Raw genomic sequence first — 144,179 nt, forward strand, 5'->3', positions numbered from 1 at the left:
GGGTGTTGTTTTTTTTTAATTGAAGTATAGTTGGTTTACAATGCTGTGTGTGTACAGCACAGTGATTCAGTTGTACACATACATATTCTTTTCAGATTTTTTTCCCTCGTACGTTATTACAAAATATTGAGTATAGTTCCCTGTGCTATACAGTAGGTCCTTGTTGGTTATCTATTTTATATACAGTAGTGTGTATATATTAATCCCAACCTCTTAATCTATCCCTCGCCCTGCTTCCCCTTTGGTACCCATAAGTTTGTTTTCTATGTCTATGGGCCTCTTTCTGTTTTGTGTAATAAGTAAGTTCATGTTTACTTTTTTTTTCAGATCCCACATATAAGTGATATCATATGATATTTGTTTTTCTCTGCCTGACTTATTTCACTTAGCATGTTAATCTCTAGGCCCATCCATGTTGCTGCAAACGGCATTATTTCATTGCTTTTTATGGCTGAGTAGTATTCCATTGTATATATGTACCACGTCTTCTTTATCCATTCATCTGTCGATGGACATTTAGGTTGCTTCCATGTCTTGACTATTGTAAATAGTGCTGCTATGAACATTGAGGTGCCTGTATCTTTTCAAATTATAGTTTTCTTTGAATAGATGCTCAGGAGTGGGGTCGTTGGATCCTATGGGAACTCTAGCAAAGGGGCTGTTTTAAATGAGCATGAGGGCACTTCCCACAGCTCCTCCCTTCAGCTCAGTACAGAATGAAAAAATGATAAAGCCCACTCCCAGCTTTTCATTAGAAGCAGTTGGACTGCACAACTTGTACCACAACTTTTTTGTCTGCTACCCAAGGATCTGGTTTCTAATTTGCCTGTCTCAGAGAACTAAGGAGGCTCAGCATATGCTAATCCTGCTGGAACCTAGCATCCTCTAAACTCCTGGGGGCCACCAAGAACAAAGACAGAGGTTTGGATGAACAAAAGTTTAAAACACTGTATATGCATACAATGGAATATTATTCAACCCTAGATAAGAAGGAAATCCTGAAATATGCAACCACATGGATGAATCTTGAGGACATTATGAGAACTGAATTAAGCCAGTCACAGAAGGACAAACACTGCATGATTCCAGTTACCTGAGGTATCTACAGTAATCAAACTCATGGAAGAAAAGAACAGAATGGTGGTTGCCAGAAACAGGGGGAGGGAAAAATTGGAGTTGCTAATCAACATGTATAAAATTTCAGTTATGCAAGATGAATAACTTTTAGATATCTGCTGTACAACATTGTGCCTATAGATAAAAATACTATACTGTATACTTAAAAATTGGTTAAGAAGGGGGTCTCCTGTTAAGTGTTCTTACCACAAAAAAAAAAAAGAAAGTGTCAAACTATTTTCCAGAGTGTCTGTAATATTTTATATTCCCATCAGCAATGTATGATCCAGTTTCTCTGCATCCTCATCAGAATTTTTCATTGTCATTCTTTTTTTAGTAATTCTGGCAGGTATATAGTTACTTATCACTGTTGTTTTAATTTGCATTTCTCTAGTGGCTGATGACCATAAGCATCTATTCTTGGTCTTATTTACCCTCTGTATATTCTCTTCTGGAAAATATCTGTTCATGTCTCTTGCCCATTGTGTGGTGAAGAATTAACTTTACTCAAAGTGAGGTCTGACCTTTGTCCCGGTTCCTGGAGGTAACCTCTAAACCTTTGGATTTTCCCAAGTAATAGGAACTTCCTGGCTAGATAGCGTGAACAAAGAATGACACCTGCCATTTCAGTAAACAAAGGATGCTGTGCCCATAAATCCATCAGCCACTGCAGCCGCCTCCAGCAGTGCATCCTGAGAGGAATCCAGGAAGAAGAAAAACAGGATACTGGCCCTAGATAGTTAAGATGCATATCAAAGGAATAATTTCAATGAGCCCAGACTCTTGCATCTTCCCATACATAGAAAAGCACTAAAATTATTCATTTGAGATGTCTGGTTTTTATGTAGTTAGCAGTAACCTTTTGATGTTCAACTACATGGTATTTTTTCTTCAGCAAAAACTCCTATATATTCTGGCTTCTCCCTTACCTCTTACCCCTTACCCCTTTGGAGCAGTCCCTCAGAGCTATCTAAGAGGCTGCCAACTGTGGGCTATAGTCCTCAGTAAGTCTGTCAAATAAAACATGTCTCAACTTTTAGGTTATGCATATTTTTCAGTCAACAATAGTTTATGCTAATGTGAGGATAGTCATACCAGAAAGAACAACCATGTGAGTACATGTGAGAAGAGGGTTGGGGCTTTGAGTACGTGATATTAGCCTTATGTTCACGAGCGAGAGGAGACTATACCAAAGTCAATTGTTTCCCATGACACCAAAAATGAGCAAGCAAAATGTGGAATTAAAAACAAAATACCATTTATTTTTATTAGCACCCTAAAAAATGAAATGCTTAGGTATAAATCTAACAAAATACGTTCAAGTTCCATATGAGGAAAAGTACAAAACTCGGAAGAACAAAATCAAAGAACTAAATAAATGGAGAGATACTCTATATTTACAGATAGGAAAACTCAATATTGTCAAGATGTCGGTTCTTCCCAACATGATCTATAGATTCAATATAATCACAATTAAAAATGCAGCAAGTTATTTTATGGATTTTGACAAAATAATCCTAAAGTTTATATGGAGAGGCAAAAGACCCAGAAGAGCCAACGCAATATTGAAGGAGAAGAAAATTGGAGAACAGACCCTACTCGATGTCAAGACTTACTATCTAGCTATAGTAATCGAGACAGTGTGGTGAAATAAGACAAATAGATCAATGGGACAGAATAGAGAGACCAGAAACAGACCCTCATAAACATAGTCAACTGAACTTGGACAAAAGAGCAAAGGCAATACAATGGAGAAATGGTGCTTGAACAACTGAACATCCACATACAACAATAACCAAAAAACGATCTAGACACTGATCTAACACAAAAAAATAACATAAAATGGATCATAGACCTAAAGGTAAAATGCAAAACCATAAAACTCCTAGAATATAACATAAGAGAAAACCTAGATGCCCTTGGGTATGATGATGTCTTTTTAGCTACAATATCAAAGACACAATACATGAAAGAAATAATTAATAAGCTGGACTTCATTAAAATTCAAAACTTCTGCTCTGCAAAAAGGCAATATTAAGAGAATTAAAAGCAAACCAGACTGGGAGAAAATATTTGCAAAAGACACATCCACTAAATGACTGTTATTCAAAATACATATACAAAGGACTCTTAAACTCAACCTTAACAGACACCTCACCAAAGAAGATATACAGGTGGCAAATAAGCATATGAAAAAGATGTTCCATATCATACGCCATCAGGGAAATAAAATCAGAATAGTGAATAATGATGAGGTACTACTACATATCTATTATGGTCAGAATCTGGAACACTGACAACACCAAATGCTTACAAAGATATGAAGCAACAGGAAATCTCATACATTGCTTTTGGGAATGTAAAATGATACCATCCCTTTGGAAAGAGTTTGGTGGTTTCTTACACAACTAAATATACTGGCGCTATGATTTAGCAGTTGCACTCCTTGGTATTTACCCAAAGGAGCTGGAAACTTCTGTCCACATAAAAATCTGCACGAGGATGTTTTTAGCAGCTTTATTCATAATTACTAAAATTTGGAAGCAATCATCTTTCGTGGATGAATGGATAAACTGTGGAACATTCAGGCAAAGAAATATTATTCAGAGATATTTAAAAATGAGCTACCAATCCATGAAAAGACATGGAGAAAACTTAGATGCATATTACTAGGTGAAAGAAATCAATCTGAAAACGCTGTATGACGCCAGTCGTATGATACTCTGGAAGAGGTAAAACTATGGAGACAATAAAAAGACCAGTGGTTACAGGGGTTAGGGAATGGAGGAAGATACATTGACAAAGCAAAAAGGATTTTGAGGGCAGTGAAATTCTAATTGTGCGTATATGTCGATATAGTTTTGTCCAAACCCATAGAATGCACACCACCAAGAATAAACACTAAAGTAAACTGTAGACTTTGGGTGATTACAATGGGTCAATGTAGGTTCATCTCTGGTGAAAAGTGTACCATTCTGGTGGGTGTTATTGATAATGGGGGAGCTATGTATGTGTCTGGTTAGGGGGTATATGCAATGTCTCTGACCTGTCCTCTCAATTTCATTGTAAACCTGAAACTTACCTAAAAGAAAAATCTTTTTTAAAAAAAGTTATCTATTTTCTAGTTGGATTTTTTATTATTGAGTTTGGAGAGTTTTCTATATTCTAGATACTAGTCCTTTGTCAGACAACTTATGTGCAAACTGTTCTCCCAGTTCCTAGCTTGTCTTTTCATTGTCTTCACAGGGTATTAGGCAAACAAAAAAGTATTTAATTTTGATGAGGTGTAGTTTATTAATTTTTTCTTTTATGAATCATGCTTTTGATGTCAGGTCTAAGAATTTATTGCCTTGCTCTGTATCCAAAAATTTGTCTCCTATATTTTTTTCTAAAATCTTTCTAGTTTTATGTTTTAGATTTAAGCCTAGAGTCCCTTTGGGGCTAATATTGGTTTCAGATGTAAGGTTTAGGTCAAAGTTCATTTTTTGCCAGAGGATGTCCAAGTGCTCTAGCATCATTTACTTACTGAATTGCTTTGGTACCCTTGTGAAAATTCAGTTGGTCATATTTATGTGGGTCTATTTATGGGTTCTCTGTTCTTTTGCATTAATCTATGTGTCCAGCACTCTGTCAACATTGTTTAATGACCTTAGCAATGTAGTAAACCTTAACATCATATAAAATCATTCCCCCCAATTTGTTCTTTTTCAAGATTGTTTTGTTATTCTAGGGCCTATGTCTTTCCATTTGAATTCTGGAATAAGTTTTTCTATAGTCTATGTCTATGAAAATCCTGCTGGATTTTGACATAAATTGCATTAAACCTATAGATCACTTTGGGAAGAACTGATATTTTTACTATGTTAAGTCTTCAAATCCACAAACACAGTCTGTACCTCCATTTATCCAGTTTTCTTTCATTTTTTTATCAGCGTTTTAAAATGTCAGCATTCATTTCCTGAATGTATTTTAATTTTGTGCATAAATATTTCACTTTCTTTGGAATGATAGGTGCTATTGTGTTTCTCATTTGTTTCCACATGTTAATTGTTAGTATATAAAAAGTGATTAAGTTTTGTGTCTTGAACTTGTATCCTTCAACCTTTCTGGACTCATTAATTCTAGGAGGCTTTTGTTTTGTTTTTTATATTTTGGAGACGCAGTGACACAATTATATTATATGATCCTGATTAGCATTAGGAGTTTGGGTGGTACACTGAGAGTAAAGGAGAAGTCATTAAAAGATTTTATTTAAAGGAGTGGCCCGATTACACTTTGGATTAGAATAATCCATCTGGTTACAATATAAAGAATGAATCAGAATGAATTTAAAGGGGAAGAATGGGTAAGTCCCAAATTATGTAGATGTTTTTCTAGGTACTTTTGCAGGCTTGTTCCTGTGAAGAAATGTTTTCCTCATGAGCGCTGAATGATTAATTCAACCAGTAGTGATTTCTACTGAAGCACTAGGAACTGATTCATACAGCTCGCTGACTTCCTGCTGGTGGCAGCAGGAAAGTGACACTGGATTTATCATCACTTAGACGTTCCCACACTGGTAGCAGAATATTTGCTGTTATTTTTACTTTTATTTCCATAGAGCAATAATGGAAGAAAAACTATTTCTTAAATATTTACTAAGTCAGATATAGTGACAAGAGACTTCCATCTGTTACCTCATTTGAATCTTAAAACTAGCCAGTGAAACTGGTAATCATACACACACACATATATATAAATTTTTTTTCTGGTTGAAGTGTGATTTTATTTCAGGTTGAAACTAGAGTTAAGGTCTATGAAATATAGAAACATTAGCATTTAGAAGAAAAAGTTCTTTTATGTCAGAAAGTCATCTCAATTTGTACAGAATATCCTTCTTAATATTATTTAGACTTACTTGTACCCCTCCCCATCCAGGATTGACAATTTTGTCAGGAACTGTGAAGGTTCCGAGACTTCTTTGTCTGCATGCCCCCAAGTGAGTTTGGTAGTTTCATATCCATCAAAGGTTTAATTTCAACATGTTTTCTTTTTTTTATTAATTTTTATTGGAGTATAGTTTCTTTACAATGTTGTCTTAGTTTCTGCTGTACAGTAAAATGAATCAGTTATACTTATATCCTCTCTTTTTTAGATTTCCTTCCCATTTAGCACAGGAAACTCTACTCATATGTATTTTCCATGGGAAGAAACTCTGCTTTGAGGGGCTATGTAATTTTTAAAGGTCACAGCTAAGAAACAGAATTCATGCTTTAGATACATGGCTTGGAAAATGTTTGTGAAAGAATACTAGGTCAGTTAGGGTCACAGTTTGACTCAAATTTCATTTGTAAGTTAGTCACACTAACTTAAACTTTCATTTGTAAGTTTATCAATATAAAATCTTTTTTTTTTTTTTACTTTCCAGATTTCTGTGGAAATTTACCTTTCTTTATGAGAAAGTTAGCAGAAACTAAGCAAAGCTAAGCAAATAGGGCAGGATCTCATAGTCATGAAGATATATCCACAGGTATATTTAGAACATATGCTGTACTTGAGGCATTGTATTGGGTTGGCCAAAAAGTTCGTTCGGGTTTTTCCGCATCACAAAACCTGAACGAACTTTTTGGCCAACCCAATACTAGTCTCCGAGGACACAGAAGTGAACTAGACATAGTCCCTGCCTCTTAGAAAACCTGAGATAAAATGAACTGTAAGCCAAAAAGCATCCAATACATAATCTCAAGTATATATGATAATAAAAATATACAATACATATAAATATACACAAAATTAAATATATACAAAACTGCATAGAATTACAAGAGGAAACTGACAAGAATGACAAGTATCATATGATATCGCTTACACGTGGAATCTAAAAAAAGTGTACAAATGAACTTATCTACAAAACAGAAACAAATTTATGGTTAACAGGTGGTAAGGGGGTAGGGAGGGATAAATTGGAAGATGGGGATTGACATATACACACTACTATACATAAAATAAATAACTAACAAGAACCTATTGTAAAGCACAGAGAACCCTACTCAATACTCTGTAATGGCCTATATGGGGAAAGAATCTAAAAAAGAGTGGACATATGTGTATTATAACTGATTCACTTTGCTGTACTCCCGAAACGAACACAACATTGTAAATCAACTATACTCCAATAAAAATTTTAAAAAAGGAAAGAAGCAGCTGACAAATACACCAATGAGATGGGAGAAATGGAAGTACATAAAGAGAGAGGATGCATTATAAATTGCTATTTCGTCCTTTTTGGGACTCATCAGTACAGTGTAGCTAATGCAGTAAAAATTTAAAACATTTTGCTTCTAAAATTCAATCGTATATAAACAGTTCTGAGGTTGGGTATTGAATGCCTAATGAGTAGAAGTAACTAACTATTTGTGATTTAATTGGGATAAAAACAGGATTTTTAAAATCCAATAAAGGGTAAACAAAAGATTGGTATTTGTTTATAGGTATAATGTTTATTTAGCACACAGTAATTTAAAACATAAACACTAAGAATTAAAGTGTAAAAAGCACTTTTTCAGTGTTTCTAATGTTTTAAAATACAAAGTCTATAATAAATATTAGTTTTAGTACTTTCTTTTTTTTTTTGGCTGTGCCAGGTCTTAGTTGCGGCACTTGTGATCTTCAAACTTTGTTGAGATTCTGGCATGCAGAATCTTTAGTTGCGGCATGCTGGATCTTAGTTGTGGCATGTGGGATCTAGTTCCCTGACCAGGGATCAAACCCGGGCCCCCTGCATTGGGAGCATAGAGTCTTAGCCACTGGACCACCAGGGAAGTCCCTAGTCTTAGTACTTTTAAAAATTTCCCTATATATTTTCAACTGACAGTAAGAGAATTTTGAATGTGTTAACCAATTGTATCTTTTCTCATTGCTTATTAAAATCATTTTGCACGGTTTCAGCTATCATAGTCATTTTTATGGTCCCATGTATACAAATACAGGGCTGTCTGTATAGAAAAAGAGGAATTCATTCATACTTATTGGGTTCAAAATATAAATATCAACTCATATTACTTAACACCTACTTAATTTAGAATCATGCTCTTCCAAATCCCTATATTACATCATTCAAGGATAGCTTGCCTTTTTGCTGTTAACAAGTATTATAAATGCACATTGGTGATATTTTTGGCAGGCCAAGAAATACAGCAGCAACTGTATATAACAATTTATAATGCATCTCTTGGAGATGGTGCGTGAAATTCCCTAAAAAGTCCTTAAAGTATCTAAGTCAATGGAGACATTATTATTGTCTTGCTGCAAATCCAGTTTCTATCTGTGTAGCTCCTGGCACTACTAAGTCCAATGTCATTCAGGTAGGCACATTCCCCAACTCCTTTGATGACAAACCTAAAACCAAACACAAGAATATTAAAAAAGCATAGGTTGGACAGACATCTACATTCATTCCTCCTCTGTATTCTTCAGCACCCTTACTCCAGGTATTTTTAATGTGAACAAGAGAAAAGTGAAAATCTGTCATTCATATGGCTTCTTCGTAAATATATACCCTGTCTGTATTTCGTTCCTTTTCTATTCTCAAAGTCCCTGCTTGAATATCAGAAGATTATCGTCATCCATACCAAATCCAGTTATGTTGTTTACCAGGTATTTAACTAGTGCTTGCTGTTGTAGCCAAGTGAACTGCTGCCATCGGCGGTGATAAAAGAAATTATCACATATTGAGATATAGGGAAGTCATTCTGGCTTATACATGAGTTAACTTGAATTTTATGCTATCTAAAATAGCCTGTTTGTGGCCTAACAAACATACATTTGTACATCCGCTTTAATTATTAAAGAAAAGGGCACATTGACCAGAAGTAAAGAATGACCATGTTAAAAATAAAGATTAAATGCCCCTCTTCTTGGGACACCAATACTGGTCCTCCTTCAATGATAAGACTCCCTTCCCAGGGGCCAAGGCCATACTGGTCGGCTGTGTACATGCTGGTCTTTTTTTTTTTTTTAATTTGAAACCTTGAAGAAATGTAACCCTGACTTGTTTAATGTTCTCTGTTCTGACAAGATATTAAATATAAAATATAAAACTCTGCTGGAAACGCTGCTTCTCTGGAGCAGTTTCTCAGAGTAATCTGCGAAGCGGGCTTCCGGGCTACTCCTCAGCTTGGCTCAAATAAAACTCTTTTCTATTCTTATTATTGATTGTTTATTGATTACTTCCATTGTCAGTGGCCTTCAGTGAAGATTATTTTCAGTGTTCTCCTGACCTGTTTCATACAAGTGTGAAAATAAAAATATTTACTTAATAGTAAATTCTTAAAACGGCTTAGCTTTGATTGATGGAAGTGATTGGGCCCTTATATTTTATCTGCTCCAATGTAATGGTTAAATTCAAAATACCCCCACTGAAGTGTTCACAATCCAAGGTATGTTACTAAGTTCCTTTCAGAGATAATTTAGCGGGGATTCCCATTGGTTCCCTGACGACCTTCCTTTTGTGAATGGACGCAGCAGCTGGGAGAGTGGACTGAGGGTCTGTGGATATCAATGCTTCAGTGGCTTTCTAGGATTGTAGGACCCCTGCTGTGCATCAGCTGTTCTCTCTACATTCTAAATAGGGATTTCAGCACAGTTTAAGTCAGTGGATGAAAGTGGAAAAACTATGTCAAATGTCATCATCATGCTAAAGATTTCAATGAAATCACAATAAGTTTTTCCAAAGGCACAGCTAATAAATGGAAGAGCATACAAAGGATTTCTATTTTGTACCTTATAGAGCAGTAAGCCTTCCATGATATTAAATTTATTTTCCCATAAACACAACTCACACACATAACCACATGTAAACACAACAGAAGGAAAAGAAGACTAAAAACGTACGAGGCATTATATTCAGTGCTGTCTGTCCATTTCCAAACTTGCTGTGATGATTCTCTTCTAAGGCCAATCCAATGGTCAGAAGGGCCTTTGTATCTTTTCAGGAAGTCCTATTATAAAACACAGAAAGTAAGAACACGTGTCTCTTTCATATTACTCTTGAGTCTCTCTTCCCTCCAGCCTTCTCTCTTTGGGTGGCAGCCTGGTATAATGGAGAAGCTTAGACTTTGGAGGGAGACTAGTCCCCACTTCTCAGTTTAAGTCACTCCAATATCTCTAATCCTAAATTACATTAAAGTGACCATACATCCCAACTTGGGAAAGTCCCAGGTTATGCCTGTGGTTCCAGCATAATATTAATATTCTCACTTTCACTTCCCAAAATGTCCCAATTTGGATGATAAATTACATGATTACCATATTTCTTTGTACAATGGGAACAATACATCTAATTGAAGGTTAACTATGAGGATTACATGACAGAATGTATCTAAATTGTCTCACAGGGTTCCAGGCAGAGAATATACCCCAAACATATATTAGGCACTAATATGCATCCCATGCCCCCAAGTCTGCCTGGAATGGGGTCCTTCCTCATCTTTCAGCTTTCACCCTAGGCAGCCTATATCTTTCTCAGGGGGTTTAAGTATTCAACAAAGAACATGATCCAAAAATATTTCTTACCAGCTCTTCCTTGGTTTCAAACTGAGCAAGAACAGCTTCTAATGAAGTACAGAATGTCTTGCTGAATGTCCAATTCCTTGTGTCTTCAGAAAAATAAAAACACTTACTTCCAAATCCAATCCATTCTTTTGGGCAGGTAACATACAGAACATACGAGACCGGCTTTGTGTTTCTCACTAAAAGTTGGACAGACACAGTGAATCATAACAAATACATTTTCTCATCCCTTTTATCTATTTTTCCACTTACCATCCTGAGGTCAGTCTTTTTTTTTACATATGTATGTATACACATATATATACATGTGTATGTGTATGTGTAAGTACAGTATAACCAAATTCCAAAATGAGGGATTTGAAGAAAAACATGGCCAAATATCAACTAGACTCTTGTACTTTTATGGCCTTTGCTAGTAGCATTTTGTTCTTCTTAAAATCTGAACAGGGGCTACTTTCTATAGGTAGACAAATTGTTAAAAATGTCTTCCATGCCCAAATGCATTTGTTTTTCCCAATGAATAGTTTTCCTTTACACGTATTTTGGCACCACTCATTACATAATTTCCCTTATCATCATCTTATTTTGTTCCCAGAAACATATTCTCAAGTGCCTGGCTACATAATAAATACTTTCTGTGGATGCTGCCCAACTCTTGGTTATGTGCAGAATTGCTGAGCTGTAATGCACTACCAACTAATATTTCTAATGCCTCTTGGAATGCTACCAGCCTTAGCCATTTATAAAATACCAACTGCTACTCAATATGTGGAAATATGATTGCATTTCACTGCTTGCCAAAACAGCAGGCCTTTCTGAGATCATTTTTCTTTTTTTGGTTTCTGGGAGAATACAATATTGAGATCCATGATCACTTGCTGAGTGCAAGCTAGCAGTAGTTGTTTTTTCCTAAATGATTTTATTATATTGAGGATTTGCCTTGGAACAGAATGGCCTACAGAAACTAATATGTGAATAAATATATATATTTTATATGGTGATCTTTTACCCCTGAGATCAGTCTTGAAGTACGTACATTCAATTGTTGCCTTCCTAAGTCATCACTGACAGTCTTATCCCAGGCACAAAAGTCATCAGTCCACTGGACTTCAAGCAGAGTACCTGTGTATCTGACTTCCCAGGGGTACACGGACACTAATGGCTTTAAGGAAATCAATTTCTGTAGCATTTAATTTCTGTAGTACTCTTTCCTAGTATCATACAGATTCCCTTTCCCACATCTTCCTTAATATCAGTCCTTCTTACTCTTGACAAAAGAAAGGCAAACTCCTTGCCTTTCCTAGATTTTACTATGGTACATTTCTTAGGAGGTATAAAACCTTCTAGTAGACAAAACATAACACAGTTCAAATATTGATTTTAGTACCAAAAATACAACGTAGGGTTTCCTATGTAGTTTTTTGTTTTATACATATTTCTGTTAAATATATATAAAAATATTTGGGCCCTTGTTAGATGCTCTGAAACCAGCAAGATTTCAGAGTGTAAGCTATGGGAAGAATAGATGTTTTTGTTCCATAACCTCACTTTTTCCTCCCTTATCCAATCTGATAGGAAATACTGTTGACTCAACTTTCAAAGTAGATAGATTCTGGCACCTAGTCCCACCTCCACTGTTACCATCAGGGCCAAGCCACGGTCCTCTCTGGCCTGGATTTCTACAAGTTTGCCTTAATAGGTGTTCCTGAGTCTACTTTTTCTTCTAACAATCTGTTCTCAAAGTAGCTGTCAAAATGATTATTCTACAGTGAAATTCAACTAGATGCTCTGAAACCAGCAAGATTTCAGAGTGTAGGCTATGGGAAGAATAGATGTTTTTGTTCCATAACCTCACTTTTTCCTCCCTTATCCAATCTGATAGGAAATACTGTTGACTCAACTTTCAAAGTAGATAGATTCTGACACCTAGTCCCACCTCCACTGTTACCATCAGGGCCAAGCCATGGTCCTCTCTGGCCTGGATTTCTACAAGTTTGCCCTAATAGGTGTTCCTGAGTCTACTTTTTCTTCTAACAATCTGTTCTCAAAGTAGCTGTCAAAATGATTATTCTACAGTGAAATTCAGATCATGGCATTCCTCTCCTACAATTTCCCTCTTCCTGATCCTCCCCACTACACTCAAAATAAAAGCTGAAGTCTTTAACTGACTCATAAGGTTATTATCTCCCTGACCCCCAGCCCATTACTCTCCCTCATTCTCATTTTGCTTTAGCTGAAGAAGCCTCCTTGCTTTTCCTCCAACATACCAAGGAGATTCCTCCTTTGATTCTGCTTGTTCCTGCCACCTGGAATGCTTTCCCCATATAGCCACATGGCTCCTTCATCACCTTCAAAAGTTTGCTGAAAAGTCATCCTTTCAAGGATGCTTACCCTGGCCACTTGTATTCCTCAAACTGTTACCCCTATATTATAGTATCTCTGTCTTCCTGCTACAATATGAGTTCCCTAGGAGCAGGGATTTTTTGCGTGTTTTGTTCACTGATATACCTAAAGCACTTCACACAGTGCCTGGTACATAATGGAGCTCAATAAGTATTTATCAACAACATAAATGTGTGAAGAACATGTAAAGTTTGGAGAACAGGTAACTCACCTGCCAGAAAAGTGGAAAGTACCATCACAATTGTAGCTAGGACCATAATAATGATGATGCAAGAGTAAAGCGGGATTACAGGAGATGTAATTAGTAGGCATTTTCTTTGGAGGCCTTTACCTATAAATACAAATGTCATAATCTCAATCTCATGAAGGTATTAGGAAGAAAAACTTAAATTTATCACAGAATCAACCTGTAAAGTCAGCTGTACCTCAACTCCCCTATTGCCAACCCCCTTCACAAAAGGTCCAGGTCCACAAATGAGAGCCATGGCCCAAGAAACTGAGTTTTATTTCCCCTAGAGAATCTTCCAGTTATTGGAAGAAGAGCTAATGAGAGAATAAGAATCAAAAAGAGTAGAAATCAGGATGAAAAAGAAACATACAAATGATCCAGATTTGCCTGCACAAATAAGAGATCTGGTTAGAAACACTGAAAGGAGCATTAGAAAATTACTCAATATAATTAATTCATCACATTAACAAAATAAGAGAAGAGAAAGCACATGATCATTTCAATAAATATAGAAAAAAATGTGAAAAATGTATTATTCATCCAAGATAACAAATCCCAACAAATTAGGAATTGAAGGACTTAACCTGATAAATATCATCTACAGAAAAAGAACAGCTAGCATGATACTTCATGGTGAAAAAGTAAACGCCTTCCTCCAAAGGTCAGGAACAAGGCAAGGAAGTCTGCTCTCACCAATCCAATTTAACTTTTTACTAGATGTTCTATCAGTGGCAATAAGGCAAGAAAAATAAATAAAAGGCATACAGATTGGAAAGGAGTGAAAGTGTCTCTAGAAGTGACATCCGCTCATCTCCCAGTAGAAATATCAATTTGAAGATTATCTGCACATGAAAATATCTTCCCAAGAGCCACGGATTCCAGGCACACCCACCCCCATGCCTCATCTCAGCCCCTGCCTACTCCAGCAATTCCAGGCAGATAAAGCAGCCTCAGACAGCTTCCACACAGGGCTTCCTGTGGGCTCCTAGGAGCCCAGGTCCCTGTCTCCCTCCTGCACCTGCCAACTCCAGCAGCTCCAGGTGGCTCCTGTGATACCTGGTTCCTGGTGAACTCTTGGGAACCCAGGCCCCCAACACCTTTCCCCCAGGACTGGGCAGTCCAGCACAGAGAGAGACCCTTTCCCTGTGGGAAAAGGATAGTAAAACAGTGCCTGACTTCACTACAGATCCCAGATATGCCTGCCCCAGCATCAGATCAGGCTGAGTGCTACAGCCTGGGTGACTCCCTGCAGACTCCTGCTAACCCAGACCCCCCTCACCCCAGTGCCTCCCAGCTCCAGTGACCCAAGTGACTCCCATGACACCAGGCTCCCAGCAGGCTCCTGGGAGCCCAGGCCTCCTTTCACCCAAGCAAATGCTGGCTCTAGTGGCCCTAGGCAGCTCCTGTGACTGCCCTGCTGGCTCCCATGAATCAAGAAACCAACATAACCAGTCATTAGGGAAACATAAATTAAAATACAATGAGCTGTCACTATATGAGCATTAGAGTGGCAGATAAAACAAAACTAACAAAACTAAGCTATGGTGAAGAAACGATACAAATGGAATTCTCATGCATTGTTGTTGGAAATGCAACAGTATAGCCTCTTTGGAACACAGCTTGGCAGTTAGGTATGGTAAACATAACCTTACCATATGCCCTAGCAAACCCATCCCTAGGTGTCTATGCAAAAGGAATGGAAACTTCCATTTACACAAAAACCTATACTTGAATATTTATATCAACTTTATTCATTATCACCAAAAACTGCCAACAATTTAAATATCCTTCAGCTGGTAAAAAGATAAACAAATACACTTGATATTAAGCAAAAAGAAAAACTTGAACCTATGTTTGTTACCGAGTCCAAGCTTGCTCTGCTCGCCGCACGACAGGGCAATGAATCGGAGAAGAGGTGTCAAGGCAAGGAATACAACTTTATTCGGAAAGCTGGCAGACCGAGAAGATGGCAGAATAATGTCTCCAATAAATCATCTTATCGGGGGTTGGAGGCCAGTTTCTCAGTCTGCCAGCCTTCCGAATAAAGTTGTATTCCTTGCCTCAGCACCTCGTCTCCAATTCACTGGCCTGTCATGCGGTGAGCAGAGTGAGCTTCGACTTGGTAACAAATTTGGTGAGGCAGCCAGGAGCCTTGCTGCTCGTGGCTAGCCAATCCTGGTCAGGGAATATTGGGGCAAGGCCCTAGCAGCTGCCAGGACCATTTTTCCTGAGGATCTTCCTTTCCAAGTTCCCTGAAATGGCACTGGCTACCCCAGCGCTTGGCAATTGAAGCAAGGAACTGACAAACTCCAATTTGGGGAACTTCAGTTCCATCTGGGGAACTTCGATTCCATTTGGGGCTATGAGTCAATGGACTCGATTCAATTCTGGAGGGTAAGTCGCTCCAGCATTCACGCTGGGAACATATTCCCCCCTCAATCTGGGCTTTTCCTTTATGGAACAACCCCAATAGGGTTGGGGTACCCTGCTGGAGGAGGGAATTGTTGTTGGACTCTACCTTATTCTGGGAACTGGTTCGCTGGGAGCTAGTTCATTGGTTTTGCAGGGTAAGTCTACCCAATCTGGGAACTAGTTCATTGGTTTTGGTCTGGTTTTGTCTTGGTTTCGTGTGCATCGATGCTAGAATTTGTTCGTGCCTTTTGTGTTGGAATTCATCTGTGTCTTTTGTGTTTTGGTGTTATCAAACTTATAAAAATGGGAAATATTCCATCTATCCCGAAGGAAAGCCCTTTGGGGTGTATATTAGATAAATAGGCAAAACATAGCCATGAGCCTATGACTAAGAAAGACATGATATACTATTGTAATAGGGTGTGGACCCAATATATGTTAGGATCAGAAGAACGATGGCCCCTGAATGGCTCAGTCAATTATTATACGATCTCACAGTTAGAAGCGTTTTGCAAAAGAACAGGGAAAAAAGATGAGATTCCATATGTAGAAGCATTTATGCTTTTGCAACAGGAGGAAAAGGAGTCAGAGGACTGCCATCTTATGGTGCAACGATCTAAAAGAAAACCCAAGGGGGAACCTGTTCTACAAGAGGAAGAGAGAGAAAATGAGAGTGGGGACGTTATTTCAAAACTTAAACCCCCCTCTGGCCTATCCAGCTCCCCCACTGGCCAAGCAGGCTGCACCGGCAGTTGTTCCAACTGTGCCCCCCACATGCCGCCAACATATTTATCCCTTTCACCACTTCCTGTTTCCCTCACCCATAGGGATCAAATAGTGGTTTCTATGGTAACCCCCGGGGCACAGGGACCTAGTTTAGTATCACAATCTAAGACCTGACAGGGCACCGAATTTGAACCGGGAGGCACATCCACAGCAGGGCAATTTCCCTTGCGCTGATACCCTGTAGGAGGCCTTAATGCAAACGGCCAACCACCTGGGTTCCTATGGATACACAATCCATTCTCGACTTCAGCTTTGCTTAACTGTAAAAACCATAAGCCTGCTTACTGAGAGGACCCACTCTGTATGACTGAACTTTTCATTCACCTCCATATTTGCCACTCACCATCCCACTTGGGCGGACATTCACACTCCTATGAATATAATGTGTACTGGGGATGAAAGCAGGATGGTCATTGACAAGGCTAGAGAGGAAGCACACCGGCTCCACCTAGTGGACCCAAATGGAACTCCAGAAGCAAATCTGTCAGTCCCTATTGCTAAGCCTAACTGGGATCCTAAGAGTGGGGGCATGCCACTTCTAGAACATTATAGGAGGTGTGTCTTAGTGGGTCTTCAAAAGGGGGTACCTAGACAAAAGAGGTTAAACAAGATTCAGGAGATAAAACAAAAACCAAATGAGGATGCAGCAGAGTTCCTAGAAAGGATTTATCAAGCTTATAGGCGCTACACGGATGCAGACCCTGAGGCCCCTGAGAATGTAAGGATGATAAATATGACTTTCATTGGGCAAAATGCCCCAGATATAGGGAAAAAATTACAGAAGTTAGATGGTGCATTTGGAATGAACCCTTCTCAATTAGTAGATGTTGCTTTTAAAGTATTCAACAACAGGGAACAACGACAGAAGCAAGAAGATGCAAAATGGAATGCCTTTTCTGGCAGCAGCATTAAATTCCCAGAAAGTGAGTAACCTAAAGGAAGTCACCACTGGGGAAGGAACAATGTGCTTCCTGCAAGGAGGAAGTGCATTGGAAAAGAGATTACCCTAGACGGAAGAATAATAGAAGGAAGACAGGAGCCTCTCATATGGTAAAAAGAGAGGAACACTCTGATAATGAATGAAGAGGCCCAGGGACTCCCTTGGACTTGAGGCATCTGATTCTAATTTCCCCACTTTGACAGTGGGGAACAAGTTGACTGACTTTCTAATAGATACGGGTGCCACATATTCTGTGGTAAACACCAAAGTGGCATAGAAAACATCTCAGTCTATCCCAGTCACAGGAATTTCTGGAGAAGTACAAAACCGTTAGTTTTTACAACCTCTGGAATGCCAACTAGGGGACCTCAGCCTGAAACATAGCTTCTTATATATGCCAAGTGTTCAATCCCCCTTTTGGGACGAGATCTCCTTCGTAAATTAAATGCTCAAGTAACTTTTTCCCCAGAACAGCTTGACATCAGGATCCCACTGGAGCACGATTTTAAGCCTACAAAAAGTGCTCATGGAAACCCCAGGGAAGGAGACAGAGCTCTTTCCCCCTGAGGTCTATGAAAAGGTAAGGCCAGAAGCGTGGGCTGATGGCACTCCAGGGAAGACCAAAAATGCAACACCAACGCAAATCCCATTAAAAAGGGACGCTGGGACGCCTAATCTAAAACAATATCCTCTGAGACAAGAGGCCCAAAAGGGAATTCAGCCAATCCTGGCGAAGTTTTTGAAAACAGGACTGATTAAACCTTGCAGGTCATCTTCTCGGTCTGCCGGCTTTCCGAGTACAGTTGTATTCTCTGCCTCAGCACCCCCTCTCCGATTCATTGGCCTGTCGTGCGGCGAACTAAGCGAGCTGGCACCCGGTAACATGTTCAAAATTCTTCATTTCTTATTTGGCTTTGGCTTGATAAATTTTAGTGAGCCCCTCTCCTCCCCAAAGACCCCCAAACTCTGGCTTGCCTGAAAATGCAAACAAGCACTAAAGAAAGCACTGAGGTGCATAACAGCTCGTGTGTGCTCATGACCACGTGTCCCTGGAACACAAGTGAGAAGTATTAACTCTGGAAATGACACCTGCTCTTCACACTCATGCTCTCTTTCCCCACACGTGTTCTGTTCCCCTTCTTGCCCTATTTATAACATGAGAACCTTTCTAGAGCACTTTTCCTATTGCACGAGTCCTTGTGAATAATATCTCCCTTTACTAAGTCCACACTATTGATACACAGTACGATGTGGATGAATTTAAATGCATTATGCCAAGTGAAAAACAGTCAGACTCCGTACACATTCTTCTAAAGCAAGAGTAGAAAACAGATCAGTGGTTGCCAAAGGGTGCGGGAACGGGAAAGAAATGTTTACAAAGGGCATGGGCATGGGAGGGGGGTGGAACTGTTCTATATCTTGATTGTGATGTGGTTACACGATTATATGTATTTGTCAAGACTCATAGAAATGTAACCCAAAAGAGTGAATTTTACTGAATGTCAACTATACTTTGAAAAAGTTCCTGCTGACTTTCTTTTAACCACTACATTTCACTCACTTCACGTATATCTTCCAGAATGATAGGAAGCCTCAGTTTAAATGCTAGGCAGAGGAAAAAAATATCGGATTGGCTTGTTTAAACAGTATACAATGACACTTGGATTTTGGCTCCATAAGAAAATCTCGACCTTCATTCTTTCTGGTTCTACATTAAAGCAAAACTGTCTTAGAAACTCATAAAACTCAAAACTGTCTTTGCATCATTTTTTTCATTGTTAGAAGAGTAAGACGTACATCTCCCCTTCCACCTCTCCAATAAATCTCCTATTTGCCCCCTTACTAATCTTCTAAAAGTCCCCCCTTTTTCTTCTCCTTTACTTCCCTATATCTAGCTCCTAACACCCTCCCTTGTTTCATGTTCCATTTCTCTTTCTTGCTTACTTATTAATACTTCTCTTCTCCTTTTTTGTAGGGGAATAAAATTTGCCACCCCAAAATGTCTCTTTGGCATGTGGATTATTTCAAGCTGAAAACCAACAAGGCCCCAAAGACTCAGGAAGAATCTTTGACCATCCCCCTAACTGCCTAAAAGAATTTAGATAGAAGGCCTGTTCCTGGAATAGAGCTATCACCAGAGATCTCTGCAGATTAGGAGGTGAGCATGATGGGGGAAACTGGAAATGGCCTAAAGATCAGAGTCCGCTCTTGTGTCCCTTGTCTCTGTGTGGCCCAGCAAACATTTATTCACCAAACATTTGCTTTTCCATTTCCATGTCAATGACCTTCCTCCCCTTTTAAGTCCCAAACCACTACCCCCAACATCTTTTGTCATTAGCTGGAGACAGTATTTAAGGTGAAGTTTTTGGCCATTTTAGTCAGTTACTCAGTTTTCCTGTGTCTCTCCCATGTATACATGTTATTAAACTTTTGTTTGATTTTCTCCTGTTATTTATCTCATGTCAATTTAATTCTTAAACCAGCCAGAAGAGCAGAGGAAAATCTCTTCCTTCCTGACACTCTCCTCTGGTGTGTCCTCTTTTTGTCTCCCTCTAAATTCATATGCCTCTTGTATTACACTCTGAACACAACCACCTTCAAATTTCTAGTTTGGAAAATGGTGTCAGGAATTATCTCACAGAAGAACAGAGAAATGAACCATATTACTGGTCTACTGGTTTTAACTTTTATTTTCATGTTCTAGAAAACTTAGTTAACTTACAGGAACAGTTTAAATTTCAAAAAAATAGGTTTCACATTTGCACGGGTCAAATAGTTTCAGTTATGTAAGCACTTGACTTAGCTAGAAAAACATTAACGTTCTTTAAGAACTTTCTTTTCCGTTAAGCATGAACCCTGTGTTTCAGGAACTACAATATCCTGTTGATAAAAAATAAAATTCAGGGAGGGGAGAAGGAAAGAAGAAAGAAGGAAATGCTTGTTTTTAGCAGAAAATAGAGGTTCAGTAAAAGGTATTCTTTCTGCTGGACTGAAATACAAACACGTGTGAGCTATGTTCTTTTTCTTTCTCATCAAATTTTCTATAAACTACAAATGCTAAAGGGTTTGCTGGTGGTTAGGTTTAGCCTCCAACTCCCACCCTCAAACACCCACACGGTTTTTAAATGACAAAGGATCTACATACCAATAGTCCCAGTTTCTGCAGGGACTTTTTTTTGAGTCAGTAATTATTCATGGTTTTATTAAACAAAAGTCTCTTTAGAGAACAGTAAGAAATTAATTCTCAGCTAACATCAACTGGGGAGAGGGGAAGGAGGTTACAATTTTTTTTTAATGCATGGATGTTGATAAATAACAAAATTAAACACATAGACACTATATTTCAACAAATGCTTTTACTAATCAATCACTATGTTGTTTTAATACTCTGATGTTCTCATTAAATCAAAACTCTTTAACTAAAATGGTTATGTTTAAAAGATGCTCATATCATTTTTATGATCACTCCTGAAAATTTCTGATAAGACACATTTTATAAACTACTTTGGTAAGGTACTCTAAATAGGATGACATAAGGCTAGCTGAAGATCCACCATAATCAAAGGGCCAGGGAGTGAATATGAAAGAGAGAAAGAGAGAGAGAGAGAGAGAGAACACAAAAGTACACCAGAGCCTGTGAGACAGAGAGAGAGAGACATAAAGAGGGAGAGAGACAAAGGGGGAAGCAAAGAGAAAATCATTTGGACACATAAATGAGCCTCAATAGATTTTAGCTAAAATATTTAATGATATCACTGAATATCAGATTTACCCTTGATTCCAAAAGGAAATTTTGTGGGGCACTTTTGTACCCAAGGGAAAGAAAATATACTTTTGTATTTAGTTAGAATTATTTTTTGAACAAAAAATTATGACTTTTATTTCTCCAAAGTAGACACACAGATGGCCAAAAAACACATGAAAAGATGCTCAACATCACTAATTATTAGAGAAACGCAAATCAAAACTACAATGAGGTACCACCTCACACCGGTCAGAATGACCATCGTCAAAAAATCTACAAACAATAAATGCTGGAGAAGGTGTGAAGAAAAGGAAAACTTCCTACACTGTTGGTGGGCATGTAAACTGGTACAGCCACTATGGAGAACAGTATGGAAGCACCTCAAAAAACTAAAAACAGAACTACAATCCCACTCCTGGGCATATACCTGGAGAAAACCATAATTCAAAAAGATACATGCACCCCAATGTTCATTGCAGCTCTATTTACAATAGCCAGGACATGGAAGCAACCTAAATGCCCATCAACAGAGGAATGGATAAAGAAGATGTGTTACAAATATACAATGGAATATTACTCAGCCATAAAAAGGAACGAAATAGTGCCATTTGCAGAGACATGGCTAGACCTAGAGACTGTCATACAGAGTGAAGTAAGTCAGAAAGAGAAAAACAAATATCGTATAATATCACTTATATGTGGAATCTAGAAAAATGGTACAGATGAACTTATTCTCAAAGCAGAAATAGAGAAACAGATGTAGAGAACAAACTTACGGATGCCAAGGGGGGAAGGGAGGGGTGGCAAGAATTGGGAGATTGGGATTGACATATACACACTACTATGTATAGAAGAGATAACTAATGAGAACCTACTGTATACCACAGGGATCTCTACTCAGTGCTCTGTGGTGAACTAACTGGGAAGGAAAACTAAGAAAGAGGGGATATATGTATATGCAGAACTGATTCACTTTGCTGCACAGCAAAAACTAACACAACACTGTAAAGCAACCATACTCCAATAAATATTTCTTTTAAAATTGTGAGTTTTAATCCTATTTCTTCCAGAAAATGTGACACCAGGTCAAAAGTCACTTCAGAAGTGACACCATCTCCAACTCCCTAGGTTTCATTAAATATCTGTTATTTAATATCATAATGTGACTTGCCAGGGTGCAAGTTGCCAGCAACCTGGGAGAAATACAAGGACTAATAAAATAAACCCAAACAACATTTTTCTCTTAACCTCCTGCAACCTAATTCACTGTGCAGAAATATTTAAGTAACGTACACAGTAACACAATCACCGATGCAACAATTACACACTTGTCCTCTCATCCACCTCTAGTCCCTCAAAACACCTCTCCTTCTATGGAGGTGAACTGTGAAGAATTATATTCCTGCAGTGCAATTTCTATCCTGCTGTCAGTGGTCAGTGGAATAAGAGCTGTTTCGTTTTGTCAAAGCTGATCAGTTTTACCTTACCAGATCGTCCCTCCTCCATGCTTTCTCTGGATGTAGGGTCTGTCTGTAAGATTTTCAAAGAAGACTCCTCCACAGTCATGTTTCTGCTTCAGCAGGAACACTCGGTACTGTCTCTGAGTAGTTGCAAAAGCAGGAACTGGGAAGTGAAAACAGTTTGAATCTAGACGATCAGCTAAAAGAGAAGCAAAACCCCCGCCCAGTAAGTGGGCTGTAAAGGAAATAAATGAAGTTGACAAGTCCTTTAGAATTTTAAAATGCGAAGTGCTTTTAACTTAGAAAGATCAACTCCACAGACTTCTGTTCCCTGTCAAAATGGAATAACAGGGACCAGATTTACTTTCTTGCCTGAATCAACTAAAAAGAAAAAAAAGAAAATGTGTGAAAAAAAAATCCTTTTCAATCACTGGGCATCAATCAATGAAGGGCAGTGATCCTCTGAAAACAAATTTGGTGAGTCCTGCAATTGCCCCAGCTACTGCCCAGAGATAGTTTTGTAGGTGTGATCTAAGCAGGGGGAAACCAGAGAAATGCCAAGAGATTCCCTGAGGTGAAGAGGGGAAGCTCAGAGACAAGGCCTATGCAGATAGAGTATCAGAAAAGAAAGAGACACACAGAGAGAGGATTCTGGGGATGTACAGAGTGTTCCCCTTGGGTATTCAGCAGTGTACTGATCAGCACTTGTGTATGAGGATGGAGGGAACAAAACATATGAAATGACTAGAGGAAGCAGTATCCAGTGTTCCCATCCAGATGGGAATAGTGCCTGTTCAAACCAGCCAGACTGGGAAACCTCATCAATTATGGGGCTTTTTAAGAGTGCTCATAAATATCTTGCTTCAGTGGTGGGGAACGATTAGCCATAGACTAAATAGTGACCTGATTGCCTCGAACAAATTGAGATAATAGGAAAAATACATATATCTTTTATATACATAAAATGAATTTGGTAAAGTTGCAGGTTAGAAAATTAATACACAGAAATCTGTTGCATTTCTATACACTAATAACAAAGATCAGAAAGAGAAATTCAAGAAACAATCCCATTTACCATCGCATCAAAAAGAATAAAACACCTAGGAATAACCCTACATAAGGAGACAAAAGACCTGTACTCCAAGAACTATAAGATGCTGAAGAAAGAAATGAAAGATGACACAAACAGATGGAAAGATACCATGTTCTTGGGTTGGAAGAATCAATATTGTCAAAATGACTGTACCACCCAAGGAAATCTACAGATTCAATGCAATCCCTATCAAATTACCAATGGCATTTTTCACAGAACTAGAACAAAAAATCTTAAAATTTGTATGGAGACACAAAAGACCCCAAGTAGCCAAAGCAATCTTGAGAAAGAAAAACGGAGCTGGAGGAATCAGGCTCCCTGACTTCACACTATACTACAAAGCTATAGTCATCAGAACAGTATGGTACTGGCACAAAAATAGAAATATAGGTCAATGGAATGGGATAGAAAGCCCAGAGATAAACCCAAGCACATATGGTCAATTAATCTACAACAAAGGAGGCAAAACAATAAAATGGTGGAAAGACAGTCTCTTCAACAAATGGTGCTAGGAAAACTGGACAGCTACATGTAAAAAAATGAAATTAGATCATTCTTTAACACCATACACAAAAATAAGCCCAAAATGGATTAAAGATCTAAATGTGAGACTGGATGTTATAAAACTCCTAGAGGAAAACATAGGCAGAACACTCTCTGACATAAATTGCAGCAATATCTTTTTCCATCCATCTCCCAGAGTAATGGAAATAAAAAGCAAAAATAAACAAATGGGACCTAATTAAACTCAAAAGCTTTGTACGGCAAAGGAAACCATAAAGAAAACGAAAAGACATCCCACAGATTGGGAGAAAATATTTCCAAATGATGTGACCAACAAGGGATTAGTCTCCAAAATTTACAAATAGCTCATGCGGCTCAATATCATCAAAACAAACAGCCCAATCAAAAAATGGGCAGAAGACATAAATAGACATTTCTCCAAAGAAGACATACAGATAGCCAAGAGGCACATGAAAAGATGCTCAACATCGCTAATTATTAGAGAAATGCAAATCAAAACTACAGTGGGATATCACCTCACACCAGTCAGAATGGCCATCATCAAAAAATCCACAAACAATAAATGCTGGAGAGGGTGTGGAGAGAAAGGAACCCTCTTGCACTGTTGGTGGCAATGTAAATTGGTACAGCCACTATGGAGAACAGTATGGAGGTTCCTTAAAAAACTAAAAATCGGGGCTTCCCTGGTGGTGCAGTGGTTGAGAATCTGCCTGCTAATGCAGGGGACACGGGTTCGAGCCCTCGTCTGGGAAGATCCCACATGCCGCGGAGCAACTGGGCCCGTGAGCCACAGCTGCTGAGCCTGCGCGTCTGGAGCCTGTGCCCCGCAACGGGAGGGGCTGCGATAGTGAAAGGCCCGCACACCGCGATGAAGAGTGGCCCCCGCTCGCCGCAACTAGAGAAAGCCCTCGCACAGAAACGAAGACCCAACACAGCCAAAGATAAATAAAAATAAATAAAAAAGAAAAAATTTTTAAAAAACCTTTAAAAAAAAAAAAAAAAACCCACAAGTTTATTATCTTCCAGTTCTGGGGGTCAGAAGTCCAAAATAAGTCTCATGGGCTAAAAATCAAAGCGCTTTCATGGCTGTGTTCCTTCTCTAGGGAAGACTCCATTTCTTAAAAAAAAAAAAAAAAAAAAACTAAACTAAAAATCGTACTACCATATGACCCTGCAATCCCACTCCTGGGCATATATCTGGAGAAAAACATAGTCCAAAAGGATAACTGCACCCCAATGTTCATTGCAGCACTGTTTACAGTGGTGAAGACATGGAAGCAACTTAAATGTCCATCGATAGTGGAATGGATAAGGAAGATGTGGTACCTATATGCAATGGAATATTACTCAGTCATTAAAAAGAATGAAATAATGCCATTTCCAGCAGCATGGATGGACCTAGAGCTTGTCATACTGAGTGAAGTAAGTCAGACAGAGAAAGAGAAAAATCGTATATCACTTATATGCAGGATCTAAAAAAGAAATGATACAAATGAACTTATTTACAAAACAGAAACAGACTCACAGACTTAGAGGACAAACTTATGGTTACGGGGGGAAGAATGAGGGGAAGGGATAGTTCGGGAGTTTGGGATTGACATGTACACACTGCTATGTTTAGAATGGATAACAAACAGGGACCTAGTGTATAGCACAGGGAACTCTGCTCAGTGTTATGTGGCAGGCTGGATGGGAGGGGAATTTGGGGGAGAATGGATACATGTATATGTATGGCTGAGTCACTTTGCTGTGCACCTGGAACTATCACAACATTGTTAATCGGCTGTACTCCAATACAAAATAAAAAGTTAGAAAAAAAAAAAGAATGGAGAAAAAATCCTAGGTCCTTGATTTAAGTTCTTTCTGGTAGTTTACTATTTGTCTTTGTTTAATTGTAATAAAAACTGCACTTGGGGGGGGAAAGAAGAGTACTCATAAATATCCTGCTTCAGTGGTGGAGAATGATTAACCATAGACTAAATGGTGACCTGATTGCTTCTAACAAATTGAGATAATAGGAAAAATACATGTATCTTTTATGTATATAAAATGTTCCTGTTCCTGGCACAAAGCTCCTAAAACCCTTGTAAATTCCTAAGTGATAAGAGCACTTAGGAGCATCTTTTGTTCGAATGAGGTGACTTTGGGTGGGCTCCTGGAGAGGGTTGGTCACAGCAAGACCATGCCATGATTAGAAGTTTGGAATTATCAGCCATCCTCCCCATCCTCCAGAGGGGGGAGAGGAGCTAGAAATGGAGTTAATCACTGATCATGCCTATGCAAGGAAGCCTCCATAAAATCTCAATTGCATGGCATTCAGAGAGCTTCCAAATTGATGAACACATTCACATGAGGAGGGTGATGCCCCCCAACTTCATGGGGATAGAGGCTCCTGCCCTCAAGACCCTCCCAGATCTCACCCTATATAATCTCTTCATCAAGCTGTTTATCTGTATCCTTTATCACACCCTCTAATAAACTGGTAAGCATAAGGGTTTCCCTGAACTCTATGAGCCACTCTGGCAAATTAATCAATATCGAGGAGGGGGTCATGGTAATCTCCAATTTGTAGTCAAATTGAACAGAAGTTATGGATAACCTGGGGGCCTACTACTTGCACTGGCATCTGAAGTGGGGAGCAATCTTGTGGGACTGAGCCCTTAACCTGTGGGATCTGATGCTATCTCCAGGTTGATGGTGTTAGAATTGAGTTAAATCATGGGACACCAGGCTAGTGTCATAGAGAATTGCTTGTTTAGGGGGAAAATCTCGTGCATTTGGTGACTAGAAGTGACAGAAGTGAAGAGTTCTGTGTGCATAGTAAAGGAGATTCACGGGGAAGAAACACCAATTAGGAAGGACTGTAGACTTTTCCTTTACACAAATCTTAAAAGGAAGACCCAAAAGGCTAGAACCATTTCCAAATAATTTAACTGTGTCTCAGAACAAATTCAAGAATACTTAGAGAAATGCAAAAATATCCAATACCCAACACGGTAAAAACTCACAATCTCTGGAATGCTATCAAAGATTGCAAAGAAGCAGAAAAGTATGACCCATGATGTGAAGAAAATGAGCCAATACAAACAGGCCCAGGAATGAAACCGAGCAGGATCCTGTGGGGCTCCTGGGCATGGAAGTCTTTCTGTCCCCCATTTCTTGTTTGTAGGGAATAGACTCCAGCCTCCATGACCTTCCCTGAGTTCTAAAGGCAGATTAGAACAGTTGCTAATCAGGGAAAGGAGGGGATGCGGAGACAAGGGAGGAGCAGTCAAGAAACAATAGTGCAGACCTAAATAGACATTTCTGCAAAGAAGATATACAGATTGCCAACAGACACATGAAAGAATGCTCAACATCATTAATCATTAGAGAAATGCAAATCAAAACTACAATGAGGTATCATCTCACACCGGTCAGAATGGCCATCATCAAAAAATCTAGAAACAATAAATGCTGGAGAGGGTGTGGAGAAAAGGGAACACTCTTGCACTGTTGGTGGGAATGTAAATTGATACAGCCACTATGGAGAACAGTATGGAGGTTCCTTAAAAAACTAAAAATAGAACTACCATACGACCCAGCAATCCCACTACTGGGCATCTACCCTGAGAAAACCATAATTCAGAAAGAGTCATGTACCAAAATATTCATTGCAGCTCTGTTTACAATAGCCAGGACATGGAAGCAACCTAGGTGTCCATCATCGGATGAATGGATAAAGAAGATGTGGCACATATATACAATGGAATATTACTCAGCCATAAAAAGAAATGAAATGGAGGTATTTGTAATGAGGTGGATGGAGTTAGAGTCTGTCATACAGAGTGAAGTAAGTCAGAAAGAGAAAAAGAAATACAGTATGCTAACACATATATATGGAATCTAAGCAAAAAAAAAATTATAAAAAAAGGTCATGAAGAACCTAGTGGCAAGATGGGAATAAAGACACAGACCTACTAGAGAATGGACTTGAGGATATGGGGAGGGGGAGGGGTGAGATGTGACAGGGTGAGAGAGTGTCATGGACATATATACACTACCAAATGTGAAATAGCTAGCTAGTGGGAAGCAGCCGCATAGCACAGGGAGATCAGCTCGGTGCTTTGTGACCACCTAGAGGGGTGGGATAGGGAGGGTGGGAGGGAGGGAGATGCAAGAGGGATGAGATATGGGAACATATGTATATGTATAACTGATTCACTTTGTTATAAAGCAGAAGCTAACACACCATTGTAAAGCAATTATACTTCAATAAAGATGTTTAAAAAAAAAATAAAAAATAAAAAAATAAAAAATAAAAAAAAAGAAACAATAGTGCAGCCTTGGGGCAGGGTCTTGGTTCTGCCTCAAGGGATACACATAACAATATCTTTAAGGTCTTTATAGAACTAAAACCCCCAACAAGTGAAAGATGTCAGCATTCTTCATTCCAGATTAAAGTAACCAGAGAAGCTCTTCAAGCAGACCACCTGAGGCCAGATTTAAGGAACCACAGAAACTCATTAGATTATCTGAGACCAGATTAAAGGAGTGCAGTCCCTGCACACACCCTAATCTTATCAGCAACCCCGTTCTTGAACCATTGCTAAAACTCCACACCAAATTCTCCTGGCTTGGGACACACAGTTTTTCAGGGCATGGGCCCACTGTGTCCCCCTTTGCCTGGCAAAGCAATAAAGCTATTCTTTTCTACTGCACCCAAAATTCTGTCTCTGAGATTTGATTAGGCACCAGTGCACAAAGGGCTGAGCTTTCAGCATCAGGAATAATACAGATATTACAAATAGCAGATAAGGAAATCAAAATGTTTCTATAACTATTAAGTACAGTCACAGAAGATATTTAAGAAAAGATACAAACCCAACTTCTAGTGACAAAAACTGCAATTTCTTGTGATGAAAAATTCACTAGCTAGATTAATGGCAGGTTAGACTTGCAGAAGAAAAGACTGGTGACCTTGAAAACATAGCAATAGATGTTTGAATAAATTCCATAACAAATTGTCACTGAATCCCTAAGGAGAAGATCATTCCCTGTTGACAAAAGTTACTATTAGTAACTTTATTATTAAGCATTACTCCTTAGTATTATTTTGTGAAACGTCCAGAATTTTGCCATACCAGACAACATGAATGATATTTACTTTACCTTGATATAGAAAAAAAAAAATTTAGCATGGAAAATATTCCACAGATATCACTAAACATCTACTATAATGGATAAAATGAAAAAGGTCAGTATATAATTTCTTAGGGATGATATAAAACAACTGGAACGCTTATACACTGTCGGTGGGAGTGTAAGTATTTATAGAAATTTTGGAACACTCTTTGACATAACAACTAAAGTTGATCATAACTAAACCATGATCCAGAAATTTTACTCACATTGCCCCCCACCAAAAAAACACATATGTGCATAAAAAGACATACACAAAATCGTTATAGCAGCATTATTTGTAATAGCCAACAACTGAAAACTCAAATGCCCATTAATAGGAGAATGGAAAAATATTGTGGTATATTAATACAATGGGATACTATTCAGCAATGAGCATGAACAAACTCTTGCTATAGGCAACGACATGGGTGAATCTCAAAAACATAATGTTCAATACAAGAAAACAGGCACAATAGAACACACCTTGAACTGTTCAATTTATAAAAAGCTCTGAAATAAGCAAAAATAATCTCTGAGGTTAAGAAGATTCTTTTGGCAGCAAGAAGGGACTAGTGATTGACAGGAACACAAGAAGGCTTGAGTGCGGCCGGTAATATCCTATTTAACGATTAGGGTGGTGGTTATCGCTACATGAAAATTAAGTATAATCTTGTGATACGTAACTCTTCACTATACTAAAATAATAATATTTATTAAATATATTTGTGTGAAAAACAATATCTGTTTAAAAAATTAGTGTACATCAAATGCGCAAGAATAGGTACCTATGGAGGGACAGAAATGGGACTTAAAGGAGGATAAATGAAACAGGAGAGGCTTTAAAAGGTCAATAATGATAGTGTGACATCAACTTGGTCTGTAACTAACTTACCAACTCTACTGCTTGTGGCCCAAGGGCCAGGGAGTGTTTCTCTTTGGGAAAAGACTTCATGGGGGTTGAGTGCACTTACACTGAAACTTAAAGGAAAGATAGGATTTAGACAAAGTTGAACTTGTTATTTCAGCTATAGGGAATGAGGTAGAATTATGATTCCATACCCTGCTTACACATTTGAATCACTAGGAGGCTTTTTAAAAATGATTCTAATGCACCAGCAGAGCCTAATTAAATCAGGATCTCTGGGGGGTGGTATTTGAGCATCCATATTTTCTGAGATGTTCCCCCCCAACCAAAATGATTCTAAAAGGGAGCCTATATTGGGAATCGCTGGTGTAGAGTGCATCAATAAGGGAAGTTTAAATATTGATAACAATGGTGTTTGGTGCTATAAAGGTAGATTAGGGACAGTAAATGGCCATGGATATAGCCACTGGGGACCGTTGAAAGGCAGTCATGCAATGGAGCATCAATAATCAGAATGGTGCTTTGAGATCTAGTATGGCAGTGGCTTGTAAGATGGAATAGAGGTGGAAGAAACTAGATGTAAGTTAATGAAAGCATACTTCATTTGTAAAAAAAAAAATTTTCATATGTTCTTTTCTTTTTCTATATTTTAAGTTTTAAACTTCTCAAGTCCATTTTTTCTTTTGGCGTTTACACTTGGGATGCTGGTCATTCTAATGACTGCCAGTAGAAAGCATCTCTGAAAGATAAGAGAATAGAAAATTGTGATTAGCTTTTTTTAACTCAGCATAGTTCTCTGGCGATTCATCCAAATTGTTATGTGTATTAAGACTTCACTCCTTTTTATTGCTGAGTAGTATTCCATGGTGTGGATGTATGCTAGTTTGTTTAACCATTCCTCTATTAAAGGACATCTCTTTCTTTTTTCCAGTTTTGGATTATCATGTATAAAGTGGCTATAAACATTTGTGTAGAGGTATTTGTGTGAAATACATGTTCATTTCTCTGGGATAAATACTCAGAATTATGATTGGGTTGTATGGTAATTGTACATTTACTTAAAAAAAAAAGCCAAACTTTTCCAGAGTCACTATACTATTTTACGTTCCCAACAGCAACGTATGAGTGAATCTGGTTCTCCACATCTTCCTTGCATTTGATGTCAGGGTTTTTTAATTTAGCTGTACTGAGGGTTGTGGAGTAGTATCTCACTGTGATTTTAATTAGCATTTCCGTAATGGCTAAAGATGTTAAGCATCTTTTCATGTGTTTATTTGTTCTGTTTATCCTCTTCAGTGAAATGTATCTTTATGATTTTTGCCCATTTTGTAATTAGAGTCTTCGCATTTTTGCTGTTGGGTTTTGAGGATTTTTTCTATATTATAAATATACATTTCCACCAACCCTTTCATCTAGATGTGGCCACAGAAATAATTCTCACTAATGTGAATGTGAATCAAGGTGAGGTATGTCGCTATGTCACTGGGCACAGACGTTCCAGAAATGGACTTGAGGCAGGAGATAGATGGGCCCCAGGCTGAACAGCTGGAGTTTTTCCCCTGTGGACAGATACTCCAAGATGAAGAGGAGAAGGAGCTCAGCCCTGCCTAGATAAGAGACCATACATTTCTCATTTTCAAGGTCAAGGAGACCTTCCCGACTATACATGCTCAGAGAGGCTCTTTGGAGGTCAAAAAGGGGAGTGATGTCAACCTACCCATAGGCCTCTTGGCTAGAATCCATCTTGGCTAAGAGATGCACACACACACATGGGAGGACCCTGAGATGTACCAAATATGGACTCAGAACCAGGCAAAGCAAGATGATTGGCTAAAGGAAACCCAGAAGAAATGCCCCATAAAAGTGATTCAAACTACCACGAGGGCGCAGCTCTCCCTCTGAGCCCACCCGTGTGTGCGTATTCACATGTACTCTTTTTCTTCCTAATAAACACTTCACGTGTTTCACTACTTTCCGTCTCTTTGTGGAAATTCATTTTCTGCAAAGCCGTACTGACCAGGGCCTTGTCACTGGCCACTGGTCTAGTGGTTAGGATTCAGCGCTCTCATTGCCACGACCTGACTTCAATCTCTGGTCAGGAACCAAAATCCTGCTTCAAGCCGCTGTAGGCTGAGGACACTCAGACATGTCTTCACAAAAGCTTTCCCCTTTCTCTATTTAGGTGAAAATATCAAGGAGACCTTAGAGGTGGCACAGCCTCAAGAGAAAAGAAAACTATGTCCCTGAATTTCCAGGGAAGAAAGCTGCATTCTGACCAGGAACTCCTATATTACACAGCTCCATGAGTTATAAGTAAATATATACTGTGCTATCAATGAAATTTAGGTAGCAGCCAAAAGTAAATAAAGTAAATAAATAAATTTATGTAAAAAAAAGAAAAGAAATTATAATGGAGTAATCACAGTTCAGCATACAAAAATGGAATTGGGAGGCCATTGAGGGCCTGATTTCAGAACTAAAGAATTTGAACTTTCTTTGTATTGTACCAGATCCAAGGACACAGCAACATCTGCCAGCTCCTTTGGTTTCAAGGGTCCCCCTCCCCCCCTTGCTTCCTTTTGGTTTCAAGCTTCCCCCTCCCGCCTTGTGGCCTTGTGGTTATGCAACTATTTCAAATTCAACCAATCCTTGCTTAACAAGCACCCTCAACTTCTCCAATGATAATTCTTGACAAACAAGTTTTGTAACTAACCATGGCTTCTTGTTTTGGTCTTTTATAAACTTCCTCCATTTTTTTAGCCTGGCAGGTCACAACTCCAGAGCTTCCTGAATCTGTCTCCAGGCTTTAGCTCTAACAATTCCCCAATAAATGCCTCTTTATCTCAACCAGGTCTTTGTTTCTGAAATTTCAGTTAATAAGAGCAGTATGTTAAGAAAACAGTGGCACAATTAACCTGTAGGACACCTGGATGGGAACTTTTTGTTTTAACATACCCGTATTCTGCCAGAGGGAGCTTGAGGATATTCAGACCCAGCTTAAAGGCAATTCTCCCCAAGAAAGTTGGGAGATTTGTGTTCCTGGAAAGGAGGGGGCCAGTTCCAGAGGGGGCCATGCCAGTTCCAAAGGGATCTCTATTTTCCAATTAAGATACCAACCTGGGGTCGGGGTGCACTGAGACATAAAAAGAGGGAGGGACCCTGAACCAGGTCACTAGGAACGCCTGCCGCAGTCTCCCAGCCTTTCAAAGCCCTTAATCCCCAGACCACAGGGCCTGTCCTAAGGAATCTCCCACTCACTCCCTAAAGTTAAGCAAACTCCCATGAAGAGGGCGGCTTAGGGGCCCAGGCATCTGGGGAGAAATCAGGTCAGATTTTTTGAAATCATCTGTCTAGGCCAGACGCTCACCCCTGTTGGGAAAGCCCTGGAGAGTTCACAGCCTGGGTGAAACCAAGGAAGGCGTTTTCTTCTTCCTCTTCTCACTGTGACCTGGTGCTGGAGCAGTGGCTGCCCAGTGGGGATGGCTGGTCTCAGGGCTGCGAACGCTCTGCCCCCCGACGCGCACGCGCTCTCCAGGCGGCTCCAGCTTCCGGGTCCGCGCCCACATCCCTCTCCATCCGGGGCCCCCCCTGGACGGTCTCTGGTTTCCCGGCCTCAACCTTCTGCCAACGCCTGGGGCAGGCGCCAGACGTAGGGGCCAGGAAGCAGGCCCTGGCAGTAGACCAGAAGGCAGTAGATATCCCACGACCCGATGTCACACGCCCGGCTTTTTTTAAACCCAGTTTTGCTTCCTGTTGTTCATTTCCCAGGGCTTCGAGGCAGAAGAGGAAGTCAGAACCGTTGTAAACAGGATGCCTTCGGGTTAGGGGTCTTTGGTTCCTTTCCAAAGTTACCCGAGGACACTGAAACTTGCGGAGCGCCTGATGGGGTCCTGGGGGGCTAACAGCGGATCAAAGAAGACTGCCCGCTGCTCGGGCTGTCTCCCAAACCGGGTGCCTTCCTGGCAAAGCAGGGGAAAGTCTGCAGCAGGCTCCGCAGCCTGGTTGGCACCCTGGCCTACCAGAGGTGGGGACGAGGCTCTGTCTCCTTGGAGTTCAAGCTGTGTTAACCAAGACTTTTGAGAACAGAAAACCCTGGTTGTGGCCACACACACACACACACACACACACACACACACACCCCAAAAGGTGTTGATTTGTGGTTTGTTTGGACCTCAGCTCTCAGGAGGCACAGATCAAAATGCATTGAGTTGCATGCGTTCCAGGACTACAAAATGGGGAAAGCTCACAAAGGCAAAAAACTGCAAGGTTACATAAATTGTCAAGAATTAGGATTGGAGCTGGCAAGAAATAAGGGTGCTTGTTTAAACAAGAATTTGTTGGGGTTCAAAATGGTTATACAGTTGCAGGTCGGGGAGCGGGACACTTTGAAACAATGTTTGCAGCTGGCAGCTACTTGCAGATATTGTGAAAATGGCTGGTGGTGTTCTTGAATTAGATACAGTTCAGAAAGTTCAAGTTCTCAGTGATGCAAGACTGCATCTGAAACCACATCTACCGATGGCCACCTGGCTCCATTTTGGATGTGTGAACCATAGTTACTCCATTTTGATTTTTAAATGATCTTAAATATATCATCACCTGTCTCCATCACACTTTCTTGGACTTTCTTGGGGTGATCAGATTTCAAAGCTGAGGATCTGTCCACAGTGAGATTGGTCCAGTTGGAAAGGAGTTTATGAACATGTTCTCAAAACAATACAATAACTGCAGAAATCGGTCTTTGATCAACAAATTTTTTTTTTCTGGTGGATTATTTTAATCCCTAAAATGGTTTAGAAGTTTCACCAAGGGGTGATAATAAAAAGCAGATGACTCGTTAGAAGACAGCTTGGCAGTTTCTTAAGAAATTAATATACTCATCATATGATCCAACAATCTCACTTTTTGGCATTTACACAAATGAGTTGAAAACTGAAGTTTATGCAAAACCTACACAGGTGTGTTTATAGCAGCTATATTCATGACTGCCGAAACTTGGAAGCAACCAAGATGCCTGTCAATATATACATGGCTAAACACACTGTAGACTCTCCAAACAATGGCATAATATTCAGGGACTTTGTTAGGAGGACTGAAATGGAAGTCGTCTTGTTCAGGCTTCAGAGGCAATATTAGGCCCCTAACTGATTTGTGACCTTGCCTGGACTACGTGCCTGTTTGTGAGAGGCAGCCAGCAAGTCCGGCGGCACTTAAGATGAGGAAGGGAGTGGATCGTGCAATTTCCTGAGCCTCAGGGACCTGGCCAGTTCCCAGGGAGCTAGAAATTCTTATGATACACAAAATGAGATAAACAGCATCGTTGAAGAAACCCAAAGCTGCATATTTGCAGGCAAACTGATGATATCAGTTTGCGGCCTGGTATTATAAGCGGGACTCCCCTAAACTGCAATTTAAAGTCTCACCCGTGGAGTGGACACACTGCCCGGGACCTTGCCCAGTTGGGACTCCAGATTGCTGTTTTCGGGACTTCCCAGGGCCATTCAAGTCTGGATGTAGGTGTCAGCCCAGTTTGGTGAAGTACACGCTTTTACTGTTCTCTCCCTTTTCATTTCTAGTTCTTTCTTTTTAATGATTTTCTATTAAAGTTAAGTTGAAATTGTCTATTTGTGTGACCAGTGGTGTCTCTTTGTTAACGAATTCTTCGAAACTAAAACAAAAGTAAAACTTTTGGCAAAACAGACTTAAAAACAGGTCTCAAATCAAGAAAAGACGTTAAAGAACCTTTAATGCAGGTTACTAAGTGAAAGAAGGCAATCTGAAAAGGCTACGTACTGTAAAATTCCAACGATTTGACATTCAGGAAAAGGCAAAACTATGGAGGCAATGAAAAGGTCTGCCTAAGGGGTCAACGTGGGAAGGTTGGGAGGGATGAATAGGTGGAGCCCGGGGGATTTTTAAGGCAGTGAAACTATGCTGTATGATACTGCAGTGATGGATTTGAAACCACTATGTGGTGTTTCAGGGGAACTCCAAAGAGCTCCAGTTCTTTATGTCTCAGCACAGAAAGAATTCAGCAAGGAAAAGTGATAGATAAGAAATGATTCATTAGAACAGTATGCTTGTGAAGCTTACAAGTGGGCTGTCAAGAGGAGGTCGCGTCCAAGAACTTAGTGGGCTACAGTTTTATAATCAAAGGAAAAGACCACCTTGTTCCTCATTCTTGAGTAGATGTCAAGCTTCCATCATCAGCTCCTTCTCCACATCCAGCTGGGGAGTTTTCTTGTCCCTACGTGGTTAATCCAGGACTGTCATGCCACTGTGGAAAAATTATTTCAGGTCTCAGTACAATGAGGGTCTTTCACTTTGCAATGCAATGTCACCTTTCCATAAATTATTGTTTTTTATGTGCAGAGAGCATGTCCTAGGGGTCATTAACTTACTGAGCTCACTGAGCAGGATGTGGGCCTCATGCCACCATTGTTTTATTGTTTTGGGGCATGTCTCATGCTTCGGTTGCATGGTTTTGTTGATACACAAGCCTGCTTCATTTTGTGGTTAAGCAAACCTGCTTTCTTAAGTGATCGTTAACTTACAGGCATCTCCCATACTTTTCTTACTTACAATCCCCTAGTGGGATTAACTATTTAATTACCGACTTTGTCCCTTTACTCTATCCCTTTCAGATCCATGTCATTATACATTTTTCAAAATCCATAGCATATAGAACACAAAGAGTGAACCCTCATTTAGACTATGGACTTCAGTTAATAATAATGTAGCAAAATTTGTTCATCAGCTGTAACCAATGTAACACAATAATGGAAGGTGTTAAAAATAGGGGAAGGTACGTTAAGAGGAAGAAACGCATATGGGAACTCTCTGTATTTTCTGTTAAAATTCTCTGCAAACCGAAACTGCTTTTTTTCTCATAAAGCTAAAATGAAGTCTGTTAATTTTAAAAAGCAGATGACTTTTAGTCAGCATTATAGCTGTTGTTAGCACAGTGACCTAAGAACCCCCACACTCATCCTTAACCTAGAACTGAAAGTTATACATGTTACATGGACAGAGCTCCAGTGAGTGTGCTCTGTACGCGTGACATGAGTTAAGGGTCAAAGATCATTTGCTGCCACAATCCTTTAAACGAAAATCAGAAAAAGACACTTTATTTTTTTACTTTTTAAAGTTATTTATTTATTTATTTTTGGCTGCGTTGGATCTTCATTGCTGAGCGCAGGCTTTCTCTAGTTGCAGCAAGTTGGGGGGGCTACTCTTTGTTGCGGTGCACGGGCTTCTCATTGCAGGGGCTTCTCTTGTCTATTTGTGTGACCAGTGGTCACATGGGTCACATGGGCTCTAGGTGCACGGGCTTCAGTGGTTGCAGTGCGTGGGCTCAGTAGTTGTGGGCTTAGTTGCTCCACGGCATGTGGGATCTTCCTGGACCAGGGATCGAACCCGTGTCCCCTGCATTGGCAGGCGGATTCTTAACCACTGCACCACCAGGGAAGTCCCTGAAAAAGGCACTTTAGAAACTGCTGGAGACACTGCTGAACAAATTAAAGCACTAACCCAGCAAGAGAAAAAGATTGAGGCTGGAATCTGTATTTTTGCTTTGCTATGACCATAGTAACTTTTGAAAGAGAATTTTTACCCATCCATCTACGCTTGCTGAAGGGTAAATATAATTTTAAAGATGTTTCTTTTACAACACAGGCCCAGCTTACAAAGCAGTGTATCAGAATTACCTGTGGGGTAAACAAACAAACAGCAGCAGAAGAAGCACCAATATGGCTGTTCCCTGACAACAGAGAATGTGAAGGAGAAGGTCAGGAGAAGAATGAACAGATTATCTTCATGTGCAAGGAAAACTGACTTCCTTTTCTTGAAGGTACCTAATTAGAGGTAACAATAGTATCCTGACCATCCAGATTATCGCACTTGATAAAGCAAACAAAACTTTACCATTACAGGAAAAAAAACAAAAGATATATATATAGCTCTTTTATATTTTATGGAAATCAGACTCCTATTCTCCAACTGAGACTGGGGTGAAAGGGAAACTGTCTCTCTTGATGATTATATTTCAAAGAGATGGCTCCCAAGTCTCTGGGAAAGACGTTCCTGGGCCTTTCCCAAAGACCCAGGCAAGAGGCTATGAGATTTACCTCTCAAACAGGCTGAAAGAAAGAATTTACAATTGCAAGTTTTCTAAAGTAAATGCTCTAAGAAAAGGGAAGTGAGGGATCTATAGTTAGGTAGACACCTGTCTAAAGTTTATACAAGTTTAGGGAAATATCAGGGCTGTCCAGTTCATCATATACATACATCAATCTTGTTCAGAGGTACCCTGATACCCTTTAAATTTCTAGCAGAAGACCTAACAGAATATTTTATATGAGTTTGCAATATGGGTTGCATTTTGTGTTGCAAACAATTAAAAGACTCTTAGCAAAGCAACGCAATAAATATTGTTTTCATCCACTCGAATTTAGACAGACTACTTACCCAGCCTTGGGCAAAATTTTATTTTAGTTCTTCTTTCTCTGTATAACTTGGTATTGAAGTTATCATAAGAGCAACAAGTGGTGCGGTAGGCTGCAAAGGGAGTCTGGGTTTTGGAGATTGGAAACAGATGATCAGTCTTGCTCTTTCCTCATCCATAAAGTCAAAAGACCCAATACCTGGATAATGCAGGTATTGATGTATCAAATGAAATAATGTGGATTGAAGCATTTACCAATAATTTGAGCTTCCTGACTTCAGTATACAGAAGTTTTAAGGACAAAAAAAAGAAAGGACTGCAGCGCCCCCTGGTAGGAACTCTTAGTAAATGAACTCAGGTAAAGCAAACAAACAAACAAACAACAACAACAAAACAAAAAAAACACAAACCAAAAAAACCCTTGGGTTTTTGGAGCAGCTACACAAGTTTCACTCTAGCAATCACTATTCCATTTCTTTATGTACAAATACCCTCAAATGTGCAGACAAACATCAAATGCAAACTCTTAATGAGCAGCCCCAATGTTCGCCTCCTTCCCTTTCCCACTCCCACAGCCTGTGCACATGCACACACACACAGACACACACATCCAGGGGGGCTTTGGAATAAAAGCCTCGAAATAACTGATTCTGGCTGTGTCATTTACAGCCATGGTTTAAACACTTTAATATGGCTGCCTGAGAATCATCTGGAAATCCTGTTAACTGCAGATTTGAATTCACTGGGTCCGAGGTAGGACCTGAGGTCCTGTATTTTTAACAATCTCCCAGGCAAGGCCTCTGCTGCTGGTGACGGGACATCCAACAACTTCCAGCCCTGGCATCTGTGCAGGCAGAAACACTCACTGCCAGGTCAGTAAAAGGAGCAGGTTTGTGAAGTCCTTAGAAGAGTCCCCTCCCAGAGCAGGAGGTCGTGGAGGTGATCAGGGGAAGTTTGCTTCGGGTAAAGAAGAGGGTGCCACACAACATAAAGAGGGGACCAGCCCCCAGGAGCAAGCAGATCTTGTTTTCAGGTATCATCACCCCCACCCCTCCCCCACCCTAATTTTGCAAAACTCAGGTATAAGAAGGGAGGCAGACCACTCACCTGGGACAGATTTCAGAATTTCTACTCAGACTTCTTCAAAGCCCAAGGAATTATTCTTCCTAAAACTCCACTTCTTCTGAGCCTGCCCTTGTGGAAAGGGGAGAGGAACAACTTGGTGGCTTTGAAAGTGACTTAGGGAGACCCGGGAAGTGACTTCCTTGATTTGGAAAGGGATGGCTACATGCTCTGGGTACTTCCCTCCTGCCTCTGGTGTATCTGGGAGGTGAATAAAGGGAAATGCACTTCAGGAGTAGGTGGAGGGAATTAGGGGTTCATGGAATGGTGTTCATGGTGTTAAAAACAAGACGAGCCCAAAATGCAGTCGCTTGTACTAAGTCACTAGCAACCCTTTCACCAAACTGAGACTTAACTATAGTTTTGGTTCCCCCAGAAATGGAATCTTACACGAGTTGATCAAGAATTACCTGACCAGCAATAGCTATGTAATCTTGCCATCACCTAAAGGAAAGTAACTTTGCATTAACCAATCCACTTTTTTTGCCTGGTATAAGTTCCTTGATGCTGCTCCCCTCTGTCTGAAAGTTTTTCATTTTGTACAGCGCCGTGGAGCTCCTTTCTGTCTGCTAGATTGGATGCTGCCCAGTTCGAATCAATTTTTGCTCAAATAAACTCTTTAAATTTTTAATATTCCTCAGTTTATCTTTTAACAGTAAGACAATGTCTGCAGAGAGCAGGTCACAGGAGAAGGTAGGAATTTTAGTGGCCAAGATAACAAGTACACTTAACTACCTACCTTTATATCATACAGACAAAAACCAAGTTGTTGACTGAGCAGATCAGGCCTTATATGCTGTGATAAAGCTTAGTGTTTCCTGTGCAAAACTAAAAACCAGAATCCCTTCCAGGTCAAAAATCCGACATAAGGAATAATGATTTTTCTTCCTCCTTCACAAATTACTTAAAATAAATAATAACACTTTTTCCCATGATTTTTGAATGACTAAAGAATGCTATATACATACTTTGTATGCATTATTTATTATTTATTTTATAGTGGCTGTAACACAGAGTGTAGGCAACACATATTGGGACTACCACGGAATGAGCCTTTCACCAGCCAGAAGCTGTGGGCAAAAATCTTGAATGTCACTTTTGAGATTAGGTTAGAAGACTATGTTTTCTTTCTTGTTTTTTTTTTTTAATTCATTTTTGTTGGACTTTATTTGCTTTACAATGTGTTAGTTTCTGCTGTACAGCAAAGTGAATCAGTTATACGTATACATATGTCTCCTCTTTTTTAGATTTCTTTCCCATTTAGGTCACCACAGAGCACTGAGTAGAGTTCCCTGTGCTATACAGTAGGTTCTCATTAGTTATCTATTTTATACATAGTAGTGTATATATGTCAATCTCAATCTCCCAAGTCATCCCACACCCCCCTTCTCCCCTTGGTATCCATAAGTTTGTTCTTTACATCTGTCTCTCTATTTCTGCTTTGCAAATAAGTTCATCTGTACCATTTTTCTAGACTCCACATAAAAGTGATGTTATACGATATTTGTTTTTCTCTTTCTGACTTCACTCTGTATAAGAGTCTCTAGGTCTATCCATGTCTCTGTAAATGGCACAATTTCATTCCTTTTTATGGCTGAGTGATATTCCATTGTATATATGTACCATATCTTCTTATCCATTCCTCTGTTGATGGACATTTAAGTTGTTTCCACATCCTGGCTATTGTAAATAGTGTTGCAATGAACATTGGGGTGCATGTATCTTTTTGAATTATGGTTTTCTCCAGGTATATGCCCAGGAGTGGGATTGCTGGGTTTCTTGTTGTTTTTATTGTTTTTTCTTTTTCTCTTTTTATTTTCTGCCTAGGGCTGCCATAACAAATTACCACAAACTGGGTGACAGCAGAAATTTATTTTCACACAGTTATGGAGGTTAAAATTCTGAGATCAAGTTGTCAGGAAGATGATGCTCTATTGAAGTCTATCAAGGAGAGTCTGTTCCCTGCCTTTCTCTTAACTTCTGATATCACCAGGAATCCTTGGCATTCCTTGGCCTGTACCAGTGTAATTCCTCACATGGTATTCTTCTCTCTGTGTCTGTGTCAGTGTCCAGTTTTCCCTCTTCTTATATGGATACCAGTCATTTTGGATTAAGGGCCCAACCTACTCCAGGATGACCTTGTCTTAATGAATTATATCTACAATGCTCCCATTCCTGAATGAGATTAAATTCTGAGGTGTTGGGGATTAGGAATTCAACATATCTTTTAGGGGGACACAATTCAACCCATAACACTATAGGAGCCCTTACTCTAGAGGAAGCAAGATGCCATGTTGTGAATAGCTGTATGGAGTGTCCCACTGGCAAGGAATTGACGTTTCTGGCCACCTGACGGCTCCCAACTTCCAGATGAGTGAGCTGGGCAACAAATCCTTTTCCAGCCAACCTTGAGATCACTAACCCCGGTCAACACCTTGATTGCAGACTTATAAAAGAGCCGGAGGCACCTAATTACTCTGTGCCCAGATTCCTGAGCCATAGAAACTGAGACGATAAATGTTTGTTTTGTTATGCTGTGGTTGGGGTAATTGGTTAGGCAGCAGTTGGTAATTTATACATATTTGGGTATGGAGCAGGATGTGTTGCCATAACAAAGACCTAAAAATGTGGGAGTAGTTTTAGAACTGGGAATGAACAGAAACTGGAAGGGTTTTGAGGAATGTGTTAGAGAATGTCCAGATTCCCTTGAACAGATTTTTAATAGAGATCTGGATTTTGTGGATGCTGTTAGTGAGCGTTTAAAAGAAAGTGAAGAACATGTTATTGGAAACTGGAGGAAAGAAGATTCTTGTTAAATACTGTCAGAAAGTTTAGCAATTCTGTTATCTGCAGTTATGTGGAAAGCAGAAAATCTCCTAAATTGAATGGATTGATCTAGCTAAGGGGATTTCCAAGCAAAATGTTGAAGGCACAGTCTCGTTCCTTCTTGCTGTTTTGAGTGAAATGAGAGAAGAGAGACAGAAATGGAGGAAGGCATGTTTTAAACAAAATGGAGCCAGGGCTTTATGGATTTTAAAACTCCCAGCCTCTCCATATGGCACAGGATGGTAACATTAACAAATGGTTTCTGCACAAAGACCAAGTCAATGGTAATACCAGGAGTACTGTGGTCTAACAATGAAGCCTAGGATATTACTGTAAAAACTATTGTTTAGATTTCAGAAAAATTAAAACTAATTTTAATTAGTTTAGAGAACTGTAGAACTATAGTTCTATAGAACTATAGTCACACTAAATGTCCTTCAATGAGCTTAAGGCTATAACCCACAGATATTCTCAACCAAACAGGACTTCTAGGATGCTTACAGCATTGTCCCTCAGTGTGTCAGCAGGGGTCCAAGGTAGAAAACGGTTTGAGTTGTTGTTGTTGTTTAATGGCAATTGCCCTAATGAAAGTCACAGGAGATGCACAAGGTTTTTGAGAGAATGATATCAGCAGAAACACTGCCAATTTGGATTGAAAGGTCAGAGACAATATAAAATGAAAGAGGCATTTTATTGCCTCTTGACAATAAAGTTGGACCCCCAAATTTCTACTCTGGTGAAGTAGGCTGAGAACATTTCTCAGCTACAAATATGTGCTACCTTTTGTGATAAAAGAAGGATGACATAGCAGGTGAACAAAGAACACAGAGGGTGGAGCTGAGAGACACAGAGCATTATTCCCACATCTTGAAACATAATCAAAGAGCTTCAGGTGTTTGTCTGGCTGGATATTAGAATTGCTATGGACCAGTCACTCCTGTGTGCCTACCACTTTATCCCTTTTTCAACAAGAATGTCTATAGTTCTTATTCTATATCCCACCCTTGTATGTTGAGTGTGTGGGGAGCAGATAGCTTGTCTCTTTAATTTCTCTGATCTATATTTCTACAGAAACTGTGCTCAGAGAACTACATCCAAAGAAACATCCACTTATGAATCTGATTTATTTGATAAGATTCTGCACTTTGAGCTAATGTTTTAGTGGTATTAGATGCTTGGGAATCTTGGGAGGGTGAATGTACTTTGCATGTAGGAGAGATGTGAATTATTGCACGTCAGAGAATGAATTGCACTAGACAGCCTCTAGGGGTCCCCAATGATCCTGCGTCCTTATGTTCATGCCTTTGTGTAATCCCCTCTACTTGAGTCTGTACTGGCCCTAGTAACTAATTTCTGATGAATATAATGCAGCAAAATGAATACATGCCACTTTTGAGATTAAGTTACCAAAAAAACTGTGAATCCTGTCTTGTGTGAACTCTCTTACTCTTTATTTCCTGGAACCTTATGAAGAGGTCCATGTGTGAAACAACTGCTGTCTACAGCCAACAACCATCAGGGGTCTGAGGCCAACTAACAGCCGTGTGAGTGAGGTTAGAAACAGATTTTCCTCCAGTTAAGCCTTGAAATGACTGCATTCCTGGCCAGCACCTTGATTGAGAAACCTTACATCAGAGTGTCCAGCTAAGTTGCACCCAGGTTCCTGAGCCACAGATGCTGTGATATAATAAATGCTTGCTGTTTTAAGCTGTGAAATTTTGGATGTAATTTTTGAAACAGCAATAAAGCCAATAAAACCATCAAACATGGGTCAACAAATACAGGGAAAATGTAGAGTGCGGTTAGGAGAGGATTAAACGTAGATAATACTGAGCTAGACTGCTGAAATTTCTGAATTAGAATATTATTATTGTTAGTGCTTAAAATATTTTTCTCATAAATGATATATTATGTATTTTAAAAATTCACTCAGGGATCTGAAGGTGGAGTCTGTTTAAATACCATCAGAAAAATATTTTCTGAAAATCAGTTGATATTAAAGAGTTCTACATGGGTGTTTAGAGCAGACAAATGATTCTTCTTATCAATTATTTGAAAATGGTATTACATTTATTTATATAATCTCTTTTTTTGTATTCCACCCAGATTCTACTTGCATTGTTCTTCATGTGTGCATATAGAGTTTACCTATTCCTCAAAACCCTTTGACAGTTTCATATTATACCTGGTGTAAAATTGAAAATTCCTGACCCATCCATATTACTATACCCATCACTTCCAAAACTATCTTTGAACAAATGACTGGCTTAGAAAGCTTCCCCCACACACAACAAATTTCCAGAAATAATTTACAGGGGACCTATGCATAGATGCTCCCTTTGCACCATTTTACTGCCATCCCCACCACAATTAGGATAAAAAGAATCCAAAAGCAGATCAAGAATTTGTATTTGAATAAATGTTTCAGGAAAAATAAGATAATTTCATAAAAATACTTCTTCATTCTTTAAGAAATCATGGACAACTTAGACTGAAACAGATGAAATTAAAAGGATAAGACATAAGAGAGAGATGAAAAATGAGCTGGCATCACTCAGCACAGAAAAGGAAGGTGAAAGTTGTTTCCTTATCAGAAACAAAGGAATGCCTTCTGATATTCTGTAGAAACATCATGAAGTAAAATTGACTCTGCCAAACAAGTAAAAGCACTTTAAAAGGTGATTGTTATGAAAGAAGGAATAAGGAGATCTGACAAGTATAAAATCAGTATTTCTGAAGACTAGAACACCACAGAAAAAAGTTAAGCATTAATAGAAGATAACTCTACCCAAATAAGAGGACAACTAAATCTGAGCATTAATAGAAAAAAAAGCACATCCTGGTGATGTCCCTTATTTTTAGGTATAAAGAACAAGTATCCTGCTTCTAATGCGGAATATCAACCTCACCTTAGACATTGTCACAGCCCCATCAATGGCTGAAAATAAAAGAATAATGTCTACCCTGTCTGAGGAAAACAGCAAATGAGCCAAGCTCTTACACCCATCCTGTTCTCATGCAAATGTAAAATCAAAACCTAACATTAGGAACTTACTGAATACAACATATATAGACTCTTTCTGAAAATAAACTACTTAACAAAGAAATCCGACAACCAATGGATAGTTGGAAATAAGAATCTCAAAAAATGTAAAGACATTGTACAAAATTACTGGAACTATAGATTCTCCACTAGGGCTAATGACTCTACTTAATATTGAAGTTTAAGTAAACACATAATTAATATTACACTGTATATGATGAAGTATAGACCTGAGGCTAAACCACAGTTGAAATTATTACTACCCCCCAAAAAGGATGCAAATATAAGACATATAAATGTGACTAAGTTCTTCCTCTGACAAAAGCAGGAATTCATTTGATAGACTTTTGATCAACCAACAAATATAAAAATTAAGAACATTAATTTAAATTATAAAACTTACAGAGTGATATTGTGGTGCCATAAGACACCGGTGATCTCTGTCCCCTCTTTAACTTCTAAAATTTGGCATCTATCTGTGAGCAAAAGTGCCTCTGTGGGAGCTGTGGTACCCAGCACCACACACCAAGGTACTCAGGAAGACTACCTCTGCATTGGGTAACAGGCAGATATACCCCAATAAAACTGTGGAAAGGCAGGAGCCTATGAACAGGCTCCAACTTCTGGAAAAAGCTGACTTGCACAGATACATCTGGACAAGAGAGCCTTTATAGATGTTCAGGTTTCTAAAGAAGTTCTAGAACTCCGTAGGAGCAAAACACAAACAACAACAACAAAAAACCACTGAAATGGGTAAGAGGAACTTTACAAGCATCACCCCTCCCTCAAGGTGGCACAGCTTAGATAAGAAGGAGGCTGAGAATCCCTCCCAAGGGGAAAAGAGACAGCGGTGAGTGAGCACCGCGAGTCCCCAGCCGTGATGGCTCTCGACACAGAGTATGAAAGCAAGAGGCAGATAAGAATATCAGAGAGCATTAAAGGGATGCCCACTGACTGTGGTCTAGACTCGAGCAGGAGACCCACCCAACAGCTGCTGGGAGAACTTCACTTGAGGATGCCCCCAACTGCCTGTGGGCACCCTCAATGCCCCAAGTGCCAAACCCACACCTTCTCCCACTCTGTGCCTGGTTCTTTGTGTGTGTTCCTGAGGGCGGTGTTGGAAGCAAGCTTAGATAGACAGAGAGGATGCACAGAAGACAGGGCATGGTCTGAGCACAAGGGAGAAACCACAATCTTGAGCTAAAGCACCACCTTCTAGAAGAGAAAAAGGAGGTCATCAACAGTCAGCCTGGTGTGTTGTAAGGTGGAGAGAAGGCATAGAAGCTTAAGAATTCTGCCAAAAGAGGGAGCAGGAAGTGTGGAGGAAGTGTGTCCATACAAGATGGGAGAAAGCCTCAACATATAAGCAGGACCAACCAAAAGTATCTCTCACTTGAAGGCAGCTAGTAAAGATTGGAGAGGGTGACTGCTACTTCAAATGTGAAAACACTAATGCAAACCTCCGAGCAACATAGAATCAAAGACAGGAGGGAGGACTGACGCTGAACCCCCCCCCCCCCCGCCTGCCCTCTCACCGGTGCCTCCGCCCGACCAGGTTTCTTTAAAAGTGATTGAAGACAGGAATTCAAAGTGCCTGAAAATCCTGCTACAGAGAAACTGCAGGTCCTGCAAGTTCTTGATCGCTTGAAAATGAAATTGCAGGAGAAGGGTGACACTTTGCAGAATGAGATGCTATCTATGTTTTATAAAACACTAGTCCTCTCTTCATCCAGATACTCACACTTCAACAGTCCATCAGGCAACTGAAGGGGCAGCTCAGCCATATACCCTCAGAGTGTTCAGCCAACTTTGATTTTTCTAGGAAAGGTTTATTGATGATCATGGATGGTGCCATTACTAATGGGAATGCCCAAAGGTCCTCTAATAACTTGACTGTGTCTGGGTTATTTCCTTGGACCCCAAAGTCGGGAAATGAAGATTTTAACTCAATCATGCAACAGATGGCTCAGGGCCGGCAAATTGAATATATAGATATAGAACAGCCCTCAACTGGAGGCCTTGGATTCAGTGTGGTGACCCTCAGAGGTCAAAATCTGGGAGAAGTTGACATCTTTGTGAAGGAAGTGAAGCCAGGGAGTATAGCTGGCAGGGATCAAAGGTTGAAGGAAAATGACCAAATATTGGCTATTAATCACATACATGCCACTGGGTCAGAACATTTCCCAACAGCAAGCAATTGCACTGTTACAACAAACCACTAGATCTTTGTGTCTGGTTGTGGCCAAGGAACCAGTCCATGCAAAAACCAGTACTTCTACCAGCCTAATCAATGCAACTCTGCCTGAAACAGTGAGTTGCAAATTTGGAAAAATACTTAATTGTCAATTATGCCTTTGATTTTAAGAAGTGTAAAGACATTTAGAAGGTGTCAGTTTACTTGTCATAGTTCAAGAAAGATGATTATATCTCCAAATGCAGCATTAACATGCTAAACAAGATATTTCACAGAGGATTTTTTGTTCTGTTTTGTTTTGTTTTTTCAATGTCCTATGATTCTCCTTGTTTAAGATTATTATTTAATATAGAGGGCAAATTGTAGAATTGGGTATAATTTGTTTGGTGATGGAAAGAGTTCCTTGGTGATATAGCCACTTAATTAAGCTGAGAATTTTTATTAGAGATTTACTGTTGAGTATCTTAAGTAACATCTGGTTATTTGTTTCAAAAGCATTATTTTTGTAAATTACATTGGGTGTTTATGAGTAGATTATGGATACTGCACAATTATAGAAGTTTTTCTTTTTTTCATGTAAGGATGTATACTGAACAATTTAAAAGAATAAAAGTTTATATCTCCCTTAGGAATCTTTAAACTTGCTTTATAACATTTCACAGATTTTGGCCTGCATCTTCAGAATGCAAGCTAATAACTCTTATTTTTTTATTAAAAAAAAAAAGAATCAAAGACACATGACATCAGCAAAAGTCATAGTAATCCTTCAATAATAAAAGTCAAAGACACAGAGATTTATTATTTACCAGATAAAAAATTCAAAATAGCTGTTTTGAAGAAATTCAATGAGCTACAAGAAAGCACAGAAAGGAAATTCAGTGAAATCAGAAAAACAATATATGAACAAAGTGAGAAATTTAACAAAGAGATAGAAAACACAAAATCAAACAGAAATTCTGAACCTGAAGAATTCAATGAATAAAAGGAAGAACGCAGTAGAAAGCATCAATAGCACTTAATATATTAAGCAAATACCAGATCTGAAGGGAGAAACAGGGACAATAAAATAATAGTAGGGGACTTCAAACCCCACTTTCAGCAATGGACAGATTGCTGAATCAACAGGGAAAAGTTGAACTTGAACCATACTTTAGACCAAATGGACCTAACAGACACTTATAGAGCATTCCATCCAACAGCAGCAGAACATACATTCTTCTCAAATGCACATGGAACATTCTCCAGGATAGATCATATGACAGGTCACCAAACAAGTCTTGGCAAATTTAAAAAGACTGAAATCATACCAAGTTTCTTTTCCAACCACAAGAGTGTGAAAAGAGAAATCAACGACATGAGGAAAGCTGGAAAAATTACAAACATTTGGGAGTTAAACAACACTCCCAAACAAACAATGAATGAGAAAAGAACTCAAAGGGGAAATTTTAAAGTATCTTGAAAAAATGAAAATGGAAACAACACACAAAAATCAATGGGATGCTGCAAAAGCTGTTCTTAGAGAGACATTTTAGTGATAAATGCCTGTATTAAGACAGAAGAAAGATCTCAAACAAACAACCTAACTTCACAGCTCAAGGAGCTAGAAAAAGAAAGACAAACTAAGCCCAAGCTTAGCAGAAAAAAAGGAAATAACAGATGAGAGCAGAAATAAATGAAATAGAGACTAGAAAAGCAATAGAAAAGATCAATGAAAATTATTTGACACCCATATATGATGAAAACTAACAATAAGATGGGTATAGAAGAAATTTAACTCAACATAATATAGGCCATATATGACAAACCCACAGCTAACATCATACTCAACAGTGAAAAACTGAAAGTTATCCCTCTAAGATTAGGAATAAGACAAGCATGTCCATTCTTACCACTTTTAATTAACATCATATTGGAAGCACTAGGTAGAGAAATTAGGCAAGAAAAAGAAATAAAAGTCATCCAAACTGATAAGGAAAGAAGTAAAACTGTCACTATTAGTGGATGAAATATTTTATATATAGAAAACCCTGAAGAATATACCAAAAAACTATTAGAAATAATAAATGCCTACAGTAAAGTTCAGGGTACAAAATCAATATACAAAAATCTGTTGTGTTTCTATACTTAACAATGAAGCAGAAAGAGAAAACAGTCCCATTTACAATTGCAACAAAAAGAATGAAATACCTAGGAAGAAATTTAACCAAGGAGGTAAAATACCTGTACATTGAAAACTGTGACACTGGGAATTCCCTGGTGGTCCAGTGGTTAGGACTCCACGCTCTCACTGCCGAGGGCCTGAGTTCAATCCCTGGTCAGGGAACTAAGATCCCACAGGTCGTGCTGCATGACCAAAAAAAAAAAGAAAAGAAAAGAAAAGAAAACTGTGACATTGTTGAAAGAAATTGAAGAAGACACAACGAAATGGAAATATATAGCATGCTCATGGAAAGAAAAAAGAACAAAGCTTTAGGCAACACATGACCTGATTTCAAATTATACTACAAAACTATAGTAATCAAAACAGCATAGTATTGGCAGAAGAACAGACCCACAGATCAATGGAACAGAATTGAGAACCCAGAAATAAATCCACAGGTATATGGATAATTAATTTACAATAAAGAAGCAAAGAATATACAGTGGAAAAGGATAGCCTCCTCAATAAATGGTGTTGGGAAAATTGGACAGCCACATGCAAAAGAATGAAACTAGACCTTATCTTACACCATACACAAAAATCAACTAAAAATTAATTAAAGACTTGAATGTAAGACTCAAAAACATAAAACCATAGAAGAAACATAGGCAGTATGTTCTTTGGCATCACTTTTAGCAATATCTTTCTGGATAGGTGTTCTCAAGCAAGGGAAACAAAAGCAAAACTAAACAATTGGGACTACATCAAACTAAAATGCTTCTGAACAGCACAGGAAACCATCAACAAAATTTAAAAAAAAAGAAAACCTACTGAATTGAAGACATTTGCAAATGATATATCTGATGCATGGTTAATATCCAAAAATATATAAAGAATTCATACAACTCAACAACAAAAAAACAAACAACCCAATTAAAAAATGGGCAGAGGAACTGAATAGACATTTTCCCCAAGAAGACATATAGATGACCAATAGGTACATGAAAAGATGTTCAACATCACTAATTATTAGGAAAATGCAAATCAAAACCACAGTGAGATATCACCTCACAATCACTAGGATGGCTATTACCAAAAAGGCAGAAATAACAAATGCTGGTAGGGATGTGGAGAAAAGGAAACGATCATACACTGTTGGTGAAAAGGTAAATTGATTTAATCTCTATGCATAACAGTATGGAGATTTCTCAAAAAATTAAGAATAGAACTACCATATGATACAGCTAATCCATTTCAGGATATTTATCCAAAGAATACTAAAACACTAATTCAAAAAGATATATGTACTCCTACGTTCATTGCAACATTATTTACAATAGCCAAGGTATGGAAACAACCTAACTGCCCAACGACAGATGAATGGTTAAAGATATGGTACACACACACACACACACACACACACACACACACACACACAAAATGGAATATTACTCAGCCATAAAAAAGATGAAACCTTGCCATTTGCGATGACATGGATGAACCTTGAGGGTATTAAACCAAGAGAAATAAGAAGAACAGAGAAAGACAGATACCATATGGTTTCATTCATATGTAGAATATAAAAATAAGTGAACAAACCAAACCAAACAAGACAAACACATGGATACACAGAACACAATAATAGTTACCAGAGGTAAAGGGGTGTGGTGGGAAGGGCAAAATGGGTAAAGTGAGTCAACTGTATGGTGATGGATGGAAACTAAACTTTTGGTGGTGAGCACACTGTTAGTATATACAGAAGTCAAAATATAATGTACATGTGAAACATATATAATGTTATAAACCAGTGTTACCTCAATTAAACTCTAATAAAAAAACTTTATTTGCAAACATTAAATTTGAATTGCATATAGATTTCTTATATCACAAGGTACTTTTCTTTTGATTTTTTTCAACAATTAAAAATGTAAAAATTTTAAAAATATTTTTAGTTTGCAGGCTACAAAAAAGCAGGTAGCAGGATAGATTTAATCCACTGACCTATATTTGCTGATTCCTGATGTAAAGGTTATAAATTGGGAGAAAGGTGCCGTATGAGCTTGAGTCAAGTAATAACACTCAAGAGTTTTGAGTACATACCAAAAAACTCTTAGAAATACATTTGGACTAAATTCATTAAGAACTCCTCTATATTCAATATAAAAATAGTCAAATGACAAAAGCAGAAAATTTACCAGAATGATCTACAAATGGCTCTAAAGCATTGAACAGATACTCAACCTCACTCAGAATAAAAGCAATGTAAATTTTAATCCAAAATGTAAATAAGTAAATAAATAGTTACCACTAAAGACCTTAATAAGATTATAAAACTTTCAAATTTCCAAAAGAAGAATGCACACCTATATAGTACACAAAGAAAATATAGAAGATATAGCAAAAGTTAAGTCTAACACACACACACACATACACACACACACACACACATAAGGAGATAAAATAATGGGTAATATGTTATACAACTAAAATAAATGGGATAAAATCACATTAGTTGAAGTTGATGCTTGTATAAAATAAAAATTGCTAATCATGAAATTCCTGTAAACAAAATGACTAAAGATATTGAAAATAAAATTATGGCCAAGAGCATATTTGAGATTTAAAATGAAAAAAATCAGATAAAGTGATTCAAAACAATGTGACTCACATATAACGTATATTGACAATTTTGCCCATAGTTTCTTCATATCAAGTTAAAAAATAAACAAATAAAATTCACAGATACAACTAAAGCCATTTTTCTCCTTTCTTCTCTCCCAGAAGTAACATCTAATCTGAGATTGGTACAGATAACTTACATGCATTCTTTTTATGCATTCACTATAAATATTTATTGATAAACAACACAGAGAATTGTTTTCTGTAATCTTTGACATTGCATCATGCTCAAAACCCAAGTCTCTTGGCCTCTAGCTTTAAGACTTTTTTTTTCCCACTTTAGATAAATTCTCTTATTTTTACCACCATCCCCAACACAGCAGCCACACAATATTAGCTGGAAATTCACCCCACCCTTTTATTATTTTCTGAAGACCTAGATTGTACTTTACATTTTTTGTTGCTAAGTTTGTATTGTGTATATGTACTTTATATTTGAATTTTACTTACAAAACCCTCCCAACAAATAATATGGAATGTAACCTAGTAGATGTTTTATGAACACAGACTGAATGACTGTATGAGTAACCTCATGAGAAGGTGATCATATCACTTTATAAAAGGACTTTGAGAATTTAACTTCTAGCAGCTGCCTTATCTTCCATTTACATGCTCTATATTTAACAACACAGAAACAATAGGAGAACTGTGTACTCTAAAAATAAATGCAATTCTTAGATTATAAAAGTTAGTTTTAACACTATTGATACACATTTTAGTGACTGAACTTCAGGCAAATGCTAAATTGGGATTCTGCTAGCTGACACACTTACTGACCATAGGTGTAAATACTTAAATGTCTCTAGGGAGATATTTGTGGTAAGTATTTCCTGTGCATAAAGGCAACTGACCTAATTTTGTTTGCAGTGGAAATTTCTGAACCTTAAACACAAAAAACTTCTGTGCAGTATCTTTTTCTCATCAAAATGTTGAAAATGTTCTGAATATTGGTATAATCCATTATGGAACAAGCTAGAGAAAGTACATTTACTCTTTGGAAGAGTTTGTATTTGGTCTGGTGTTAATCAGTAGGTTCAGTTGGTGTTCAGAAGTCTTTAATTTTTGCGGTATGATCTGCTCCCCACTGCAAATGTGAAGCATAGAATACATCTCACGTTCATTTATTCCTTCAATATATATCCATGTAATTATGTTACTGAGTCAAAGCTTGTACTGCTCGCTGCACAACAGGCCAGTAAGTCGAGAGATAAGGTGTTGGGGCAAGGAATAGTGACTTTATTTGGAAAACAAGCAGCCTGAGAAGATGGTGGACTAACGTCTCAAAGAACCATCTTCCCCGAATTGGATATCAGGCTTCTTTTATACAAAAAGGGGAGGGGGGGGGTAGCTGTTTGTTGCAGACTTGTTGGTGCTGGCCAGACCCCAGAGACAATGTGATAATCCTTTGTTTTTGCAGCTGTCCACATAGGTCTGGTCATGATGTTCCCATAAACCTCCAACAAGACAAATGTTATTTTCTGTTTTGTAACTTTTAATCTCTATACCAATGAAAAACGTTATGGCTCTAAAGCCTGGGAGGCAGAGCCTTGAGAAAGGGATATTCTGTATACTTCAGGCAACATTCTTTTTCAAAGGTGCAGAGCCAGCATGACTAAGCACAGGCAACAGGACATAATGGTTAGAGCTAAAGGAATAGATCCAATATGAAGTCAGGTTTATTGTTCTCTGTTAAAATTATTCTCTGGCATAAGAAAACGGTCATGATTCAAGGGAAAATTTCCCTTTAATAGCAAAACAGACATAAGTTGATATTACCACATTGCAAATGAATTACAAATATGTTTTGTGTGCCAGATCTGCAGGAACACAGAAGAAGGGATAAAATGTATTTGATTTTACAATGAAGTACCGAGACTTAAACCAAAAATTGATACTTAAGCAGTACAGCTAGATGCTAATGAGTGAGTGGGTCATGCAAAGTGATAATCTATAGCTACATGATGAATTCTTCAGTGGTTAGAATTTATTTATCTTCTCTGAAACCACATCTAATTTTCTAATATTTAAAAATTTTCTTAGAAGTCATTAAATATTGTTTAATTGTTTAAATTTAGCAGGAATCATTTTGTTTATGATTCCATATCTGAATAAGCTAGTTCATGGTGCACACAGGGTAATGTGTCAATCTAGGGCATAAGTGTGGTGACCCTGCTGTACACTGTAATCCTTAGAGGCTTTTACTCTATCTCCCATCTCCATTGTCCCATTGCATTCCTCCAACAATTGACCATTTCCTATCCTCTGGTAGGGGAGAGGGAAGAGATCCTATTGAAAACACTGCCCTTACATCTCGAATATTTTTAGACAATATACCCTCCCTTCCCTTACTTATCATTACTGAACGCTAGTTTTCCATCAGCTATGAAAGTTTTCTTTTGTATTTTTTTCTTTTTTCTACTGTGGTAAAAGCACATAACGTAAAATTTACCTTCTTAATAATTTTTAAGCATACAGTTAAACAGTATTAATTATATTCATATTGTTGTAAGACAGAGCTCCAGAATTTTTTCATCTTGCAAATCTGAAACTCTATACCCATTAAGTAACTCCCTTTTCTCCCTCCCTCCAGCCAGTAGTCTACTTTCTGTTTCTGTGACTTTTATTACTTTAGATATCTCTTATAAGTGGAATAATATACTGTCTTTTTATAACTGACTTATTTCACATAACATAGTAGCCTCAAGATTCATTAATATTGCAATATGTGACAGAATTTCCTTCTGCTTTAAGGATGAATAATATTCCATTGCATGTATATACCACATTTTCTTTAACCATTTATCTGTTGATAGACATTTGGATTGCTTCAACTCTTGGCTATTGTGAATAGTGTTGTTATGAACATGGGTATATTTCTTTGAGACCCTGTTTTCAATTCTTTTGAATATATTCCTAGAAGTTGGATTACTGGATCATTTAATAGTTCTATTTTTAAACTTTGATAAACTATGTTTAAAAATACCATACCACTACCATAGTGGTTGCACCATTTTGCAATCCAACCAACAAGGCACAAGGGTTCCAATTTCTCCACATCTTGCAACACTTGTTACTTCCTCTATGTTTTTTTAATATTAATCATCTTAACATGTGTGAGCTGATATCACATTGTGGTTTGATTTGCATTTCTCAGATGGTTAGTGATGATGATCATCTTTTCATATGTTTGTTGACCATTTGGATGTCAATTTGGAGAAATATCTATTCAAATCCTTTGCTCATTTTTTAATCAGGCTCTTTGATTTTTGTTGATGAGTCATTGTTCTTTATATATGCTGGATATTAACCCCTTATCATATAATTTGCAAATATTTTCTCCCATTTTGTAGGTTACCTTTTTACTCTGTTGATTGTGTTCTTTGATGTACAAATTTTTTTAAGTTTGATGCTTTCCCATTCGTCTATTTTTGCTTTTGTTTTCTGTGTTTCTGGTATTATATAAAAGAAATTATTGCCAAGTCATGAAGCTTTTCCTATATGTTTTCTTCTAGGAGTTTTGTAGTTATAGGTATTACGTTCTTATAGGTCTTTAATCCATTTTGAGTTAATTGTTGTATATAGTGTAAGATAAGGGTCAACTTCATTATTTGGCATGTAAACATCTAGTTTTCCCAACATCCTTTGTTGAAGAGATGGTCTTTTGCCCATTGAGTTGTCTTGGCACTGCTGTTGAAGATCCTACGGCCATATACCTGGAGGTTTATTTCTGGGCTCTTTATTCTATTTCATTGGTTTATTTGTCTGTTTTTATGCCACTATTACACTGTTTTGGTTACTGTCACTTTGTAATATGTTTTGAAATCAGGAAGTTGAGTCCTCCAACTTTGTTCTTCTTTTACAGAATTGTTTATTCGAGGTTCCCTAGAGATTCCATGTGACTTTTAGAATGACGTTTTTTCTATTTCTGAAAAAAAATGCCATTGGGATTTTGATAGGGATTGTGTTGAACATCACTGTGGACAGTATACACATTTTTTTTTTAATTGAGGTATAGCTGACATAAAATTTTATATGTTTCAGGTGTACAACACAGTGATTCACAATTTTTAAAGGTTATACTCCATTTATAGTTATAAAATACTGGCTATATTCCCTGTGTTGTACAATATATCATTGTAGCTTGTTTATTTTTTACATAGTAGTTTGTACCTCTTAATCCCCTACCCCTACCTTGCCCCTCTTGCCTTCCCTCTCCCTACTGGTAACCACTAGTTTGTTCTCTATGAGTCTGTTTCTTTTTTGTTGTATTCACTAGTTCATTGTATTTTCTAGATTCCACTTATAAGTGATATCATACAGTATTTGTCTTTCTCTGACTTATTTCACTCAGCATAATACCTTCCAAGTCCATTCATGTTGTTGCAAATGGCAAAATTTCATTCTTTTTATGTCTGAGTAGTATTCCATTGTATATATACACCACATCTTCTTTATCCATTCATCTGCTGATGGACACTTAGGTTAATTCCATATCTTGGCAACTGTAATTAATGATGCTATAAACACTGGGGTGCATGTATCTTTTCAAATTAGTGTTTTCATTTTTTTTTAATATATATACCCAGGAGTGGAATTGCTGGGTCATACGGTAGTTCTAGTATGCACATGTTAACAATATTAAGTCTTCCAATCCATGAACATGGGATGCCTCTTCATTTATCTATGTCTTCTTTAATTTCTTTCAGCAATATTTTGTAGTTTTCTGTGTACAAGTCTTTAACCTCCTTAATTAGGTTTCTTCTAAGTATTTTATTCTTTTTGATACTATTGCAAATGAGTTAATTTCATTTCCTTTCCAGATCATTAATTAGTGTATAAAAATGCAACTGATTTCTGTGTATTGACTTTTTATTCTGAAACTTAGCCAAATTCATTTATTAGTCTAACAGTTTTTTGCATGTGTGGAGTCTTGACAGTTTTCTACATATAAGATTATGTCCTCTCTGAACAGAGATAATTTTACTTCTCTTTTTTTTTTCAACTTAGATGTCTATTTCTTTTTCTTGTCTAACTGGTTTGACTAAGACTTCCAATACTATGCTGAATAGAAGTGGTGAGAGCAGGTGTCCTTGTCTTGTTCTTGACCTTAGAGGAAAAGCTTTCCATTTTTTACCATTGATTGTGCTGTTAACTGTGGGCTTTTCATAAGTGGCCTTTATTATGTTGAGGTAGTTTCCTTCTATTCTTAGTTTGTTGAGTGTTTTTATCATGAAAGGGTGTGGAATTTTGTCAAATGGTTTTTCTCCATCAGTTAAGATAATCTTGTGGTTTTTGTCTTTCATTCTGTTAATGTGGTGTATTACGTTGGTGATTTTCCTATGCTAAGCAGTCATCTATTCCAGAAATAAATCCACTTTGTCATCATGTATAAGCTTTCTAATGTGCCTTTGAATTCAGTTTGTTAGTATTTTGCTGAAAATTTTTGTTTTAATATTCATCAGGAATATTAGTCTATAGTCTTCTTTTCTTGTAGTGTCTTTACCTGTCTTTGGTATCAGGGTAATGCTGGTCTCAGAGAGCTTAGAAGTGTTCCATCCTCTTCAGATTTTTGGAAGATTTTCAGAAGAATTAGTGTTAATTTTTATTTAAATATTAAGTAGAATTCTCCAATGAATTCGTCTGGTCCTGGGCTTTTCTTTGTTAGGAGGTTTTTTAATACTATTTAAATCTTACCCATCGTTGAATTGTTCAGATTTTCTGCTTCTTCATGATTCAGTCTTAGTACATTTCTAGGGATTTATCCATTTCCTCTAGGTTAGCCAACTTGTTGTTATACAATTATTCATAGTATTCTTTTCATTAAGTTGTCTCTCTATGTTCTCATCAATTACTTTAAATTCTTTGTCAGGCAGCTCATAGATCTGACTTTTTTTTTTTTTTTTAAATCAGTTTCAGTTTTTGGAGTTTTTGTTTGTTCCTTTGATTGGGCCATGTTTCTGTGTGGTGAGTGTGTGTGTGTGTGTGTGTGTGTGTGTGTATTTTTTACTTTTTCTGGGATTTGGCACTCCTAGGCTTTGTATAGAGCCTTTGTGAAGAGTAAGACCTTTCACCAGTTAGCCCAGCTGGAGGTTCCTGAACTTCTCAAAACCTTTTCTCACCTCTTGCTTTCCCCATGTCTGCCTGCAGAACTGCAGCTCTGCATCTCCTTGCCTCAGCTTTCACTAGCTTCCAAACTTCTTCGGGTCCCATAAGCACTCTGTGTCAGGCAAGACAGAAACCAGTCCCTTGAGTAGCCACCAGACAATCCAGGATGCTGGATATACAGTCCACTCTTGTTTTTATCTCAAAGGAGGATCCCTGCTATACAAGGTTTCTTCTTGGTGTCTCCACACCAAATGCTGGGATTCCTACCCCTTTTGTTGGAATCTCTTCTTGGTTTTGCAAAGGCCTGGGTGTTGTAGTTTTTCAACTGGTCTCTAGAGCTCTCACAAAGGTATTCTGTCCACATATTGTTGTTAACTCAGCGTCTCTGTGGGATAGAGAGGGCATAGCTTCCTAGTCTGCCATCTTGCTAAAGTCACCATTTTCTAAGTCTAGAGTGGATTATCTTGTTTTACTATCACTAATTGTTGCCTTTTGTATTTTCACCACCTTGCACAAATTATTCTCTTATCACTCCTTTCTCCATGTCGTAGCCATAATCTAGCCTCTATTGTACTTATTCACATTCAAAATTAACTTTGTTTTTATTTTACTCTATTTTCCTACCCACTCAAACTCCCACTATTAACTCAGCAAATCTCAATGTCAAGATAGATGACATAGTCAAAATCAAAAATCTATCAAAAATCTATGTTTATTGGGGCTTCCCTGGTGGTGCAGTGGTTAAGAATCCACCTGCCAATGCAGGGGACACAGGTTCAAGCCCTGGTCCAGGAGGACCCCACATGCCATGGAGCAACTAAGCCCGTGTGCCACAAGTACTGAGTCTGTGCTCTAGAGCCTGCGAGCTACAACTACTGAGCCCATGCTCCACAACTACTGAAGCCCACATGTCTAGAGCCCGTGCTCCACCACAAGAGAAGCCACCGCAATGAGATGCCTGTGTACCGCAACGAAGAGTAGCCCCCATTCGCCACAACTAGAGAAAGCCCACGCAGCAACGAAGACCCAATGCAGCCAAAAATAAATAAATAAAATAAAATTTAAAAGTAATCTATCTTTATTGCTCCTTGAGCTATTCAATATTATAGCTACTATTGCCACATTCTAAATCTCAGTTGCTTATAATCATTTACCCTCTGAAAAGTTTAATAACATATATATCCCATGCATGTGTGTATGTGTGTGTGTATAATCTGTATCTATCTCTCTGTCTATTATCTATCTATAATAGTGACAGTAAATTTCTGAATTCTGATATGTTGTGTTTAGAAAGTGTTATGTAGGGAATTAGATGATCAATGAATGCATTAACATAATGAGAAAAATTCTCCAGGTGTGAATTCTCATGAAGGATTTATTTTATATGTATACAATAATGATTTCATAGTAAGGATCTTTTGTGATAGAAGATCATTGTGAAGACAGTTGTAACAAAGCAAAAGATCCATCAATATATTTCATACTACATACAGACAAGTGAAGGCTCTTCTTTGGTTTATATTTCTAGCCAGTTTATACTTTTAGAGCTCACATAATTTTGCAAGCTTCTGGTTGAAGGGAACACTTTTTCCTCAATCAATTTTTCCTAACATGGCCATTGTGGATTCCTAGTGGTCACAGTCATGCTTCATAACTTGAAATTAAACTTCATTGCACTAAGAACATTATTTTAAGCGAACAGTAGTCTTGATCTTTAGCTCTTTGCTTTCTCTGTTGTATTATTCAGCAGCCTTTTCCACATTTACAACTCCATTTTCCACATTTTGCCTCTTTTGGGGAGAGCACAAATATTTCAGGAAGACTTTAGAGCTTTTGAAAGGCATCCTGCAGTTTTTTTGCATTAGTGTTTACTTTTTACAGCATTACATTTAATATTGTTTATCTTGATTCCTGACTTTTTTGGAGGGAAATGAGAGTGCTTCATTTCCCTCACGCTGGTCCTGGCACTGAGAAAAGTACTCAAAGAGGATGGTTACAAAGACAACAAACAAACCTTCCCAGAATTCTGTCAAACAGGCCAATTAATTAAACAAAGTAGATATTACAATCTAAGTATACTGGACAGCCAGTATGTGGATTTTCTCACTAATTTATAGAGAAAACCCACCGCTAGAAGTGTGGGTAGGTAAGAAAGACAATAAAGCTTTTCAAGGCTGAGCACTTCCTTTTGCTTCTCTTGCCTCATAGAACTGTAGTTTTTTCTTTTACACAAGTTTAGTGCCACATTCTTCTCTTTGCAATGGACAGACAGGTGATATATGCTGATTTAAATGTATCCAGGAATGCTGGCCTTGAAAGCTCATCACCTCCATCTCTTCCTCAGAGTAAGTGGCTTTGATTTTCCTTTTGGCATTTGTATATCTTCCATAGTTAGATTTTTCTCTTAAATTTGTAGCTTTAAATCATGGCTTTGAAGATGAGCAGCAGCCATATTAATGTTAAATAGATACAGCATGGCCTGTCTGTAGGTAATCACAAATGTGGAAAAAAACACATACCTTATAGATTTCTTTTTTATCAAGATACTTTTGTGAAAAATGAATATAGTTCCTATTACTGAGCCTTGGCTAAAGGATCCTGAAGAAATATTTTACATGTATGAACAAGGGAATATTTTGATTTTTTTATTTGTTTTTTTTTTGCCACACCATGAGGGATGCAGGATCTTTGCTCCCTGACTGGGGATCGAATCCGTGCCCCCTGCAATGGAAGCACAGAATCTTAACCACTGGACCACCAGAGAAGTCCCTTTTTTGTTGTTTTTGGTTTTGTTTTTTTTTAACAAATGAATATTTTTAGAGATTTTTTACTACCTTGCTGTAATAGTAACCTACCTTATTTCAAATCCCTCTGTAAAATACTGTGATTAAGTTCCAATGCATTTGCATCCGTGGCATTCCTGTCAGAATACAAAGTGTAGGCTCAACGATTAACATCCTTCACCCTTCAAAGGGAAGGGGAAAAAATGTTCTGAAAGAAAATTATATTCAAGATCAAAAACTTGAATATAATAACAATCTGATGATTTTTAAATTGAAAAGTATAACAGTTTAGAAGGATTTAAGCCACAAGGCACAGGAGAATATCACTGATGCACTTATTTCATATTTGTTGAAGTTGGCAATTTTCTGTATGTCAGAGGAGTTAGTATTCTGAGTGAAAGAGATGGGGAATTCTAATGTGAGGTCATAGGTGATGGATTCCATGGCCTGGGGATAGATGAAGAGAAACTACAAATTAAGCAGAAAAAAAATGTATAAAATCATCAGGACATAGTATTACATTCTGAAGTCAAACCAAACTTACTAAACATCAATAATATTGCAATTTTTATCCAACCTGATATTCATTCCATAGTGTGCTTGGCAAGTGGGTTGTATCTTTTTAGGATGGTTTGGTATAATTTGAAAGTATTAAGTTATCAATGTTCTAAATTGGAGATTGAAAAGTCTTAGGGTTATCAAATACTTTCATGGTACCCTTCATTTGGGGGTTACGGGAAATTGGAGAATTTTGATAACTACAGTGAGAATTTGTCAAGCCACGGTTATTTTTTGATGGGAAAGAGAAAGACTTTCTGTTCCCTATTCAGATCTAGCAAAAGTGGAGAGAAAGGAGGATGGTGTTGGAAGATATTGGAGAATGAAAATAGAGAAAGACAGCGAGATTTTCCTCAAAAGCTACTATCTGTGATCCCAAATCAATGAGGCCAGAAAATTTGTCTATTCTAAGTGTAGTCATTATTCCACAAAATATCATTCTAAAAGTAAATCAGAGAAAACATAGAATAAAGTCAGAACAAAATGTGTGACTACAAAACGCTTGTCAACTGAAAAAAATGCCTAACTTAAAAGTTGAGAATTATGTATTTGGCAGCTTTACAGAGGACTATAGCTGAGAAGGCAGTCTCTCTGATAGCTCTGAGGAAATGTCCCCAAGAGGTAAGGGAGGAGCAGGGATATACAGGAGCTTTTACTTAAAAAAAAAAAAAAAATGTAGTCAAACATCAAAAGTTTACGGCTAATCACAAAAACAGACACCTCAAGTTAATGATTTTAGTGCTTTTCTATATGTGGGAAGATGCAAAAGTCTGGGCTTATTGAAATAATTCCTTTGACATGCATCTTAACTATCTAGGGCCAGTATCCTGTTTTTCTCCATCCTGAATTCCCCTCAAGTTTTACTATCCGGGGCAGCTGCACTGGCTGGTGGCTTTATGGTCGCAACATCCTTTGTTTACTGAAATGGCAGGTGACATTCTTTCTCCACACATTGATCTGGTATTACAATTACTGTGAAACTACCACTAAGCTCTTTGGCTAAACAGTTTAGCCAAAATGGTAACTGTAGAATAGTGATTATATCAAAAGCAGTCAGGAAAACCAGAGAGAGATGTGAGTTGTGACGAATCTGGTTTATGGCCCAGGATTTGGTCTCTTAGAAAAGTAGATAGGTGTTGGCAAAAATGCCTCTAGAGTTTATTTATTCATCCAAAAATAAGCACCTGTGTCAGGCATGCCCTAGGTGCTGAGAATACAACAGTGAACAAAACAGTGAAAAAATATTTTCCTTTATTGCATTTATATTATACTACTAGGAAGACTTACAAATAAATGAATAAGAATATATATGTATACATATATGTGTTAGAGAATATTAAGTGCAATAGAGAAAATATTTTTTAAAAAATGGAATAGAGAGTTAGCTTTTGGAGAGGGTATGATATCAAATGGAATAATCATAGAAGCCTGCCTGACAAGATGACATTTGAGTCAAGACCTGAAGGAACTGAGGGACAAAGGTATGCTTCCTGGGAGAAAAGCCTTTTAGAAGACGGACCAGTGCAGGTGCAAGATCCGTGGGATGAGAACATGCCTGTCATCTTGTAAGGAGCTCATAGGTTCGTGTGAAATGACAGAGCATGTCTGTATGGAAAACAGCAGGAGATGAAGTTAGAGACATAAAGGGAACCAGAATGAATAGGGATTTGTAGGCTGTTCTACAGACGTACAGACTTAGATCTGCTTGAGAGAAAGCCATGGAAAGGTTTAGAGAAATGAAGTGAGATGATTTGGCATACTGTTTATATCCAAACAAAAAACTAGCCTTATGTGGGTATTTCCAGATGACTAAAGTTTACCTGGCCTCTTCAATTTGTTATTGTGACTCTATTGGTACAATAACTCTATTGTTGTTATTAGTTCTAATATAGTGCAGCAGAAAAACAACACAGAACCCTCCACTCAGTTCTTTAAATTTTAGATGCATGGTTATTATGTATCAGACACCATGTCTAGAAGAACTATTTCATATAACCCTTTCCAAAACCTCATGAAGTAGTATTATTCTACATCTCACAGGTGAGGAAATTTGTAGTTTATGAAGGTTACGTTGCCCGAAGTAACATGCTCTAATACAAATCTGCTAGATTTGAGAGCCTCTGCTCTTAACCACTGCTATCCTTCGGTAATAAATGTTAAAATAGTGACTATATGCAGCTTTCTCCATTTTTCAAAATTTCAAGGGAGGAAAGGCTGAGGAAGAAAAAATGGTAGAATAGTATATACAACTGTGAGGAAACGTCACATAGGACTAGTCTTAGGTTCACTAAGTTTAGTTGCTCTGTGTCACACGAGCTCACATTAGAAGTTCTAGGTCAATATTCTTCAGTCTGGTTCTCCCATTTTCAGATGTACACCCAGGACCTTGGAGCTCCTCTGTCTACTCATCTCTCTCCCCTCCAGATGATAATCCAGGTGTCACTACCTGAAATCTAATCTATTATCTGTTTCCTCCCATAATCTTTTATCACATTTAGTTATCTTAAATTCCATCTCCCCAGAGACATTTTAGAAAGAGCTAACTCTTTTATGAATGTCCGAGTCCTAATGAAGAGACCATGAGTAGTTGTCTGAAAACTGGGTCGCACAACTTAATCTCCATGGAGAGTGTAAAAAACTAAAGTAGAAGTGGATTTGTGGGTCACTCTGGAACATTTAATGAGAATAAAGACAACATTTTAACATATCTGATACTAACGTTTTTAACAAGTGACTCAAAGCATGTATTCCTTTATATTGAGGAATATTAGAAAAAATATAAAAAGGAATAGATAACATAAATAAATGATAGATATAGTTAAATTAGTAAACCTTTACTTGTAAAGGCCCTTGGCTCTAATAATACAATTTAGAAAATAATTTATAATTGTAATATATATAACATATTATAAACCAAATGGGAATAAAAGGGGTCTTATAATTAAGTCAGGTATAGAAGTTGTCTAAGCACAATTTCAAGTAGAATAACCGAAGTACAAATTACCAGAATAATTCCTGTCAGAGCTGATATAATTTTGGAAGCTGTTGCTCAGTGTTTCCCAAGAATTTTTTACATTAATAAGTTCCTCTTTGATTATTTTTCCCTATGAAATCCATTGATAAGGTTATGATTAATTTATGATCCCACTTTAATTAATATAATCACAACTTTTGATGAACATGAGCTATACAGTACATTGTTATTGACATAATACAGAGAAAAGCAAAGGTATTTGACATTTTTTAGACTATGCAATGTTGTAGACACAGGTTCATGTTATATTCATTGAAATACTGAAAATAACATGCAAGCTCATAAAATACTCTTCCTTGAATTCCATCCATTTGGTCCAAATTGGAGATGATTGTTCCAGACAATAGCAAAGCTGAGGACTCCACGTCTAAGAATAGAATTGTCTTATATCACCAGCACCTAACATGTTGTTTGGCATAAAACAGAGCCTCAACAAATATATCTTGAATGAATGAAGGCCTTCCTTTTCGGACAAAATTCTTGGACTTACTTCCTACAGTAGGGTATATGTTTCATTTTTGTATAGCATTTGGCATGTTTCAAAACACCGTCACATCTATCTCGTTTGATTCTTATACCAATCCTTCGTACACAAGACAGGCATAAATATTTCTATTTTATCTATAAGCAAACTCTCAGTTGGATCTGAGATTCCACCTTGTGGAACCCTACTTTAAGATGACTGATAAATGTCCTTCCCTGCCCCTACCCCCAACCTGAATCTAGCTCTTTCTTATGTGATCCAAACAACCTCTGCTTTTTGTATTAAATGAACTCAACTGAGTTAACCAAGTATATTTTCTTAATGTCGCAGATGTTTGTCAGGGTCCACCTTGGCATAAATTTGCTCTGAAACTTGGTTGTGCTGGGATTATTCTTCTTGCCTTGACTGTGATTGGGTTGAGTGTTTCAGGTAAGTGATGCAAGATCATTTATTTCTTGTTCTACTTATTCTACTTTACCATAAATATTAAAGTATGTTAACATTGGGCCACCCCAAATTTAGTGGAAGACCCATGAAACAAAAACACTTACAAAACAGTGCTCCAACAGTGCTCAGCCTGTACCTACTAAGCAAACTTCATCCTTTGTCGTATTTCCCTTCCTAACTGTTCCGATAGGCTTCACGGGGGATTTCACATGTGCTCCAAGAACTTTTAAAAAAATCACAATTATGATAAAAGCATGACAATAACAAAGAAAATAAAAATCTCCAATTATTTACAGTTCCTTAAGTGCCTACTAAATTCCAGATTGTCCTAGGCAATCTCTCCCATGGGGTAGGCACAATTATGCTTATTCTGAAGATGGAACATGAGGCAAGGAGTGTAAACAATTTAAGAGTTTAAGTAACACCTGGGAGCTTACTTATATAGTAGAAGCTGGTAACTCAATGTCTGTGTGTGTTCACTTGCTATGTGTGTGTTTGTTTATGTTGTCTTCTAAGTAGACCCTTTGTTACTACAAGCTATTGCTCTTATCTTCTGTTCATTTCAAGCTTGTTTAGATAAAAATTTTCTGAAGTGATAAATATATCCATTTCACTGCACCATTCAGCATTAATCTTCTTAATGATTTCTCCTGATTTATTAGCGATATTCTTGAGACAAAACTCATCAACAGAAAAAAGCAGCATGGATGCTCAAGAGAACAGGAAGGAAACAACAGGTATATTTTGTGGCTTGACTTTCCTAAGAATAATGGCTAAAATTTGATAGGTATCATGCATTATCTTAATTAAGGCTCATAACAACCCATACGTTAAGATAGTATTATTACTCTGATTTTATGTTTGACAAAACTGAGGCATGGAAAGGTTAAGCAACTCATCCAGGGTCATACAGGTACTAAGTGGTGACACTGGGACTTGTACTTCGGTGGTCTAACTTCAGAGCCTACGATCTTAACCACCAGATAATACTGCCTTATGAGAGACTGCTGCTAGGATATTCAATAATTAATAGCCAAAAACCAAGCTATAAAGTAAAATATGCATTTAAGTGGGATATTTGATGATTTTAATGAATATGTCGAGCAGCTAACTCTGGTCCGAAGTTAATTAATGGAACACAACATAAAATGAATTATTTAATAGTTATTGTATTAAACATTAAGACACTGATCTTGTTCATGTACTTACTAAGTAGTGTGTGTTAATAAAGACACTATTGTTGAGTGACTGTAGCAGAATGTGATCATTTATTATATACATTAGTACATAACAGAAATTTTAAGAAACTATGAAAATCCTTCTGGAAAATGCTATCCAATAGATCCCATTAATAGGCAAATATATAATTCAGCAATTAGAAATTTTCTTATAATTTTTCTCCATGGTATTTGCCATTAACTTACGGAAATGAATTGTTATTTGCTTTTCATTTTACATGTTGTTTAAAGTGGACATTTTTTTAGATAAGTTTGATATTGTCGTCATGGAGCGGAAAGAGCACTTGTAATGAATTTAAGGAATCTCAGAAAGAGTTTTGACTCTACCAGCATCTGCTTTGTGTGGACTTGAACAAGTTATTCTGTCTGTCAGTGTTTTAACTTGTCACTAATTTTCAAATCTTAGTACCAGAATGAACAGTAGGTCTCAAAACCCTCAAAGTTATATTAAATTCATGAATTGTTCTCACTGTGATGATCAAAGACTTCCCTGAATTTATAATGACTTGTGCATGTGTGATTAGTGTCAGTGGGGTGGGGGGCAGGTTAGAAACATAACATTTATTCTTCTTCCTCTTTCTTACTTTAGAGAGACCAGTTCTGTTAAAGTGCCCAACAAATTGGCAACTAATCCGAGATAAATGCTTGTTTTTTTCTGACACTTACAAACCTTGGAATGACAGTCTAGCCCACTGTTTCACAAAAGAATCCCATCTGCTGCTTATTCAAGATCAGGAAGAATTGGTAAATAATTAAGTAAAATACTTTAATACGGCTTAGCCCTTGCTTCTAACCATATCAAGATCTTCGTGCTTTAGCCTGGAGGGTTCTATGCAGATGGAAGTATTAATTTTGACTTCAAGAAGCTCACAATCTGAGACCCTAAATGGACATGTAAGCAAAATAAATATAATTTAATGAATACAACAATAGAAATACAAATATTTGGATATATATAAATATACAGACAGAAATATCACAAACAAGGAATAATTAACTCCGATGGGGAGTTAGGAAAGGCTTCAGAGAGGAGGTGATACTTGAACTGGGTTTCAGAGGATGAGTAGAAGAATGCAAACCAGTAATAGATAAACAGATTCAATATTCAGTCATTTCTTCTGTTTCATTTATAGAGACTCATACAAAACCAGATAGACAAAGGAGGAATTCCATTTTGGATTGGATTAAATTTTACATTATCAGAAAAGAACTGGAAGTGGATAAATGGATCCTTTTTAAATACTAATATGTGAGTATTGGATAAACTAATTTGAATATTCAATTTACATCAGGTTTACATGGCAAGATGGTAACATTGTTATTGAGGATTGAGATTTATCATTTTAATTTAGTTTAGAAATGTTCAGGAGGATCAGAATAGTCTGAGAAGAAGAATGATTCTGAAGTTGGTTGAAAATTTCCACATATGAAAAGACATCAACCCTTTGCAACAATATATATTTTTACCTGCAATGGAGTTTTAGGAGACAAGGAATAGACTAACTCCTTTGGGCGGGGGCACACGAAACAGTTTTTAAAATAACAACATTTAAAAATCAAGAAATTTCTAGCTGGAAGCTATCGGCACGAAGAATTGTTTAAGTAGTGTTTTTCAAACTGTGGGGCCACATACCTTAGTGGGTCACAACCAGCATTGGCACGATGAATACAAGAAGAAAAAATATAGTCAATATCAGCGTATGGTATCCAGACATTTGAGAGAAATTACTCACATTGTAACAAGTATTGTAGCCTATTTTAACCAGCGGTGTAAAAGGAGGGTTGTTTGAAGAGATGTAGTCAATCTGCATAAGCCACCAAAGAGCTATTTGCCGTTTTTTTGGTTGTCTCATAGTTTCTTGTGTAAGATGGTCAAGTTAACCATCGGTGTTATAGGAGGATTGATGTTACACAGTTAAATTATAAGTTTTTAATGGACTTCATTGTTGTTTGTACAACGAAGGGCAGGACATTTTTTCCCCTAGAAAGTGAAAGGGTGCAGACATTCAACCAAGTTTCTGAAAAGAACTTTTGATGAGTTTTTCAGAACAGATGATATTGTGTTACATTTTTTGAGTCTGTGAATGCTTTATTCACATTTGTATAAATTACAGTTAAAATGGATTTTTTTATCATTCAAAAAACAAGAGGTTAAAATTCAAGACACAGGAGCATGTTCAAGTTTATCTAAAATATAGTAATAATTTATTGTGTGGAAAATTATTAGACCTTAAAAGAAATGTTGGTTTAATTAGCACATTTTGACATTGTTTGACACATGTTCTAAAATATTTTTTTAGATGCCGTACTTTAAAATGAAGATTATTTTAAAAATAAAGTGTTCTGGACTAGAATAAACGTATGAAAAGGCAAACATATTTTGGTAAATAAAACTACACTCTGATTTTTTTGTTTTTCTAGGGATTTTTTCTATATTTTATTTACACATAAGTGCAACTCTGATATTAACTTATTTTTTTTTTTTGTACATAGTAAAGGTTAATTTTGGTTTGTGTGTGTGTGCTTCTTATTGGGCCATTATGTTTATTCTATTAAGGTTTATAATAAAACTGGAAAACTCTGAGTCTATGAGCAAAAATATAGGCAAAGATGATGGATTAAATTCGATTGAACACTCTACTTTATTCTGAGGATAAAAATGATGATTTGATTAAGATAGTGATCAGGTAAACCTGGAAGGTATCATATTATAGTAGAAAGAGCATCAGTTAGACTCTGCTTTTATTTTAGTTCTCTACCTTGGTTTTCAGGTAAAGAAAAACATAAAGGGTGTTAATAATTTTTTTCACAGGACTGTTTTGGGGATTAAATGAGATAATGTTAGACAACTAGGCAGAGATCTGGTCAAAGAAGGCCTGGGAAGTCACCAAGGGCCTTTTGGAAGGGGACTTGGCCAGATGAGCGGTAAAAAAGTTATCTTGAAAATCGAAGAAAGGACCAGAAGGGTGGAAGAGATAAAATACAGGGGACCTTTGCAATAGCTTGGTCAAGAGAAATTCTGATTTGACTCGGGTGTCAGGCACTAGGAGAGAATCAGGTTGGCTTCTCAGGGCCGAGGGGCTCCAAGAAGAAATGGAACAAAGGAACAAAGAAAAACTGTGATGGAGCCCTGCCCACTGCTACCACTTCACTTTCTATTTGAGACAAATAGGTGAATGTCTTGCACACACCCTATCCTGGCACCCCAGCTCTATCTTGCCATCCCACTGTTTAACTGCTACTCATGCCCCACCTGCAATGAGCCACAAGACTCCTGCTTCTTTGGAACTAATAGTACATATATTGTAGCAGACACTCACCAACCTGTTTGGAATGGGAAAAAAGGGAACCTCCTACTACATACAACACGTACTGAGCCTCCTTTTCCGGTTATTGATATATTCAAATTCTGTAGACCCTGAGTATCTACGTACTTACTACATTTACTGAACACATTCTTTGTTTAAGCATGATCACACTTTCATATACATGATCTCAATGCCTCCCCAAATATATATACCCTATATATTTAAGAAAATCGAGGCTCAGTGAAGGTAGGAAACTTTTCATATGACATGTTAATAGGAGGTTCAATTCCCAGTTTCCAAAGCTTCTTTGTATGTATCATTATGACATTTCTTTTTAGAACAATTCTTTTCCAGTGAAGATAAGCTTGCAAGTTCCAGAGGTTTATATTAGCTTTCTATTAAAATTTATATCATTATATTTGTGACTGGGTACTTATTCCATGCTTAATAACCAGCATCTTGTTGTTTCCTGAAACTTACAGAACATACTGGCTGGTTGAGGAGAATTATGTGAGAAAATCACAAACACTAAAGAAAGGCTTTTCTTCTGCTCCACAGATTACAAATTACTGGTGATGCTGAAGAAAACAGTTGTGTTTACCTCTCAATGACACAAATTTTTTCCGAGAACTGTGCTACAGAAAATAAATGGATCTGTCAAAAAGAACTAAAACCTGTCAAAAATAAAGTATGTTCTGCCACTTGACTATACATCCCCTCTCCATTTCTTTTTTAATCTTTATTTATTTATTTATTAGGTGGAACTCTCAGTTGTGGCATGCATGTGGGATCTAGTTCCCTGACCAGGGATCAAACCTGCATTGGGAGTGAGGATTCTTAACCACTGCACCACCAGGGAGGTCCCCCCTCTCCATTTCTTTAATTTCCATTTCAGGTCTCTCTCATTTTAACTGTATATACTCTTAGCATGGCCTAATGTGCATTTTGTGGTACAAAATGGAACAAACACTGAGAATTCTAACTGTTGTGAGTCTTACAGACATTCAAGTTTAATCTCCTCATTCAATAAATGAGAAAACAGATACATAAAGAAAACACCTCATTTTAAGAGACAGTGATTCTCTATGGAACAAAGCCCAGACCAGCTAAGGGAAATGGTTTCTAATCCTGTAGACTTCATCCATTCCCTCTATGCCTTCGCTCACCTCCAGAAAAATTTTAGTAAATGATTTCTGAAGTCCTCTGCTTCTCCCACAGCCTATGCTTTTTTTTTTTTTTTTTCAATACCATCACACAATTGGGTTGTGGCAGAACATTGATTAAAATCCATTCTCTTGACTCATATCAGAGACCTATTACTAAAGGAGTTTGGGAAGGGACCTTAACTCTTTCCATTTTAATTTCCTCATTGCTTTTTTATTTTCCTTCTATGTTTCCTTCTTTCTATGGCTCACGCTGTAGGAAATATGTAATCAAATTTTCCATTTTCTAATGGAAAAGGTGATTTTTTTTCAACTCTGCAGTTGGGGAAGCTGAAGTTATAGAAGAGATGTGTTTATTCTGATAGATCTCTTGAGTGTTCACTTTTTTAAAACACATGCCAAATTTTCTTTGGAAATCAAATAAATGATAATATTGAATTTATCCTACAAGGAGACTCATAATAAAATTCCTGAAAAATAGACATCTACTTACTCTGATAATTCAATACCAACTTGAATTATATAAATTATATATTTATATAATTATATAATTGTATAGTAATTATATAATTATATAAATTCAAGTAATACTATAATGACCAAAATAAAATTTTAATTCCTGTTTTCCATACATGTTGATTTACAATACTCATTAATATAAAATTTTGAACACATCAAAAATTCAAAGTATAATTCAGTTTGTGCCAATTACTTAGGAAATAAATTAGTTAGAAAAACATTCTAGACAAGAGTATCATTACCAAGTAATATATGATAAAAGTGAGATTTTTGAAGTGTTTGATACTTTGGGGAAAAAGACCTGTAAAGAACAGAAATCTTCGAAAAAATATTCCCACAACTGACCATGTACATTCCTACCTCTTTGGAATGATGTTCAAAGCAACCTTCAGGACAAAGCTAAGTCCATCCAGTTAGTCCAGAATTCATTCCAAATATGGCGCTTTCCTTCTCCTATACTTGTTAGATCTGAAATGAAGCACCCCTAAAACACACATCTGCAAGAACCTTTTACAATGAAACTAAGCCCAAGAAGTTAGGTTCTTACACTGTCATTTGCTATTGCAGTATTACATAATCAAGTAAATTTACTCTTGGATATGATACAGCTGAGATCATCTCTGAAACTCAAACTATAAAGATACAGTTCCATGAGGAAGGCATGTCTAACCATAGTCTAGGCAGATTAAAAAATATTAGGTCTAAGGAAATTTTTTGGTTGCAGTATTTGAGTCAACGTTTATTGACAATAAACTCACTGCAATGCCAAGCCATGTCAACTTACTACGTTATTCAAGATCTGCGATCTACATTTCCTCTACACAGCCCATGCTCCAGATGCAGGCTCCTGACCACTCTCTAAACACATCCTGATGTTTTATGATTTCACGGTTGTCCCATACGTGTGAGATGCTCTTTTCATCACACAATCCCTTTATCCTTTGTCTAGAAAAAGCCTAGTAATTGTGGAAATCTTGAATCAAATGTTAGTTTCTTTCTGAACTTTTCCTCAAATCTCTCTGGCTCTCACAATTTTTTAATCTATTTCTTCCCACTTTTCTAAAATAGGATTTAGTTCTTCTTGGCTGTATTATAATTAGTCTTTTTTATGATCTTAAAGCTGGCTCCACTTCTCTCCTGGCTAGAGTTGGACAAGTACCAAGACAGAAAAATGAAGGGAAGAGAAGTCTCTGACTCAATTTAAAAGAGTAAGGGCATAATAATGGTCTATGTATGTTTTATTAAATGGACCTTGAGACTGGACCAGTGAGATTCCTTCTGTTTATTTCCTATGCCATGTGTTTGAATTTGAAGTTCATTTCCTTCTGTTTTACCTTCCTGCCCCACCCATTCCACAGAGCTCTTCAATATACACAGTGTGGGCTAAAAAGCAGGTATCATGGTTAACATATACACACTACTATATATAGAATAGATAAACGACGAGGACCTACTGAATAGCACAGGGAACTATACTCAATATCTCGTAATAATTTATAATGGAAAAGAATCTGAAAAATAATATATATATGTATAACTGAATCACTTTGCTGTACACTCAAAACTAACACAACATTCTAAATCAACTGTACTTCAAGTTTTAAAAAAAGCAAGTATCATGGAAAAACACTTACGGTGGGAAAAATTTAAAAATAAAGCATTCTTGATGCATAAGCCTAGGGGTTTTTTTAACCATTTTTTTCTGATCCACAGATGTTTAGGTAACCAGCAATCAGATTCTTTTCCTTTATAATGCTAGTATGGGTAAAAAAGAGTAACTTTTGACTTTCATACCAAGCAGTGTGGGAAAGGAAAATCCAAGAAGTACAAGTACAAAGATAGTTATAAAAATGTTTTAAGTTCTAAACACCTATAAACTCATGAAGTAACCTGATCTGGTGGTCATAGCCTTTAGTTTACCCCTTGGCAGCAGTTAAAGTTTACATCTGCAATTGTTTGCGATTAACTCCATTCTGCCCTCTTGTGGACTTACTTGGTTTTGTTTTTTGTGTGCGTGTGCGTGTGTGTGTGTGTGTGTGTGTGTGTTTGTGTGTTTGTTTGTTTTTGTGGCTACACTTGTTCCCTTCCGACCAAGCAAAACAGAACAAAAGAAAAAAGAAAGTTGTATATCAATCAGAAGAGATTTATCCATTTTGTCCCTTTGCAACACCTTATTTATTTCCTTCATAATATATGAAATTGGATAATTATTTATCTACTTATCATTTTATTATTGTTATTATTTAATTACCACTATTGCTATTATTATTATTAGGCCCTTTCCATGGGGATATGAGCTCCATGAGATCAAAACCTTCTTAGTATTGTTAGCCAATGCATGGTTCTGGCACATAGCAGATGCTCAAAAAATATTTCCTGAAAAATAAACAAATAATTATAAAATCAAATTTGTTTACTGAATGAGCTTACCTAGGTGGTTCTTGCTTGGGGTCTCTAGTGCAGTTGGAATGAGATGCTGACTGGGACTCGGGTTAGCTCAAAGCCTTTGTCACTCATGTACGTGGTTGCTGATTGCCTGGAACCTCAGCAAGGTGGCTGAGTTACAGGAGCAGTTTTTCTAAAAGGACCATTTTTCAAATGATAATATAAGCAGCATAGAATGATTTGTCAACATTTAAAAGGTGATCCACTAATAGGGCTAGAACCCAAATATGATCACCCAGGTATATGAATCAAATTGCATTCTCTATCAAGACAATCTATTAGGGTCCTTTCAAAATAAACTTTGAATGCTGCATAATCAGAATGTGCTTTGGATTTATCCTTTGCACTTCATGGGAAATTTTCAGTGTTCTACTTTAGGAATTATGTAACTGCTACCTGGTTAAAAATTTCCAAGCGAAGACCTCTAATAGGCATAATCTCTAAATGGAATTCCAATTCTGACTGAAATTGCTCTCCAAGTTTTTCTTCAGGTATTTTCCTCATTTTACGTGTGAGAGCTACTCATAGTCAGCTTGAGTAAGGTCACAAAATTAGACCTTGATGAAGCCAGGACTAGAACTAGGTTTTTCCCTGAAGCAAGGATCAGTCCTTGCTTCTTCCTAGTTCAGTGTTTCTTCCAATTTCCAGCGTTTTTATTTGAATCTTAACTACTCAGCTGTGGTGTGAATTTTCTCAGTGATTTTTGCCCTCTGGGATTTTTACATTTCTCCTCCTAGAGCCAGCATTTGAGGATGTTATGTTAAGAAATATTTTTTTCTGGACGCTCCTTTCACAGGAGTGTCCTTATACAAATGCAAAAGTGAGTCTATCGCCACCTTGTGACTATAATGTGCAGCTGCAACTTTAAAAATGCAGTTATGCGGGAAAGTTTCACATTTACAAAAAGGTTCCAGAACAGTTCGTTCAACACCAGTATTTTCCTCACCTAGATCTAACAATTATTACAATTTTCCCACATATCCTCTCTTTCTTGTTTTCTATTACCTTTTTTTCTGAATGCATTGAATAGTAAGTTGCATATATAAATAAATCTAAGAAAGTCAAAATAATTTAATATATATTCTAAGATACATTTTACATCCAAATCTTTCCAGAATGTCCTTTAGAACCCCTTGCCTCCTCAATCCAGGATCTAATCAAAGTTTACACTTTGCATTTGGTGACTGTCACTGTCTAAAGATAAACTGAGGAATATGAAAAATTTTAAGAGTATGGACAAAAATTGATTCAAATCAGGCAGTATCCAATCTAGCAGATAGAAAGGAGCTCCAAGGAGCTTTATAAAATATGAGACTTTTATATGCAGAAAGGAGCAGGAACAAGGAAGTTGTTGTAGGCCAAAAAAAAGTAGATTGGTTATTGCAAAGTTACTTTCCTTTAAGGGATTGTAGGAATCTATCAGGCAGATGACCTAACTAGTTCTGATCAGACAATTCCTAACTGACTGCTTTAAGATTCCAATTCTGGGAAAGGCAAAACTGTAATTAAGTCTTGGTTTGGCGACATGAGGCTTAGCACAAGTGAATCTATTTGGGGCCTGTTGTCTTGTTTTCAACATTACTTTGGTGTCTTTTATTAAAGAATTATCTGTCTGCTCTTTTTCATTTCCCCGTGGCATTCATTTATTGAAGAGTCTAGGCCAATTTTATTATAGAATGTACTGCATTATGGATAGTGATTTGTTCATTCCCTCAAAATTTTAGCTTCAATTTAAAAATGTGACCTCCAATTTCTTTGACATTTGCCATTGAGAATAAAGGTCTGTGCCCACTGCCCTTGAACATTATTTCAACCAATGTGACATCTCTTGCTACATCGTAAAAATCAGTGTACCTTCTGCCTACATTGAGAAGCTCTTGGGATGCTTGCTTTTGGAACTCAGCCTCTAAGCTGAGAAGAAGTGAGACTGAAACAGAGCAGGACCCTCCATGGTCCTCCCCACCACCATGTCCTCAGTCTGCCTTTTGTCTGCGGAAAAATTTTAGCCAAAGAATAAGTTTAATCAGAGAAGTAAGAAAATGCAGAAACAAATGAAAATAGTGAAAGGAGACCAAACAATAATAGTTTAGTCATTAAGCAAAGTCAAGGACCTTTAGTTCCTCCTCAAGGGCTATAGATAATATTCTGAGCCATATCCTTTGAGTGGCTATTGTAGATATTGAAACTCCCACTAGGTGAAAGAAGTTAACTACATGATGACCAGACTGTAGCCATGACATAAACCACCACAATTCTGAGAACTGGCCTCAAGGAAATGGGAGCAGCCGGAACCCACTTTCGGTTACAACACCACATAGTGGTATTCTGGACAACAGCCCAAGCTGAGGTTCCAGGCAACAGCCATCCTCAACTGCTAAACGTGTAACTGGGGAAGGCTTTGCAACGACTCCAGACCCAGGGCCATCATCAGATTGCAACTGCACTAGAAACCCAAAGGGAGAATCCCCTGGTTGAGCCCTCTCAGAGCTGTAAGAGATAACACAGTCATTGTGGTTGGTACAGTATTCAGCCACAAGACAGGAGGAGGTCCTGCCATCTGCAACAACAGGGATGGAACTTGAGCACATTGTGCTAAGTGAGATAAGTCAGACAGAGAATGACAAGTACCGTAGGATCTCATGTGTGCAATCTAAGAAAGTTAAACTTGAAAAGAAAAAAACGGAGAATAAAATAGTGGTTACCAGGGAATGGGAGGTGGGGGGTAAGACTGATGACGTTTAAGGTACAAACTTACGATGAATAGTAAACAAGCCACAGTGATCTATGATGAATATAGACAACCATAATGTCCCAGAATTAGGTAATGTAATAAATATTGCCGCAATGGCAATTATATTACAATATATAAATGTATCAAAGTAATACGTTGTATACCTTAAATTTACAATGTTATATGTCAAATATATTCAATAAAAAATAATTGTGTGGGCTTCCCTGGTGGTGCAGTGGTTAAGAATCCGCCTGCCATTGCAGGGGACACGGGTTCCATCCCTGGTCCAGGAAGATCCCACATGCCGCGGAGCAACTGAGCCCGTGCATCACAACTACTGAGCCTGCGCTCTAGAGCCCGTGAGCCACAACTACTAAAGCCAGTGAGCCACAACTACTAACGCCTGTGAGCCACAACTACTGAAGCCCGCGCTCCTAGAGCCCATGCTCCTCAACAAGAGAAGCCACCGCAAAGAGAAGCCCACCCGCAGCAACAAAGACCCAACAATGCAGCCAAAAATAAATAAATAAATAAATTTATTAAAATAATAATAATAACTGTGGTTGTTTTAAGCCACTAACTAATTTGTTATTCAGCTATAGATAACGGGGATAGTGTAATTTACATTGTTCCCCCATCTCCAATTTCAAATCCTGAGGCGGTTGCCACTAATGATACCTCCTTATAACCACCTGTTTTCGTTTTCCTAAAACAAAACAAAGAACTAGAGGGGCTCTTATCCTCATTGTTTAAGTGATTATAGTATTTACGCTTTCAACAAAACGTGTCAATCTGTGAAATCTTGTCTCAGTTGTATGGGAACACTATATGACTTTTAATATCAGCACCAATTCATTTCTTATTTTTCATTCTTTAGAATAATAATAAAATAATAAAATGAGACAGAAGCTCCGAGAAGCTGTTGGTTAGCTGCTATTATTTTTCTAAAAGTACTTTCTAAACAAGAGTTCATGCAATGAGAAAACAAATGGGTTCAAGCCCTAATCCAGCCACCTGAATTGTGTGATCCTCAGTAAGTGAGTAGATCTCTTGGAAATTTAATTTGCTCATCAATAATAAGAGCATTCAAGACAATGATGTTTGCTCTGGGTAGGACTTTGGCCACATCTCATACATTTAGATGTATGCTGACAACATCATTTTTTAAATAAATACTCTGTAGTTATAGTTTGAAATTCTTTTCAGTTCAAGAATTATTTAGAAGCTTGATTTTCTTTCTTCCAACTATTGAGTTTTTGACTTAAAATGTTTTAGTAATTCCTAAAATAATGACAAAATATTTAACTCTGTATTTTTTGAACATTTCTTTAGATATTCTTAATCTATACTTGTGTTACATTAAAGTTCAGGATCAATTATTCATTGACTAGTGATTGACCTACAATGCCCACCAATATTTTTATCACTTGGGATGTATCAGTGAACAGAATATGGAAAGATCCCGGACTTTATAGAGCTTACATTCTCTAATGCTCAGATTAACAATAAGCAATAAAAATAAGTAAATGCATTAAAAGGTAATAAGTACTTAGGAGAGGAAAAAAAGGTAAGAAAAGGTGAAGGATGTGTGGGATGGAGGTGTGGACTGCTGTGTTAAATAAAATGGTCAAGGTCAGACATACTAAGCAAAGGCTAGAAACGGGTGAGAGATTTAGCCAATAGAATATCAAAAAGTTAAGAGAATTAGGCAATAATACCACAGTGAAAGAGGGTTCTAGGGAGAAGGAAGAGCTAAAGAAAAACAAAAATACAGCTGGCATGTTCCAGAAACAGCAAGAAGGTGAAAATGGCTGGAGCTGAGTAAATGACATCACAGCAAGGTGACAAGGTGAGACCATGTGATACCTGTAAGTCATTGTAAGGACTTTGGCTTTTCCTCTGTGGGAAATGGGAAGCCATTGTGCGGTTTAGAACAGAGTAAGGACTTGATCAGGCTTATATTTTAGTTTTAGGGGATCGATTTGGTTTCTGTATTGACACAGACTATGGAGGGCAAAGTCAGAATCAAAGAGGAAGGTTAGGGTGCAATTATAGTAAAATAGGGAGGGAATGATGGAGGCTCAGAGCAGTGTGATAGCCTTGGGGGCAGTCAGAGGTACTTAGGTTCTGGATGTATTTTGTAGGTGAAATTAACAGCATTTGCTGACAGATTGGTGTGGGATGTGAGAGATAAAGGACAGCTGACAGTGACTCCAGATTTTATGGAGCGGGAGAAAGGGAGATGTTTTCAAGTGAAATGGAGGAAAGCTTTGGGTAAGGCAGGTTTGGGGGTAGATTAACAGCTCCATTTTGGATGAGTGAGATCAAGACGTCCATTAGATATCCAACTCAAGATTCCTAGTAGGTAACTCATTGCATGAGTTTGGGAAGGAGAAAGCTCCGGGCTACAGCTGGATTTATGGAGGTTATTAGCATATAAAATTATGGAACTAAATGAGACCACTGAGAGAAGGAATGTTGCCGGAGAAGGGGCATGGGACTTAGCCCTTTTGGTACTCCAACACTGCAAAATTGAGAAGTGGAGGGATCCACAAAGAAGACTGTGGATAAGACACCACTGAGGAGAAGGAAAATCACAAAAGGCATTGACCTGCTAGGCAAGTGAAGAAGTGTTATCAAGAAAGAGGAAGTGTGTCAAATGGTGATTTTTTTTTCCAGGAAAGATGTTATGTGGCATACTTCAATAAGTCCACTAATAATTTTTTAATTTTGTTGAGTGTAGTATTCTTAGGTGAAAAATTTTAAAAACAAACAAAAAACTCTATAGATTTTCCCTTGCAGTCTTCTGTTATATATTGTTTCATGGAAGTAGATACCAGCTTGGTTTTCTTCCTGGAGAGTAAATCTGTATTCTTACCTGCTTCTCCCCATCCTCCATTCCCACCTCTGCCCTCCCACCTTTCCTTAAAATAAAAAGGCAATTTATGTATTGTACAACATGGGGGATATAGCCAATATTCTGTAATAACTTAAATGGAAAGTAGGCTTTAAAATTGTATAAAAAATTTTTTTTAAATTTAAAGACAATTTAATGGTTATCAATCTATCTTAAAAAAGAGCTTTAACTACTACTGATTTTCAGTTTGTGTGGGTTAAACCCAAAGGCATCCCCGATTGATCTGTTTGTTTGCTGGACTACCTTTTATCCTATAACTAAAAAAATATTAGTGGGATTATGGAAGAGTCTTTTGAACATATCACCTGGTCTACTGCTCTTCTAAATTGAGACCTTCGAATCACGATCTAGCCCCTCGGCATCTTTTTTTTTTTAACCTTTCTGCACTATATTTCATATATGCATGCATGGAAGACATTTTTTCTAGATTCTAATACTTATGCAAGCTTTTTGTTTGTTTGTTTTTTATTCTACTTTCTATTTGGAGGGCTCTGGAAGAAAATACTCTTTTGGCTACATTTTCACTTAGTTTCTACCCTCCAGCTAGCTGTGTTGCTCTACCCTTTCTAGCCATCCTATTTTACTGTCATTCAGAGAAAAGAAAGAAAAGAAAAACAAAGAAGAAAAAAAAAATTAAGTCTTTTTAAAAAATGCAGAACAGTTCAGTTTTCTCCAGCCCTATCCCCAAACATTTTTCTAGGCTTTCTTTTATATGTGTGATGATGCCTTAATGTATGCATTTAAACATAGCCACATACAGATCTTCCTGGATTTATGATGAGGCTATATCCCAATAAACCTATAGTAAGTTGAAAATATCGTAAACTGAAAATGTATTTAATACACCTAACCTGCTAAACATCATAGCAGAACCCAGCCTACTTTTAACATGCTCAGAACACTTACATCAGCTTATAGTTGGCCAATACCATCTAAAACAAAGCCTATTTTAAAATGAAGTGTTTCTACTGAAAGCATATTTCTTTTGTACCATAGTAAAGTCGAAAAATTGTTAAGTCAAACCATTGTAAGTCAGGAACCATCTGTACTATGGTTTCATATGTTTTCTCTCCAAACTTTTTGTACAGCAAGTAGAATGTAGTATAGATATTTGTTCTCCACTGATATAAATTATGTCTACCTAATTTGGTGCTGAGATTTCTACCTTGATTTCCCTCATTGATGCTTACCAGCCTAAGACTAACAAGAACAGGTCTGACACTATCGAACTCTTAGAGGAAAACATAGACAGAACACTCTATGACATAAATCACAGCAAGATCCTTTTTGACCCAGCTCCTAGAGAAATGGAAACAAAAACAAAAATAAACAAGTGGGACCTAATGAAACTTAAAAGCTCTTGCACAGCAAAGGAAACCATAAACAAGATGAAAAGACAACCCTCAGAATGGGAGAAAATATTTGCAAATGAAGCAACTGACAAAGGATTAATCTCCAAAATTTACAAGCAGCTCACGCAGCTCAATATCAAAAAAAAACCCAAACAACCCAATCCAAAAATGGGCAGAAAAACTAAATAGACATTTCTCCAAAGATATACAGATTGCCAACACACATGAAAGAATGCTCAACATCATTAATCATTAGAGAAATGCAAATCAAAACTACGAGATATCATCTCACACCAGTCAGAATGGCCATCATCCAAAAATCTACAAACAATAAATGCTGGAGGGGGTGTGGAGAAAAGGGAACCCTCTTGCACTGTTGGTGGGAATGTAAACTGATACAGCCACTATGCAGAACAGTATGGAGGTTCCTTAAAAAACTAAAAATAGAACTACCATACAACCCAGCAATCCCACTACTGGGCATATACCCTGAGAAAACCATAATTCAAAGAGAGTCATGTACCAAAATGTTCATTGCAGCTCTATTTACAATAGCCAGGACATGGAAGCAACCTAAGTGCCCATCAACAGCTGAATGGCTAAAGAAGATGTGGCACATATATACAATGGAATGTTACTCAGCCATAAAAAGAAACAAAATTGAGTTATTTGTAGTGAGGTGGATGGACCTACAGTCTGTCATACAGAGTGAAGTAAGTCAGAAAGAGAAAAAAAAATACCGTATGCTAACACATATATATGGAATCTAAAAAAAAAAAAAAGGTCATGAAGAACCTAGGGGCAAGACGAGAATAAAGACACAGACCTACTAGAGAATGGACTTGAGGATACGGGGAGGGGGAAGGGTAAGCTGGGACAAAGTGAGAGAGTGGCATGGACATATATACACTACCGAATGTAAAATAGATAGCTAGTGGGAAGCAGCCGCATAGCACAGGGAGGTCAGCTCGGTGCTTTGTGACCACCTAGAGGGGTGGGATGGGGAGGGTGGGAGGGAGGGAGATGCAAGAGGGAAGAGATATAGGGATATATGTATATGTATAACTGATTCACTTTGTTATAAAGCAGAAACTAACACACCACTGTAAAGCAATTATACTCCAATAAAGATGTTAAAAAAATAATTAATTAATTAATTAATTAATTTAAAAAACAGGTCTGAGTTAAATCTGAGTTTACTATGTGCTGTATAGCAAGGGATACTACACACCATGGGGATCCATGGGTGCAAGGTTTTTGCCAGTTTGGATATTTGAAAGCAATCACAAGACTCCATAGAGCATACTTCTGTAAAGCCTTTATCTAAAGGCCATGGGTACAGTGGAGCATGAGAAAGAGAATGCAGGCAAATATTTGGTAGGCTAGAGACTTCCAGGGGCAATCACCCAGGGTTCTTTTTTCACACATGGTCTGTTTTCTGCCTCTGAATTGAACTACCAAGATCTATGCAAGGAATCATAGCTCTGGGAAAGCTTGAGACGGAATTTCCCATCTGGGTTCTCATTCCCACAGTCACATTGTCAAGTCAGGCTGTCTAACTGGTTGTGCCAGTTGGAAACCATCCATTAACAAACTGGCCTAAGGGTCATATAGGAGTTTCACACTTTGAACAGTACCTTATAAATTCTATTGCCCTTTTTTAGCCAAGAGTCAAAGTCGGACCACCATGAATTACCAGGGATAAGGCTGCAGCTTTTCTGGTCCAGTTCAGCTGTAAGTCAACTTTATCTCACACTGCAGAGTATATCAATGGGAAGGATCTGTTACAGGATTTGGCCTTGTGCTGGGAAGTTTGGGGGAGAGTTTGATAAAGTGGGGCTTGCTCTGGATTGGATGATGCCAGAAACCAGCATTTTGGTTCACTGGGCAATTTGGTTCATGGGGTTATTGAGTATTGTATAGGGATAGTGCTAACTTGCAGCTATTTTATGGTAACTCTATGATTATCTCCAGGGGCACCAGAAAACATGGGCAGGATAGGGATGGATGAACTAATGATTTATAAGGTGAGGTTTAATGTGTCAAAAACACATGCATGTGCCCTATATCAGTTTGACTACATTTTTTGCTGAAAATGTATAGATTGATGTTCTGTACCAGGTAAACCTGGCTACATAGACAGGTTTTGGCTGTGTGACCAGTGGGGAAATAAAAATCTCTTAACAAACTTGTGCCTTGATTTCCCAGAGGCTGAGATATTACACACACATCTTGGTGGTTCATGTTTTAGAGACAAAGCTTGTCCTGTGTGATGGAAAGAGGACCCTGGAAGATGTGCCTGCATGTCTAGGACCTTCCTGATATTTGCCTGTATTTTCTTTCTCCTGTGGTATCAGATCTTTTGCCTTTATTAAAACTTCCATTTAAGTATACTTTTTGGAATTTTAAAATTCTTTTTACATACACACCCCTGTGTAGTCACTGAAGGTTTCTTAATAGCTTTAGTACAAGGGACAAGAATAGCATACCGAGACTTAAGCCATAAATGGAAAAGAAGCTGCAGTCACTGATGTGAGCTAAGAGAGGGAAATATTTGGTTATTTTTGCAGTTACACAGTGTTCTGACTTCTGTCTGTGCTTAGAGATGATTAATGAGTGACCTTGTTTTTTTTTTTTTTCCTCACAGTAGAATTCCATTTAATAAATGTAGAAAGAATGATAGACTTAAAAAAAAATCTCTATTTGGTAATCATCATACTAATAGGTGATTCGGGAAAGAACCATCAATAAATGATACTAAAACTAGAGGGCTAAAAGTATGATGAGTTAAAGAATATTTACATAGTCTTACAGTATCTCTCCACAAATACATAATAATTGCAACAGGAGAACTAGTAACCTTCACATGGAAAAGTTAAAAGGCATCACCCAAATCAACGATCAGTGTTAACATCACCAGTAAAGTTACCGACTCTCCCCAGTTGGTCCCCAACAAGGGTCCTCCTACGTGGTGTCGTTCCAGCCAATAGAAGGAGACTGAGTTTGGCTCAGAAGCAGAGAAAAGCTTTCTTCCTTGGCCCGAGAATGGAGCGGTACGAGCTAGGCTCTGGAGACCGTGCTCTGCGGAAAGACCCGCGGGGCGCTGCTTTGCAGGCTTCCGTCGGAGGAGGGAGGGGCGGAGTTCCCGCAGGGCGGGCGCAGCTGTGCTGCACGTGGCCTCGCACGCACCGCGCGCCGCAGCGTCTTTGCACACCGCCCGCCGCCGCCATCTTGACTTCACGTGTCCCTGCGGCGCTTCTGCACGCGGTTCGCGGAGCTCAAATGTCTGGAGCAGGGGTTTTAACCCTGAGAACGCTTATCTGACGTGGTCGCCGCCAGGCCTCCATACCCAGCGCCCTACAGGCAAGTGAAAGTAAACTAAGCCCAAAAGAAGAGGTGAGACCTTATCACCTAGATTCCATCTTATTTTTCCCTGGGACCCCATTGGGCTTTGCTGGTGACAAACCCCTCCTCTGCCTTTTGCCCTGCGCCTCATTCCTGGGGGGCGCTGAGGGGGCGACGGTCCGTCTTCTGTAACTGCTTCCTGAGTTTGGGTGCAGTCATAACCCCGGAGAGGGGAGTAGAGCTTCTCCCCAGCCGCCTTCAGATAACGTTCGATTGTCACCCGGCCTTAGCCCTGTTTATATCCCTGAGCGACCACCATTTGGAGTTTTATAGATTCTAACCTTTTGGAGACAGAGGACACCAGACAATTTGAGATGCATGGCCCAAATATCAGCAAGAGAACAATGGTTGTTAAGGGGCTCAGGGAAGGTAGAAACCAAGTGATGCTGGGGAGAGCCTGTGGTCCTCTGCTCCGAATTTGTTCGGCCAGAGGAGGCTGGCTGGCTTCTGTTAGCCAAGCTGCTTTTTCCAGTAGCCTGTCTGCATTTTCTCCAATCAGGCCACTTGCATTGACATAAAAGCAACATGATGTATTTGTTGGCGTACAGACCCCTCCCTGGTCAACTAACAGGTAGTTTAGGGCAGTTCTGTTGTGTAGGATCATATTGATTTTTTGTATGGGGTTTAAAGGTTTGGCCTGCTTCATATATCAATTCTTTTCTAACAGTTTAAAGTTGAGGCCAGTCTCATGGACCACTACGGGGGCAGTGGTTTTTTTTTGGGGGGGGGGTTTGCTTTGTTTTTTTGCTTTTAATTTTATATTGGAGTATAGTTGATTAACAATGATGTGTTAGTTATAGGTGTACAGCAAAGTGGTGCAGTTTTTCCCATACAAGTATCCATTCTTTTTCTTTTCCCATTTAGGTTATTACAGAATGTTGAACCGAGTTCCCTGTGCTATATAGTAGGTCCTTGGTGGTTATCTATTTTAAATATAGTACTGTGTACGTGTAGGGACAGTGTTTTCTATACATAGTTCCCCCGGCCAGGGTCACTAGCACCCCTATGAGTGCAGTGACTCCTGGGAGTGACCTTGTTTTTGTCTCACTCTATCGTGGTCCCAGAGTGACCTTGTGTAATGTTTGTATTCTGTGAAATTATGTTCAGCAGAGAACACCAGCTAAGAGCTCTCAGGGACATATTTTTCTGTCTTAATTCCCTGCTTTTGGTTAAGGGCAGATGAATGCAAGTTATAGGACATTAATCTGTGATATCCAGATCTTAACCATTGCTAAAATTCTGTGAATCAGGAGATTTTCCCAAGAACTTTGTTTATAGTTAGAATTAATCCTTCATGATGCTGTTACAAGTTGTTGAATCATGTGATGTAATCATGGATGTGCAATCGCACCTAAGACTTTGGATAAGATGCAAAGAGTCAAGGGCAACACAGACAACTACCAGCAACAAAATTGTTTTAGTACTTGAAATAGACCACAAAGCCCGGAACCGAGATCATTAAACCCAGACCGATAAAACATGTCTGAATATCCTTCTAGGTTCATTTCAGAGAGCCAGGTGGCTTTTTCTTTTAGCTTAGTCATGGGCTGTTTACTTGATTGTTTGTATTTTTTTATGAAGTACAGAAAGAAGTGTTTGCTATAACACAAACACCCCCTTGAGAATTCCTTAAGGTAAAAATCATAAGCTATGTTAAATTTGCCTAAAGGATTTAAAATGATTTGTTGGACCAACAAGGACCTACTGTATAGCACAGGGAGCAATACTCAATATCTTGTAATAATCTATAAGGGAAAAGAATCTAAAAAAGAATAGATATATATGGATAACCATCACTTTGCTGTACGCCTGAAACTAACACAACATTGTAAATCAACTATATTTCAATATTTTTTTTTTAATTTTAAAAGATGAATTGTTGGGTTTTAAGAGTAAAAGTGATGTCCACACAAACAGTGGTACCCGGGATGGGCACAGCCCTAAATGGTAGTATAAGGATCCTTCACTTTAATAGGAGGGAATCCATCATTGGTCCCTTAAGGTGGCCAGATTTCTGAGTAGAGTTAAATACTTCCTGCAAAGTTGATAAGGATACAGTGACTTTGGGAATTCCATGGCAGTCCAGTATTTACAACTCAGAACTTTCACTGCTGTGGCCCAGGGTTCAATCCCTGGTCAGGGAACTAAGATCCCTCAAGCTGCAAAGTGAAAAGAAAAAAAAAAGGCCAAAAGAAAAAAGAAAGGATACATAGAAATATTTTGTTGGTGGGGGGCAGATGGTTTAAAGGTTGAATTTTTATAAGATTAACAGTTGGGATTAATAACGTAAGGGTAATTTAAGTACCACATGAGACCTGTAAAGAAAATCTACCTTCTAAAATATTTTAGCAGTGCTTCTCAATGTTTTTTCAATTTTGTTCCTTGAATAGCCTTTTTAGACATTTTGTTTCTAATGGCCATACCCAAGAGATTTTATTACTGTAGGTATAGATTACTGTGTACCTGTTTATATCCTGTGTGTATAAACATGCTTATACATAAAAAGCATAAGATATTGTCAACCTATAAGAACTAATTTTTGCCCCCTTGGGGGTGATGTCACCCCTGTTGAGAATGCATTTTTTTTGTTTTTTTTGCCTTTTTCTTTTTAATTTTATTGAAGTATAGTTGATTTACAATGTTGTGTTAATTTCTGCTATACAGCAAAGTGATTCAGTTATACACATATATATTCTTTTTCATATTCTTTTCCATTGTGGTTTATCACAGGTTATTGAATATAGTTCCCTGTGCTATATTAGGACCTTGTTGTTTATCTATTCTATATATAATAGTTTGCATCTGCTGATGCCAAACTGCCAATTCTTCCCTCCCCCCAGCCCTCCCCCTTGGCAACCACAAGCCTGTTTTCTATGTCTGTGAGTCTGTTCCATAGATATGTTCATTTGTGTTGTATTTTAGTTTCCACATATATGTGATATCATATGGTATTTGTCTTTCTCTGTCTGACTTACTTCACTTAGTATGATAATCTCTGGGTCCATCCATGTTGTTGCAAATGGCATTATTTCATTCTTTTTTATGGCTGAGTGATATGCCATTATATATATATATACCACATCTTTTTTATTTGAGAATGCATGTTTTAAAGGAACAGCTATCAGATGGTTTACAGCAAGAACAGATAGGAGATAACAGACCTGCCAATCAGATAATTACAAGTGGTAGCTATTGTCTGAAGATAATGCACAGTATCATTTTATTTTTCCTTGAGTGACAGAAGACCATAGGGTGTCAACAGTAAGAAGACAAAGAAAAGCTCCCTTAGGGAACTTGTTGAGAAATCATTCATTTGGTCAATATGAGGTGTTAAAATACAATAGTAGGCAAGATTAGAGAAGAGGAAATAAAGAAATAGGATAATGGGGAACCAGAAAATTAATTTTGTTCTATCATCTAGGGCAGAAGTTTTCTACTCCCTGCAACTATCTGCTTTTACAGGACACTGAAGAATCCTCAATTTAAAGTCTCCCAATGTGATGAGGATGATTATAATTTTTGTGACTTTCTGTTTGAATTAAAAAAAAAAATCCCACAAGGACTCAGAGGCAAAGAATATACAAATCAATTTTCACTGCAAAGTAAAGGAGCTGTTACAGTGGAGGATTACTGGACTGAATGTCAATATTATGACATAGTATGAGTGTGTTTCGTGTTTGGTAATTGCAATCATTGTTGCTTTTGTTGTGGTCATCCATTTACAATGCTTGGTGTCAGTCTATTTATCTCTTGTAAAAATAAAATACAGTGTGTGTGTGAAAAAAAAAAAAAGTCTCCCAATGGAATAGGCACTCAGCAATCAGAAGAAGATAATATCCACTGATCAAGAGAAGATGGTGTGTGTCTTCTTAATTGGAAAACACGAATCCAGGGCTCAACACCTTGGAGTTTTACTGCTATGTTAGTTGTTACAGTGCCTGTCAAGGTCCTTTCCTTCAAAGGGTAGGGGTGGATTTTTTATGGTGTTTCTTTGAGAAGACTAAGTTTCCGTGTTTGAGTTATGAAGGGATGTGCTTGAGTGATTATTTTTACAAAGCTGTTTGCACCTGTTTAATAAGACTGGTTGTATCTAGTTATATCTGTTTGAATAGAGAAGTACCCTAATGCATGGGGTACTTAATCCATCAGAGAGGGTCCATATCATCAAGGCTTACAGCCAATGCCTTAGACCATGGAAGATCTAAAGTCTCTGAGAGCTTTGCCAATTTTCAGTTTTTGAATTCCATTCATTCTCTGTACTTTTCACTGAAGATTGAGGATAGGAACGATGATGTTTTTAAGTAAAAAGTAAAGCCTTACAAAGTTATATCATGACATTCTCAGTGAAAGGTAGCTCTCAAAACAAGCAATGACCAAGCATACTGGAACGTGATTACTATTTGCTTAAATGTTGACCTTTATCTCTTTTTACCTGGAAAGCCCAGATGAAGAAAATTGACTCAGTCATATGGACTGATTTAAATTCGGGGAGAGGTTCATATTCCATGATTGAGTTTGAATCTGTAATTGTATGGCCTGCTTGATAATTTCAAGTTTTTGTTTTTAGGTGTAAACTATTGTAAAACAAAATTAAATCAGGATTATACAAGGAAATTTACAAAAGTACAGATAATTTTCTAACAGAGATTAATCCATTGAGGGATTTTCTTTTTTAAGCAGAGGAAGGAGCTCTCCTGGGTTCAGCATGTTGCAGTGGTGAAGAAGAGAGAAATAATTGAAGACTTTAATATAACTCCAAGTGCCCTTAGTTGACAAGAGTGTTCAAATCTAGAATCGTAGAAGCAAAATCTTTTTGTAAATAATTATTATACCCCTCTTTGTGCTTAAACATGACTATCCTTTTTTAATCTTAAAAGTACACAATCATTATAACATTTATATTGTTACCTAATTTATAATAATAAATCTAGGAAGATGTACGTTCTTCCAGATTTATCAGTTCTTTTAACTTAAGTTTGGTAAACAGAACTCTTCTCACATTGGTGTGAAATAATCAAATTTTGAGACTGACACACTTTTTTATTTTTCTTACCTTATTGCTGTGAATAAAATAAAGGAGCAAATGTGTTGCCAGGGGGCCTTTCCAAGACCCCAAAATTGATTATACAAAACACAAGACATCTTAACGGTTCTGTTATTCCTAATTTGGGACCTAAATATGAGAAAGGCAAAATTGACTATTGCCAAAGGAAATGAGATATAAATAGAACACTGAGTTTTAAAAACACATTTCAACAGGAAGGAAAGACTAATAGGAAATTTTTAAAAATACATCAAGAGCAAGTTTAACAGCATAAGTTGGTCAACAAAAAGAGCATCTATTATCTGGGCACAGAAAAAAGTCATTTTACAGGAAAAAGGAAAAATTCTAATTCTACTCTTGTGTACCATTTATGTGAAACTTTGCAGTAAAGGATTTATTAATACATTTCCACATATGCAATTACACACATAAAATATATAAATATACAAATAGGTGATAAATTTAACTAAAAATAAAAATACGTTCAACTCTTATCAGTATATTAAATAGAATAGTGTCTATATTATATTACAATATAACTATATTATACTGTTAATATAGAAGAATGTCTATATTATATTACCATCTTAATAAAGTGTAAAATGTCCTTAATGAACAGACAAATCATATTAGTTATCTCGTACACAAATTCCTGTTTGTCTGTAAGCACTGAACCAAAAATGTTCAATCATTTATATTAATGTATTCAACTATGTTGATAATTCCCTATATTATGTGTAGGAGTTACTCAACTAGTTTCTGGATTTTTCTTAGAGGGAGTTGATTGACAATCAACTGTATATTTCTTGCATCCGTGAAAGGAGGGAAATTCAGGAACCTCCTATGTTGCCATCTTGGTGATGTCATCTTCAGTGCTTATTTTGAGCCAAGACTTTAGAGCATCTTTCCTCGACTGGGTTCTATGAGAGGATTAAGTCCCAGAGAGAATGATTTATGTGACTATTTTCTCAGTACTTTCAAGGATGGCACATACATAGCACCATTCTGAATGCATAGGAGAGAAGTTAATTCACTACATCATTAGGGATTTAGGGATTAATTCTGTTACAGAAATGGGGGTGAGAAGAATTGATTTAGCCATTTGCAGCAACATGGATGCAATTAGAGATTATCATACTAAGTGAAGTAAGTCAGAATGAGAAAGACAAATACCATATGATATCACTTATATGTGAAATCTAAAATAAGACACAAATGAACCTATCTACAAAACAGAAACCAACTCATAGACATAGAGAACAGACTTGTGGTTGCCAAGGTAGGTGGGAAGGAGAGGGATGGACTGGGAGTTTGGGATTGGTAGATGCAAACTATTACATTTAGAATGGATAAACAACAAGGTCCTACTGTATAGCACAGGGAACTATATTCAATATCCTGTGATAAACCAAAATGGAAACGAATGTTAAAAAAGAATGTCTCTATGTGTATAACTGAGTCACTTTGCTGTACAGCAGAGATTGCCACAACATTGTAAATCAACTATACTTCAGTAAAAAAATTAAAATAAAATGAAAAGAAGACTTGATTTAGAGTTCTGGACTTGTTATTCCTTTTCTTTAATTTTCCAAGTACTCTCAGAAGTAGTCAGCCCAGTATTATACTGTAGCAGTGCAATGTGATCCCCAAATACTTGCTCTCAATGGGCACTTCATAAATGGTGAACAGGAGATTATTTATTTTTTTCATCAGTGTTTGATGTGGACTGCTGAATTTTTTTTTTTAATATATTTATTTATTTTTGGCTGTGTTGGGTATTCGTTTCTGTGTGAGGGCTTTCTCTAGTTGAGGCAAGCAGGGGCCACTCTTCATCGCGGTGCGTGGGCCTTTCACTGTCACGGCCTCTCTTGTTGCGGGGCACAGGCTCCAGACGTGCAGGCTCAATAGTTGTGGCTCACGGGCCTAGTAGCTCCGCGGCATGTGGGATCTTCCGAGACCAGGGCTCGAACCCGTGTCCCCTGCATTGGCAGGCAAGATTCTCAACCACTGCGCCACCAGGGAAGCCCTGGACTGCTGAATTTTGATCCATCCATATTTACATGATTTCCATTGGTTCCCTCCTCAGTTAGGGTGGAGAACACGTACCTGTAATCTTCCTCCTAGCTTTCCCAAACATTTGTTGCTTGAATACTAAAGCGCCTGAGCTCTGGGAAATAAAAATACCAAAATATTTTCTAAAATATTGCATACTACCTCTTTAATAATACCTGAGATAAGAGTGGAGAATTGTGAGTATCAAGGACAACTGGAGATTTGATCCAAGTTGGCTTCATAGTAGAAATGACGGAGCCCAGATCTGTCTCCTGGTTATTTATCCAGTTCCCAGGTGTCTGGTTATAACTGATAATGCCTGGCAATGATCAGAATCCCCACCCTTGGCTTCCTGATTGGTGGAATGAACACACTGGACTAGATAGGAAAAGTTCTGCTTATCTTCAATGAATTAGAAGTTCCCACTTGCACTCACACCTTCCCCCACCACCTCCTCATTTCACTCACTTCCAAGTCTCATAACAATGCATGGGATTGATTGAACCTACATCACTTAGCTGCTTCTTGGTGTCAAGATAATCTGGGAATGGAGTTTTTGAAATTCTTCGAAGCGAAACACATATGTGGGGAAATTACCTAAGTATATGAAAACATCCACCAAATGGCCCGCGATAAGGATCTACAGCATTTTATGAAGCTTAACAAATGTGTTGCAAGATGATTATTGATTTAGAAAAAGATATATTGGGGGATGGAGGGTTAGGAATGAGTTATATTGAAGGGCTTGCTCCTCTTCATTCCAGACATGGAATACATGACTCTGGGAGCCAACGCGTAGATTTGGCAGTGGCTATTGCAAAGTACTTATTTTCCATTTTCAGGAATATGGGCCTTTCTGGTTTAGATGTTTTAGAACCCAGGAGTGAAATATATTTTTATTATTCACTTACGAATTCCACTGAATTGGAAGCTGTTATCTGGCCATTTGGAGATTCCCTTGTTTATGCCTCTGGTATAACACATACACACTCTCAAGAAACAATAGATTTACTGATAAACAATGAGGGCAGGAGTATGCATGGAACCATGATGATCTCATGGAGCCCCTCCATGTACCACAGTGCAGTAGTTATATTAAACACTAGGCTGGTGCAACTCCCCATTCAAGTAGAACCATCAATGAATCAGATTCCTCAGGTTATGAACTGAAGACCACACAACTGGTGAAGATTCTTATGACCTGTAGGCTTCACTGTGAGCAAAAGGGACATCAAGAAAAGAAAAGTTCCTTAACAACCTTTCAATAAATTCCTTTACTGTTCACATTAGCTGGAAAAACTTGACTGATACAGTCCACTTTTACATACAATTGGCCTCAATAATTTGTTACAAGTCGGACCAGTAGTTTTCTTAACTTGCATTGGTTTGATTCATATAGATTTATGGATTTACAGATTTAAAGACAAAGATATTTTATGTAAGTAAAAGGGATTTGTTATAACCATAGTGTACTAGATGTAGAGATTTAGCTTGGGTCTTCTGGGATAATTGCTCTGAGCTTCTCAAGTTCCTACTCCCCAGATAAGAATGATCCAATAAAAATGGATCTCAAGAAAATATGGAGAATATTTATTGTGTAACTTTTTTGTAATATTCAATAATTCTTCATCCAATTAATTGTGCTTAGGTTAGAAGTCCTGATAGATAGTTCTTCTGTGTAGAAGAAGCACCTGGAGTTAATTATCTCTTAGAATGCCAGTATTAAATACCAAGCAAGTAAGTCTTCATGGTATATACTGTTCATAAAATATCTTTACTTTGCTCAATTATACCTTTTATTTTGTTGTACTTTGCCGACACACCAGCATTCTTCACTATCAAAATATTGAAGCTAAAAGTTCACACATTCATCTCCATATAAAAATAACTTATTATGGATCCTCCAGGATAAATTAATCCTAAAATAGTTGTTAATTTTTTATGATAACCTGTGTATGTTTATTTGCCTAAACTTCATACATCATTCTGGCAAAATTTATATTGAACTATTCATCTATACGTAATCTAACAGGATTATTTTCCTCTTGAGGTTACTTCTGGAACATGCTAGTAAAGCTGTAGTGTAGACTGACAGTCTTGCAAGCACATTAAAAAAAAATAGACCCATCAAAATGAAATTTTGGCTTAAAAAATCTCATGTTACTCATTTAACTATTTAGGACAGGACTGATCACTTCTAGATGTAATTCATCCATGAGTTTATATTGGTTGACCTGGGCTAGAGAAGAGGTAGAATTGAATATACAAAGAAAATTTTAGTGAGTTTTGTTAACATGTAATTCAATTTGATTAGAACATTTATTAAGACAACACTGTGCTTAGAGCATGGTACTTTGGTTATATAATGGGAATTGCTACAATAACACAAGAAAATTATGTAACTGCAATAACAAAAAACACAATGGTTCATATTTTCATGCTAATACAGACTGGGATCATGTTGTAATCATCTTTGTGCTTCAAGCATTCTGGCCAGTTCTTGGAACATATCTGATGATCTACAATATTTTTTTATTTAATATAATCTGAAAAGAATAGGGGAGGTACAGATTCTTATGGTCAAAGCATAGTATATAGTCCTCTGAGATTTATAAATATTAGTGTTCTTAAGCCCTAATAGGCTCAAAAAAAAACACTTTTTTTCCAATAAGAGAAAATATTGGCCTAAAATAATTTTATATTTTAATTTTTTTAATTTCAAATATTTTATTTTATTTAAAGAATCTGGCTCAGCTGGGCCAATATTTGATATGAATATTAACTATATGCCAGTGAGGCACACATTTTACAAATTTATATCTTCAGCTCCCATCCTTCCCCTGCACTCCAGACCAGTTTATCCAATTGCCTACTTGACATCTGTACATTATATCTGGAAAAAAAAAAAAAACATTTGTATTTTATACACAGCATGTGTAAAGTAGAACTCTTAATTCTCTGCTCATTCACACTCCATCTCAGAAATTGTTTTAACTATTCATTCAATAGCACTAGCAAAAATAAAGGATTCATTCTTCATTCCTCAATTTCTTTCATTCTTCACAGCAACTCCAGGTTACTTCACTTTCATAACATATTCTAAATATCTCCTCTTCACTCAATCTTCCCAGCTACCATCCTAGTACAAAGCTACCATCACCTGGATGTGTATTTCCCTTACAGCCTTCTTAGTGGTCTCCCTGCTTCTCTTTTTGGTTCCCTAAAGCTATTCTCATCAAAGAAGGTAAAGTAATTATAAAAATAAATAAATAAAATTCACAATTATTAATTGAATAAATGATGCTTGGTCAGTTCTGCCATAATATAATTTATTCATTGAAAAATGTTTATTGAGCAACTACCATATGTTATATGGTCCTAGGTACAGAAAATATAGTCAAAAGAAAATATAGATTTTTAGTGTCTTCCCTCATGAAGGTCATATTTAAGTAGAGAAGACAAATACTGCATCATCAATTTCAAATACAATGCAATATGAAGGAGAAATCATAGGTGGTGCCATGGGTGATAAAAAATACAGTGGTGAGGGATTATGCTAGTCTGCAGATTTAGTTTAACAATATATTATTTTACATATTAGGTGGAATGTAGATGTTTTCTAGGCAGTGAGGGATAAAAGCACCTTAATTATAGAGCATAGCATGGGTAAAAGTCTTGTGATGTGAAAGATATTTACCTTTGAGGAATTGAAATAAGTCCACTAGGTCTGTATTGGGGCAAACTTATTTTTTAAATCCATTTGCTTTTCTTAGAGAATTTTGTTGAGTTCAGACTTTGTTATTGTAAATTGGGTCTTGAAAAAAACAAAAGCAAGTTCTATTCTGAAACTGTGTAAATGAAATCCATATAAAGCAAAGAGCGTCAGTTCTCCACAACCTCAAATGGACACCCTTTGCTTATTTAGACTCTTGACCTCCATCAGTTACACTGGTTCCATGCAAGGTCAGCTCCCCCTGCTCAGCCCCACCAGCCTCAGGTTTAAACTTTTTTTTTTTTCTTTAACATCTTTATTGGAGTATAATTGCTTTACAATGGTGTGTTAGTTTCTGCTTTATAACAAAGCGAATCCGTTATACACATACATATGTTCCCATATCTCTTCCCTCTTGCGTCTCCCTCCCTCCCACCCTCCCTATCCCACCCCTCTAGGTGGTCACAAAGCACCGAGCTGATCTCCCTGACTCATTAAGCAGAAAAAAGTCAGTAGTCCCAGGTGTTGTAATACAGAGGAAAGCGAATGTGATTTGACTTAATATTGAAAGAGGAAGTAATTTCATCTATTTTGGGCTACTTTTTTTTTTTTTTTTGGCTGTGCCATGTGAGGGATCTTAGTTCCCCAACCAGGGATCAAACCTGTGCCCCTTGCAGTGGAAGCATGGAGTCCTAACCACTGGACCACCAGGGAATTCCCTGGGCTAATGTTTTTTGTTCAATTGCATGTTGCAAAGGCATTATCAAGACTGGGTATTCTTATAGACAGGATGAGGCAAAAACTAGCTGATTCAAAATATTAGCTTGTTTCAGCCATGGACCGATTGTTTAAGAAGTAAGATTTCAAAGACGTGGACAGAATAATCTACAATGCAGGTGGAGGAGGAATTGACTTAAATGGAGGAAGGACAGTTAATCTTCTGACATTAAAAGAAGTTGAGGAAAAATGGATTCAAATATATTCAAAATTTTGTGAGAGACGTGGAGTGAAATCATATGTGAAGTTCTCAATTTTATTGTTGCAATAGGATAACAGTTTGAAAAAGTAAAAAGGATTCACAGGTAATGCTGAGTGGCTTGCCTTGCTGGGCACCAAAAATCTTACTCTTCAAGGGATTAATTTGTGTAGTGTTATTTCTTCAAAATTATGCCATGATTAAAAATAAGAGTACATTATTCTTGGCCGGGGCTATCTAGAATAATAAAGATTTTACAATAGAAAATAATGCTCCATTTCTTTCTCTTTGTTTAATGTGGGATAATAGTTTGGCAGCTTCTCTTTTTACTTCTTTATAATAAAGACATCACAGGTCTTTAAAGACAGAAGGAAATTCAGATCTTTAAAAGGCTTTCAACAAAGAACCTTAGTGATTTGACACTAGAATATTTTCTAATCCCAAATAAATGCTTTCTTATCTATACAATCTTTAGTTTATAAAGGAAAATGCCTGGCTTTCTAAGACCTCAATTACACTTGGATTTTTTTTTTTTTTATCCTGGTAGATGGAGTTGGTAAGGAAGAAATTTCCCCATGTTTGTGTTGTACTAAATTAATCAAATGTAGTTGTACTAATTTACACAATTACAGGCCAATTAGCCAAAGTCAAAGTCATAGCAAGCAACTGATTCTCCTTCCTGGAATGATGCAAATCACTGCCTTGGCACCAAGCACATGACCACTTGTTTTCCTGAAGAATTGATCCCCTCTGTGTCTAGGAATGCCAATTAATCTAATTACTGAGATAAGATGTATAAACATAGAAAGAATCATAGAAAGTGTGTATTATACAATGACCATATTCTACAAAAGCAGACATGAGGCCAGGTGAGAATTCTATTTCACTTAAGTCTAATCTCTTACCTCACTTTATATGTCCCAATGTTTATTGAGTTTTTATTATGTGCCAAAGATTGTTCTAAGCACTTTATCTCTGATAACACATTTAATTCTCATAAGAATGCTATAAGATTGGTACTATTATTTTCCTCATTTAGCACATGAAGAAATTAGTTTCCAAAAGATTTCAACATGCCCAATACCAAGCAGTTTGTAAGTGAAAGAGCGTAGATTTGAACCTGTCATACTCCACAGCCCAACCTTGAAACACAGTATTTTCTACCTCTCTAATATTTAAAAATAATATTGCTTATTGAATTTACTAAGATGTGTGAAACTATACACAAATATTTTCATTATTATATCAATATAACTGTAGTCACATTTTACATATCTTATTTTTCAATGTTAGCAACATAATTTAAACTATATTTATTTAATCTAGTTTAATAAATATTGTATTTATCAGTTTAGACAATCCCTTCCCAATGTTTATACTCATCATTAATGCATTTGTGAAATGGATCAAGCTGTTCAACACTAAATCCATTAAATATATTACACCTCAAAACTAAGCGACAATGTTCCTTTAGAAATGTTATAAAATTTTCTCCCTTTTCTAGGCAGTTGATAGCAACAAATCTTAATTTACAATGAATAATGCATTTTTTTCATAAGGCACACACAAAACTCAGCGTTTTTCTTTCCACCACTTTTTTTTTTTGCCTTTCATATGCTATTTATATATAAAATACATACCTAAAAAAAGACATAGAAACATTGAAAGTTGTAAGGACAGCATAAAAAATGAAATAAACATTAACCAACAAAAGATGATATTATTATATTATCAGGAAAAAAGTTTTTCTTTAAGCAAAAATATTAGAAACAATGAGAATCAGCTACTTAGCAGTTTACAGTGTATATTTCCCCAGCAAAACTATCTTGTTCAAGTCTTAGCTCAGCTACTTACAAGATATTTGACCTGGAAACATTTCTTAATCTAAGTCTCAGTGTCTCCAGCTGTGAATGGCTAAGATGACATAGAAACCTCATGGGGTTAAGGTAATTACCAAATCAGATCATGCATGCAAGTATCAGATGTTTATGTGTTCAATGCATAACAGCTATTAGTATTTGTAGTCTCATATACTTTTAAATCAGGAAAAATAAAAGTGTGTTTGCTATCCTATTGTTTAGCATTCTGAGAATGCTAGCAAACACAATTGTCAAGAAAACTTAATTACAGATGTATACAATATAAGTGCAGAGGAAAAATATAACATTATGTACAGAGAATGCGATTGTCTTCCTGGGGAAAAAAAAAGATAGGTAGCATACTGTGGAAAAATCTAAAACACAGTATCGACCAATATTGCAAAATACCTATGGGTATTTTGAAAATTGTACAAAGTCCATATGAAGTCCAAATTGTACAAAGTCCAATGAGTTGCTGCACACTTATTGAGCAACAACAGTGAAAATATTAGACAGGAGGCACATAAAGTTTCTAGGTTGGAAATACCGTATCATATCGCTTGTATGTGGAATCTAGAGAAATGGCACAGATGAACTTATTTGCAAAGGAGAAATGTATCTACAGATGTAGAAAACAAACTTACAGTTACCAAGGGGGAAAGGGGGGGTGGGAGAAACTGGGAGATTGGGATCGACATATATACACCACCACATATAAAACAGACAACTAATGAGAACCTACTGCACAGTACAGGCAACACAACTCAATGCTCCATGGTAACCTAAATGGGAAGGAAATCTAAAAAAGAGTGTATATGTGTATATGTATAACTGAACCACCCTGCCGTACAGCAGAAACCAACACAACATTGCAAAGCAACCACACTCCAACAAAAATTTTAAAAGTTTCTAGGTTGGACTTCAATTCCAAATCACAATACATTCTATTAACTTAAAATTATCACACGCGTTACTATTTCTCATTAAATTTCTAAGCACATCTTAGTTTTTTCCTCCACTTTCTGTTTGCCTACTACCTGTCAAATTTGTCAAATTTGGCATGTTTGATTATAGAAATAACTATAATTAAATATATTTAATGTCTAGTTTGGCAGGAAACTTACTGTTTTATTTTTTTCAGTGTCTACTCTTTATATATATATATATATATTTTAACATCTTTATTAGAGTATAATTGCTTTACATTGTTGTGTTAGTTGCTGCTGTATAACAAAGTGAATCAGCTGTACGTATACATATATCCCCATATCCCCTCCCTCTTGCATCTCCCTCCCACCCGCCCTATCCCACCCCTCTAGGTGGTCACAAAGCACCGAGCTGATCTCCCTGTGCTATGCAGCTGCTTCCCACTAGCTATCTATTTTACATTTGGTAGTGTATACATGTCCATACCACTATCTCACTTCATCCCAGCTTACCCTTCCCCCTCCCTGTGTCATCAAGTCTATTCTCTACGTCTGGGTCTTTATTCCTGTGCTGCCCCTAGGTTCTTCAGGACCTTTTTTTTAGATTCCATATATATGTGTTAGCATATGGTATTTGTTTTTCTCTTTCTGACTTACTTCACTCTGTATGACAGAACCTAGGTCTGCAAATAACTCAATTTCGTTTCTTTTTATGGCTGAGTAATATTCCATTGTATATATCCACATCTTCGTTATCCATTCATCTGTCGATGGACACTTAGGTTGCTTCCATGTCTTGGCTATTGTAAATAGAGCTGCAGTGAACATTGTGGTACATGACTCTTTTTGAATTATGGTTTTCTCAGGGTATATGCCCAGTAATGGGATTGCTGGGTCGTATGGTAGTTCTATTTTTAGATTTTTAAGGAACCTCCATACTTTACTCCACAGTGGCTGTATCAATTTACATTCCCACCAACAGTGCAAGAGGGTTCCCTTTTCTCCACACCCTCTCCAGCATTTATTATTTCTGGATTCTTTGATGATGGCCATTCTGACAGGTGTAAGGTGATACCTCACTGTAGTTTTGATTTGCATTTCTCTAATGATTAGTGATGTTGAGCATCCTTCATGTGTTTGTTGGCAATCTGTATATCTTCTTGGAGAAATGTCTGTTTAGGTCTTCTGCCCATTTTTGGATTGGGTTGTTTGTCTTTTTGGTATTGAGCTGCATGAGCTACTTGTATATTTTGGAGATTAATCCTTTGTCAGTTGCTTTGTTGGCAAATATTTTCTCCCATTCTGAGGGTTGTTTTTCATCTTGTTTATGGTTTCCTTTGCTGTGCAAAAGCTTTTAAGTTTCATTAGGTCCCATTTGTTTATTTGTGTTTTTATTTCCATTTCTCTAGGAGGCGGGTCAAAAAGGATCTTGCTGTGATTTATGTCATAGTGTGTTCTGTGTTTGTTTTCCTCTAAGAGTTTTATAGTGTCTGGCCTTACATTTAGGTCTTTAATCCATTTTGAGTTTATTTTTGTGTATGGTATTAGGGAGTGTTCTAATTTCATTCTTTTACATGTAGCTGTCCAGTATTCCCAGCACCACTTACTGAAGAGGCTGTCTTTTCTCCATTGTATATTCTTGCCTCCTTTATCAAAGATAAGGGGACCATTTGTGCGTGGGTTTATCTCTGGGCTTTCTATCCTGTTCCGTTGATCTATAGTTCTGTTTTTGTGCCAGTACCATACTGTCTTGATTACTGTAGCTTTGTAGTATGGTCTGCAGTCAGGGAGCCTGATTCCTCCAGCTCTGTTTCTCTTTCTCAAGATTGCTTTGGCTTTTCTGGGTCTTTTGTATTTCCATACAAATTGTGAAATTTTTTGTTCTACTTCTGGGAAAATGCCATTGGTAGTTTGACAGGGATTGCACTGAATCTGTAGATTGCTTTGGGGGTAGTATAATCATTTTCACAATGTTGATTCTTCCAGTCCAAGAACATGGCATATCTCTCCGTCTGTGTGTGTCGCCTTTAATTTCTTTCATCAGTGTCTTATAGCTTTCTGCATACAGGTTTTTTGTCTCCTTAGGTAGGTTTATTCCTAGGTATTTGATTCTTTTGGTTGCAGTGGTGAATGAGAGTGTTTCCTTAATTTCTCTTTCAGATTTTTCATCATTAGTGTATAAGAATGCAAGAGATTTCTGTGCATTAATTTTGTATCCTGCTACTTTACCAAATTCATTGATTAGCCCTAGTAGTTTTCTGGTAACATCTTTAGGATTCTCTATGTATAGTATCATGTCATCTTTTCCAATTTGGATTCCTTTTATTTCTTTTTCTTCTCTGATTGCTGTGGCTAAAATTTCCAAAACTATGTTGGATAATATTGGTGAGAGTGGGCAACCTTGTCTTCTTCCTGATCTTAGTGGAAATGCTTTCAGTTTTTCACCATTGAGAATGATGTTGGCTGTGGGTTGTCATATATGGCCTTTATTATGTTGAGGTAAATTCCCTCTATGCCTACTTTCTGAAGAATTTTTTCATAAATCGGTGTTGAATTTTGTCAAAAGTTTTTTCTGCATCTATTGAGATAATCACATGGTTTTTATCCTTCAGTTTGTTAATATGGTGTATCACATTGATTTCTCCTTATGAGAGTCTGTGCAGTCACCAATACATCCTACTATACCTGAATTAATGTCTTAAACTGCATACAAAAGTCAATAAATAAACAAGAAAAAAGGCTCTGGCTTTCTAAGGTAGAGCCTGGTGGCTTATGGATTTGTTTAGCTGGTTGGGTCTAGGACCCTGGGAAGGGCATGGGTGAGATCAGTACATGAGATTGACCTCATCTGGCTGCTGGGAATCCTGTTGATAGTTGTGTTAATTAAATGCTAAGAAAAATTGAACAAATTTGGTCTGAGTTCCTAGTGGTCAGCGTAATCCGAGTGGCCCACTAAAAAACATATTTGTGAGAAAGTTCATCAGAAACCAAGATGGTGTAGAAATAAGGTATGGATATTGTTGAGAGACAGTTGTTCATAAGTCCTTGGCATTTTTGCATGTTTAATAGTCAGATGAGCCATCAGCTTTTGTTCTGGGCTGTCTTTTCAAGGGTACCTTTATAGCAAACAGACCTGGAAGTAGAGGGAACTTCTGTTTTGTTTAGGAGCAGGGAGCAGATTTGTTTGTTGTCCAGTGTAAGAGACAATCTGTCCTTCTAGGGCAAAGATCAGGCAGGTTTGTTTGCAGCCCAATCTTTTTTTTTAAGGTGTTTCCTAAGCTTCTGATTCCTCAGCTGTGACTCCAACTCACTGTATGCGCAGCAATCACATGACTGGCTGACCCAACTCCAGTGGGACTAGGGCATTGGTGGGAGGAGTCCAAGGCATGAAACTCACACTGTTTGCTGTTCTGGGAATAATAAGGTCCTTACTTCCCAACCAAGAGTCTTGTGCTTTTTTGCCAGGATCCATGAAATTGTGGTAGGCTAACCTGTTAGCTTGCACGTTGCAAGTGGGGGCTATCTCAGACCTTTCACAGTAAGAGAGAAAGAAGTTAAGGTTACATAACTAGGGTGAGTCCCATCTTATAGGGCCTCATAGATCAGGCTTTGGTTCCATTTTCTTCTTCTACAAACCTTGATTGGCTTCTACAGTACCGGCAACCACTCTTCCTTATTTTCTTCCTGTGAGTGTTCAGCACTTGATGTTTCTTTATGTATAACTAACACTGTGCCCCAAATAAGAAGCTTAGAAGACCCATGTGAATATTTTTACAAAGAAAAAAAGAGAAAAGGAACAACATTTACAAAAGTGATCCATCAAACTCCTGGATGAAATAATGAATAATAAAATGCACACCCTTCCCATTGTCCCTTTGTTTCCCATTTTCCCTTCCTATCTTTCCTTCTCATTTTTCCTTTCCATCTTTCCTTCCTGATATGGCGGTGTCAGGGACAGTCTGTGGAGGAAGAGCCACACATGGAGGCTCCTTAGAAGATGGCAGGGTGCTGAGGAAGGAAAGGGGAGTCAGGCAGAAGCACATTCGAGGTGGATGGAGGGGCTGGCAGGTGGAGGAGATGTCTAGTACTGGTTTGGAGATTCATTATATTGAGCAAATTAAATGAATTGAGCAAATAAATAAATGTATTGCAGATAATAACAGCCATGTTTCTCTCAACTGGAAAATGTACTTAAAATATTGAAAAGTAGAAGGCCAGAATAACTCTAATGTATTAGATTGGAATTAGCGATAACAGTGTGGACTCACCAATATAGATGTATATGTCTATCTATCTATCTATCCATCAGTTGTCTATGTACCTTTGCTAACATTCCAGATCTTGACTTCTAAATACTGTCTTCTTCTTAAAGAAACAAAGAATCCTTGGAGAAATGGCTAATTCTAGTCCTGAGGCAGGGAAAGTACAAGATGAGCCCCTACATTTATTCACTTAATAAATATTAATTGAGCACTGATTCAGTACCAGGCATTCTTTTAGGTGTGGGGAATACAAAATCTTTGCCTTCATTTTAGTGGGGAAATCAATCAACAAACAAAGTATGTATATATAAATATATAATTTTATATTTAATATATATTTAATAAATTTAATATATTAATATATTATTATAAATACATATTATATACATATACTATATATAGAGAGAGAGAGATATATGTATACTACTATATAAAGTTTATCTTAAGAGGATAAATTAATGCCTTGAGAAAAGAAAACAAGGAACATGAATAGGGCATACTCCAGAATAATTCAATTTAAAATAGTAAGGTACGGAAAGACCTTACCTTTTTTGCTGTTTGTTTGTTTGTTTGCTCTTCCAATTTTATTTAGAAAAACAAATCCAGGTCCCAGTATCCCCACACCCTCCCCCACCTCAGTCATAATTTAAATAACTGACAGAGTTGGGGGTCGGGGTCAGGTCAGGTCAGGGGTGGGAGGGGAGAAGAGGCCGCTACAGGTATCACAGTGCCTACTTCTTGTCCATCCTTTTCTTGGCCTCCAGCTTCTTATCGTGCTCTCCTGCGTGCTTCCTGGACATGGGACTCTCAGCCCTGCTGCCCCCGGGCCCACCTGCGCCCCTCACAGATCTCTGTGAGCCTGCCGGCTGCTGGGTACTCCTCGTGGTTCTCCCTGAGCAGGCGGCCCGCCTCCACGTGGGTGTGCAGCCTGGGCGTCAGGGCGATCAGAGGACACCTGATGGTCTGCAACACACACTGGTTGCCCGGCCCAGCTGTCCAGTCCATCGTGAGCACCTTGACACAGATCTCACCGTTGGTGCCCACATTGGATGGAAGATCTTGGTCAGGAAGTAGCCCTTGGGTGGGGAGGCAGGAAAGTCCTTTCCCAGCAGGACTTTCATGCTGAATAGGCTTCCCGAATATGGAGTCCCCTCTGGGTTCTCAATGGTGACCTGCAGGTCAGTGAGGTCCTCTTGGTTGGGAAAGACCTTTGATGCCATTGGGCAGCAGTCAGCATCATCCAGCATCGTCTCCTCCTTGATACCAGGTGGATGATGTGGCGGACAGGTCCTCCACGTTGGAGTTGAATAGTTGACTTTTAAGAAAGGCTTGAAGCTGATGAGGGTGTGAGCCTTAAAGATTTACGGAGAAGAGCTTTCCATGCAGAGGAAATAGCAAGTGAAAAGATCTTGAAGTATGTAAATCATACCGTAACTCTGCAGGATTCTTCTTCGCCTTGTGAGAGGAAGAGAAGAAATTCTGGCATGCCTAGGTTCTAGGTCTGTAATGAAGGAGACTGTTTTTAATATAAGTTGTTAAGATTTTGTTTAAAGAGTGTCATGAAACACATGTATACTTCTTTATAATTCCAAGGCTTAGTATAATGAGAAAGGATGGGAAAAGCGGAGTACAGGAGAGTGTGGCTAGGTCTCCATGGCTGAGGTGGCCTGCTGTCCCTAGAAATAGTTCTAGATTAATACAATTTTCCATTTATTTACACATACTTATTGCACACTAACTGCATTTCAGGCATTGTGCTCTTCCCTGGAATACCCTTGTAAACAACCAGTTTCTGTCCTTAGAGAAGACATAGCACAATACATATTTGCAGAATTAATATATTCCAACAGAAGTGTCCATTTCTTCTCTAAAGCAGAAATAATGGAACATTTAAAGTGGATTGACATATATACACTATTGATACTATGTATAAAATAGATAACTAATGAGAACCTATTGTATAGCAGAGAGAACTCAGTGCTCTGTGGTGACCTAAATGGGAAGGAAATCCACAAAAGGGGGATATATGTTAAAAAAAAAAAGTGTATTCATCTTCTTGAAATACGCATAAAATTGATTAGACATTTGACAATGAATTTCAGAATTCGAAGTGAATTTAGAGATCATCTTGTTTTATAAAGGGAGCAAAGTCTAGAATTTTGAAGTCATTTTCCTAACAGTGGTGAACTAGGAGAATAGAACTCAAATGGCCTAATTACCAAGCTAGTCTTTTTTTAAGTGCACACAGATCACCTGAGATTCTTGGCAAAATGCAGATTCTGATTCAGTGGATCTGGGATGGGGTCTGAGAATTTCTAACATGCAGCCAATACTGCTGGTCTAGGGACCACAATTTGAGTAGAAAGGCTTTACACCACCCAGATAGGTATCAATTAGTACAAACTAAACAATACTAGAATTTTTCTAGCTTCAAGTGGCTCTAGCTAGTGGTCTCCAGTGTTGATCCATGAAACATAGATTAAATAACAAGTACACAAATATTCACTTTGAAATCTGTATCATAAAAGAAAAAAAGCTTTTTTTTACAATTCTCATGGAAATTTACTTTTTAAACATCATGTATTACAACACACATTAATGGAACTTAACATCAAAAGTGTAGCCAAGGAAGCTCACCCACTTGGGTTTAGAAAACCCAATTAGGATAGCTCCAAGATGGCAGAAGGGTAAGACGTGGAGATTACCTTCCTCCCCACAAATACATCAAAATTTTAATGCAAAGAAATGCAGTTTTATTCCCACGAGGAAAATCTTCACTTCCCTCCTTGCATTCCTTATTTTTCAGCCTTAGTTTCTGAGTAAAACCATATGTTAGTGAATCTCCCGAGATCCTGTCTGGATTCTGACTTCCCATCTTTGAAGATAGTTGGGCATAAGCATTATCTGTGGCAGCTGTATTATATAACACGTCAATTTTTAGAACAGATTTGGCACTATTTTCTTTTTTTTTTAAAGTTTAATTTTTATTTATTTATTTATTTATGGCTGTGTTGGGTCTTCATTTCTGTGCGAGGGCTTTCTCCAGTTGCGGCAAGCGGGGGCCACTCTTCATCGCGGTGCGCGGGCCTCTCACTATTGCGGCCTCTCTTGTTGCGGAGCACAGGCTCCAGACGCGCAGGCTCAGTAATTGTGGCTCACGGGCCTAGTTGCTCCGCGGCATGTGGGATCTTCCCAGACCAGGGCTCGAACCCGTGTCCCCTGCATTGGCAGGCAGATTCTCAACCACTGCGCCACCAGGGAAGCCCTGGCACTATTTTCAACAGCAGATATTATAAAATTCTTTAGAAAACTAAAATCTAATTAAGATTTGTTGACGAAAATGGCAACAACTAGCACAAGCAAATATATTTTTTCCTAATGTTTAGAATGCTGCTTCTTGGTGTTCTATTGACCTGTCATAGGAATATTTCTATGGGTTGATTTAAAGTTCATGGCCAAATAATGACTAATACTGCATCATAACAGAACTTGGATCGATGCTTGTACTGTTCTGTGCAGGACACTCCCATCTGCCTTCTTTCCATAACCCGCTACATGAATTTAACCTTCTCTGATGACCAAAACACTGTCACCTTTAGCAGTGAAGAATCCAGTGAGATTTTCCAGGTTAACGGTGACAATCATTTACTGGTCCAGTGTTCAGACCTAACAAAAGCACATGGACAGTACACAGCAGATGTGGAAGGACAAGTCTGTACATTTATCCAGGTAATAGAACTCTACCTGTGAGGGAGACGGATGTTTGCCAGTAAAAAAGTCAGACTATCTGTTCAGTTATGTACAAAGTGATATTTTACCATTTTGCATATTTCCATGTTTACTCTTTCTCTCATTGATATTTTCCACTCGGTAGCTGAAAACTAAAGTTATTTTGTAAAGACCTACTTACTCTTAAGGATAACTGGATAACTGAGAAGTTTTTTGAGGTATGTCACTGTTAGAAAGTATTCTGATATTTTTATTAAAGTACATTATTTTTTTAACGTTTTTATTGGAGTATAATTGCTTTACAATGGTGTGTTAGTTTCTGCTTTATAACAGAGTGAATCAGTTATACATATACATATATCCCCATATCTCTTCCCTCTTGCATCTCCCTCCCTCCCACCCTCCCTATCCCACCCGTCTAGCTGGTCACAAAGCACCGAGCTGATCTCCCTGTGCTATGTGACTGCTTCCCACTAGCTATCTATTTTACATTTGGTAGTGTTTATATGTCCATATGTACACTAAATTACATTATTAAAGATTCTTATGTCTTCTGAAAACCAAGTGATTACATTTAGCCTTATTCCCTGATAGTGAAAGTATAAAACAAAGTGCATTAATAATGGAAATAAGAGAAACAGTAAGTGCTTCAATTATTACTACAGGATAAATGGATGGATTTTCTTACAATTTGCTGTTCTTTCTAGGCTACCCTGAGGTATAATGTGCTACTACCTAAGAAGGAATCTGGATTTTCCCTTTCCTTGGAAATGGTAAAGAAAAACTCTTCAGATATATTCCAGAGTAATCTTGACCTGACAGTAACCCTCAAGTAAGTGTCCCATTTTGATATCAAGTCTCAGGCTAGAGAGAAAGTGGCACATCAGAAAAGAATTATTTTAAACAGTAGCAAAATAACAAAATATCAAAACACTAATTTGAAAAGACACATGCACCCCAATGTTCATAGCAGCATTATTTACAATAGCCAAGACATGGAAGTGACCTAAGTGTCCATCAACAGATGTATGGATAAAGAAAGTCCATGGATGGACTTGGAGGACATTATACTACGTGAAATAAGTCAGAGAAAGATAAATACTGTATGATATCATTTATATGTGGCATCTAAAAAATACAACAAACTAGTGAATATAACAAAAAAGAAGCAGACTCACAGATACAGAGAACAAACTAGTGGTTACCAGTGGGGAGAGTGGGCAGGGGTGACATAGGAATGGGGGAATGAGAGGTACAAACTATAGAGGCTATAAGATAGGCTCAAGGATGTATTGTATAACACGGGGAATATAGCCAATATTTTGTAATAGCTGTAAATGGAAAGTAACCTTTAAAATTGTATAAAATTTTTTTTAATTTTTAAAAATATTAATAATGTTAGTTATCATGAGTTCACATGTTGACGGTGATATCTCTGTAGCATAGCCACTTTATTGCTCCCTGTGCACACAGCACAACTTAGTACATCTTCAACTAAATCAAAGCTAGAATTATGCAAATATAATTTGTACTGTATGCAATTTGAAAGCTTCTGCCACACTAATACTCCAGCAATGCAACCACTTTTTTGTGTGGAAGCACTGTCAGTTTTGGACAACAGAGATACAATTTTTCTTTCTAAAGACAAACACAGGAGGGCTGATAAGAGAAAACCTACAAATGCTTATTTAATTATAACTGTACAGAGCAAAATTTAAAATTTTTTTCAGAGTAGAAAAGCAAAATAATTCTCTTGAATTAAAATATAATTTATAGGCACCAAAGAGTTTTAATCTTGGTTAATGTGTGAAACACTGAGTAAAATTAGTTTGGGGGATTTTTCTTAGGATTTCCAAATGAAAATCTGTTGCACCCCAGTGCTAAGAACGGAATACACTGCACTTAACTTCATGTCCCAAAGTCAGGGATATAACCTAGAAGATTTCTTGGGGCATATCTGTTGTATGATTCTGCCAACATCCTGCTTTCTAAACAAAGGTCTCTTTTAAATGTTGTACAAATCTAACGTTAACATGGGTATATGGAATATAAGTTTAAAAGTTTTGTCTATAAGTTCTTACTTTGAGGCCCCAGGTAAGCTTAAAAGCAGGACTGGGGGAGATTCTAGGTCCAGATCATTCATTCTTTACTCCAAATTATGTTGCTTTGAATCATCTCATCCATGATCAATCTAATTGTTTCCAGACGTGTGAGAATGACTGTCTTCAGATCTCTTCTCTCCAGCTTTTGCCTCTCCTCCAGACTTATAGCAAGTTGGTATCTATGTGCTTACACCCTTGCCATAAGATTGTCACTCTTCTAAAATGATGTCTCAGCTAGTGTTTTGTTTTTAAATGTCAGATACACTGGAATTCACAATAACTCCAGCATGGTCCTTGTTGTTGTAAAAATGCTATCAGGCTTTACTCCTGTCACGTCATCCATTGAGGAGGTAAATAAGAGAAGCCCAATCTCTTAGCCCAGAAAAAGCAGTAGTATGTTGATGAAATAATTGGTTAGCAAAACCAAGCCATGGGATTCTTCACTTAAACAAACTTATTCACAGTTCACATTTATATTTTTGCCAGAACAGTGGAGGGATGGGTTCTTAATTTGTAGCAATTAGCAGTCATTATTTCCCATAGTTCATAACCTGTTTTTTAAATTAATTCCTACTTGTGCTTATGAAAACATCATGGCACAAGGGAACATTCATAAAATAAATTCCTGACAATTGGTTAAAGAAAAAACATGAAACATTCAATCTGGAATGATACTCTTTCACATCTATCTCTCCCTCTCTTTAAAGCTTGAAAGCAATGGCCAAGTAACGAAGAGTGAATTCAAGAATGACCATGTTCTTTTCTACCTGGAAAATGTAAGTTGACAATAATTTTTTCCTCCGTGGCTTTCTTTTTCTTCTGAGGATAATTGGATGCTTCTATTTCTTATAGATATACATGATAGGGCTTGTCAAAAATTCATGGGACATTAAAAATGATCAGTGTTCTTTCGTCCCACTAAACATCTTCTCTCTGTTAACTCTTATGCTATTTCATATATGCCTTGGCTACCTGACTAGATGATTCTCAAGTTTAGAAACATCATTTCCCTGTTTTTTATTCCTCACAGTATCTAATGTAGTCTGGTCAAAGATGTATAATTCTTTTATAGTTTGACTTGAACTCCAGCGGAGGCTGGCATGAGTTCCAGGGTCATCCTTTCTATGTATACCTCATTAACCTTCACATAAATGCCTATATTTTTATAATGTTTTCAACTAAATCTCGTGCACCTCAATATAATCAATGAAATTTAACATTTTATACAATTTAATGTTACTTAACTCATTATTTTGTCATTATATTAGATCATGATACCCTGGATTTATTTAATTGGGTAGAACATAAACTTCTGGAAATAATTTGCTCTGTGATTTTCTTTTTTGTAGACTTGCTCTGATGTGTTTATAATTTGTATCTTTACAGGTTTGTGGTACAGCAAAGAGTTTCACCTTCTCCGTTGAGCAGGGTAACCGTGTGTCAAGCATTAAGCCAGCCCCAGTCATGGTCTACGATTATTATGAAAAAGGTAGGCAGGCAGCAACCATACTCTAGAACTATTGAACATGATATCTGTATCTAGGATTCCCTGAGCTACTTAATTTTCCAAAATCATCCTCAGTCTTCAATATCTGCTTTTACTTTATATATTGATTTTTTTACTCCATGGTATATATAACTTCTGACTGGGCTATTTTCTATTTACCAGAGTTTTTCAACACCTAGAATCCTTTTGATATAATGCAAAGGAGCTCACCTTTAACTTGGAATACAAACTAGCTAAGCTTCCAGGTCTTGTTGCTGTTGTTTTTGTTGTTAATGGCCGAGACTTACCATTTCATGTTACCTCTTTAATTTGAGAAGAGGAGCGAGCCATATTCTGAAATGTTATAGGAAAATATCTGGATAGATTAGGTTTCAAAACAATTATTAAGATGTGGTAAAGAGGATAAAAATTTTCCCTGGAAGGTTAGTGGTATTAGCTTCTCGTTGAATGTCATGCAAAGTTTTTCAAGAAGTCTTTGAATTCTGGCTGTGTCACCTACTAATTGAATGTACTTTGTCAAGTGCCTTAAACTTTAATAGGATATTCCTGGATTTAGAACATAGATTTGATTGACACTCTTGCAAAATTATTGGAAAGGTTAGACTTAGTGTGTCTCTATTGTCTGACATAATCTGTTTATAGAAAGTTGGAGATTTGATAAGGATGAACTTTCCTTTTATTTTCCAGATGAATATGCCCTTGCTTCTTACATCAGCAGTGCTTCCATTTCCCAGTGAGCCAAAACAAAGCACGCAAAAAAGTAAGGAAATTACATGCATCTTAGACTGTTAAAAATACATCTGGTAAGAAAATGAAAACCTAAGAAGATAAAACAATAGATGAAGCAAAGAGAAGTCTCTGGTACTTTCACAACGTCTATATAATTACGTTCATTAGGTAAGTACTCTGATAGGTACTTACCTGATAGGTACCTTAAGATTTTTATTAATGTCTTTAAGACAGCTTTAAAGAATTTTAAGCTATATATGTGCTTTTTATAAATGTTTCATTTTTTTTAAAAAAAACCTCTCATCTTTGTTTTATAAATTGATAGGTTATTAAATAAGTATGTACATATTTTATACACATCATATATATTAATATGTATATATTTGTGCATGTTTGTATATATGTATTTGTTTATCTACAATAAATAAATAAATGTGTATATGTATATATCTACACACACACATATATATATATACACATATACACATTTATTTATTGTTTGAACTATATTTTTAAGTCCCAGGTAGAAAACAGTTTACTTTGAACAAACTCATTCTTCTATATCAAACCTGGAAGAAAACCATGAACTGCCTCACATCCTGAATAGTCTGCATTCTGCTTGCTATGACTTCTTATCAGATCTTGTTTCTTTACTATTCCATTAAATGCTGTGCTTTTGCATCAGAGTCTATGATTTTCTTTTTTTTCAATGCATCATTCATAATTTTCATCCTAGAAAACTCAAGGCTTTGTTTGGTAGCAACTCTAGTAATTTGCTTTACTATTGTCAATTCTGAATTCAAGTTTTTAGATAGAATACGGAGTCCTCCAACATCTAGAGAAAGAGAAAGGCAGGTTTGCCAGGGGGCATGTGAGCTCAATGAAATAAAAAGAAACACACAAAATACAAAACAGACTCTTGCGGATGAAATATCAAAGAGTGGGGGGGAGGGGAGAGTATACTTAGAAAGTCACAAATTAACTGCTGGATTTATTGATTGAGAGGGTAACCCAAGGACATTTTATTTATCTAAAAATTATTTTATGGTTCTGAGCTTACCACTTATTCCTGAAGAGCAGTACTCAATGTCTGTCTTTTGCTTAACCTAACACCACGTTACAGCAATGAGTTAATATTGACAAGATGGAAGCAGGAAGAAACTGGAGGAAACAGGGATGGAAATGAAATGACTTCTCTACTGATTTCAGTACAGGCTTCTGACTCTGCTGAGACTCTGCTACAGACGGGAAAAAGCTAGAGATAAATTCTCCAGTTGTGGAGTTCAAAAAATTGGAAACAGAATGTCCTAGCGTCTATAGGTATTCAACAAATTAAGAATAGAGTGTCTTAACAGAAGATGGTTAGACTTATTTATTCTTGTAGTCTCTCTACCCAATGTACACTGCCAATAGTGCCTAAACTACAACTGGGCCCTTAATAAGTGTTTATTAATTGATTCATCCTAGATAAACTGCTTGTGTCAGCCCATGTGTGGTGCACAAAAATTTATTTCACTGTGTTAACAATTCCTTTATACTGAGTTTACCAAAATATCACATCACGTGTATAGATAGATAATCAGTACTCATATTTTTTTAAAAAACACCTCAGACTCTATAAATATTCAAGGATTCCACTCAAGGAAAATGTGACTCTTCTAGTACATTTTGTGCTAAAGATTCAAGAAAAATGAAGGAAATTCACTTCGTGGCAAATAATGTCTCTTGGTGGGAAACCTCCTTTTTCTGCCTAAGTAAATAATCAATTCTCAGTCCTCATTTTACTCAACATGTATCCAATAGTTAGTTTACTCAGATAATAAAATTGTGCCTCAGATTATAATGAGAAAAGAAGGGCATGGCAAAGTCAGCTACTTGCTGTTCTTCAAGGCACAGAGAAAGTCTGGGATGTAATGTTTACACTTGCAAAATTTTTCAGTGTCACAGTGAGAATGGAAGGTATCAGGGAACTGAGATCAAAATATCCTCTGAAGAAGAGAAAACTGTAGACAAACAATATAGCTTGTTACTTTCCCTTTTCATTAAAACATCTCCCCAGTTTATTTTGGACAGAAAACCAAAGTCGTTTCCCTGGTCCAACTTTTAATAGAACGTGGGACAGAAGGGATACTCCAGTTTAGGAGTGTTGAATGGGAAATGCGACGCTTTGATATAATTGTGTGTGTGTGTGTGTGTTTAAGAAGATGTCCTCAGTAAACTAGACCACCGTGGAATAATAGTTCATGGAGGATGTATAGCTCTGATTTGGATGAGGCTGGCGTTAGCAAAGCAAAACATGGTATGGCACTTGCCCCACTTCCCTCTCCACACAGAAGTACTTGGACATGGGAATAACTCATTCCATCTATCATGTTCTTACATGATAGTAACCATGTAAAGTAATCACACTTTTTTGCAGGATTTTGGACAGAGGAGTGACCTGGTCCGGTTATGTTTGAAACTGATCACCTGGCTGCTGTGTTGAGAGCAGGCTGTAGGAGGCCTGGTAGCAGCTATTGCAGGAATCCAGGCAAAAAATGATGGTGGCTTGGACCAGGGTTGTAGCAGTGGAGATAGTAAGAAATTATCAGATTCTAGGTATATTTTGAAGGTAAAACCAGTAGAATTTCCTGATGAATTGGATATAAGGAATGACAAAAAAGAGTGACCAGAGATTATTCCTGTGCTCAGTACGGTCTGAGCTACTGAAAAATAGAATTGCCATCACCTGAGCTGCTGGGGTTGAAGTAGGCTTGAGTAGGAGATTAGGAATTCATCTTTGGACATAGAGAGTTTGTGATTTTATATACTCAAATGGAGATAACAGGTTGGAAGTTGAGCAATCAGTACAGAAATTTGGGAGAGAGCTCGGGGTTAAAAAAAATAAATTTGGGACATGTTAGCACATAGACCATGGATGGGAAGAGATCTCTATGGCAGTGAATCTACATAGAGGGGAAAATCAAGGACTTTGCTTTGAGGCACTCAACATTAAAATGTGGGGTAGGGGCAGGTCGAGGAAGAATAAATAAATGAAGGAGAAACCAGTGAAGTAAGATGAAAACTTGTGTTTTGCTCTGGCCTCAGGGTGCTTTTGGATAGAGCATAATTTTTTAAGCCAATCACATTATCACAGTCTCCTCTGACAGTGACTGGTGTTCACAGGTCAGTTTCCCTGAAACACAGACCCTGGGATGGAGATGTGTGTGTAGGGGGTTTACTGGGGACAACTTTAAAGATCAACACCAGTGGAGGATAAAGGAGTCGGGATTGTACATACAAGAGGAGTTGAATTGCAATGGGTCCCGAGAAAAGTTACAGGGCATGGTGAGCTGTGGGGCTGGAGTGGTCTTTTAGGGCTCTCCTACCTTAAGGCAAGGGAACCAGGTCTCTATACCATCGCAACACCCGTCCTTGGATACCAGGCTGCCTCTAAGGAAGAGGAAGGAACTTGGGTGAAAAGTCTTTCTGATACTGAGGGAAATTCTCGGAGCTGAATTCATCAGAGCCAGCAGCCGCCAAGATTCCCGGCAACTGGGGTTTCAAGTACTTCAGCCTTGGAGGGAAATTTCTAAAGGACACGCCCCAGATCACTACTTTGGTCTAACAGTGAGAAATATAAACCAAATCTGACGGAAGACCTATACAGGAGTGTGTCTCCTGGTACAGCATCCAGAGTGATTTTGCTCCCTGGTAGAGAGGGTGACACAGAGAGAGAGATTCAGGAGCAAAATATTCTTTTTTTACTGACTCCTTTTCTTCCATATTGGGATATTGTTGGGAAGAAATAATATTTCTTTATTTGGGCTGCTTTAGGAGCCCAACTGTGGCCAAAAAGACAAATAATACTGATATACCAAAGAAGTAGAGCAGAAAGAATGGAAGAAACTTCTTGATGGCATTGGTGAGCTGCTGAACTAATGCTGGTACCGCCTTCCTCAGAATTTGTGCCAAATGAGATAATAAATGTTTGGTATTTTAAAATCTGTTAGTTAGGCATTCTTTTACTTACAGCTGGTAAAGTTTTCTTTATCATTCATTTTTTTCCCCAATTCCTTGATTCTGTTTTCCTGTCTTATCTTCATAGAGAACCGACTATATCTCCTTTTTAAAGTTCTTTCTAATTACTAATCCTGGGAAATCATTTGCAGAGGGGCCGGTACAGATGTCTGGCTGACATGAATCATCCATTGCTCACAGTAATGCTCTCCATGACTGGGACTTTGGGCTGTGTGTGTGTGTGTGTGTGTGCGCATATGTGTGTGTGTGTGTAATATTCCATCTCAGAAGGGACATATCCAATGTTTTCTACGTGTCAGGCACTGTGCTAATCACTTTAAATATATTAATTTATTTAACCCCCACAATAAACTTATAAATCATTGCTATTATAATTATTTCCATTCATAGACAAAGAAAGAGAAGCACAGGGAATTTACGTGGCTCATCCGAGGCCATTTGTCTGGTAAGTCATAGAACCAGAATCCAAAAGCAGGCTGTGAGGTTCCATCCAGGGAAAGGAAGGAAAATTCTACACACAACCTACATTCTTAATATACTAATACTTAAAATACAGGGTGAGTAAATGTAGCTTCCTTTTGGCTACAACAAAATTATAACTTTTGATGCAAAGGGGTGGCATTTGCTGCAGTGCTTTCCCAGCAGGGTGCGTTCGTTCCCAACCTCACTCTGCCTGGAAGAGTAAGTCGGCCTCTGCTGGCAAAAAGATTCTGGAAATTTTTATAACTTGCTGTGACAACTTTGATGCCAAAATCAAAACAAGTTTACAGAAACCTTATTCTTTTAGGTAAAGGTAATTCCAAGGAGAACACTGTGAGCTTGGTCCCCCGCGCCACGGCCCCACCCCAGGTACATACTCCTGTGGATGTTCACACAAAGAGGGGTTTGAAGGGAGAAGACAGAGGCGCATTGCTTACCATCTGCTGCAGGATGTGTCTTCCTGCTGGGGTTGTGGGTAGAATTCTCGTCAAGAACATGTTCCGCAGAGGGAAGGACACGCTCTCATTCATTACACAGCCCATGATCAATTCCAGGCACATTTTCCCTTTGCCCTTTAGCCTTTATCCAAGAGGAAACAATTGCGTAACACTGAATGTTGTGCAAAGCAATATCTCTATCATCGAAGTGATTATCACCAAAGGTTGCAAAATGATTAGGGTTCTTTCCAGAAATTTTCTATCTTCTTAATATTAAAAATTATAAATACTACCTAAGAAACCATACCTTAAAGAAAGTGAAGCCTGAAAGATGAGAAGGATATAGGACAGAACAAAAGTTATACTCCAAACTTGACTTTGGAACTTGGGATATTTTTTTACAAGACTGGAAACAGTTTAGTTTTTTCTCTTTTTTATTTTTACTTTTCACCAGTAAGTACTACCTATTTACTTTTTAAGAGTATACGTTGCCTATATAATCTTCAATCATTTTTCTTTGTAGACAAAATTATCTGGATATAAAATGTCTTTATATATTAGATGTGTGAATATTAACTGGAAATCAAAGCGCAAAAAATATTACCGTAATATATTCACAAGATACAGAGACTTGAACTTATGTCTTATTTATATTTCAGCTAGATAGTTACTGGACTTGTTTTTTAGATTTCATAAAGGAAAGTGGTATTTTGAAAACATTTTCCACAAAAGGCATCCAAAATGCATTTTTGACTAGAGCAATGATTTTGAAATTAAGAACATTAATTTAGATTTTGTTTGGACCTCTTCTTACTAGTAACTGTTAGGAGGCCTTATCCCAACATTGCACTTTTATAGTTCATGATGAAATATATCTCTGCTTTACAGGATGAGGAAATGTACGTTGGTGTTTATGTGAATCGAAAAGGGGGGTGGTTTTCATATGCTGGATGTGTTACACCAATTTTGCCTGATGGAAAACCCAAGCCATCATTTTATCCACTTTCTCCACACCCCTAACTTTACTAATGAAATCCTTCCTTTCTAGTAAATGGCGAAATCTTTTCCCACCTTAGAAGGGGATTTCCTCATGCAATGAACAGAATCAGAAACAATTGTTCTGCATTCTCTATGGAAATAACATTCATATTCATAGGATTTACCGTAAAAAACGTGTATGTCTGTGTTCTTGTGTACATATATATTTCTGTCGTTAATACTATTTATTTCTCATTTAAATTTAACATGTAAAAAGCTAGATGACTTTTCCAAATTTTGAGGGTGTGTTAAGGAGATACACGAATGCACACACACACACACACGTACACACACACGATGTCTATTGTGCAAAATTCACTTTGGAAGTCCTATGGGGACACCTCACAGCAATCAGCACAATCACTCTCAGTCAGATGCAACTGAGTTACAATCAGAAGCAAGTGTAATTAATATTAAGAGAATCATTCTCTAAGTATTACAATTCCATGGAAAGAGAAAATATACCAAAATAAATTCCAAACATGAGCCCCAGATAGAAAATTCTAAGAGTAGATACAACAAATTTTAGTTGCTAATTGACAATCTAGAGAATTCTCATATGGGTGAGTCAATTTAGTGAACTTAAAGTAGATATATATATATTTATCAGAGGAGTATATATTCAAATATTTAACAATTATGATTATCTCCACCTAATCAGATAAATCAGATTACATGTTTGTGTGTAAATATAAACTCAATTCACCTTATTCAAAAGGAGTGTTATGCAAGTTTCTTCTCCCACTCAACAAATTTAAACATGTACAGCAATTAATTTGTGTTTTTGAAATTCCTTGTGTTAAATTTCCTGTTGTTGATGTTAGATTTAGACTTCCAAATTGTAACATGTTACTAAAGTCTTAGAAAACATTTGACTTCCAGATATGCCCACTGCTGGTGTGATTTATGTTCTGCATCTTGATTAACAAAGATGTTCTAAATGTAAATACATAACTGACTATTTGAATATTCTTCAAATATTAAGTGATTATTTTAGGGTCACATCTTTGAGTGAGTGTTATGACAAAGGGGCAAAGAAACTTCATGGAACCAGTAAAGGAAAAACATGGAGAGAAGTAGATTTTTGGTGTTGCTTTTCATAAGGGATAACATAAGTGATCACCGATCTGAAACTGTTTCTCATCTGTGATGTAGAGAAGTATTAGTTAAAGGTATGAAGACATAGTCAAGTGATAGAGACAATTTTCTTTAGATTTGGCCAAAACCTTTGTGGTAAAGAAGTATACAGTACGAGGCTGTCTTTTTAGAAAGGACTGGGTGAAAATACAACAAGAAAAAAAAATACCAAAATAATACCTCATTAAGTTGACCACACTCTGAATATCAGATGATGTCTGCTCTAAAAGTTTGGAGATCAAGAGTACTTAGTTCTTTGTGGTATATACATACAATGGAACATTATTCAGCCAAAAAAAGAAAGAAACCATGTCATTTGTGACAAAATGGATGGACTTTGAGGACATTATGTTAAGTGAAAAAAAGTCAGACAAAGAAAAACGAATACCGTATGATTTCACTTATATGTGAAATCTAAAAACAAACAAACAAAAAAATGCCAAATTCATAGAAAAAGAGATCGGATTTGTAGTTACCAGAAGCAGGAGTTGGGTGAGGTAAATTGGATGAAAGTGGTCAAAAAGTACAAGCTTCCAGTTATAAGGTAAATAAATACTAAGGATGTAATATTCAACATGATGACTATAGTTAACATTGCTGTGTGGTATATTTGAAAGTTCAGAGAATAAATCCTAAGAGTTCTCATCACAAAGAAAAAAACCTTTCTTTTCTTTTGTATTTATATCAGATGATAGATGCTAGCTAAACTTATTGTGGTACTCATTCCACAATATATGTATGTCAACATTGTGTTGTACACCTTAAACTTATACAGTGTTAACAATTATATCTCAATAAAACTGAAGAAAAAGTGGTTACTTCAAACACATCATAAATTGGCTAAAAGCCAGACTGGATTCAAAAGACACTTGCATTTATTAAATATTTCAAATACCATTAGCATTCATTAAGGGCCTATAATATTCCAGCCATTGGAAGTTAACCATAATAAAACCATAATAAAACATACCAGCAGTGCTTTTAAGATCCTTACAGCTTAGTGCAGATATAACATAAAAACAAACAATTTAGTGGAACATGAAATTCTGTAATAAGGATAGGTACCTAAGTTACGGGAGTTCAAAGCAGCACCAAGTAATTTCATCTGGGTATTCATGAAAGTTTGAAGTGAATCATGAAGCAGGAGGTATATTCCTGGCAGAAAGGTCATGATGGAGGGAGCATTCTAGGCAGAGTATTTAGCACAAGTATATACATCTAACACACGTATATACGTGTGTGGCTCACGTAAGAAAATGCTAATGTTTTCATGGAAAAAAGACAAAAAGTGTCTGTGGGGAAGTGGTGGATGCTAAAGTTGGAAACCTTAAGAACTTTCTTAAGAAGAAACTTACGAATGAGTTTGGGATTTATCCTGTAGGTAATTATGGACCATTCAAAAGTTTTTAAAGAGGACACGTATAATTAATTTGCATTTTAGGGGAAAAAAAGAGTTGGTCTATTGGTAGTATGGAATGGATTTCCTGCCATTTACAGTAAAAGGGCAATATTAGAGAAGAGCTCAGCAGAAGATTCCTTTGTGATATGTGATGTAATCACAGCAATCATGAGATCGTCTTCAAGTGTTTCGTATTGAGTCAAATTCCTAGAGATAAAGTAACACAAAATACTTGGCAATATTCTTGGAAAAGGAAAAAAGAGAATGCAATGCAAAAAAAAAAAAAAAAAATGAAAGTAATACTTTGGTGTTCTGCCAGGAGACCTTTATTTTACAGATCACTAGACCTTGATAAAGGCTTACCTAAGTCCACACAAATCCATCTCAACAAGTTTCCCTAACTGTGAACAAGAAGGTGATTTCTTTATCTCCCAGAAGTCCTCTTAAGTTTCTAAAGCAAATTGCTGCACCACTTCCCTGCGCTCTGTTTATCAAGGAATAAAAAGAGATGCAACCTCAAAAAAGTAATGGGGGGAGGGCAAGAAGTAAGAAAAAAGCAACTAGTGAACATTGTGTTGCTTTCTTGCCAAGCAGCAGTGGGTGCCGGCTTGCCTGATGTTTACGTAGGTGACTTTCTGTCTCCATTTCAAGGGAACAGTCTAAGAATATCTTCAAGATGGCAGTTTCTCTTGCTGAATAAATTAATGAATAAGTGTCCCTTTATGTACCTTGCTACATTCATAAGCTATTTGGAGCAATAAAGGGGTAATTCCAACAATAATAAATGGTGTCGGTTATTATCTTTATTTTTCTTATCTTTGTTACATTAAAAATTTGAGGTCCGGGGTTACTTATTTTCTCTTAATTTAGAATATTCAGAATATATTTGGCATGCAAAAATATATCATATAGAAAATAAATCAGTAATTACCTATAAAAATACAAGATAATTCATTTTTTTTCCAGTCTGAACTTCCTTAGGTCATTCTCTATCATTACTTGTAAATTGCTCCCATAGTAATAACTCTATGGAACTATTATCAACCAGAAATGGGTACTAAGTTTTCAACACAAATTTAGAGCTCAACCAGGAAATAATAGTGTAGTGAGATATAAATTCATTTGTGATAATTGAACTTACAGAAATGAGATTTAATTTGTGCTTGAAAAATTCACCCACAGGTGTCATCTTTTAAGTCCAAGTGTCAATGTAAATTTTTTCGTAAATGAGATGGTGATATTTGAGTTTTGCATCTAATGGCATGTAATAGACATGTACTGGGAGGTGATCAAAATTCAAAGAAAATATCCAACGAGGTTACAAGTGTTACACTTTAAGAATGACAAAAGCGGCTGAATGGATCTATAAAACTCCACAACAGGCTTTCCTTGCCAGTGAGAATGTCTGAGCTCCCAGCACACTGTACCTGGATCTACATGGATCTGGTGAGTACAGTCTGTGACTTCTATTTTGATCCTGATGTGGATGAGAATACTTCCGGGTGTTTTTCACATTTATCTACATCTCTCATTCTCCAAAAATGCAAATGATTGCATAGGGTTTTACTATTACATGAGGAAGCCAAATAGAGCTTGGTATTGAAAGCTCAAGCTTAATTACATTTTTATTGCAGTAATTTGCTGTTAAGCAATATTACCATTTCATGATATAATCAAAAATATATTAATTCATATGGTAAATTCCAAACTTGAAAGGCACCATCATGTTTGCCTAGTAAATATCCAGAATGTAATTAAGAGCTCTAACGTATTTATGTTGAAGAAGAGGCATCAGTGGGCTGCTGAGGAAAGAAGCTGAACTAAGAGTGGGCAAATCTGAAATGAAATTTGCACTATCAATTTGGAGGCAAAGCATCGTATGAAGAGACTGACACTGCTAACCTTTATAAAACTGAGATTTATATAAATTGAGATTTTCAAAAACATATTTCTTAATTAATGATTTTAATCAACTGCTGCTTTGTTATTGGGATTTCCTTTGTTGGGGCTACAAAATGTAATTCATAGGCCAGCATCCTTCTGTTTCCTGAATTTCAAGTCCTCAGATTCAGCCTTCTGATGTATTTCTAACATTAAAAAATAATGCACTTGGGACTTCCCTGGTGGTGCAGTGGTTAAGAATCCACCTGCCAATGCAGGGGACACGGGTTCGAGCCCTGGTCCGTGAAGATCCCACGTGTCGCGGAGCAACTAAGCCCGTGAGCCACAACTACTGAGCCTGCGCTCTAAGGCCCACATGCCACAACTACTGAGCCCGCTTGCTGCAACTACTGAAGCCCATGTGCCTAGAGCCCGTGCTCCGCAACAAGAGAAGCCACCGCAATGAGAAGCCCGCGCGCCGCAACGAAGAGTAGCCCCCGCTCGCCGCAAGTAGAGAAAGCCCGCGCGCAGCAACAAAGACCCATCACAGCCAAAAATAAATAAATAAATAAAGTTGTTAAAAGATGCACTTTTCTTAAACTCCAAAATCCTTCAGTTAACAAAATAATTGCTAAGTAGCTAAACATTGCCTTGACACTTTCAATTTCAATGTTCTTGCTTAAATTTTGTAGAACGTATGTTCTGCTCGTCCTTTCTGTTCTACAAGAAAGCTCTTTAGGTAAAGCTTACGCATAGCTTTTCAATCTTCAAAACAGAATCTGTTGTTTTGACTGTCTCCCTCAACTATGGTGAGATCTAGACCAAAATATTTGAAGAGAATGTTACCAGACAGGATTTCTTCAAATGTATCAACTTGGAGATAAATACTTCATTCTAATTTCATAGGGAAAAGAATATTGCAGGTGTACAAAATGTACTCATATAACTGACTTTCCACAGACAGACATCAGACTATTTTTCTGTGTGTGTAAATTTTTTTTAATTTTAAAAGAATGATATAGTCCTCAGTTTGGGATGATGTAAGTACAGTCATAGATGGTGACAAGGGGATGAGCCAAAGCCATTTGATTTTAGGACAGAAATTTGTTGACAGGAAGAAGGTAGATAAAAGGAAATATTCCAATGCAGAGAAGGAAAGTTTTAAGAAAGGAAAAGAATTAATTTAAATGATGAGATAAGAAAGTGACAAGAGAAATAAATAAGATTGGTTATTCAAAAAATAGATACGACTAGTTATGAATTAAAACTTGTAGTGACGCCAACACATAGTGGGAGTGATTTTTTGATAAAACAGACAGCAATCTTGTATTTATTTGCTCCCTAGTTTCCTCAGGCCAGACTGGCTTTCATTACATTCTCTGCTAAAGGAGCAACTCTCAATCAGGAAGAGAGAAGATTGGTAGCAATCAGGCCCTGAGAAAACATGGTCTTTTTCAGACAGATGCCCATCTACAAGCCTGGGCAGAAAGGTGAGTGCATCTAAATTTCATTACAGTCAACTAATATAATTTATAGGATATCTGAATTGACGGTACACAATACATGCCTAGCAAATCGGTCGTTTAAAATCCATTACAAAGTTTGCTTGAAATATAAAATAAAAATATAGATTGAAGTGTTCACTTCAGCAGCACATATACTAAAATAAGAATGATACAGAGAAGATTAGCATGACCCCTATATAAGGAGAACACACAAATTCATGAAACATTTCACTTTTTTTTTCCACAGATGTATACTTATCTTCTGAACATTAAATATATGGCATTCTGCATGTCAGTCATACTCAACAAAGGGATTTGAAAATATAGATTATGTAGCATAAATGCTAGAGATTTAGTTTCAATAAGTCTGGGGTGGAGAGCCTTGGAAACTGTATTTTTTTTTTTTTTAAAGACTGTGGGGCTTTTTTTTTTAATTTTTTTTTTTTGCTGTGTTGGGTCTTCGTTTCTGTGCAAGGGCTTTCTCTAGTTGCGGCAAGTGGGGGCCACTCTTCATCGCGGTGCGCGGGCCTCTCACTGTCACGGCCTCTCTTGTTGGGAGCACAGGCTCCAGACGCGCAGGCTCAGTAGTTGTGGCTCACAGGCCTAGTTGCTCCACGGCATGTGGGATCTTCCCAGACCAGGGCTCGAACCCATGTCCCCTGCATTGGCAGGCAGATTCTCAACCACTGCGCCACCAGGGAAGCCCGGAAACTGTATTTTTAAAGCGTTCCTTGGTTGATTCTAATAATAATCAAGTTTTGGAATCACTAAGTGACAGCTTATACAAATTTATAAGCTGACAGTTGAATTATAAGTAAAACAGCAATAGAGAGTATCAAGAACAGGTAAGAGAACTCTAGTGCGTAAAGAATTGTCCAGTGATAGGATGATCAGCATGGCATGGAAATAAGCTGAGAAGTCTTTTCTCATCTCCTTGGTCTAGAAGAAGTTCTTAGGCACAGATTACTACAGTCAAAAGAAGACATTTCTGATGAGAAGAATGGCGCATGAAAAAGCACAGAGGTAGAATTAATTCAAAATCGTGCCTTAAGATGAGAATTGGATAGACTTATTTGCAGTGAAGAAAAAAAAAACAGAAGGGAGGAAAACAAGTTCAAGTGAATAAAAGAGTTACAGGAGAGCCTGGGCTATGGAGCTGAAGAGCTATTTTCTGTAGATTGGGGGATTATACAATGATGAAAACAGCCTGAAGAAGATTATCCTTAGCAACTGACATTATTAACTGATAATATGCTTTCTTTCCTGATAGGAAATATTTCAAGAAACAAGGCTAGGGACAAAATTGGAAGATTTCTGGGATTCTTGCTAAGAGGTGAAGAAGGCAGAGGTTGAAAAGGTTGAGTCTTTTCAACCTCTGCCTACTTCCAACAGCCCAGAAACATAAAAACTTAATTACAGTGAGTTTCTTTTTCCTCATCCCATGTATTTTCTAGTAGAGGGCCTAAGATGCTGGGTTATAATGTAGCACAAAAGATGAATAATGAGTCTTACACAATTGAGGATATTCAGTTTTCAAAAAACTTGACCTTTAGTGTTTGAGATATAATGCTTCAAATATTCATAGCTTACCCAGTGTCATGTTGCTTTTAAAAACAAAGTATATTGTGATATTAACTATTGCATTGTGTTAAAATTGCAAAGCACATTTAGACTGTTGTAGCTTCGTATGTGACTAGGATCTGCAGTTTGATATCTAGACCTTCATCTCTCTCTGGCCCTCTGAGAAATTACAGAAGATACAGCATCAATCCAGGCTAAAAATTTTATGGGAAGTTATTGATGGCTAAGTTGTTGCAAAGTTAGCCATTTAGATTATTTTAAAGAGAGGACCCATAAATTATCTAGATGCATTTTTTGACTTTATGTGTTCCAGCTTCACATTTGGTATTTATCCTGCACAGAAATATCCTACATTTGGAATTAATGCTATTCCAGGACCTAGTCTGACCTAGTTTGAGTGTTGTCATCACTTCTGCCCAAATTTGCCAAGATCAAAGAAAAAGCAAACAATGAAATTTAACTCAGAGATCAGAAACAAGGACAGGATAACCATTTATTTGCCTGCTAGCTTATAGGCAGTGACAACAAAGCAGGCCTTAAGAAACTGGGAGTAGATTTTTACCTTGCATGATTTCAGGTTGCAAGAGGTCCCTCCCATAAGAAAATCACCAGTAATAGTCCTTGAGTCCTGTAATTCTACAGTAGGAGTTTCATCGCATTGGTTTGAAGTGTTTATCCTTGTTGGAACACAAAATTTAAGACAATAAGCAATTTTCTTTCCTGAAAGATTTACTCACAGGTAAATCTGTAAAGACATTGGGCACCTGAAGAGAGAAAAAAGTTTTTCATCAAAAATTTGAAAGATGTTTTAAGCTCCTAAAACAAACCTCTAAACTTCGTTGCATTAGAAGTAGAGCTTATTTGCAGTTACCTTTACTAACCAGAGTAAAGGATAGCACTTCCTCTGGCTAGAAAAGAGTATTATGTTTATACTGACAGTTGCTATCATCCCATAAAGAAAGAAGTTTTTTGTCCTATTTTGATAATTTTGTGCTATCTGGTCATTATTTTACTAGAAATATCTATGACATATAAAATTGAATTAGGTGATTTTGAAAAAGTGTGATGGAAAAATACATATATTTTTAAAAATCTCACTCTGAGTGTATAACTTTAATGAAAATATCTCCTCATATTTTTAAACTGACAAAAATATTTCCATTTTCATAGTTTTAAAGTTAGCAAACTGAGTATACTATAAGTTATTGATGCTCTGGCCACATGGGAACTATACTTAATAGTACACAAAAACACATGTCATCTTTTAACAAGATAAGTATGAATTAAATGAGTTTTAAGTTGAGATTTTCAAAAACATATTTCTTATAATAAGGGTGTCCTCTGATTTAAAAAATAGTAATAAAAGTTAACAGTGTGTGATCTAGTATTATGTACTATCTGAAGTATTTCCCAGGGTGTTGACATTCTAAAACACCTATTGTAGCCTGTGTAAAGTTTTAAAAGAAGGAAAAAAATGGAGAATCAATAAGGAGAGTTTACTTGGAAAATATATACACAGATTTCAAGCACACAAGCCATGCACTGTTTTAGGATTTCTATAATTTGTTTATAGTTAACTTGTTTTCATCTTAGGAGTCTTTCCCTTAATTTTCTTTAATGAGTATGTTTATTTTATATTAAACTATTTATAATAAAATTTAAAACTTACTTGAACTATTTGACATTATAAAAAACATTTATTCATGATTCCATGGAAATCCCCATCTTTCAAATCAATAGTGAATGATGTTTTAGTAATGTATCTGGTAGAAACTTCATATTTTAATAAGGTTGAAAAAAATCAATATAATAAAAAACTTGTTATGTTCTGGGTAGTAATGAGCAAATGGGTGAATTATATGAGTGAAAAATATTATGTAATGAGTGAATAATGTTATATAATGAGTGAATATGTTAATTATATAATGAGTGAACGAAAGCATTATGGTTGCTTCATATTTTAGTTATCAAGGGAGGTATTATCTTAGGTCACCTTCCCCAAAATCTGATCCTGAGACAGGAAAAAAAGAACCAGTGAGTTATTAAGAAAGTGCCTCCAGAAGACACCAAAAAACAAAAGAGTGGGGGAAAGCAGGGCATGGAAGGGAAGAAGCCAGGCAAGGGGGCAACTGATTTTGGACAAAGCCTTAACTTCAGCCTGATCTGGCAGGAAGATCCATAGCATCAATTACACTTCAGAATTTGTCCCACTTTTAGGAAAGGAAGCTAAACTTTCATACTCCAGCACCAGGGAGTCGCTGGTGATGGACAACACCCAAGGCAGAGGTAAACCCCTAGGAACTTGTCAAGGAGCCCAAGACAAACCTCTGAAAAAGTTCACAGATGCAAACTTAGAAGCAAAGCACGAAGAAGCTGGGGGTGGGTGCAAGGAACTAGTGAAAGTGTGGAAGGTATCCGGGAAGAGGCTTGGCTGTGTCTGCTACAGGTGTCATGGGGAAGGTGGTTTATTTTTTTTAATTTAATTTAATTAATTTATTTTTTATACAGCATGTTCTTATTAGTTATCTATTTTATACATATTAGTGTATATATGTCAGTCCCAATCTCCCAATTCACACCACCACCCCTACCCCTGCTTTCAACCCTTGGTGTCCATACGTTTGTTCTCTACATCTGTGTCTATTTCTGCCTTGCAAACCAGTTCATCTGTACCATTTTTCTAGATTCCACATATATGTGTTAATATACGATATTTGTTTTTCTCTTTCTGACTTACTTCACTCTGTATGACATTCTCTAGGTCCATCCACATCTCTACAAATGAACCAATTTCATTCCTTTCTATGACTGAGTAATATTCCATTGTATATATGTACCACATCTTCTTTATCCATTCATCTGTTGATGGGCATTTAGGTTGCTTCCATGACCTGGCTATTGTAAATAGAGCTGCAGTGAACATTGGGGTGCATGCATCTTTTTGAATTATGGTTTTCTGGGTATATGCCCAGTAGTGGGATTGCTGGGTCATATGGTAGTTCTATTTTTAGTTTTTCAAGTAACCTCCATGCTGTTCCCCATAGTGGCTGTATCAATATACATTCCCACCAACAGTGCAAGAGGGTTCCCTTTTCTCCACACCTTCTCCAGCATTTGCTGTTTGTAGATTTTCTGATGATGCCCTTTCTAACCAGTGTGAGGTGATACCTCATTGTAGTTTTGATTTGCATTTCTCTAATAATTACTGATGTCCAGCAGCTTTTCATGTGCCTCTTGGCCATCTGTATGTCTTCTTTGGAGAAATGTCTATTTAGGTCTTCCGCCCATTTTTTGATTGGGTTGTTTGTTTTTTTAATATTGAGCTGCATGAGCTGTTTATATATTTTGGAGATTAATCCTTTGTCCGTTGATTCGTTTGCAAATATTTTCTCCCATTCTGAGGGTTGTCTTTTCGTCTTGTTTATGGTTTCCTTTGCTGTGCAAAAGCTTTCAAGTTTCATTAGGTCCCATTTGTTTACTTTTGTTTTTATTTCCATTACTCTAGGAGGTGGGTCAAAAAAGATCTTGCTGTGATTTATGTCAAAGAGTGTTCTTCCTATGTTTTCCTCTAAGAGTTTTATAGTGTCCAGTCTTACATTTAGGTCTTTAATCCATTTTGAGTTTATTTTTGTGTATGGTGTTAAGGAGTGTTCTATTGTCATTCTTTTACATGTAGCTGTCCAGTTTTCTCAGCACCACTTATTGAAGATGCTATCTTTTCTCTGTTGTATATCCTTGCCTCCTTTTCATAGATTAGTTGAACATAGGTCTGTGGCTTTATCTCTGGGCTTTCTATCCTGCTCCACTGATCTATATTTCTGTTTTTGTGCCAGTACCATACTGTCTTGATTACTGTAGCTTTGCAGTATAGTCTGAAGTCAGGGAGCCTGATTCCTCCAGCTCCATTTTTTTCCCTGAAGATTGCTTTGGCTATTCGAAGTCTTTTGTGTCTCCATACAGATTGTAAAATTTCTTGTTCTAGTTCTGTAAAAAATGCCCTTGGTAATTTGATAGGGATTGCATTGAATCTGTAGATAGCTTTGGGTAGTATAGTCATTTTCACAATATTGATTCTTCCAATCCAAGAACATGGTATATCTCTCTATCTGTTTGGGTCATCTTTGATTTCTTTCATCAGTGTCTTATAGTTTTCTGAGTACAGGTTTTTACCTCGTCAGGTAGGTTTATTCCTAGGTATTTTATTCATTTTGTTGCAATGATGAATGGGATTGTTTCCTTAATTTCTCTTTCTGATCTTTCATTGTTAGTGTATAAGAATGCAAGAGATTTCTGTGCGTTAATTTTGTACCTTGTAACTTTACCAAATTCATTGATTAGTTCTAGAAGATTTCTGGTGGCATCTTTAGGATTCTCTATGTATAGTACCATGTCATCTGCAAACAGTGACAGTTTTACTTCTTCTTTTCCAATTTGTATTCTTTTTTTTTCTTTTTCTTCTCTGATTGCTGTGGCTAGGATTTCCAAAACTATGTTGAATAATAGTGGCAAGAGTGGACATCCTTGTCTTGTTCCTGATCTTAGTGAACATGCTTTCAGTTTTTCACCGTTGAGAATGATGTTTGCTCTGGGTTTGTCCTATATGGCCTTTATTATGTTGAGGTAAGTTCCCTCCATGCCCACTTTCTGGAGAGTTTTTATCATAAATGGTGTTGAATTTTGTCAAAAGCTTTTTCTGCATCTATTGAGGTGATCATATGGTTTTTATCCTTCAATTTGTTAATATGGTGTATCACATTGATTGATTTGCATATATTGAAGAATCCTTGCATCCCTGGGATAAATCTCACTTGATGATGGTGTATGATCCCTTTAATGTGTTGTTGGGTTGTGTTTGCTAGTATTTTGTGGAGGATTTTTGCATCTATATTCATCAGTGATATTGGTCTGTAATTTTCTGTTTTTGTAGTATCTTTGTCTGGTTTGGTATCAGGGTGATGGTGGCCTCATAGGATGAGTTTGGGAGTGTTCCTTCCTCTGCAATTTTTGGAAGAGTTTGAGAAGGATCGGAGTTAACTCTTCCCTAAATGTTTGATAGAATTCACCTGTGAAGCCATCTGGTCCTGGACTTTTGTTTATTGAAAGATTTTTAATCACAGTTTCAATTTCATTACTTGTGATTGGTCTGTTCATATTTTCTATTTCTTCCTGGTTCAGTCTTGGAAGGTTATACCTTTCTAAGAATTTGCCCATTTCTTCCAGGTTGTCCATTTTATTGGCAAAGTGTTGCTTGTAGTAGTCTCTTATGATGCTTTGATTTTCTGCGGTGTCCCTTGTAACTTCTCCTTTTTCATTTCTAATTTTACTGATTTGAGTCCTCTCCCTCTTTTTCTTGATGAGTCTGGTTAAAGGTTTATCAATTTTGTTTATCTTCTCAAAGAACCAGCTTTTAGTTTTATTGATCTTTGCTATTGTTTTCTTTGTTTCTATTTCATTTATTTCTGCTCTGATCTTTATGGTTTCTTTCTTTCTACTAACTTTACGTTTTGTTTGTTCTTCTTTCTCTAGTTCCTTTAGGTGCAAGGTTAGATTGCTTATTTGAGATTTTTCTTGTTTCTTGAGGTATTGGATTGCTATAAACCTCTCTCTTAGAACTGCTTTTGCTGCATCCCATAGGTTTTGGATCATCGTGTTTTCATTTTCATTTGTCTCTAGGTATTTTTTGATTTCCTCTTTGATTTCTTCAGTGATATCTTGGTTATTTAGTAACACATTGTTTAGCCTCCATTTTTTTGTGTTTTTTATGGTTTTTTCCCTGTAATTTATTTCTAATCTCATAGCATGATCAGAAAAGATGCTTGATATCAATTTTCTTAAATTTACCAAGGCTTGACTTGTGACCCAAGACATGATCTATCCTGGAGAATGTTCTGTGTGCACTTGAAAAGAAAGTGTAATCTGCTGTTTTCGGATGGAATGTCCTATAAATATCAATTAAATCTATCTGGTCTACTGTGTCATTTAAAGCTTGTGTTTCCTTATTAATTTTCTGTCTGGACGATCTGTCCATTGGTGTAAGTGAGGTGTTAAAGTCCCCCACTGTTATTATGTTACTGTCGATTTTCCCTTTTATAGCTGTTAGCATTTGCCTTATGTATTGAGGTGCTCCTGTGTTGGTTGCATATATATTTATAATTGTTACATCTTCTTGAATTGATCCCTTAATCATTATGTAGTGTCTTTCCTTGTCTCTTGTACTAGTCTTTATTTTAAAGTCTATTTTATCTGATATGAGTATTGCTACTCCAGCTTTCTTTTGATTTTCATTTGCATGGAAAATCTTTTTCCATCCCCTCACTTTCAGTCTGTATGTGTCCCTAGGTCTGAAGTGGGTCTCTTGTAGACAGCATATATATGGGTCTTGTTTTTGTATCCATTCAGCAAGCCTGTGTCTTTTGGTTGGAGCATTTAATCCATTCACATTTAAGGTAATTATCGAGATGTATGTTCCTATTACCATTTTCTTAATTGTTTTGGGTTTGTTTTTGTAGGTTATTTTCTTCTCTTGTGTTTCCCACTTAGAGAAGTTCCTTTAGCATTTGTTGTAGAGCTGGTCTTGTGGTGCTGAATTCTCTTAGCTCTTGCTTGTCTGTAAAGCTTTTGATTTCTCCATTGAATCTGAATTAGATCCTTGCCAGGTGGAGTAATCTTGGTTGTAGGTTATTCCCTTTCATCACTTTAAATATATTGTGCCACTCCCTTCTGGCTTGTAGAGTTTCTGCTGAGAAATCAGCTGTTAACCTTATGAGAGTTCCCTTGGATGTTATTTGTCATTTTTCCCTTGTTGCTTTAAATAATTTTTCTTAGTCTTTAATTTTTGTTAATTTGATTACTATGTGTCTCGGCGTGTTTTTCCTTGGTTTATCCTGCCTGGGACTCTCTGCACTTCCTGGAGTTGGGTGGCTATTTCCTTTCCTGTGTTAGGGAAGTTTTCGACTTTAATCTCTTCAAATATTTTCTCAGGTCCTTTCTCTCTCTTCTCCTTCTGGGACCCCTATAATGTGAATGTTGGTGCATCTAATGTTGTCCCAGAGGTCTCTAAGACTGTCTTCATTTCTTTTCATTCTTTTTTCTTTATTCTGTTCTGCAGCAGTGAATTCCACCATTCTGTCTTCCAAGTCACTTTTCCGTTCTTCTGCCTCAGTTATTCTGCTATTGATTCCTTCTAGTGTATTTTTCATTTCAGATATTGTATTGTTTATCTCTGTTTGTTTGTTCTTTAATTCTTCTAGGTGTTTCTTCTTTAATTCTTGTAGGTCTTTGTTAAACATTTCTTGCATCTTCTCCATCTTTTCCTCCATTCTTTTTCCAAGGTTCTGGATCATCTTCACTATCATTATTCTGAATTCTTTTTCAGGAAGGTTGCCTATCTCCACTTCATTTAGTTGTTTTTCTGGGGTTTTACCTTGTTCGCTCATCTGGTATATAGTCCTCTGCCTTTTCATTTTGTCTATTTTTCTGTGAATGTGGTTTTTGTTCCACAGGCTGTAGGATTGTAGTTCTTCTTGCTTCTGCTCTCCGCCCTCTGGTGGATGAGTCTATCTAAGAGGCTTGTGCAAGCTTCCTGATGGGAGGGACTGGTGGTGGGTAGAGCTGAGTGTTGCTCTGCTGGGCAGAGCTCAGTAAAACTTTAATCTGCTTGTCTGCTGATAGGTGGGGCTGAGTTCCCTCCTGTTGGTTGTTTGGCCTGAGGTGACCCAGCCCTGGTGACTACAGGCTCTTTGGTGGGGCTAGTGGTGGACTCCAGGAGGGCTCATGCCAAGGAGTACTTCCCAGAACTTCTGCTGCCAGGGTCCTGGTCCCCATGGTGAGCCACAGCTGCCCCCCGCCTCTGCAGGAGACCCTCCAACACTAGCATGTAGATCTGGTTCAGTCTCCTATGGGGTCACTGCTCCTTCCCCCAGGTCCTGATGTACACACTACTTTGTGTGTGCCCTCCAAGAGTGGAGTCTCTGTTTCCCCCAGTCCCATCAAAGTCCTGCAATCAAATCCCACTAGCCTTCGAAGTCTGATTCTCTGGGAATTCCTCCACCCGTTGCCAGACCCACAGATTGGGAAGCCTGATGTTGAGCTCAGAACTTTCACTCCAGTGGGTGGACTTCTGTGGTACAATTGTTCTTCAGTTTGTGAGTCACCCACCCAGCAGTTATGGGATTTGATTTTATTGTGATTGCGTCCCTCCTACCGTCTCATTGTGGCTTCTCCTTTGTCTTTGGTTGTGGGGTATCTTTTTTGGTGAGTTCCAGTGTCTTCCTGTCGATGACTGTTCAGCAGTTAGTTGTGATTCCCATGCTCTCACAGAGGGAGTCAAGAATTATTTTATTTGGCAGACCTGCTGAGGACTCAAGCCCAGGAGGCAGCCTCTCCGATAGCTCTGAAGGACTGCTCTCAAAGGTGAAGTTTAAGAGTCTCCTAAGAGAATAAAGATGATCAAATGTTTAAATTAGGGATAGGAAGAGAGTATAAGCAGAGGAACAATGTTAGTGAAGGCAAAGGGGTGGAGAATCCAGAGAACTTTGGGAATAGAAATAATCCAGCTTTGCTAAAACATATAACAAACATAGTAAGAATGCACTTTACAGAGGAAGATTGTCTTTATTTAAATTGTCACAAAATTGTTTATTTCATGCAATGATACTCAAGAGGATAGAAATAGTTTTTTTAATATGACTTTTACCAGTTAATAATAATAAACATCTACCAGTTAATAATTAAGCAAGTATGATTTCATCTCATTTTATGCTTATTTATTGAATGTATATAAATGTGCACTTACTATTTTATGCATTAGGGATAAATTATGGCTTACCTTAAGAAATCAGAGACAGGCAATAAATTAGGCTTGTAAAAAATAGCAGCTCCAAAATATACTAAGGGCTACAGTATGTAGCTATGTGAACCCCAATGGGTTCAATTCTCCCTGGGGAATTAAAGGACATACTGATGTTTTGAATGAATAGGTTAGAATTTTAATAACTGGGAAGTTCCTTGCTAAAATTTCCCATTAAATGAAAAAATCCACCATGCCTCAAAATACACTTTATTTTCAGGCTCCACGTGGTAATTGAATACTGTAGTAGGTAAATGAGGAGTGTGTGGAGTATCCTACAACTTCCAGCCAAAAGACACAGAAGAACAAATATTACGTGATCTCACTTATACCAGGAATCTAAAATAGTCAGCCTTAGAGAGAGAGCGTTCATGATGGCAGTATAGAAAGATCCTGAACCCACCTTCTCCCATGGACACAACAGATCTATAACTACATATGAAATAATTTCCTTGGGAAGGGACCTGAAAACTGGATGAACAGAGTCCCCACAACAGAGGGTAAAGGAAAGCATCAAGATGGCTAGGAGAGATAGACAGATGGTCTCACCAAGGAAAAAAAACACACACCAGTGATCCACAATCAGGAGGGACCACAAATATACGGATCTTTTCCCTGAGGAGTGAGGGATTCAAGCTCCATGTCAGGCACCCCAACCCCTAGATTCTGCACAGGAGAAACACATGGCTTTGAAAACCAATGGGGACTATGTCCAGGAACACCATAAAACTGCAGAGAATGGAAAAACCCTCTTTTTTTTCAATCTTTAGTGCTCAAGATTTCTGTTGATGTATTCTTTTTTATTTTTATTAATTTTTATTGGAGTATAGTTGCTTTACAATGTTGTGTTAGTTTCTGCTGTGCAGCAAAGTGAATCAGTTATACATATACATATATCCCCTCTTTTTTAGATTTCCTTCCCATTTAGGTCACCACAGAGCATTGAGTAGAGTTCCCTGTGCTATGCAGTAGGTTCTCATTAGTTATCTATTTTATACATAGTGGTGCATATATATATGTCAATCCCAATCTCCCAATTCATCCCACCTACCCCTTCCCCCTTGATAACCATAATTTGTTCTCTAGATCTGTGTCTCTATTTCTGCTTTGCAAATAAGTTCATCTGTACCATTTTTCTAGATTCCACATGTAAGTGATATTATACGGTATTTGGAAAACTCCGCTTTTAAAAGGGCTCGTGGGCAGACACACTCCACCCAAAAACCAGTGCAAAAACACCAGATTAAAAAGCACATGGACCAGAGGTGAAGGATAACCACTTACTAACCTTGAAGCATCCGCCATAGAGGCAGGAACCAGTTGGGATGCTCACCAGGAACTGAAACTGATGGGAGCCATTTTTACGATCTCAGGCTACCTTGCTAATACTGGCATTGGCGGGTACCTTTTTGAAATTCTCCCTGTCACCTATCAGTGTCAGTGGTCATACCCCACTGAGAGTCCCACCTACCCTTGAGACTCGGCAAAGCCTCGCTGCCAGCTCAGTGATAGTCCCACCCACCAGCACCCGGCAGCTGGTCCAGGGGTCAGCCCTGCCCACCAGCACCCTGTGGCAGATGCAACCCCACTACAACATGAGGGCGCACTCAGCCCACGTAGGGAACATCCCTTGAGAACCTGGTGCTCTGGTGGCCAGAGGGGATTGCATTTCTGAGCCCCACCAGACATCTCCTAAATAAAGCCACTCCTTCAAGACTGAGAGAGATAGCTGATATACCTAGTACGCAGAAAAGAGCACAAAGAATTAAGCAAAATTCAGTGACAGAGGAATACGTTCCAATCAAAAGAACAAAACAAAACTTTATAAAAAGAACCTTATAAACCAAAGAGAGGAGAGCAATCTACTTGATAAAGAGTTTCATGTAATGGTTACAAAGATGATCACTCTGCTTTTTTACTGGATGAGTAGCAGTTAATTGGACAGGGGAGGGGCGACTGACATTGAAAGGGGTCCAGCTCCATGAAGGAGAAGCATTTAGGACAGTTAACCTAATCAAGTCCATCTTGCCTGGCTGGCGATTAGGTCAGGCCCCAGCCTAAAATATAGGGTTAATTCAACCAGCAGGTTTTTTTTATTTTTATTTTATTTATTTATTTATTTATATTTATTTTTGGCTTTGTTGGGTCTTTGTTTCTGTGCGGGGGCTTTCTCTAGTTGCGGCGAGCGGGGGCCACTCTTCATCGCGGTGCGCGGGCCTCTCACTATCGCGGCCTCTCTTGTTGCGGAGCACAGGCTCCAGACGCGCAGGCTCAGTAATTGTGGCTCACGGGCCTAGCTGTCCTACGGCATGTGGGATCTTCCCAGACCAGGGCTCGAACCCGTGTTCCCTGCATTGGCAGGCGGATTCTCAACCACTGCGCCACCAGGGAAGCCCCTCAACCAGCAGTTTTAATGGGTCTATAATTTTGAGAAAATGTTAACATTTCCTTTAAAATACTTCATGTCTTTCCTACCACTTCAGACTGAAAATACATGTGTTGATAAACTTAAAATAATTGGTAAAGATGAGAGATAAGTGTAAGCTTAGTCCCTAATACAATTTTGTTTCACAAAGTCTTACTAAAATTGCATTTCTTTTGTACTCTGTTATGACACTTATCAATGTTCAAACAAAAACTATCAATTTGAAGTGTGTATCTCTATTTTTGGACTTTCATCTTAATATCCCATTCTATTTTCATTTTCCTTAGGGCAAATCTCTCCACCTGTTTGGAGACCTGAACAAATCACTTTTTCCCAGTTTGCTAACTCTTCCTAAGTCTCTCCTCTTTTTCATCCAAAAGATGACCTTTCAGTTTAAAAGCAAAGTGTGACATCTATATTCCTAATAATACTTTTTCCATTTGTTAGGATGCTGTGGAAGACACAGGTTACATTTATTTGGGATCATCTTTCTCTGAACATCAAAACCATTTCTTTTCAAATTCCTTTAACCTCATTATCGTTTTGGTCTTAACTCATACTTATTATCTATGTCAGTAGTTCTACTTTGAACCAGATTTATCAATTATTTTATTTTAAAGTAATATTTGATAATTTTAATGATGTTATTTTAGCTCAGTATATTTGAATATATTTATTTCTCTTATCTTCTTCTCCATTGTATTCCTTTTTATAAATAAACAGGCACTTGAGTAATTGTTGTATTGATACTTGTTGGTGATGAAGTTTTAAGTTTAAATTTCTGTCTAATTTATCTAGTAAATTATTTTTAAAAACTTAAGCTCTTCCTCTGAGTCTTAATTTTTATGGTCATTTTTTCTTGATATTTAGATTTTTTTTGTATTTCCATTTTTTTGCATCTTTATCCTCAAACAAACAGCAATCTTGCCAGACTCACTTGCTAAAAGGCTTGTAGATTTCCCTTGGTTTTGTTCACTTGATATACACATAGGTGGGTTGAGTACTTTTCCAAGACCTATACCCATAGGTCTATTTGTGGTCATTAGCACTTATCTCAATTCCCAGTGCTTTCCTCCCACAATCTTTCCTCTAGGGCGGTGTTTTTCAAACTGAGGATTCCAACCTCTTAACAGATCTTGAAATCAATTTAGGAAATCCCAGCTAGCAATGTCAGTGTGCTTTGCACGTAACTGTTGAAATATTGCTCAGCTATCACTTTTTTCAGTTGTATGTACATACACATATATGTATGTTAACTGCATTTCTTACTGCAGTCACAGTTAAAATTGTTTGAAGAGCACTGATCTTGGCTGAATCTGCTGTGCTGAACAGTCCCACGGCTTGTTTCTATAATCCTGTGAAATATTGGAGCATAACAAAACTCAAATCCACCTTCAGATGCAGGCATTTTGTTACACATCAGGATGTCATCAAACTTCCTTCGATACCCAGATACATTTCCCCTTTCCCCTCTCCCCAGCCCCTTCTGGCCCTGGCCTCTGCAAAGGCTGCTATCAAATGCAATAATGGAGTTGCTGTCTTCCTCCGATAAGACAGCATACACAGTTTAGGGATAACTGTTCAATTTAACACAACCCTGAGGCTCTAAACAATGGAGCAGGAAACGAGGCGAAAATAAAGTGTCTGTCAGCCATCTTTCATGTAGGTGGAGCTGCTATATCTGTTTGGAAACCTCTCACCACCAGCCATGCATTCAGTGGAAGGAGATACGATTTGCTTTGTCTTTTATTTAGCTATTATTTTCAAACTTGTCGGTTTCAATCAAGATGTTTTATAGAGTTTTGATCTGCATTTCTCTAATAATTAGTGATGTTGAGCATCTTTTCATGTGCCTCTTGGCCATCTGTATGTCTTCTTTGGAAAAATGTCTATTTAGGTCTCCCGCCCATTTTTTGATTGGGTTGTTTGTTTTTTTAATATTGAGCTGCATGAGCTGTTTGTATATTTTAGAGATTAATCCCTTGTCAGTTGCTTCATTTGCAGATATTTTCTCCCATTCTGAAGGTTGTCTTTTCATCTCGTTTATGGTTTTCTTTGCTGTGCAAAAGATTTTAAGTTTAATTAGGTCCCATTTGTTTATTTTTGGTTTTATTTTCATTATTCTAGCAAATGGGTCAAAAAAGATCTTGCTGTGATTTATGTCAAAGAGTGTTGATGTATCACCTCACACTGGTCAGAGGGGCCATCATCAAAAAATCTACAAACAATAAATGCTGGAGAGGGTGTGGACGAAAGGGAACCTTCTTGCACTGTTGGTGGGAACGTAAGTTGGTACAGCCACTATGGAGAACAGTATGGAGGTTCCTTAAAAAACTAACAATAGAACTACCATATGACCCAGCAATCCCGCTATTGGTCATATACCCAGAAAACCATAATTCAAAAAGACACATGCACCCCAATGTTCACTGCAGCACTATTTACAATAGCCAGGATATAGAAGCAACCTAAATGGTCATCAACAGATGAATGGATAAAGAAGATGTGGTACATATATACAATGGAATATTACTCAGCCATAAAAAGGAATGAAACTGAGTCATTTGTGGAGACGTGGATGGACCTAGAGTCTGTCATACAAAATGAAGTAAGTCAGAAAGAGAAAAAGAAATATTATCGCATATACGTGGAATCTAGAAAAATGGTACAGATGAACCTATTTGTAGGGTAGGAATAGAGATGCAGACATAGAGAACAGACATGTGGGCATGGGGTGGGGGAATGGGGGATGGGATGAATTGGGAGATGAGGATTGACATATATACACTACCATGTGTAAAACAGATAGTGGGAACATGCTGTATAATGTAGGGAGCTCAGCTCGGTGCTCTGTGGTGACCTAGATGGGTGGGATGTGGGGGAGGTGGGAGGGAGGTCCAAGAGGGAAGGGATATATGTATACATATAGCTGATTCACTTCATTGTTCAGTAGAAACGAACACGACAGTGTAAAGCAACTATACCCCAATTTTAAAAAAAAAAGATGTTTTATGGAGAAACTACAGTAACATTTCTAGCCTGATGACATTGGAAAACACCTATTTGACTTTTTTTCTTTAGCTTAAACTTATTCTATTGCTTCTCTTTTTATTTCTCATTTTAAGTGGTTTATTATTTTAGTAGTTTATTACACTATTTTAACCATGTATTTTTGCTTATTTTGCGTTTTCATGAAATTATTTATTTGTTTTGCATTAGGAAGCATTACTCTAAAGGTACAATTGTTTTGGTTCCTGGACTTTTCTTTCAGCCTCAAAAAAGTTCTAATTTCCTTAATAGTCACTCTGTTATCTCACCTATAGCCTCTCCTTTTCCAATCCCAATGCTAAACATTTTTAATGGTTAATTTTAAACACTTACAATCCAAAATTTCCACCACTGCCCCTTAATATCTCACGTTAGTGGGCACTGTAGTTTTATTTTTTCAGATAATATATAATCTAATTCTTCTAAGAGAACAAATGAAATATAAAATACATGGTATCTAATATGTACAATCACTCAGTACTGATTAAATCCTGAATAGGTATTACAGCAAAATAGGAGAGAGATTACAGTTTACAGAAAAACATTAAATACAAACCCCAGATTTAACTGTAAACAGTAGCCAGCTTGCTTCCAAGAGCTCTCGAGAGTTGCTTGCCTCTGATTCTTGTAATAAATTTGTCCATTGGTTTGTCAACAGAAAATTAAGGAAATAAAACCTACTTTTGTTACTTTACATTTTTGACAAATAGACCTCCTTTTTTCTGCTTCTGATATGATGAGTATGCCTAATAATAATAATAAATGTTAGATTGATTACTGAGGGAAAGATGTAAAATGAAATGCTTAAGAGGGTCTTCTGAAATTTATTTCAAACACTTAAAACATGGCAACATTTTGTCATCTCAAAATCTTGAGTCCAATAAATCCCCACAAGAATCTGTGAAAAGTTTGGAATTCTGGTACACTCCTTGGGATCCGCCGTGGAAACCTGGTGTGTGTAAGCGGTGGAAGAAGGGGAAGGGATGCTCTTGCTTCCCGTATCAAAGCTACCATCTCGCTTGTCCTTGCCTTGCCTCCTGACACGAAGAGCTTCAGTGGGCTTGCTGTTCTCAGAAGCCCCAGATCAGAAGTTAGGCAGCAGCTCTTCCTGGATTTTCCACACCCTAAGGAGGTGCACTCTCCATGATGTAGTTTGTCCCCCCTTGAGTCAGCCCAGTAGTCGGGGAAGGAACATAAGGCCATGTCTAACTTACTGTTCTCCCAACATCTCTCCTCTCTCCTCTAGCTTGGAGCTCTTTTATGTCACCTTGGGAACTGAGGGGTCCCTTTTAGATTTTCAAAATAGGGCAGCATTCCCCCAAAACAATAAACTTATTTTTTTGAGTGGTTCCTTAAAAATGTCTGCTTATTTTCTTTTTAGGAAATTTCAGATTAGCGTCTCTCAAGTTCACATTTTTATTATTTACTATTAATTATCACTATCCAGTATCATTTTTTTGCAAAATCAGTCATGAAAACATAAACCTGTTTACTACTTAAACTGACCCTCAATTGACCTTTGACTCTCTGGTCATTCACTGAATATGGAATAAGCTAGCTGGACTCAAAATAGAGTTTTATCATCTTACAAAATCTTTATTTTAATACTACCTCAAAAAATAATTATATAGAAATATTCTGCCATCAGAAAGTGGCAAGTGCTATGCTGACCACAGCATCTAAACTTTCTATTTTGGGGCACTACTGATCTCCCTTGCTCTATTTTTTTTCCATAGCACTTGTCATTTTTGACATATTATATAATGCACTTGCTATTGTCTTTATTGTTTGTTGCCTGGCTCCTCTCGCTGGAATATAAGGCAGAGATTTCGTGCTGTTGCTCGCTGTTCCTTGGCAATGAGAACTATATCCAGTAATGGCAAGCACTCGGTAATTATCTGTTGAACAAATGAATGAAGAATCATGTTCCCATGAGACATGACACTTGCTTCTCATTGAGAAGTTGATCGATGAGCAAAGGTTTACTGTAAGGAAGTTAGCAGTGTGAACATCTGGGAGAAGAGAAATACAGGAGAAGGGAACAAAAGCACAAGTTCTTAAGATAGGAGGGTTCTCAAGCGCTGGAGGAGAGCGAGGCGTCAGTAGGACTGAAACAGACAAGAGGAGTCAGCAGGTTGGGGGGTGGAGGATGGGGGAGTACCAGCGTTTGGGAGGGGTGTGCAGGCATGGAAAATGTCCTTCTCCTGGACAAAACTTCCACGGATGACTCAGAGGAAGAAGACGGGGCTGGATGGAACATTATTTTGCCACTAGGTCAGTTTTTCATTATGTGTACTGAAGAAAATAATACTACAGTCTTGAATAAAGCGGGCTGGAGGAAGCACAGCTGGGTTGACAAGTCCACTGGCCTGATCTCCGAATCAGCATGCTAGTATTAACCGTGAGTCTTTCTAATAAGACAGAAAAAGAGCACATACCTTATATTCTTTTGATCATTTGTCCTGCCTCTCAGAATTGGTGCAGGGAAATCCTCGAAGCATGGAAATGTGTCATATAAGCCCCAGCATTTTCCAGTGTGCTCTCTACCAGACCAAGTACTCACAAAAATACTTGGAAATATACACAAGGTTAATCAGCAAGTTATCATGGAGGACTATCACAACCAAGATTCCTTCTTCTTTTATTCATTAAATATATCGGTACGAATGTCCCGTTTGTGTTAAAGTGATTTTCAATTTCATTCTACTTATGCCAGCGATTCTAACTGTACTTCCCCCAATGTACACTAAGTGACAAGGACACCTGCATTCTCGCCCACTCACGCTTGCCCAATGCTCTGTAAACATATTTTTCTTTGGAAGTAACGGTTTAGAAATATGTCCAAAGGTAATGATGTCTTTCATAGAATTTTTTTTTAAATAGCTTCATTTTGAGATTTTAAAAAATCTATTTTTTATACAATTAAAATTGTATCAGAATTATCAGCAATTACAAAGTCAACTCTTTTCACTTTTACTTATTCTCCTCTCTTCCTAGTGTATGTCAAAATTTAATGCTATTATTATAGTCAAAGCTTAGCTTTTGTTCCTTTTCATTTAGCAGTAATTAAAGCTTTTGATGTTGTGATAAAGTCTTCCTATTTTGATAGATGTGTAAGATAGATTCTACCAAGGCAATATACAGCATGTGTCTTCATTGTTATTAAGCATTTCAGTTCATCTCAAGTTTTATGAATATTAATTTTTGCTTTAGTGAATGATTTGGTGTGTGCAATTTTACTCTTTGTGTGGGAATTTCTTGGCTGAGTCATTTACACTTGGTGCTCGAAACCATGAATCTTACGTATCAGTTATGTACAACAAATGTCCCCTGCACAAAAAAAGAGTTTCTAAGATAAAAAACTGGAAAGCCAGTTTTACTAACAATAACGAACATTTATATAGCACTCACTCTATGACAGATACTTTCTAAGTACTTTAAGTGTGTTAACTAATGTAATCTAATCCTTGGAGAGCTACTCTTAAGCCAACTTTATATATGAGCTGAAGCACTGAGAGGTTATGTAATTTGCCCAAGATGGCACAGTAAGTGAGGAACCTGGGATCCATTCCCAGGAGTTTGACAATTGAGTCTGTTCTCTTAACTACTATGTCATCCTGCTTTTAGGTCAGTTAGAGTATTCCCATATTGTATTTCAGATTGTTTCTTTTCCAGATGTTTTCCCTGATTATATGAACATTACTTTAGACAAGAAATGATACCAATTTGTTTTATTTATTCTTTCACTCAACAAATATTTATTGAGTGCCTATTAAACCGATGACTGGAATTTCATTACTATATTTTCATTCATGTGAGTTAAGTGGCTACCTACTATTAAAAGTTGGAATACCGTAACATTGATCTTTGACATTTGGCTAGAATCTGCCATTAAGGTTCAGCTTTGGCCTCAACCTATTTCAACATCATTTTAGAATCCCTAAAACTGTGCATGATCAATAATCTTATGATCTTTGTAGATAATAATTATATAAGATCACTATCATAATGTTGATAATTCAATCAAGACATGACTTGTGGATTTATTTTAATATATGAATATTTACTTATAATATGTATTTTAGATATATCTTGGAGTGAAAAACTTGCTTGTCTTTTACAAAAAGACATTCAAAATATTGATATTTGCACAAAGTCTCTTAAATCAAGGAATCATAAGCCCATTGTAGGCCTCATACATCCATCCATCTTAAACATATTTCTGGTATAAAAAAAAGCATGACATTAAAAATGGGTACT

General features: G+C 37.4%; 3 protein-coding genes, 1 long non-coding RNA gene, 1 other non-coding gene and 1 pseudogene across 5 annotated transcripts; 4 read left to right on the forward strand and 2 right to left on the reverse strand.

The window, feature by feature from the left end:
* Positions 1-5,852: 5,852 nt before the first annotated feature.
* On the reverse strand, positions 5,853-22,795 carry CLEC2D (C-type lectin domain family 2 member D). The gene is made up of 5 exons (XM_061204513.1): positions 22,668-22,795; positions 13,280-13,399; positions 10,669-10,844; positions 9,988-10,094; positions 5,853-8,493 (listed from the first exon to the last, which is right to left on the reverse strand). The coding sequence occupies exons 1-5, from the start codon at positions 22,744-22,746 to the stop codon at positions 8,370-8,372; spliced, it is 606 nt and encodes a 201-aa protein (XP_061060496.1). The 5' UTR covers positions 22,747-22,795; the 3' UTR covers positions 5,853-8,369.
* A 12,918-nt stretch (positions 22,796-35,713) lies between these two features.
* Positions 35,714-39,570, forward strand: LOC133101032 (uncharacterized). The gene is made up of 3 exons (XR_009702579.1): positions 35,714-35,799; positions 37,961-38,135; positions 39,521-39,570. It is a non-coding gene; the product is annotated as an uncharacterized LOC133101032 (long non-coding RNA).
* A 21,528-nt stretch (positions 39,571-61,098) lies between these two features.
* KLRB1 (killer cell lectin like receptor B1) lies at positions 61,099-71,396 on the forward strand. The gene is made up of 6 exons (XM_061205588.1): positions 61,099-61,183; positions 66,028-66,126; positions 66,807-66,881; positions 67,972-68,126; positions 68,516-68,631; positions 71,249-71,396. The coding sequence occupies exons 1-6, from the start codon at positions 61,099-61,101 to the stop codon at positions 71,394-71,396; spliced, it is 678 nt and encodes a 225-aa protein (XP_061061571.1).
* Positions 71,397-104,775: 33,379 nt separating this feature from the next.
* LOC133101755 (ubiquitin-conjugating enzyme E2 S-like) lies at positions 104,776-107,598 on the reverse strand (annotated as a pseudogene).
* A 2,573-nt stretch (positions 107,599-110,171) lies between these two features.
* On the forward strand, positions 110,172-112,128 carry LOC133101461 (ovostatin homolog 2-like). Its single transcript, XM_061206282.1, has 4 exons — positions 110,172-110,234; positions 110,592-110,660; positions 111,271-111,373; positions 112,079-112,128. Exons 1-4 carry the CDS (start codon positions 110,172-110,174, stop codon positions 112,126-112,128), a joined length of 285 nt encoding a protein of 94 aa, XP_061062265.1.
* Positions 112,129-124,148: 12,020 nt separating this feature from the next.
* Positions 124,149-124,255, forward strand: LOC133101796 (U6 spliceosomal RNA). Its single transcript, XR_009702693.1, has one exon. It is a non-coding gene; the product is annotated as a U6 spliceosomal RNA (small nuclear RNA).
* Positions 124,256-144,179: the final 19,924 nt, after the last annotated feature.

Source organism: Eubalaena glacialis, chromosome 11 (assembly GCF_028564815.1).
Source record: "Eubalaena glacialis isolate mEubGla1 chromosome 11, mEubGla1.1.hap2.+ XY, whole genome shotgun sequence".
NCBI lineage: Eukaryota > Metazoa > Chordata > Mammalia > Artiodactyla > Balaenidae > Eubalaena > Eubalaena glacialis.

Bases quoted from the DNA above. Each gene is read 5' to 3' on its own strand.
- KLRB1 (XM_061205588.1), top strand. From the start codon at position 61,099: ATGGACAGACAGGTGATATATGCTGATTTAAATGTATCCAGGAATGCT. The intron at 61,184-66,027 runs GTAAGTGGCTTT...TTAATGTCGCAG, and splicing joins ACCTCCATCTCTTCCTCAGA to ATGTTTGTCAGGGTCCACCT. The intron at 66,882-67,971 runs GTATATTTTGTG...TTCTTACTTTAG, and splicing joins GAACAGGAAGGAAACAACAG to AGAGACCAGTTCTGTTAAAG.
- LOC133101461 (XM_061206282.1), top strand. From the start codon at position 110,172: ATGGTCCTTGTTGTTGTAAAAATGCTATCAGGCTTTACTCCTGTCACG. The intron at 110,235-110,591 runs GTAAATAAGAGA...CTCTCTTTAAAG, and splicing joins TCACGTCATCCATTGAGGAG to CTTGAAAGCAATGGCCAAGT. The intron at 111,374-112,078 runs GTAGGCAGGCAG...TTTATTTTCCAG, and splicing joins CTACGATTATTATGAAAAAG to ATGAATATGCCCTTGCTTCT.
- CLEC2D (XM_061204513.1), bottom strand. From the start codon at position 22,746: ATGACTGTGGAGGAGTCTTCTTTGAAAATCTTACAGACAGACCCTACA. The intron at 13,400-22,667 runs GTAAGGTAAAAC...TTGTATTTATAG, and splicing joins CATGGAGGAGGGACGATCTG to GTAAAGGCCTCCAAAGAAAA. The intron at 8,494-9,987 runs GTACGTTTTTAG...GTTTGGTTTTAG, and splicing joins AGCACTGAATATAATGCCTC to GTTTGTCATCAAAGGAGTTG.